Genomic DNA, 144,179 nt, shown 5'->3' with positions numbered 1-144,179 from the left:
TACGCATAGAGGGAACTTACCTCAACATAATAAAGGCCATATATGACAAACCCACAGTCAGCATCCTTCTCAATGGTGAAAAACTGAAACCTTTTCCACTAAGATCAGGAACAAGACTAGGTTCCCCACTCTCACCACTATTATTCAACGTAGTTTTGGAAGTTTTAGCCACAGCAATCAGAGAAGAAAAAGAAATAAAAGGAATCCAAATTGGAAAAGAAGAAGTAAAACTGTCACTGTTTGCAGATGACATGATACTATACTTAGAGAATCCTAAATATGCTACTAGAAAACTACTAGAGCTAATCAATGAATCTGGTAAAGTAGCAGGATACAAAATTAATGCATAGAGGTCTCTTGCATTCCTATACACTAATGATGTAATATCTGAAAGAGAAATCAAGGAAACACTCCCATTTACCATTGCAACAAAAAGAATAAAATACCTAGGAATAAACCTACCTAAGGAGACAAAAGACCTGTATGCAGAAAACTATAAGACACTGATGAAAGAAATTAAAGATGACACAAACAGATGGAGAGATATACCATGTTCTTGGACTGGAAGAATCAACATTGTGAAAATGACTATACTACCCAAAGCAATCTACAGATTCAGTGCAATGCCTATCAAACTACCAACGGCATTTTTCACAGAACTAGAACAAAAAACTTCCCAATTTTTATGGAAACAAAAAGACCCCGAATAGCCAAAGCAATCTTGAGAAAGAAAAACGGAGATGGAGGAATCAGGCTCCCTGAGTTCAGACTATACTACAAAGCTACAGGAATCAAGACAGTATGGTACTGGCACAAAAACAGAATTATAGATCAGTGGAACAGGATAGAAAGCCCAGAGATAAACCCAAGCACGTATGGTCACCTTATCTTTGATAAAGGAGGCAAGAATATACAATGGAGAAAAGACAGCCTCTTCAATAAGTGGTGCTGGGAAAACTGGACAGCTATATGTAAAAGAATGAAATTAGAACACTCCCTAATACCATACACAAAAATAAAATCAAAATGGATTAAAGACCTAAATATAAGGCCAGACACTATAAACTCTTAGAGGAAAACATAGGCAGAACACTCTCTGACATAATTCACAGCAAGATCCTTTTTGACCCACCTCCTAGAGAAATGGAAATAAAAACAAAAATAAACAAAGGGGATCTAATGAAACTTAAAAGCCTTTGCACAGCAAAGGAAACCATAAACAAGACGAAAAGAGAGCCCTCAGAATGGGAGAAAATATTTGCAAAGGAAGCAACTGACAAAGGATTAATCTCCAAAATATACAAGCAGCTCATGCAGCTCAATATCAAAAAACAAACAACCCAATCCAAAAATGGGCAGAAGACCTAAATAGACATTTCTCCAAACAAGATATACAGATTGCCAACAAACGCATGAAAGGATGCTCCACATCACTAATCATTAGAGAAATGCAAATCAAAACTACAATGAAGTATCACCTCACACCAGTCAGAATGGCCATCATCAAAAAATCTACAAACGATAAATGCTGGAGAGGGTGTGGAGAAAAGGGAACCCTCTTGCACTGTTGGTGGGAATGTAAATTGATACAGCCACTATGGAGAACAGTGTGGAGGTTCCTCAAAACGCTAAAAATAGAACTACCATATGACCCAGCAATTCCACTACTGGGCATGTACCCTGAGAAAACCATAGTGCAAAAAGAGACATGTACCACAATGTTCACTGCAGCTCTATTTACAATAGCCAGGACATGGAAGCAACCTAAATGTCCATGAACAGAGGAATAGCACATATATACAATGGAATATTACTCAGCCATAAAGAGAAACGGAATTGAGTTATTCGTAGTGAGGTGGATGGACCTAGATACTGTCATACAGAGTGAAGTAAGTCAGAAAGAGAAAAAGAAATACCATATGCTAACACATATATATGGAATCTAAAAAAAAAAAAAAAAAAGGTTCTGAAGAACATAGGGGCAGGAATAAAGCGAAGGGTCAGCTGGGACGAAGTGAGAGAGTGGCATGGACATATATACACTACCAAATGTAAGACAGATAGCTAGTGGGAAGCAGGCGCATAGCACAGGGAGGTCAGCTCAGTGCTCTGTGTCCACCTAGAGGGTGGGATAGGGTGGGTGGGAGGGAGACGCAAGAGGGAGGGGATATGGAGATAAATGTATATGTATAGCTGATTCACTTTGTTGTAAAGCAGAAACTAACACACCATTGTAAAGCAATTATACTGCAATAAGGATGTTAAATATATATATATAAATATATATATATATATCAGTAAACCAAAATAATAAAAGCAGTGTCATATTTGTACATTAATTCCAAAAAGCAACCTATAAATGACATTGTCCCAAAGGGATCTGTGTGCTGGGGCCTTTCTCTACTGTCCCCCCTGAGCTGGGTGGGGGAGCACCAGGCAGAGAATCTCCTGTCCTACTGTTGCTGGGAGACACTGGGGGCTTGATCTGGAGTGTGACGGTGAGGGGCAAGAGAAATTTCCATTCTGAAGTTGTGGCCACAGATGTTCTTACACTAAAGTCCTACTTTAAATTTTTAAAACCAATCAATCAACAAAATTAAGCACTTCCTCCATGACAGAACATATTTAAACAAACCTCAAGAAACAGATTTCCAAGTTTTCCAAGACATTTGCTAAACTCTCTGAGTGATGAAATAATCTTTCCAACTTCTTTGGTAAGTTAAAAATAAAAATCCATGATATCTAGAAACACATATGAAGGCCCATTTGAGGGTGGATTTGTGGTACAATCAGTGGTTCTTGGTGAGATGTTTGCAGAGATGGGTTTATGAAGATTATCCAAGGTGTTAAAGCAATCTTGTCCTAGGTTTCAGGAAATCTCATCATCCATATTAACCCTATCAGAAGACTGGTGAAATGCAATCACTTGGAAAAATCCGGTGTGGTCCAGAGCTCAATGTAAGGACACTAAAGGAGCCAAACTCATTCTTCTCCAGAACTGAGAGCCAGTGTTTGGAGCTCACCTGGCTCTGGAGACTTCTGAGAGCTACCACTACCACCCTTGGAAGCCTTGATCCCCGAGCGGACATTGTCTTATTACTTCTCCAGCGAGGATTGTTTCTACAGCACTTTCAGTGAGTACATAATTTACCATAGAGCAGCTCATGGGACTCTCCTGAGGGGGAAAAAACACAATTTCCTAATTTTAACAGAAAATTGAGGTTGTTTCATTGAAATAATCTTGTGTGCCAACTTAGTGAAATGACTGTATTTCTGTATTGTCATCTTGTCTTGGCATACATGTTGGAATTAATATGGTGATTAACTTTAGTTATCTGATTTTGTTCATCTCAGAAAGTGGTTGTCTGATATCTTATACGTTTGTGTTTGATGTAGAGCCTAAAAATAATTTTTAGGATTATTTGACTCCATGTGCAGTACCTATTACAGTCTACTTTAAAAGTGGAGTGTGCCTGTATACACAGGAGACATAATATCCTACACAACAGAACTAGGTAATGCACGCAATAATTTGGGAGAAAATATTGTTTTAAAGTGAAATAAACGTTGTCTCTTCAGAAATGTGAGTTATTCTGACTGAAATTTTAAAGAAACTAGGAAATGATTGGGCAAGAGAAAAGTGACACTTGTGTACATACAGAAGCATAAGAAAGTTAAGGAACCTCTGTACTTTACTAGTACAGACACAAGGACCCAATTTTTTAGCAAAGTCAGTTTTAAAAAGCATGATTTGTTTTTCGGTGCTGATCATTACCATTACATGCAAACTGCATCTTACCACAAGATGAAAGGGGTGCTTGATAACAGTTTTAAAGACTGAGAAGATATAACCATTCTCTTTCATTTTTGGTTTGATTGATGAGTGTGGTACAGATAAGACAGGAAGGCAAACTCAACCGATTTAGTACATCCATGTACATTGCTTCTGGTTAGAATAGGATCCAATTTGACGATGCTTAGGTTCCTCTTCATTATCTCTGAATTATTCAGAAAGTGTTTTGCAAAGAAAAAAAGTGTTTGTGGATGTAGATTCAGATTGAGATAAAAAAGGACATCCAAAGAAAAATGCCTGACAATTATAGGAAATAATAAAAATACAAGCTTAGTCAAGTATGCTGCACTAAATCAATGACTGGCATTGAGCATCATGATTGATTGTTTAGGGCAATCAGGACCCACCACATAGAGCTATAAATTAGGTCAAACTCCTGAAGCTCATGCTATCTAGAGGAAAATAAGATCTCAACAAACCTGAGGTTCTCCTTTAGGTAGGGGAAAAGAGGGCAAGAAATAGTGTTGGTTTGGCAGCTGAGAAAACTTTCTGCAGCTCTTGAGAGTTCTCTTTGTGTCTCAGTTTTCCATTTCTGTCAAATGAAAAATCTTTCCTAAAGCAGTGTATTATTCAGTGACAATCTGTGTCTGATATTCCTTGGGCCCTTTTTATCTTTGGGATAGAGGAATAAACTCCTGATTTCCTTCCCTCAGAAAAATGGATTCAGACATCCCAGAAGCCTTCCAGAAAGAGCTCACCTGCCTCGTGTGCCTGAATTACCTTCTAGACCCAGTCACCATAGGCTGTGGACACAGCTTCTGTAGGTCCTGTCTCTGTCTTTTCTGGGAGCAAGCCGAAGACCCTGTCAGTTGCCCAGTGTGCAGGCAACGATCAGAGCAGACAAACCTCAAAACCAATTTTCTTCTGAAGAATCTGGTGTCCATTGCCAGAAAAGCAAATCTCGGGCAATTCCTGAACTCTGAGGAACATATGTGTGGGACCCATAAGGAGACAAAGAAGATCTTCTGTGAAGCCAACAAGAGCTTGCTCTGTTTGGTCTGCTCTCAAAGTCAGGAGCACAGGGCTCACAGGCACCGTTCCACTGAAGAGGCTGCTGAGGAATACTGGGTGAGTGATGTCTGTGAGAGCGCTTAGAGAGCTGGAGGATGGTACAGCTAAGAGATTAAAAGGATATTACAATCAGGACTTCCCTGGTGGCACAGTGGTTAAGACTCCATGCTCCCAATGAAGGGGGCCCAGGTTCGATCCCTGGTCAGGGAACTAGATCCCACATTCATGCTAAGAGTGTACATGCCAGAACTAAGGAGCCAGCGAGCCGCAACTAAGACCTGGCGCAATGAAATAAATAAATTAAATATATATATATATATTTTTTAAATCTACTTTATTCTTTTTTTTTTAATTAATTAATTAATTTATTTATTTATTTATTTATTTTTGGCTGTGTTGGGTCTTCGTTTCCGTGCGAGGGCTTTCTCTAGTTGCGGCAGTGGGGGCCACTCTTCATCGCGGTGCGCAGGCCTCTCACTATCGCGGCCTCTCTTGTTGCGGAGCACAGGCTCCAGACGTGCAGGCTCAGTAGTTGTGGCTCATGGGCCTAGTTGCTCCGCGGCATGTGGGATCTTCCCAGACCAGGGCTCGAACCCGTGTCCCCTGCATTGGCAGGTGGATTCCCAACCACTGCGCCACCAGGGAAGCCCAAAATAAATATTTTTTAAAAAAGGATATTATGATCATAATGATGATTAAAACCTCTCTTTACTGAGTGCCAGGTACAGACCTAGTTAGCAATGACAAAGCTATGAAGAAAATGCTGCAGCATACCTCCCTTTATGGAACTTGTATCCAATGGCTGGGTGATAAAGTTAATTGAAATTATTTGGGTGATACATTATTATGCTCAAGGCTCTATAAAGCCTTCATTTTGAGAAATAGTCTTTGGCTCTAAAATCTACAAGTGCAAAAGGCTTTTCCATTGGATACAGGTTTCCTGACTCTGGACAAAGAAGGAAGATACAGTACATTGGAATTAGCAGGCAGCAAGCAGCACTACATCCAAATTCTGATGCAAGATGCCAAACTACCTGAAAATTAGCCACGCTCAATAAAATCCTGTTCCTTCCCCTAGATATATGATTCCCTGATGGTGTGTGCTTCTGCAGTGTGGAATCTTCTAAAACTGATCGATAGTGAGGAAGAATAAGGAAATGTGGTGATCTGTTATGGTCCTCCTAGTCTTCCTCTAGGTCCTGTACCTGACATCCCTGGATGCACTCCATCATTTGGGGTCTGAAACCTCAATCTATTTGCTTTTCTGGTGTTAAAATTCAATTATTTTACAGGAGAAGCTGGCAAACCAAATGAGATCTTTATGGGAAAAGATCCAAGAAATTGAAAGAAATCTCAAGAGAGATGGCAGAGGAACTGACCCTTGGATGGTAAGTATGAGAATGTATTTCTCTTTGAAACAAGTTGAGGCAGACATGCTAGAAACTTATCCCTTAATAATTTGAGGTGAAATCATCATGTGCCATGAAATTCTGAGAATGGGTTGAACACCATTTAAAAACATTTTCTATGTACCATTTGAACCTACAAAACCCGCCTCTTGGGTTTTTTAGAATCTAATGGATCAGTAACTACAACAAAAGAGCCACTAGAAATATGTGCCATAAGTGCTAAGGTGGAGGCACATGGAGTGATGTGGACGATTCCATGTCCATGATTCAGGATCCCAGGGAAAATTTCTCATGTTTAAGATCAATCCCAGGTCTGAAGATCAAGTAGGTGTTTAAAAATCTGTGGGTTATTTCAGGCACAGATTTCTGTAAGTCATACATTCCAGAAAGTAAAGGGTATATCATTGGGAACCACAAGTACTTCAGTCTGATTAGTACATGAGCCCAGGTGATACAAAGGAGACATGAACAGGAATTTAAGGGGTGTGCCTGTCATCGTGAAAAGCGACAGCTCACTAGCTAGAGAGTGATATTGGTTCAAGTAGGAGAAAATGTGACATGTTAAAGAAAAACCTCAGGGAGAGAAGGAACAAGGAGAAAGACAGAGATGGAGAGTGAGAGAGTGAATCCATCAATACTGGGAGGGAATATGCAATGGAATGAGGATGAATGACCTTCCAAACAATATGGGAAGGAGGCTGTGGCCTTAGAGGGAGGACAGAACCTGTTTATAGAAAAAAGGAGGACAGAAAGAAAGGGCTATGAGGATTGGCACCTGTTTGAGGGCAGTAGGTGGGATTCTTAGGAAGATCTTTCCTGAGGATACCAACCCTGAGAGTAAAATGGAACATGGCTGCTCAGAGAGAAACTCAGGCTGTGGAGTTTGGAGGATTGAGATGAGAAACAAATTTACTTATTAACATTGAGATGAGGATATTGCATATGATGTATGAATCACCCATACATTTCAATTGCTTGCGTGGGGTCTTTCAGATTTGAAAGCAGGCATATGAAAGAAATGATCCATGAAAAGATTTTCTCCAGATGTTTCAGGAACTCATGAATTTGATGAAAGTGGTTTGAGGAAAGGGTGGGTTTGGCTCTTGATGTAGTTAAAAACAATGAAAAATAAGTGAAGGAAAGAGGAATAAATTTGATTTCTTAGAAGATACGAATTTGGGATGGATGTAGCTTCTTGGGAGAGAATACGAATCAGAGCAAACTAAATGCTGTTGAAATCCATCTCCCAACAGTTTTATGTGTATCGATATGGAGACATGATTAGGAAAACTTATCAGATGGTAACTCCATTTCTTCAGGAGGAAGAAAATTACTACTTAGGGAGTATTATAAAAGAAAGCCAAAAGATTTGCAAGCAAATCAGAAAAAGACAAGAGGAAATGAGTGGAAAGAAGACACACCTCAAAGTAATATACAAAGAGCTCATGAAAATGTCCTATAAACCAGATGTGGAGCTGCTCCAGGTAAGAACTGAGGACTGAAAATATTTTATCTGAAGCTCACACCTTCAGTGACCATTAAATGGTACCAGGGGTATATTTATTCATCTCTTGCATCCTAAGGTGGGAGTCTCTCCTAGTTGGAAATATTATAGATGAAATGCAACTCATCCAAACCATGACTGAGCAAGCTTTACAGAATTGTTATTATGGAGACTCCCCAGGAATATTCCCTTCTCAAAATCTCCTTTTGTAGCTTGCTTCTGTCAAAACCAGAAAGGAACAACTTATGTATTGTCATTCAGTTTTTTGATCTCCAGCTGGGCAATGGGAGAAACTTGGCAAAAGCTCATATATTTCCACCTCCTGTTGGGATATCCTAGGTTTGAGTTGCCTTTTTGGAGGGGCATATTACCCTTTTGGACAAGCCCTAGGAAAGACGAATTTACAGAGAGCTGAGGGTTGCAGCAATGCACAATCACTACCTTTGTCCTTTCTCTCTCTCACTCTCTCTCTCTCTCTCTCTCTCTCTCTCTCTCTCTCTCTCTCTCGCTCGCTCGCTTGCTCTTTCTCTTTCACCCTCAGGTTTGTTAATTTATGAAGAATTTAGATTCTTTCAACACATTGTGCCAGAGTTTTCTTTAGGGAGAAAAAGGAAAATGGATTTTCCAGACTGTTTTCTCGTGGTGGTGATTAGATCTCTTCTGAAGTTTTCCCCATACCAAATCCTGGTTGGCTATTTATGAAGAAGTCTAATCTTATATTTTTTTATCTTATTTTTGACAGGAATTGGGAGACAAACTGAAATGGTAAGTCTGATCTTGTGATGCTGACCAGGGCGCTGTGAAAGAGATCAAGCTGCCTTTAACAAAGGGAACACATAACTTACTAGATAATACTACATTGCTTGTGTGTGCATGTGTCTGTGTCTGTTTTGCTGAGTATGATTTCCTGTTCCACTTGAATCAGAAGTTAGCATCAGAAGTTTGCTCCTGTGGCTTAGAGAGGTATGCGCTGTAGAGCTCAATGTAGAAGTTTCTAAAAAGCCAGTTTTTTTCTGATTTAAACTTCAAAATCATAAATACATTGAAGTGCGAGGACTAGTACTTCCCAGGCATTAGGTGAGAGAGGCAAGTATCTCTGAGAAATGGGGGTGAAATCAGGTCGTGAATTAAAGTGAGAAAAAATTTCCTAAGAATGGCACGATCCCATCCCATGACTGTGGAGAAAAGGATTTTGATAGGAGAGTTGAGCTGAAGGATGCTGACTTTTTCTTAAAGGCTGTGGTTAAGAAGTCCTGGGCAGCAGAAAGTTTAACCGCATCTTCCTCCTTACAGGAGCGAGTCAGCACAGCTGCACACGCCTCAGCCTTTGCTGCCAGAACTCCGTGCACGACCCATCACTGGGCTGATGGACTGGCTCAACCGCTTCCGAGGTGAGTGTCACCCCATCGGTGTGTCCACCCTGCAAGGTCCTTCAATAATGGTTTCTATGGACAATCTTTCCCTCTTCATCTCTCACCTTGTACAGAACAGCCTGCAAATAGGCATGTACAGACATGTGTAGTCAGAGAGTCATTAAAATCCTTACAAAATACACGCAGGCTGGTGCAGGGATAGATGTGATTCAGGCCTTATCAATTACTTATAAATTTGATAAATAATTTCTATAATGAAAGAAAGGACATGCTCCAAAAATGGCTCCTTGAGCCCTAGAAATATCACCACATCCAATGTCAGTTGTTCATTGAATTCTAGAAAACGGGTTATTAATCCAGGATATTCCAATTTCAGAGTCTAAGTGCAGTGACTTAGAGTTCAAAAACATTTTTGCTTTAAAGTTTCTTGGCAATTGAATGTATGATGTGTTTTTTTCCATTGATATAATCAGAAAAATATATATAAGCCACAAAAATTAAATGCAGAAACCAGGATTTGTGAACAACAAGAAGAAAGCAAATTGGTGGTTGATGAACCACATAGAGCTTCATGATAAACCTAACCCTGGAGGGTAACTTAGCAGGAAGTGGAAGACTAGGCCTCACGTTGGACCCACATATCAAAGGCAGAAATTCCTACAAGGAAACCACTTTTAAGAAGCCGTCCTTAGGTTTTGTTTCTGCAGTGTCCATTTGCTAACTTAACTGAGATGTTAGAATGATCACCAATTCTCTATTCTACAATGTATTGTTTTTTCCCTGAGCAGTGGTGGTGGAGGTGGAGGTGAGTTATACTGTCATGGTCTTGGAGGTGATCAGCACCCAGTGTCCAGTCTTTTAGATGTCAGGAAAAGTACCCAGCCAGAAGTAGCCATGACCTCCCTATCCTGTATAATCTCTGAATTTTTAGGAAGTTTTTTCCATGGTAACTAGTTATCTGTTTCCTCAGCAGCTATCCCGACAACATTTGAATCCAATGTTTCCAGTTAGAACTACACTTCTAATAACCTTAAGGTTTTTTTTTTTTTCCTCCCAGTGAGACCCTAGGTGGACCCTCTTCTCTCATAGATAATTTTATTTTTAACATTAATTTTGACTGGAGTATTCTCTCATCTCTCCACAGTAAAAATTGCATTCAGTAATGAAGTAAGCAGCCAGCACATCAGGCTGTTTGATGACGCGAGAAGTTTGAAGTATGAGCATGACAGCCTCTATGTGTCTTTGGATGGCGGAACATCGAAGTATTTTGCTGCATGGGGATCCCGGGGCTTCACCTCTGGCAAACAATACTGGGAGGTGGATGTGGACAGCTCTTGGGACTGGGCTGTAGGCGTCTGTAAGGATTCCTGGACAAGGAAGGATGACGGCATACTGAAGGAATCCAACAGGGACAGCTTTCTCCTTGTGTGTGTGAAGGAGGATCATCATTACCGTCTCTGGACCACCATCCCGACCACTCCTCTGTACATAGAGAAACCTCTGGGCAGCGTTGGCGTGTTCCTTGATTTTGACAGCGGGAGTATGAGTTTTGTGGATGTTGTCAAGCGCTCCCTCCTTTGGAGGTACGAGGATGGCCTGTTCACTTTCCCTGTCAGGCCTTTCATTTGCACTGGCCACACGTGAGGCGGGCTAAGTCAGGACCCTGAGTGGATGCTCAGGACTCCTTCTCCGAGGCAACCCTTCTCAGGTGCAGCAAGTCAAGGATACTTCACTGTCTTTAGGCTCTTTCTACTGTAATGGAACCTCCTTTCATTGCTATTTGTTATAAAGATAGTGTCAAATGCAAACTTTTGTTGGTGTCTTCCATCTTCTTGACAATAAAAGCTTGCTTTATAGACATTTGTCTGGAATATATGATGTGGTTATTCACCTGTGTTGTGAGCTTGCTGAACTCACCAAAGTATGGGCGTGTGCTTCCCACTTCCTGATACTCAGTACAGGAACCCAGGGCTTACACAGCATGGACAGACCTGGTCACCAACCAGACCCAGGTCAGCCCCCAGCTTTCTCCTCCTTCTTCATGATCTACTCTGTCCTACACATCAATTCATCCTCAGGGTGAAAACCGATTTGACAGAGAAATCTCCACTGACCCTGGAGATGGGGATAAGTCTTTTCTTAGAGAACCCAGAATTTGCAGGTCCTTTTCTTTTACAATAATATAAGGGAAAAGACCTAAAGAAAGGAAGTGCCTCACGAGGGGCACTGAACAAATCTTTGTCTGAATAAATTAATAAATAGACAAAACAATTATCTTATTGGAAAGGAGCTTTACAATAAAAGTTAGGGACTAGAATCTAAAAGTTTAAATTTTCAGGATTTGAAGGTGGATGTCAAAACTGATTAGATTACACACATTGAGCTTGAGCCCAATTGATTTTTAATTATCTTTGGAAAAGTGCATCTGTGTGTTGGAGGCTCTGTTAGTGTAGATACTAGAAGTGTGAGGGTGATTGTGTGTATTGCAATCATGGTGGTCTTAAGTTATTGTTTTATATTATTTTAATTTAACTTAGGATCATCACCTAGGCCATGAAGGATGAGATGGTAGGGCAGGGAACATTGTCTGTTCCCATTTTACCATCATACAATAGAGCATTGGTTTTTGATTTAAATGTTGTTGTCCCACACTGAATTGTATATTCACCATTGTAATTCCACCACTAAATATACTTCCTGAATATATTATGATAAGTTTTTCAATACTGGTTAATTAAATTTACTATCTAGTTTATGTTATAAAACTTACTGCATCCTAGTAGCAAGAGCCTCCTGTATTATCTGCTATTTGAAATAAAAAGAATCATGTCTTTGGCACTCATTTTACAGATTTCATGTTGAGCAAGGAAGCAAATGGTATAATTTGCAACATGGTTTTCCAAATACATTCAACATTTCAGCCAAGGATCGAACCTGCGTCCCCTGCATTGGAAAGAGGATTCTTAACCACTGGACCATCAGGGAGGTCCCTATTATATTTTTTGATGGTTCCTGAAAGTTATTTTACTTTGAATTATACAGGAAAAGAAATCCACAAGTGAGAAGCTATGTTCTATGGCTATGTCTTTTAAACAATGTTTTGCATTTACAAAAAAATTTTTTTCCTGATTAAAAGCACCAGCTGAAGATACAGGCTGCTAAAAATATAAGACATTACAAACCCATTAAAAGACAGTATGCCAAACATACTTATTAAAAACCCTTTAAGGAAACAAAGACAACACAACCAACAAATTTACCCACTGTGCCCAGCGGCCCTTTCCAATTTCCCTGCCTGTGTTCCCAATAATGGAACTGGGAGTGCTTACCCAAGTGGGAGGACCCTGGCCTCACCCATGGGCAACTGTGAGGATCCAACAGGAGAAGGCAGCTATGCGTCTGTGAGGGACCCTGGCACCTCCTGGACCAGCGCCCCCAGAACCGTAGACCCTGAGGGCCCCACTGCTGATAGGACGAAATGGGAGGCTCACACGAAGGGTCTGACCAGCTTTCAACAATTTACCTGCCAACAGGAATCTTTCTACTACTCCCTCGCACCCCTGTGTGCTTAAAGGTTTGGACTTTTTATTTATCTGTTTTTTCTAAACACTTAGCTGTATGGCACTAGCTGTAATGTCTCCCTGGGGCCTTCCTTGCTGGCTGTCTTAAATTCTTATGATTGAGAAACTGTGAGGCTCTGAATTTGGACTCACAGGAAGGTATTTACAACAGCTTTATGTAATCGAAAGGTGCTGCAGTGAAGGGGAGCTTCAAAGCCCGCACACACACATGCGTGCACGTACACACGGGTTGGCTTCCATAAAGCTAGAGTGGAATATTAAATATCAAGTACTGAATTTTTAACTGTAAACTTAAGAACTTACCCTTAACTTTACATATACATAGATAACAGAGTGGTCACTAAAAGCACCTTAACATCAGGACAGATGTTAAGTTTTGAGGTTCTTATTTCAACTGCTCTAGGTACAAAATGCCCTAGAAGCGAAGAAAGGCTTCAATAAATACGCAGAGACAAACATGATGTAAAGTGCGACTGGCCTCCTCATAGCGTCCCTGGAAGATGAAGAGCCTAAGCTGCCGTCAGCAGGCAGTGCGAGCTGACAGGGAAGCTGTGGTCTGGACTGATCCTCTCCGACACTCTGTACAGTACCTCTTGGTGTCTACCTCCTTCCCTTATATACACACTCACCAGGTTGGTCACCATGAAGGCCCACAGCTCCTGGTGACTGGTGAGCCGCAAAGCTGTGGTGAGCTGGTTGGGCTTCAGCGTTGTCCATGCAGTTGACAGAGACACAATACAAGCCCGGCCGTGTATGCTGAGTGGTTGGAGCAGAGCCGGGGGGGGGGGGGTGGTTGCTGGCACAGCTGACAGACCTGGGAGATCTCCTGCAGTGCAGTGGCCTTATGTCCCGCCACGAGCCTGCACGCGATGGTGTGCTCAAGCATGATTACTTGGAAGGAGGACAGAATGGGGCTGCAGTAGAGCACCTGGAGCTTCTCCAGCTACGTGAGGGCCTTGTCTGTGGACTGCTGCACTTCCTCTAAGTGGCCGGCTTGCATGGAGTGCATCACGGTCACCAGGTAGACCAGCAAGCACATGGGGTCCTTGGGCAGCCAGTGGAAGAGGTTGGCGTGGTTGCTGGGCAGGATCTTGTCATGTGCAGTGTGGAGATGGTCTGGATGCACTGCTGCAGCTGCTTCGGGCACAGCTTCATGCTCTCTACCTGCCCGGCACCCAGGTAGTGGGTCACCTGGAGCACCAGGAAGAAGACACACAGAGACTCTTTCTGGATGGGGTTCCCTTGCCAGTTCTCAACTATCTGTCCACAGAGAGTCAGCAATGGGTGGACTTCCTGCAATTTACGCTCCGTCAGCTGCAGCATCCCTTTGCGGAGCAGGACCAGTGGCCGTGTGTACTCAGATCCCACCACCCGGGGGGTTCTCGGCCGCCACACCCAGGAGGTCGCAGGCTGACACCAAGTCCTCTTGGTCCTTGGGCCTTTTTTGTCTTTGGGGTAGAGGAATAAACTCCTGATTTCCTTCCCTCAGAAAAATGGACTCAGACATCCCAGAAGCCTTCCAGAAAGAGCTCACCTGACTCGTGTGCCTGAATTACCTTCTAGACCCAGTCACCATAGGCTGCGGACACAGCTTCTGTAGGTCCTGTCTCTGTCTTTTCTGGGAGCAAGCCGAAGACTCTGCCAGTTGCCCAGTGTGCAGACAACGATCAGAGCAGACAAACCTCAAAACCAATTTTCTTCTGAAGAATCTGGTGTCCATTGCCAGAAAAGCAAATCTTGGGCAATTCCTGAACTCTGAGGAACATATGTGTGGGACCCATAAGGAGACAAAGAAGATCTTCTGTGAAGCAACAAGAGCTTGCTCTGTTTGGTCTGCTCTCAAAGTCAGGAGCACAGGGCTCACAGGCACCGTTCCACTGAAGAGGCTGCTGAGGAATACTGGGTGAGTGATGTCTGTGAGAGCGCTTAGAGAGCTGGAGGATGGTACAGCTGAGAGATTAAAAGGATACTACAATCAGGACTTCCTTGGTGGCACAGTGGTTAAGACTCCATGCTCCCAATGAAGGGGGCCCAGGTTCGATCCCTGGTCAGGGACCTAGATCCCACATGCATGCCCCAACTAAGAGTGCACATGCCACAACTAAGGAGCCAGCGAGCCGCAACTAAGACCTGTCACGACGAAATAAGTAAAGTAAATAAATATTTTTTTAAAAAAAGGATATTATGATCATAATGATGATTAAACCCTCTCTTTACTGAGTGCCAGGTACAGACCTAGTTAGCAATGACAAAGCTATGAAGAAAATGCTGCAGCATACCTCCCTTTATGGAACTTGTATCCAATGGCTGGGTGATAAAGTTAATTGAAATTATTTGGGTGATACATTATTATGCTCAAGGCTCTATAAAGCCTTCATTTTGAGAAAGAGTCTTTGGCTCTAAAATCTACAAGTGCAAAAAGTCTTTTCCATTGGATACAGGTTTCCTGACTCTGGACAAAGAAAGAAGATACAGTACATTGGAATTAGCAGGCAGCAAGCAGCACTACATCCAAATTCTGATGCAAGATGCCAAACTACCTGAAAATTAGCCACGCTCAATAAAATCCTGTTCCTTCCCCTAGATATATGATTCCCTGATGGTGTGTGCTTCTGCAGTGTGGAATCTTCTAAAACTGATCGATAGTGAGGAAGAATAGGGAAATGTGGTGATCTGTTATGGTCCTTCTAGTCTTCCTCTAGGTCCTGTACCTGACCTCTTTCCCACCTCAGGATCTCCACCCACCCCACCCTATTTACCCTTCAAGTCTGTCTTCAAATGCCACTCCCTTACACTAGCCTAAGTTTATACTTCATTTTATATTCCTTTAATATACTCCCTTTTTTCCCCTTTCATACACTGACCCAAATTTTAACTACAATTCCTGTAGCATTTCTTCAGTTCCTTGCTCCTTGACTATAGCCTTCATAAGGGTAGGAATGATGTCTGTCTTGTTCATGGCTACTCCTCAGTACCTAAAACAAATGTTAATAAATAAGCAACAAAATAATCAAAGAATGTATTCAGATGTATTATTCACAGTATTGAAAATATGTTTACAGATTGAAAGGCAGAAAGTCTCAAATCACAGTGACAAAATTCCAAGTCAAAATATTGTTTGCTAGTAGATATGAATTTAATCATCTAGAGTGATTTCCGGGAATCCCATATAAATCTTAGACCGACAACATTTTATTTTCATTCTTAGCTTTCCATTTATTCCTGCCTGTTCTCTCCTGTTACTGACTAATTAAAAGTCTTACTATTAATCTATATTAAGATTTTCTAGTTCAGGGCTTTTTCAACAACAGAACAATTGACAGTTGGGACTGGTTTTTTCTTTCTTGTAGGGCTGCCTTGTAGGATGTTTAGCAGAATCCATGGTCTCTACCCATGAAATATCAATGGTAACTTCCAATTGTGACGACCAAAAATTTTTCCACATATCAACAATTACCCTCTGGAAGAAAAAATCACCCCCATTTGAAACCACTGCACTAGCTGATGGAAAAAAGTAGGTGAGACATTGATAATGATGAACTAATATTTGTATTTTTAGGTATGACAAGAAAATTTAAACATAAAATTCTCTTCCTGTGTTTGTTTGGGCCTCCACTCTCCCTCCCTAATGTGCAGTGTGCATCTGCATTCCACACTAACTAGACCTCCTCAAAGATAGGGGTGCCCACTCAAGCATAAAGATCTCTTTTTTCCCTTTCTTCTAATGTTAGCAATGTAACTTCTTGAAGAAGAGCATTCTTTCTCAATTCTGTAAGCGATCATAACGACTTGCTGCTAATTTTGTATGTGTTTACCTGGACTGTATATCTTTGGTGAACTTTATATAAAATATCAATATGTCATTTTGATGTATGATCCCTTTGTCCTGAAAATGTATGTGACTGTTCCTTCCATTTCTTTTTTTTTTTTTTCCATAGGTTCTCTTTATTTTTATTTATTTATTTTTTAACATCTTTATTGGAGTATAATTGCTTTACAATGGTGTGTTAGTTTCCTTCCATTTCTAACAGGTGGAATAGTTCTCAGAGCTTCTGAGGGTCTGTCTCCTGGGTTATACTCCTCAGTTTGGCTTGAGTAAAATGCTCTTTTTTTTCCTTAACTTGATTGTTAATTGAATTTTCATTGACAATAAGATCCATAAAATAGTTTATATAGATATGCTAACTGATTCCTAAAGTTGTATATAAAATCCAGAGCATGTAAGGCAGTAACACAGAAGATAGTGGAAAACTTGCTTATAAGAATATAAACATATAAGCAAATAAATAATAATATGGAAGAGAAATACAAAAAAAAAAAAAAAATAGTTATACAGTCCAGCCACACATTTCCTAAAAAAAGACACACTTTTTGATATATACAGAATTACAGATTTGTGTTCAAGGATAGGATGTTGAGGGGAATAATAGACTCTATGGTATGTTTTTACCTGGTTGATGAAGAACAATGTTACTACAAAATTGTTGAGAAATGATGTCAGATTAGTCTGAACATTTACTGAGGCAATGGTTCCTTCACTCCATATAAGAAGCTTCCCTGGACTCGAACTCTCTAGAAACTGTGTTGATCTTGAAAGCACAAGGCTCTACAAATAAGAAAAAATTTTCTTCATCATCCTTTTTTGATTTTTACAGGCTGCTTCCTTTCAGTAAATGTGATTTTTCTACTTAAAAGGATTATGTTAATGCAGGTTAGTTGTGGATGTTTCTCAGGTATCTTGGAAATGAACCATCGGTGAGGGGAGAAACTCACATAGGAAGAATTCCTCGTGGCTGGAGATAAAGTAACACAGAGTGAGTGATGCCTTTCCTAAAATGGGATTGAAGGAAACAATTCTTCCAGTTTTTTGTAGATTTTCTTCCTATCTTTTCAAAAAAAGGTATTTCCTTATGATTTTCTCTAGTAAGAAAACAATAAACTTAAGCCCTTCCCTTTAAAACAGTGGCATGCTTGTACAATTCAGAGTCCCCCAAAGCGTGAAAGTTTTCATGGTCTAAAAGACAAATGTTTTAGGTGAACAGAAATTAAATCCTATAAAAAGGATAGAAAATTAAGAGATAAAATGTTTAAAAAATATTCTATTAAAAATGTAATAAAATATCAAAGACATATGAGGAAATTCGACCAAAATCACACATCAGGAGTTGAGCTGGGGACAAAAATCATATTTTCTACATTTTTCATTATCTAATAACAGTAACTATATTTAACATAATCTTGAATCCTTAGTCACTAGCAAGAAATCAAAGGAAAGCTGACAGGAGGAGAACCTGGGCAGTCATCTCCACTAATTCTTAGTATCTTTAGCTACAGTGATAAAGGTCAGCTATATGGTGCTGGTAAAATCAAGCTCACATGGTAAGCACTCTGTTTATGCTTTCAAAGTACCATTTATTTCCTTTATTTTGCCATTTATATTTGCCATAATTCCTCTCATTTTCCTTAATGTTTCTTTAAAATTATAGCTTTCCCAGGAATTTATCATGGGCCATGTTCTCTTCTCATGTTATACATTCTCTGTTTTACATGCTTATCTCCTTTTTTAAACTACACATATGCTGAATTTTCTGTATCAGTTTTTTTATTTCCATCGATAATCTTTTCTGAAGAATCTTTTTTTTTTTTTTTGAAGAATCTTCTTTTGAAAAATCTCTGACACAAATAAAGAAAAAAAAAAGTGACCAGCTAAATAAATAAATAACCTCTTCTGGGGATGAGAAGACTCATATGATGGGTTTAACTGGCAATGTTCCCAGTGGTCTCACCTTGATTTCATTACTCAATTGTAAATATGACCCAGATGACATTAATTCTAATAAAGGTCATCAAAACTGAAAGATGTAGAAACGTCTTTAGAATAAGAAATTCTTGATATTATAGCTAAGAAAATGTATCCAGTACACATTTTCCTCACCTTCCAATCAAAGACAAGTCCAAAGGCCCATAGTAGCTAATTCTGCCAGTATGTACAACTAAATGCAAACTAAATAAGAAGAATATTAGCTATAAAACTTTCTTTGAAAAGGGGCAAAATTAAGCTTATGAAATTCAAAGTGTAATGACTGTTGCTCACTGAAATTTTAGTGTCAACAGAAGACACTCAGGAATTTTAGGTGGAAATGGAAAGAAGTGATGAGTTGAAGGCAAATAAAGTAAAATTATACAATCTGAGATCACCTGGAGAGATGCAGTTTGTCAAAAGAAGCTGATAAAGAAATTTGTTAGTTAATGAAGGGCTACATGAAACAGGGGAGAAGAGTAGAGAGAACGTGTTCTATGAAAGCTAGGTAATATAGATGGACAGAATAAGGGCACATTTCTGATAAATGTTTCCAAATTTGGAGAATCAATTCTGACTTAGTCTTCCATTTAAGAGGTTCAAAGATAAGAAGATATTCCTTGTCCATGACCCTTAGGAGCCAGATGCTGAAAAGGTAAACACTCGACATCTTGACAATGGTGAAAAGCAGAGTTTACTCTTCTTGAGTACTCATTCCTGGTTCTAACCCAGGACACTATGACATCGTTCTTGTTGAAGATCAGTTTATTTTCATTGAACATAACCTCATGTATATTTCTTCTGCTGTTCCTGTCATTGAATTTTTTTCTTCTAAACCAAACCAAAACAAACAAAAGCTTTTAATGTGAATCCAGCATTTCCAGATAAGTCTTGAAGCTTGGTGTGTCATATGCCTAATCTTGACCCAATAGGGTGGAAACACAACTGCTTTGGAACACAGTACATTATTTTCTTACACTTATATCCCCTTGCTCAGGATATTTTCTCTGGATGGATAAGAGATGGTGTCAATAAGCTCTTTTCTGCGCACTTAGAAAAAAGCCAGCTATTGAAGATATCAATCTTCCTCTTGATTATCTGCTATATATGAACAGACATGTGAAAGAAAAACACCCTCTGGGGACTTCCCTGGCGGTCCTCTTCCACTTCAGTGTTCCATCCTTGGTCAGGGAACTAAGATCCCGCATGCCACTCAGGGCAGCCCCCCCAAAAAAAAGAAAGAAAAAAGAAAAACAGCCTCTGAGTCACAGTCTTTGTTAGAGCAAATCAGCTTGTCCCCTAACTCCTTTGAGAGATTTGCACTTGCCCTGAGTATCTGAAAGAAGTGAACTCCCAGTTTCACGGAATTTAGCACATTACAGTTTATGCAATTTTTTCACATTTCAGTCATCATTTATCCCATGACCATACACCAAGGTATTTTCTTTGTTTTTCTTTCTTGATTTCTTTCTTTTCTTTGTTTCCTTCTTTATTCAGTTTCTTTTTTACAGGGTATTTGTATCATTCTATTTCTAGAAATGTGAATTCTCAATCATGTGTATTACTCTTTCAAATGCAAATCTGTTTTGTTTTTGTCAGTGTATGATGTTTATATCACCTAATGCTAAGTGATTTTATATATATGCCTATTTAAATCCTGTCTCATGAAAGACAAATATCATATGATACCGCTTATATGTGGAATCTAAAAAAAGGGTACAAATGAACTTATCTACAAAACAGAAATAGAGTTACAGATGTAGAAAACAAACTTATGGTTACCAGGGGGTAAGTGTGGGGAAGGGATAAATTGGGAGATTGGGATTGACATATACACACTACTATATATAACATAGGTAACTAATAAGGGCCTACTGTGTAGCACAGGGAACTCTACTCAATATTCTGTAATGGCCTATATGGGAAAAGAATCTAAAAAAGAGTGGATATATGTATATGCATAACTGATTCACTTTGCTGTACCTGAAACTAACACAACATCGTAAATCAACTATACGCCAATAAAAATTTTAAAATAAAAATAAATAAATAAAAATAAATCCTGACTGTCTCATTCTAAGTCTTGTTTTCTGTTTCCCATCACTAGGAATATTTACCTTCCACTAATATATATTTGCCATCCTGAGGAAGTCTCAAAATCCAACCTATAGAATAAAATTACAGTATAGTCATTTCAAATCTCAAAATAATAGAATTTCCTTGGCCTATGAATCTGGAAATCAGTTTATTTCTTACATTTTGTTGACATTATGATTTATTGTTTTCAGTCCTATTATGTTACCTGTATTTTGGAAAACTTTGTTAATGACAGAAAAATATTGTTTATATTCACTCTTTCATTTATTTATCCATTCATTCACCACATTTTTATAGTATTCTATGTTTTAAGCATGTGTAAGATAGTGGGAATATAGTAATTAAAAAAATACTGTCCTTACCTTCTTAGTATTTTCAGTCTAGTAGTATCCAAGCATCTAAGCATCCACCAATTTGATGAGAGAAATGGAGAGAAGCATATGGTATCCTTGGTACATACTTGGCCTTCAATAGACAATGGAGGTCAACTAAATTACTTAATTCAGTAAGGGGACATAGCAGGAATGGGATGAAACCTAGAAGCAGTGGCCTTATACTCTGAAAGAATTCTCATTCTTATTCAGCACATTTCAACATAAATACACTTTAAAAATTAAGGTTAAATTGGATATTTAGCAAAGTTTACAGTGACCTGTATCCTACTTTCAGACAGCAAAATCTGCTTCTCAGGTGGTAGGACAAAGATTTAAGCACCAATGCTACCTAGCCCTCTCTCTGAGAGTCATGAAAATTATTGATTTTAATGAGTCAGGATCCCAGTACATGAAAGTTAGAGAGCTCTTTAATAGACACACTACTGTCAATGCCAATCTGGCAACACAGGCAGGACGGGGCCACATTTTCAACTTAAAAAAGAATAATGCATATGTGTGCCAGGTGAAATTAGATGTATAATCAAAGAAAATATTGTGCCAGACCATGCCATATATATGTATATATGGAATCCTGTTTAATCAATAACATATTATCTATCAATATATCAAGTTCTGAGTAATCTAATTTTAAAAACTGTGGAATGGTGAATGTACATATAGAAACAGAGGAACATTTTAGGTTTAAATCTGGACAATGGTTCTCAAACTTGACTGCACGTTAGAATCACCTGGGGAGTTTCTAAAACTCCCCAATTTTAGGCTATGCCCCGGAACATTACATCAGAACTTCTCTGATGGGACACAGGCATCACCGTTTTCCAAAACTCCTCAGATGATTCCAACGCTCGGGCAAGTTTGAGAATCAGTGGTTTAAAATTCTTCACACATCCCCTACTCACCTCAAGGTGGAAGATTTGAATGATCAGACATCAGCACTTACCATTTGTTTTTTTCTTCCCTTTGTTCTACCTCAGTGAAGATCAGGCTTTATATGCCCCGGGAATTACTTCATAGCATAGCAGATGCAAATCATAGTTAATTCATCACATATCTTGTTAATGGGTGTGGGGGGAGGAAAAATTTTTCTTTCTTCTCTTCTAGGTTCTTTGGCTGCTCTAATAATTAAATTGACATATGGCAAATCAACTGGAGAAAAACAAATTTAATTCTTATGTATGGGAGCTCATAGTAAAATGAGACTCAGAGAAGTGACCCAAGTAGGCAGCTTTTATACCTTTTAGACAAAGAAACAATACATTTGTGAAAAATTGACAAAACAAAGAAGTTTGGTCTTAGGGTATTAAATTAGTAAAATAACAAAGTTTGTTTATGCAGCCTTCTTAGCTTTCAGTTTCCTATCTTCGGTGATTAGAATATCTCTCTACATTCTGTTAACAGGAGGACACCTTTTGTATGGGAGATTTGTTTCCTGCTTTCAGGGGGACAATGAAGGTTCAGAGTGTCCTTCTTGGTTGTCTCTTAAGTATAACCAATATGTCAAAGTGGCACATTTTGGGGTGGCCTGCACTGAACCACATCAAGTGATAAGTTCAGATGTACTAGGAACACATCCTATTACCACCATATGCAAAATTTTAGATCTTCACTTCCTGAAAATTATGAATTCACTACACTCTAATCTTAAATGATCACACTTAAAATTACGAAGAGGTGAGTAAGAAGCATCAGAAGCTCTGGTTAATGTGTAATGCAGATGCACACTGCACATTATGGAGAGAGGAGGCCTAAACAGACACTGAAAGGGAAATTTATGTTTAATTTCTCTTGTCCTGCCTTAAAATATAAATTTTATTTCATCAGTAGTTACAGAGGACAAAAGCAATTTTCAAAGAAGCTGGATGGGGAGCGGGCACTAGAATGGGAAGAGGTGGGTGTCAAAGGAAAGCTTCACTTGACGACTTGTACAGGGCACCCCCAGCTGGTTACTTTGACTGTCATACTTTACCAAGATTTTTTAAAGTACAAAATATTTTTTAAAAAAAATAAAAATATTTATGAGGTCAGAGCAAGAGTACAAATTGAGGTCCACATACCACATGTCAAATATTTTAAATGTCTAACTATAGCTAGCAAACTGCTAATAAATGTTTTTATCCTCCCACTTTGGCAAATATTTAACTTCATAGAGACATGGAAGGCTGGTTGATATTTATAGATTTTGGACCTTGTCATGGTGCTGACATGGTTCCCCTAGGGGAAAAGCAATCCAGGGAGACAAAGCTCAGCAGCCCCGGGTTCAGGTGGGGAATTTGGGAGTTCCTGATAGGAGAAATTCCAGGAGGTAAAAAAATGTGCTGACTCCTCTACCTGTAGGATTGGATTGGGTATATCTGGAGAAGACCAGAGAAATGTTCTACTGCCCAGGACACAGGCAACTCTTCCACCCATCACTGCTTTTTTTTTCTGAATTTAAGAGGGGAGGACTTCCTTGGTGGTCCAGTGGCTAAGACTCCACGCTCCCAATGCAGGGGCCCCAGGTTCGATCCCTGGTCAGGGAACTAGATCCCACATGCTGCAACTAAGACCCGGCGCAGCCAAATAAATAAATAAATAAATAAACATATTAAAAAAAAAAAAGAGGAGAGAATGTTCTGTTCAGCGACCTTGACAGAAAAAGTGCTCTGCCCCCATCCTCACAACTACTAGGCTCTCACTTCCCTTCCTTCAGAATTCCCATAGTCTCCACCTTCCCCATTTTACTGACTGCACGCAGTGATGTTGGAGGGTCACGAGAACGGCGGGACTTGCAGCTTCCAAAAGGTTACAACCCATTTTGCCCACACTCTGCCCCATGAATAGTTACCTGCTCAGCTGGGTCTCCTCCTGCTGAGGTCCTGCCCTATGGCCCCAGAACCAAAAGGCACCTCCTGCCCTATCCCTTAATAGCTAAACCCAGGGAAACTCCCGGACCTCAAAGGAAGCAGAGGAATGGTGACCTCATAGGGGAAGCATGCCTATGCACAAAGTGGGACATCCTGGAAGATGGGGCTCCCTCCCTCCATCTCTCCTCCCAGCACTCCTTTCAGCTCCTCGGAGCCTTGCTCTGTCTCTCATCCAGCTCAGACTGTTGCTGGACCCAAGGGTTTCTGCATAGCCAAGGCAGTGCTCTAAGAACGCTGTGCCAAGCTCTGAGCTGATTCTTCAGAATCCACAGTTTGGTTTTCCGTGACTGCACGAAGAATATGTGGAACCACTGGTAACTAGGATGGAGGTTTGCTCAAGGTGGCAAATAACTCCCCCCATAAACAGAGAACTAAATGGACTGAGACATAAGTAGATATAAATTCCATACATGAGGACAACTCCTCTTCCCTTCCCTTGGCCCAGAGGGTCGCTGAACTGGGGGCATGTCATCCTTTCTCTACTGTTCCCCCTTAGCTGGCATAAGGAGCGCCACATTAAAGTCTTACACCGAAATACAAAAATCAATCAATCAATAGAGCGCATCCTCCAATACAGAATATAAACAAACCTCAGGTAAAACATTTCCAAGTTTTCAAACAGGTTTTCTAAAGTCACTAACTGATGAAATAATGTTTTCTAGCTTTTTTAAAAAAATTAATTAATTAATTAATTATTTATTTATAACTGTGTTGGGTCTTCGTTTCTGTGCGAGGGCTTTCTCTAGTTGCGGCAAGTGGGGGTCACTCTTCATCACAGTGCGCGGGCCTCTCACTATCGAGGCCTCTCTTGTTGCAGAGCACAGGCTCCAGACGCGCAGGCTCAGTAGTTGTGGCTCACGTGCCCAGTTGCTCCGCGGCATGTGGGATCTTCCCAGGCCAGGGCTCGAACCCGTGTCCCCTGCATTGGCAGGCAGATTCTCAACCACTGCGCCACCAGGGAAGCCCTCTAGCTTTTTTGTAAGTTGTAAAAGTCCTTGATGTCCAGAAATTTAGATATACAGGTGGCATTCATGGGTGGGTTTGTTGTAAAATCTGTGTCTCTTGATGAGATGATGTTTGTGGAGATGTGTTTATGAAGATTAGTCAGGGTGTTAAATAGATCTTTCCCTCTGATTTTAAGAGATCTAATTACCCATATTAGCACCCATCCAAAGGCCTCTGAAATGCACTCACTTGACAGAAGTGGGTGTGGTCTTCAAGGACTCAATATAAGGAGATTCAAGGAGCCAAATTCATTCTTCTTCAGAACAGAGTGATTGTGTTTGGAGCTCACCGACTACAGTGACTTCTGAAAGCTCCCATTACCAAACTTGGAAGCCTTGATCTTGAGCTGACTTCACATTATTACTTCCACAGCAGGCATTGATAAGACTACATATATATATTCCTTAGGTAAATACACAGTTTACATAAGAGGAGTCCATGCTACTTTCCCAAAACAAACAATAATATAATAATCTTAATTTATCAGCAAACTGAGGTAGTTTCTATGTAATGCTCTCATTTGTCAAATTTTAAAAATTACCACATTCTTTCAACCATTTTTATGAATTAAATTATTTTTCCATCTTGTCTTGCTATATATTTTTGGAATAATTTGATGATTAATTTTAGGTCTATTATCTATGAATTCCTTGGTTGTTTATATAGATTATAAGGACTCAAAGTAGTTTCCAGGTATCGTGTAGTTTTTTACTTAGTGTAGATCCTAAAAATGGGTTAGGAGCATCTTGTTCTACTCATATAAATGTATTACAAGTGGTAACGTGTGTATGTTAGAGAATATTTGGCAAAAGATAAGTAGATAATGCAGTAAATTATCTGAGAAAAAAATTGTTTTTGAGTGTTGGTAAATGACTCTTCAGAAACCTCTGACTTAGAGCAAGCAATAATGAATGTGTCTACAGAAAAGTGACATTTGTAACTGTGCATATGTATTAGAAATTAGAGTGACCATTCATGTGGTATAGAAATTCAGATCAAATAAATGTTTTTTACAAAATAAAAGTTTAAAAGCATGATTTGTTTTCTGGTGTTGATTGTCATTACATGAGAGTTACATCATTTCACAATGGGAAGGAGTTCTTGATAATAGTTCCAAAGAACTTAGAATAATCCCTTCTCCTTAACTTTTTGTTTTTAAATACAAGGATGTCAATAATAAAGATAGGAGGGCAAATTTAAAAACTTCCTATACTCATATAAGAAGACTGAAATCTGACCCACTTCTACAAAGATTAATCCTATTAACTCATATATTCAGAAATTGATTTTTAATGGTGATTTCTGTTTGAGATAAAGGACATCAAAGGAGAATATTTAGTTTGTGACTGTGTCTTGTATATGCACATTTTCATGCATTTTAATCAGTGAGTTGCAATAAAGGTATTTTCTAGATCATGGGTGAAGGACAGACGAAGTGGCATTGTGTACATTTCTTCATTTTTACAACCGTGTTTTTTTTTTAATTTCTTATTATCTCTTATAAGGATGTTGTTTTATTAGCCATTACATCCCCAAGCTGATAGATTGTTCCTTGAACTGTAAATTTACCAGAAAATGCTTGTTGACTCAATTAACATAGTTGCTTAGAGAACATGTTGCTTGCATTTTGTCTCATCTTGGAGACTTAAGACTTGTGGATTATAATTTGGTCAAAAGCGTGATTTCTGGCTCCCACATTTACCAGCAGGGTAATTTTGAACAAGAAATCCTGATAGAATGGTTGTGACACTTAAATGAAATAATGAAAGTAGAAAAGCTTAATTAACGACCCTTTGTTAAGTCAAAAACTGGCTGGTACTATTACTGATTGATTTTTCAGACCAATTAGGACACACCGCCTGGAGCTATAAATTGAATGAAACTCCAGATGTCCAAGCTATTTGGAAGAAACTACCACCACAGCAAAACTGAGTTTCTTATATACAGAAGGAAAACTGTTGCAGAGGTGGATGACTCTTGGTTAGGAAACCTTTATAGGAACTTAAAAACTGATTTTGACTGGAATATTCTTTTTTCCCACAGAGACGATTTCCTTCAGTAAAGAAGTAAGCAATCACAATATCTAGCTGTTTGACAATGTGAGAAGTTTGACGTGTAGACATGACCATCAAGATGTATCTTTGAATTTTGAAGGATCTAAATGTTTTTTTGGTATGGTCCACTGTATTGTGAAACAATTATTTTTTTCTTTTTTTTAATTGAAGTATAGGTGATTTACAATGTCTGTTAGTTTCAGGTGTACAGCGAAGTGATTCAGCCATATATATATATATTATTTTTCATATTCCTTTCCCTTATAGGTTATTACAAAATATTCGGTATGGTTCCGTGTGCTATAAGGACCTAAATATTTTAATGTATGCGAAACATCATAAAATATCACTGATGTGCCCCCCGAGGAGCGGCGGGGCGGCACAGAGGCGCAGGAGGAGAAAGAGGCGGGGAAGAGGAGGGGAGTCGCCGCTTCCCAAACACTCTCCGAGGGGCTGTGGGCGACGCCCGCCGCCGGGAGTCCGGACCCGGCTGCCCGCGGCCCCTTCCCTCCCGCGCCTGCAGCCCGGGAACAAAGTTGCCGAGAGCCAGCGGGCCGAGGGCGCAGCGGGGCGGCGCTGTGGCCGCTCTGCGCGCGCCGCTTGGGGGCGGCGGCGCCGCGGCCCGAGGGGAGGCAGCAGCAGTTGGAGGGCTTGGCCGAGCGCAGTAGACGTATCCTCGGCGCGGCGGGGACGGCGGCCGAGTCGACCCGACTCCGCGGCGCCCAGACCTGAGCCGGTCCTCAGACGGCGGCAGCGGTGCCCGATTGCTTCCCGGGGACCCCGGGCGGCGGCGCGAGCCCCGGAGAGGAGGGGGCGGTCCTGCGCGCGGAGGAGCGGGAGGCTGGTGCCCCCTCCCCCCCCAAGCCTACCTCCTCACCGAACTCTTTAAAAATAACTCAGGCCCGCTGGGGCCGGGAGGAGCCGCAGCCGCAGTGCCGGAGAGCAGCCGGGGAGGCGTGTAGAGCCAGGGTCCGAAGGGAACCTTCCGGCCGCGCGGCGCGAAGTTGGCGGAGGAAGCAGGAGCTCCCGGCCGCCGGGCGCCGCACGACCCTCGCTCCGCCGACCCGCCGCCGCCGAGGTTTGGCTGATTGGGCCGAGGCAGGCGGGGGGCGGGCGGGCGGAGCGCGCAGGGCGGAGGCGGCGGCCGAGGGCGCAGAGACACCCTGGCCCGGGCCGCGGGCGCGGATAGTGTCCTATGTGGATAACAGCTTCGGCCAGGCGGTCATGAAGAACCCGGCCGAGAGAACCCCCCAGTTGCTGACTGGATAATGACGCATGCTCGTAAGCGTTGGGATGGTGACTACAGGGGATCCTGCTGCCAGCCGTCTTAAGAAAAATAAGCCCTCCTGATCCTTGGGATCATCAGACACTTAGGATCTAACGCTTGAAAGAGTTGCTTCGCTTGTTCGGTATTAGATGCCAATTTGTTCAAATCCAAATGCTCTCCTTCTCTGCCGCTGTTATTATTTAATGAGGGGAGAAGAGAATAAAATAGACTCTTCCACTGGCTGCCTTTGGACAAGCCCCAGGAATGGCACCGGGTGCCGTTTTTGATTTTTTATTTTTTTCTGATGGAGCCGTCACATCTGGGGATCGTAGATAGATTGCACATATTCACCAAACGTGTGGAAGATGGACGATAATTTTACAAGGAAAATTCATTTCACAGTGTCTCCAGAAAGTTCCTATTCTAAAGGGTTGCTTTATCAAAAACAAGGAATATCCTGCTTTGGTCTTGCTGCACTGCCTCTCATGTGCCTTCTGCATCTGTTTGTTTTACAGTTGTCAATCAGTCAGTCTTCTGCGTCTGAAAATGCACGTTCCAGGGCTTCCCTGGTGGTGCAGTGGTTGGGAATCCGCCTACCAGTGCAGGGGACACGGGTTCTATCCCTGGTCTGGGAAGATCCCACATGCCACAGAGCAACTAAGCCCGTGTGCCACAACTACTGAGCCTGCGCTCTAGAGCCCGCGAGCCACAACTACTGAGCCCACGTGCCACAACTACTGAAGCCCTCGCACCTAGAGCCTGTGCTCTGCAACGAGAAGCCACCACAGTGAGAAGCCCGCGCACCACAACGAAGAGTAGCCCCCGCTCGCCGCAACTAGAGAGAGCCTGCGCCCAGCAACGAAGACCCAACGCAGCCAAAAATAAATAATAAAATTAAATAAAGAAAGAAAGACAAGAAAATGCACGTTCCCAGTCACAGTGTGATGGAAAAGCAAATTTCAGTGAAATGTTTCAATGCCTTTCAGTGTTTGAAGTTCCTAGTGAAATCACACATGCTGAGAATGTTAGAACCTAGCAAGGTGGGTCAAAATTATGTCAAAGGCCTTTAGTGGAAATTAGAGAGCGGGGAAGTGGTGTCTTTGGTTGGTTGATTAGAATAGTAATGACTCGAATGGGGGGGGTGGTGGTCACCAAACAAGACTTGAAGAGACAAAACCTCCACTGTGACAGCGTGTGGATTGTGCCTAAGAAATGAACTGTTAAACTCCTGTTTCCATGCCGGTTGTGGAGAACAGAGTGAAAACCGACCAGCACAGAACTTGGCCTGAGTCAGAAGTGGGCCAGTTACTACTGACACGGCAATGTGAAAGCTTCACTGACGGTCTGAAAGCAGCACATTTCCTCCCACCACACCTTCATAGAGCAAGTCACCTTAGAGAAACCTACCAAACATTTCGAACATTCGTAAGTGTCTACCCTACTAACTTTGATACTCATTTGGTTATTACGAATGCAAACTCATGTTTATTATTGTTTTAAAGAGAAAGTACTTGGAAATGTGAATGTTTTCCATCTTTACCTGGCTTTTCAAAAATAATCTTCTAAAAGTTTGAAATTTACTCAAAAGTAAAAAAAAAAAAAAATCACTGATGTAGTGGGGATTACTTGACCTCTGGCAACCATTACTGGGAGCCGGATGTGGGTGACTCTTGGGACTCTAGGCTTCTGTAAGGGTTCCTGGGTAAGAAAGAATGGTACACTGAATCTGAGGACATATTTCTTCTTTTATATGAGAAGGAAGATAATCATGACTGTCTCTTGACCACTTCCCCAGTGTTGGCAGTATATAGAGAAACCTATATACTGGGTTGGGTTTGTGTGTTCCTTGATAATCACAGTGGAAAGGTAAGGTTTTTTAATACTGCTAAAATTTCCTTCATATGGAGGTGCCCAGCTTGATCCTTCAGTTTTCCTGTCAGCCCTTTGTTAAACACTGGCCACATGTAATGAGGGATAAATCAGGAACCTGACTATACCCAGCAACTCCCTATCTGAGAAGTCCTTCCCAGTCGAAGTAAATCAATAATACTTTATTGTCGTTTAAGCTTTTTCTACTTTAACCTCCTTTTATTGCTATTTAATATGAAGATACCGTGAGATAAATTTTGTTGGTTCCATCTTTTTAAAAGTAAAGTCGTCTCTCATGGCCCATTATCTAGAATATACGCTGTGGTTGCTCACCTGTTTTGTGAGCTTGATGTAGTTACAAAAATATATGTGTGGTGTGTATGATTCCAACCTAATGGTCTTTTTTTTTAACTCTCAGCTTTATTACCAAAGACATTTAATGGTCTTTTTTTTTTTAACTCTCAGCTTTATTACCAAAGACACACTCTCAGACACTTCATTCAGTCCTCAATTCTTTTTTTTTTAATATAAATTTATTTATTTATTTTTGGCTGCGTTGGGTCTTCGTTGTTGCACGCGGGCTTTTCTCTAGTTGCAGAGAGCGGGGGCTACTCTGCATTGCAGTGCATGGGCTTCTCATTGTGGTGGCTTCTCTTGTTGTGGTGCACGGGCTTCTCATTGCGGTGACTTCTCTTGTTGTGGTGCACGGGCTTCTCATTGCGGTGGCTTCTCTTGTTGTGGTGCACGGGCTTCTCATTGCGGTGGCTTCTCTTGTTGTGGTGCACGGGCTTCTCATTGCGGTGACTTCTCTTGTTGCAGAGCACGGGCTCTAGGCGCGCAGGCTCAGTAGTTGTGGCGCACGGGCTTAGTTGCTCCGCAGCATGTGGGATCTTCCCGGACCAGGACTCGAACCCGTGTCCCCTGCACTGGCAGACGGATTCTCAACCACTGCACCACCAGGGAAGCCCCAGTCCTCAATTCTTAAGAGATGTTACCTATACATATTTTTGAAGCCACGATTGATTGATTGATTGATTAAAGAGCAATTAAAGGTCCTGCTTCATACAGTTCATGCCTTGGGGACCAGGCTGGGTTTTGTCTCGCATTTCCTTCCTGTTCTCAGTGAAGTGACCCTTCTTCACCCAGGCTCAAGCCTCACCTTTCTTATGAGGCCTTCCTACCCCACCCCGGCCCAGGAGTTCCTGCAGACTGAAGTGCTTTGTCACCACTGCTGCTGTCTGCTTCCTTCTCCAGATTCTGAGCACCTCACTTGCAGGACTCTCTTCGTTGGTTTTACAACTTGAATGTCCTGCCTGTAACGGGATGGGGCTTTATGCAGTGAATGTGCACGTTCAAGGTAAGCGTGGGAGGGACGGAGGTGGCGTTTAACTGATGAGCAGGGCTGGATGGCAGTCTGGCAAGAAACACAGGGTTGCACATCGTGGACACACTTGGTTACGTACAATCCCCATATCAGTTGGAAACCTTCTCCCTACTCTTGTTCTAGTATATCCTACTCACTAATTCACCCTCAGAGAGAAAAAAATCTGTTTTACAGGCACATTTCCACTGACCCTCAGGACCAGAATAGGTCTTTCTTTATATAAACTCTGGTCTTTTCTTACATAGTAGTGTAAATTGCAAGAGATAAAGGAAGTGTTCAGTGCCATATTCCCAGCAGATAATCTCTTTATCTGCAGATAAAGACAGATAATGCCCAGTGCCTGGGCACTAAAATATTTGATGAGTGAATAAATTAATAAATGAGATGAGATGATTGTCTTATTGGCAGTAGGGTTTTGATTAGGGTGTGCTACTCAATAATCTTTCCTACAGTTTACATAATATACGGTTTCCTTCCAAATTACATTTCTGAAAGGAACGTAGTTTTGAAACACTTATGATACCAAATATTTCTGATTAGTAAGTGAGAATAGTCATTAAAAGAAATGTTATAAGCCACTGAAAAAGACATAAAATGAATCAGAAGAATAGAAAATGTTGAAGATAAAATGGAATAAAAAAATTACTTCGGCCAGTGGTTCTCAAAGTTTGGTTCCAATTCAAACAGTATCATCATCACCTGAACCTTGTTAGAAATTCAAATTCTTGGCTTACACCCAAGACCTCCTGAATCAAAAGTCATGTGAGTGGGACCTGAAATCTGTAGTTTATCAGTCATTCCAGGTAATTCTGATGACTTCTAACGTTTGAGAAACACTGAATTAGGCTGATTTACAGAGAAACAAAGACTTAGGAAATTTCTTACTTCTCAGATCTGAAGTATCACTAGACACAAATTGATTCATTAGCATTGATTAACTATACTTTAATGAAAAAAGCATAAAGGTGAAGATTAAGTTCTTTTTTTAAAAATTTATTTTATTTATTTATTTTTGGCTGCGTTGGGTCTTCGTTGCTGTGCGGGGGCTTTCTCTAGTTGCGGTGAGCGGGGGCTACTCTTCGTTGCAGTGCATGGGCTTCTCATTGTGGTGGCTTCTTGTTGCGGAGCACAGGCTCTAGGCGCACGGGCTTCAGTAGTTGTGGCACGTGGGCTCAGTAGTTGTGGCTCGCGGGCTCTAGAGCGCAGGCTCAGTAGTTGTGGCGCACGGGCTTAGTTGCTCTGGGGCATGTGGGATCCTCCTAGACCAGGGCTCGAACCCGTGTCCCCTGTGTTAGCAGGCGGATTCCCAACCACTGCACCACCAGGGAAGCCCAAAGATTAAGTTCTTGAAGAGAATGTTGAAGATTCCAAAAATAAATTTGAATAACAGATTATTTTCATGGACAATACACATAGTCATATTTCTTGAATTGCTGACTACTTAAACTACACTTTTTTTTTTTTGGTCTGGGAAATACAGGAAGCAGACAATATTTTAAAAAATTCCATATGTAGTTAGGTATAAAACTAATGAATTTAATTTACTTTCTTGAAAATTATTCAGAAAAGACATACAATCAGATTTGTAGGAATGTTGTTTTTGGAATAACATTTTATTGGAATAATTTGTAAGAATGTTATTTTGTACTTAAAATTCTGAATATATGTGGTATGATGAGATGATTTCAACGTGTTATATAGGCAGCACAGGACAGTGAACCCTGAGAAAGAGGAAACAAATGAGGGAAACCCAGTGATAGACCCACCTTACTGCCTGAAGATTTCTAGGCCACAACACAGGGTGGGGGGGACCCTGAGTGTAGATGTGAGTTCAGGGAGTCAAGGTGGTTGGAGTTCCCAGGACTGAAGCCTAGTTGAGGGTAAAGCTGCACAGAGAGACAGAGACAGACAGAGACAGACATCTCTAGAGGGCCCCAAAGGTGGAGTCTACAGCTGGATGCTGGTCAATTAATGTTTGTGAGGAAATATTCCAGGTCAAGAAAAGAGGACCCCAAAGAGAACCAGTAGAATAATGCCTGCATCTCACACAGGGCTGAGAGTAGTTGTTGTTTCCTCATTCACCATGGGAAATCCTTGAACTACATGGGATATAGGGGAGAGGACGTGGAAGGGGATTGCCCCACTGGTGGGGAAATCAAGCCCAGATTAAAGACTTCGCTCTTCCCACTAACCGAGTTTAAAAGCAAGCTTTGAAAGTCAAGATTTCTTCCAGAGTTAACCCCACTTCCACACTCCCAGGCTGTGCAACTATGACTTCTCTGGCACAAAGAGGCAAGACAACAGAGAAATTAAAGGAGATTCCACCCACACTCTTCAAATAACGGACACCCCTTCTCCCAATTACTCTGGCCTGAAGGAAGGGCTCTCCCAGGGCCATTGGTGCCCATGCCACTGGCACCACTCTGCCATTTTGCTGTTGCTACACAGCTCAGCTTCATGACTGAGCCTGGTCTTGGGTCAGGGGTGGGAGAGAAAACAAGAAAAAAATGAGACTCCCCACCTCCACACTTTTCTGTTTTCAGGGGCCTCTTTGCTGATCCTCTGACGGGAAAGAGAGGGTCATATTTTTGTCACTCAGTTCTTTGAGATTATAATTCATTAGACTGATGCGCCACCTGTGCAAGCACCAGGCTGACCTGGCTCTGCTCAGAGACACCTTCTGGTCTGAGTCTTCTTGTCCCTGACAGTCGATCACTCTCCCCAGCCTCTGCCACCCCCCGCCCTGCTGTGGAGCCATCGGGCTCACGTGAGCTTTCCACATGTATCGCAGCAGTGGGCTATGGCAGTCTGGCCTCTGTCAGAGATCAGGACTGCTCCTGATGTGCTGCTGGGTAAACTACAGCAATGCCTCTCCCACCCCGCTCAGATGCCTCCCCAGTCCAAGAAGCCTCTGCATTCTACAGCCAGCTCTTCCCCGGGCCCTGGCAGCCCTTGGTCCAGTGCAGAGCTGCGATGTGAAGTATGCTTCATGGGGCTGGAGTGTTCACTAGGCTCAGGCTGGGCACATGCTGGGGCAGTTTTCAATCTGCCATTTCTGCCCTGCCGGGGGAGCCAGCAGGCACACACATACTCCTGACAAGCAGCATCCAGGCTTCCCACGTCCCTCCTGTTAGTCCCAGAGGAACTCCCATCAGCCAAGGGGGCTAGTCTTCCCTACACAGTATTATACACTAAATGGTCCAAAAGGGTTGTTTATGTACTTCTTAATGAAAAAAGTTTAATGAGAGAGCTTAAGATTTTAAATAGAATGTTGGGGATTCAGAAAATTAGTGAAACATTTTGGTAAATAGATTATTTTCATGGAAGATATACACAGTTATATTTTTTGAGTCATTTGCTTACTATAAAAAGAAGAAAACTTCCTTTCTTTAGTTTAGAAAATACAGGAAACAAACAATAGCCAAAAAATATTCTAGATGTAAGTTGGTAAAACATTAGTGAGTTCAATTTACTTTCTAGAAGATTAGTCAGAAAAGACTTTGTAATCATATATGCTTTATTGGATTATTTAAATTTCTGGCAATACAGTCCTAAAATGAGAGGATTCTAAGTGATTACTGTATACATATAAATTTTACACTAGACATGGATATCAGCAATATTAGAGCAGTGTCCTTTCCTGGGTCAAAATATCAAGTATATATTCTGAGATGTCAGTAGCAGATGTTATGATCTCAGGATGCTGTAACAATTAAGCCATGGCCCATTGGCACAAAGGTGGAGGAAATGACCACATGAACCAAAGAGAAAGCCTCAAACTCACCTGATGTATGAATGTCTGATTTATGCCTGAACAGGCACGCATTGCATGTGGGTGTAAAATAGACTTCTCAATAAATCTGCTGTGGTATTTACCTAATGCCATCCACGAAAATCAATTTCATATGGATTGAGTTCAAAGGGAAAGACAAATTCATCATTTTAAAAGGAGTGAATATTAAAAGAAAATCTTTTTGACCCTTTTTTACACAGGGATTTCCTAATAAAGAAACAAAAACCACAAATTGAATAAGAAAAATGATCAATTAACTACAAACATTAAGCATTTCTGTTATCAAAAGTCATCTTAATGGAAGAGAAATGCTGGGAAAAACACTGTAATCCATAAAACTAGCAAAGGATAAGTGACCAGAATATATCAAGAGACCTGAAAATCTATAAGACCAATATAAGTCCACTACCCCAAGCACAGAAGGACAAAGCAATAAGTTCACAGGAAAGAAAGGCAGATATACATAAAAAGGTGCTCAAACTCATTGGAAATCAGAGAAATAAAAATTAAAATCACAATCACTACCTTCAGATATTTTTTTAAATAACATTTAAAATATTATTAATATTATTTTATTTTAATAACATTAAAATAATATTTTTTTAAAAATATTAAGCTCTGGTGATGACAAGAGGAACCCAAAATATCTCATGTTATGGGAGTAAAAATTGGTACAAATCTCTTGGAAATCAATCTCTAGTGAAATTCAAGTTGAACATATTTAGAATCCTGATTGAATAATCTAGACAAGAACAAGTGCTATATGTGGCAGGTACAAATTGGTCATAACAACGTAATATATAATCACCAAAATAATAATAAAAAAGAAACTCTGGCCAATCTCAGTTCCATTACTGGTGAAATGGCTAAGTAAATCTAAGTATAGTCTCATTAAAGAACGTCATATGTCCTGATTTCAAACTATATTCCAAAGCTACAGTAATCAAAGTGATATGGTACTGGCATAAAAAAATACATAGACCAATAGAACAGGATTGAGAGCCAGGAAATTAACCTGTGCATATACAGTCAACTAATCTTTGACAAGACGAAGAACACACAGTGGGGAAACGATAGGTTCTTCAATACATGATGTTGGGAGACTTTTAAGTTCCTTCCTGCATAGGGCAGTGCTTAGGTGTTACCAGGGCTAAGAAGTGCTCAAAGGAATTAGGAAAGCTCTTGGACTTTCCCAGCGGTCCAGTGGTTAAGAATCCACGCTCCCACCACAGGGGGCGTGGGTTCAATCCCTGGTCAGGGAACTACGATCCCACATGCCTAGCAGCACTGCCCCCCCCAAAAAAACCAAAGGAAAGCTCTTATCCAAAGCACTGGGTGGTGCTTAGAAATCCTGAAGCAATCCTGACTGCAGGCTTCTAAAACACTGTACCCATGAGGGTTGGGGGAATCCAGTGCCAGGGGTCCTTAGCCCCTGAATGGGAATATCTAAACCTGGGAGTCACCTAGCAAGGCAGGGTCCTGATGGACCGTAGTGACCATGATCCTGGAATTCTCACGCCTCTTCCTTCTTGACCCACCACTGACTCATTTGCCTCAAAGGTCATGGGATTCCTCCTCTTCTAAGTCAGATCAGTGCTTAGTAACTACCCAGAAGAGCTTCTCTTTCCAGTGGGTACTTCCTGCCATGGGGATGGGATAGAGGGGGAACACTCATCCCACATCACCCTTTGCTGGGACCCACAGCTTACAGTGCAACCAGGGCTTAGAATCTAGTTTCCAGAAACTCAAATGGAAGCCCCCACCGCAACATCATCGAAACCTGGCGTATGTAATTTATTCAGCAAGACAAATATCTAGTAAAGGCCAATGTTGATAAACTTGACAGTCTAGATGAAACGGGTAAATTCATTGGCAGATACACACTACTAAAGCCCACTGAAGATAGAAGTAAGTAAAATGAATAGCTGGATATCCATTAACAGAATTGAATCTGTAATTTAATAAATTACTCTCAGACTTCTATTTTGAGCAAAAATGAAGTAGCAGGGATGGGATTTGCTCTTCTATCTTAAACAAGGACAACCCAGAAATGTGACATATAAAAGCAACAGTTTTCAGACATTTGACAATAAGCATCACAGGAGAGTAAACTTAGAGAGAGGGACCAAAGGAGGGGAGCCTTGTGACAGTCCCATTTTACTGCCTGGAGATTTCCAGACTTGTCACGGGGAGGGGGAACCCAGACAGAGCCCAGTGGTCTCCCTGAGTTGAAGAGACAGGGTTGGAAGTTCAGTAAAACCAAGGTGGCTGGAGTTCCCAGGATTGAGTACTACTTGAGGGTAGAGTTGCACAGAGAGAGCTCTAGAGAGCTCCCACAGCAGGAGCCTACATCTGAGTACAGATCAGTGAATGCTTGTGAGGAAGATATCCAACATCAAGGAAAGAACCACCCCAAAGGGGTAGATGGAGCAATACCTCAGGTCACACAGGGCTGGGAATAGTTCCCACTATCCAGAGTGAAAAACCCTCACAGTACAGGGCATATCTTTTAGAATACTTGGGGGGCAAGGGGGTTGGTATTGTCCCAGTGGTGGGGAAAATCCAGCCCAGATTAAAGACTTCTCTGCTTTCTCCTTACACCGTTTATAAGCAAGCCTTGAAAACCGGAGATTCTTCCACAGTTAACACCACCTTCTGGCCTAGGACTGTGGTGGTCCTCAAGTCAAAGCAACAATAGAAAACACTTAAGAAGATTTCACACACACACCCCACTTTGGACAATAGGGGCCTCTTTCTGCAGTTCCTCTGGAAAAAGGAAAAAACGGCTTTCTCTTGGGACAAAGCTTCCCCGTCTGCCATTTTACTGTTGCCACTCACTGCACCTTTTTGACAGTGGCTGGTCTTGGGGCAGCACTGGAAGAGAAAAAGAAAAGATAAAAAGAAAAAAAATGATTTCCTCTCACACTTTTCTGTTTGCAGGAACCTCTTTTCCTGGTCCTCTGACTAGAAATCAGGTGTTTATGTTTGAGCTTTTGCTGCATGCTCATGCTGTGTAGATCAGAGAACTGAGTCTTCTTTCAATTCAGTCAATGCCAGGAAGGAGAAGAGGAAAAATAATTCCACCAACTCACCTCCACTGTGGGTAATTATTCAAGTCTTAACTTCTCTCCTCATTTCACTTTCTAGTTTTAATTTTTCACATTCCTCCCATGGTTACTTTTTATGGTCAGTTCAGAGTTTTCAGTTGTAATCTGTAGGTGAGACAGACTATGGAGAATGTATTCCATTTTGGCCAGTGCCAGAGTCAATACAAAACTTTTCAGTATGCAACAATTCTTGGACCCCTTCCAAAGATGAGGGCATTATTAGATTGCTTTAAATAATCCCTAAGCAAATATCTGAAAATCTAGTTATAATTTCTTTTCCACTACAACTTCATAGAAATACATATACTCCCCAAATTATTCCCTAAGCAACTTCTCTTTAAAGAGAGAGAGAGCAAAAGATGGAGAGATGGAAGGAGAAAGGGGAGTGGGGAGAGAAAGATTGATTCTTCTAAAATAGAAGAAAAAGAAAAAAATTTTTTTCCTTATGATAAGCTCTCCTAGAGTCTACTCTTTTAACAGCTTTCCTATCTATCATACATCAGTGTTAACTAGAGTCATTATGTTGGACAACACATCCCCAAAGAGATTGATTTCAATGTCTGATTACTTTACAAAGTTTTAAGATCTAAGTCAGTAACACTCTTTGAAATGAAATTTGACTGTTGACAGCTTGGATGTTTTGTGCATGTAAGAAATTAAGTTTATTGTCCATCCTTGAAAATGTATATTCAAGGTATTTTCACTCTACATATCTTCCTTAAAAGTACGGCAGTATCCAAGCATCTAGGTCTTATTATCTATACTACTACTGCTCTGATAAAATATGTGTATATTCCTAAAAATCTCTGTTCATCATTGAGAGCTACTAATAGCAACAGTGAGGAATCAGATCATACACAGTCTATATTTTGCCAGTTAAAATGAATTTCTGAGCCAAGTACCTGAGCAATAACTTAATTCACATCTTTAATACTTCTCATCGCTTCTTGAGCTGCTAATTGTGTCTACATTATAGTAACTTCTTTTGGTTATATAGCCTTTGCTTTTAATAATTTTCCTACACATTCATTCATTTGTTCCAATATATTTTTGATGTCTCTCATATCCTTAACCTGGTGTTTCATCCCTGGAATGTGGCTGGGAAGAGGACTAACATTGGCCTTCGCTTCTTGCAGTCTGCAAACTAGAAAAGAAGACCCAAAATCTATTGTGAGTTTTACAAAGGGAAAGAATAAGCTGTTCTTGAGGTCATATTATAATTGACCTAATCTAGTTTGGTAAACTGAGGATTAAAAGAGGAATAGGATTTAGCCAGATGAGTGGAGGGAGAAGAGAATTCTACGCTGCCCTTGAGTTTTGACAAGGACTCTCTGGAAGGAGAATCCTCTGTGCTTTTTGTTCATGCATTTGGCTGCGTTTCCACACCCATGTATTCTTTAATCTCTAGCAACTTCAGATGGCAAATGAAAAGTACATGTATCCTACCCAATAAAATAAAAGAGATTACTTTTATTTAAATAAAATAGAAAAGACAAATGTACATCGTTAACATTATCACCACTTTAAAAAATAATGCAGCCATTATATCTCCTGAAGGTAAAATGAAGTTAAACACAGTGAAGTATAATTGATTTTCCCCATTCTAGAAGTCACCAGGATAGGAGCCCCTCAGCTACTAGAATTCCCGAGACCTTGGTCAGGTTTGTGACCTGTTCCTGATCATTTGGGTCCACACCAAATGAAAGGTCTGAGAGGGAAAGAGAAAGAGCGTGAGAGGAAATTACAAATGAGGGAACTTCTGGCAACATTAATAAAGCTTATTATACCACATTCATAATCCAGAAACACCCCTATCCAGCCCTGGGGTCTTTGAATATAGTGGGGTAAGAGTGGGAAGGTAGAAAAGAGACTGAAATGGTCCTCCACGCTGACACACAGAAGTAGAAAAATATCCTCAGAGTTAAGTAGCATATCATTCCTACTTGTCCAGGATTCCTTGCAAAGTCCTATAATCCAGTTACGAGAGTTTCCCACATTCACCTCCCAGTAATGTTTGCCAGTGGTGAAGGTCTGAGCGCCCCATGAAGGAGTATTCTCTGAACTTGCTGGATTATGGGGCACAACTTGATGGTCAGGACTGCACTGCAAACGTCTCAGGTCTTCAGTCAGAGCCACATGACAATTTCTTATTTTATGATCCAACGTAACATACACTTTAGTAAAAAGAAAACAGCAAAGTCAAAGAACAGAGTTTTAAAGTTCTGAGGGACAGATAACTGTGGCGGTATTGTGGCAGAGGTTTAGCAACCAAATCTCTGGAACAAAGCAAAGCTGGTTTGTCTTATTTTCTGGGATTATTCCAGCCCACCATGACCATTTTCAAGGTGCCAGCCATTTAGTAATTGCTCCTAAAATTCTGGAACTTGTAACAATTCCCTCCTATGAGTGTGTCAGTACCAGCTAGCTCCAGAACACCCCTTTACCAAAGGTGACTAGACAGGGTGTGTCACTGGAAATCCAGAGAAAGAACAGGAAGGGCTTCTTGTCTATCTAAAGAGCCAGAAAATCTCTAATCGTACAACTAGATGAAGGAAAATTTTGAGAATACATAAAGATGTAGGATATCAGGCTCTGGCTTATTTTCACTAACTCCTCAAAAACTGGGGAGTTCATTCATAGATGTCAAGAAAATAGCAAAATGGCCCTTAATCCACTTAAGTCCTCTCATTAATCCACTCTCACAAAATAAAATATAATAGTAATAAATACATTATACATTATATTTTAAATATGATATTGTTGTTATTTTTAGTCCTAAATAGTGATCACATTGCTTAACATTTAAGCAAGCAAAAATAAAATAAACCAAAAACCCATTTGTGCCTTTTTTTAGAAGTGATTTCTCTCTTAGGATTTCTAATGGAGCCACCGCTGAATCAGAATCCAACTCATCCCATCTCAGGCCTGCTTCTCCTTTGTCTGCCAGGCTCACCCTTCAGTTGCATTTGTCTTAAGGGGCCCTCTATGCAACAAATCATGGGTTCAATTTGTTTTGTGGTTGTACTTGTTGTATATAAAAATACTTTTAAGCTTTTTAAAAGTCTTGTGATTTTTCAAATGTAATTATTACATTCAATATTCAGATAAACATTTAAATAACAACATTAAGGTGATTCTAAGAATCTGAATATCCACATATAACCACAGTTAACTACAGATGAAATACACTGAATGGATATGCAGTTTTATAAGGCAGAGTGTTCTTTTTTTTAAATTTTAACTCACCACAAGTAACTATATAAGAAACTGTCATATTTGATTGATTGCTTTTGACAGGCTTCACTTAGCTTTCTCTGACTGATAATTAACAATAAATTATAAAGTTAGTTATAAAGCAGTGCCTGCTTCCCTGTTCTCTGCAAAGAACAGACAGAGCAATGAAGAGAGATCATCAGCATGTCTCTAGTCGTGAAGGAAATATTTATTACTGCCTTCACACAGAGAGCTGCCTCTTACCTCGGAAGCTGTTAAGCCTTTCCAACATCCCAGTGATGGCCCATGTACTGAGCTGTGGGTCCATAGGCTGAGGAATGTACAGCTGCATTAAGTGACTCCTGTAAAAAAAAAAAAAAGACCCACTTACTAATAGGCCCAAAGGTATCATTAGCAATCCATTGATGGTGCTTCATCAGAATCCTCATAATTAGGTTTGAAGGGTGTGAATTTAACTCCTCAGGTGGAGGAACACTACAGTCGCTATTCTATTTTACAATCTGTTTCCCTGCTCTTAGCATATCAATCTTAGTAGAATATGTCACCTCAATCGTAATTGTGTCTGTTTCCTCCCTTCTAGCTTCCCTAGGGGATCCACACAGCAATTCTCATTTAATTCCTGAAATCTAATAGGTGGCAAATAGTTGGAACTTGCCATCTGATACATATGGAACCTCAGCACTATCTATGTTCTTTCTTGATGATTCTACCTCACTCCTCGTCTCAGCATCCGTCTACCTGCTGCCTTTCTGAGCTTATCTGCCTTTCCCATAGATGACCAGGAATAATCCTCAAATATCAATAATTAGAATTTGGAAATTAGGGGCAAGAAAAATAGTTGTCTCTTTGCAACTTCTACAGTAAGGCTTGCAACTGAAACTACACTCCCCTCAACCCTACTTTCACCTAAGGGTAGACTATATAAAACCTGGCAGACTTTTAGAGAAGGAAGGAATAAACGCAGACAGAAACTTCTCATTAAAAAGGGAGGGTCCATCTCAACAGAAATAGCCTGATCACTATCACAATTACCATGATTTGAATAGAGGGGCAAACTTACCTTTTCATTGTGTCTCCCACACCCTGTAAAGAGAAAGAAAGGAAGGCTCAGCTTTCAGCACAAGCTCTCCTGTTTAGTCTAGTTTGAGGATATGAGATTATACCGGGAAATTCACTATCTCCAGTTTTCTTCCTTGGGGAAAATCATTTGCCATTTCCCTTATCCTTAAAAAGATGAAACCCAGTCTCACATTTACATACAGTTGATAAAATCATAATCTTGATAAAATTGAAAGAAGATGTTCTTAGGGTGCACGAATGTCTGTGCTTTGTTGTAATCTACAGCAGGATTCACAGCGTTCCCCAAAGTTCTTATAAGGGTGCGAAAGCTAGAACTTCACAACAGAAAGAAGGCATACATCCCATATTCACACATATTACCAAGTACACATACAAAGTTAAATTATCTGCTCACAAGCTGCTCTCTTGCAGCTGGTCAGAAACTGTAAATATAGTCATTCCTGAGTATATGAGGGGAATGCATTCCAGGACCCCTTGTATACCAAAATCCATGGATGCTCCAATCTCTTATATATAATAGCACAGTATTTCCATATAATGTATGCACATTTTCCTGTATACTTTAATCACCTCTAGATTACTTATAATACCTCATATAATGTAAATGCTATGTAAATAGTTGTCAGCATTGACAAATTCAAGTTTTGCTTTTTGGAAATTTCTGGGTTTTTAAAAAAATTATATTTTCCATCGGCAGTTGGTTGAATCCCCGGATGTGAAACCTATAGGGATATGGAAGGCTAACTGTATAGTAGAGGAATGTAACAAGAAGGTTTGGGAGATTTTCTTCTGGATCTGTTACTTGAACCTTTCCACGTAGTTATCCTTCTTCCATACAAGGCAAAAGTGATGTTTCGTCTCCAGATTATACTGGAGGAGCAAAACCCGCCACCACAGAGGCAGAAGAAGGATCTGGACTTTGGAACCAGAAAAATAATGGAGGCCAAAAAGGATATAACTTCAGTGGATATAAATGCTTTCCAAGCAGGCTGGTGTTCAGCACCCTGACGTCCTTCCTTAGTCCTTACCTGGAGCATGTCCACATCTGCTTTAAGGCACAGTTCCTTCAGCTCCTCATATATTCTTCTCAGGAGTTTCCCCATATGAACCATTCTGGCTACATTTCTCCTGAGTCGCTGAAAAACAATCTTGCCTTCAATTGCCAACATCTCTAAATGTTTTTGCTTTTCTTCCTGGAGATATTGATATACCTTAGGGTATTCAGCTCCTATCATCACCATCCGTAGATTTACAAAACCCTGCAGTGACATTGGATTAATTAGGTCATGTATCTGGATGGTTTTATTCTTCTCTTATCATCTATTGGCTACGTGTTATGTATAGAATACTTGTCTTAGTTTGTTTGGGCTACTATAACAAAAGCACAATAGACTGCATAACTTATAAATAACAGAAATTTACTTCACACAGTTCAGTAAGGTGGGAAATCCAAGATCAGTGCCAGCAGATTTGGTGTATGGTGAGAGCCACTGCCTAGATAGCTATTTTTTTTTTCTTTTTTTTTTGCTTAATAATGATTAAAATACATTCTACTTAACAAAGCACATTCACATACTTGGTTTTCATTTTTTTACCATATGCATGTATTTTTTTTATTGAAGTGTAGTTGATTTACAATATTGTGTTAATTTCAGGTATACAACAAAGTGATTTTGTTATACATACATACACATATATATATATATGTATATATCTATATTCTGTTTTTTCCGAATTCTTTTCCATTATAGGTTATTACAAGATATTGAATATAGTTCCCTGTGCTATAAAGTAGGTCCTTGTTGTTTATCTATTTTATATATAGTAGTGTGTATATGTTAATCCCAAACTCCTAATTTATCCTTCCCCCACTTTCCCCTTTGGTAACCATAAGATTTTTTTCTATGCCTGTTGGTCGATTTCTGGTTTGTAAATAAGTTCATTTGTATCACATTTTTTTTTAGATTCCACATATAAGTGATATCATATGATATTTGTCTTTCTCTGACTTACTTCCCGTAATATGGTAATCTCTAGGTCCATCCATGTTGTTTCAAATGGCATTATTTCATCATTTTTCGTGGCTGAGTAGTATTCCATTGTATAAATATACTACATCTTCTTTATCCATTCATCTGTCGATGGACATTTAGGTTGCTTCCATGTCTTGACTAGATAGTCATCTTTTGGTTGTGTCCTCACATGGCAGAAGGGGCAAGCCTCCACAGGGCTTCTTTTATAAGAATCCCATTCATAAGGACTCTGCCTTCATGACCTAATCACCTCCCAAAGGCACGACCTCCTAACACCATCACTTTGGGGGTTAGAATTTCAACATTTGAACTTGGTGGTGGGGGGGAGGGGGGAACCCAAACTTTTGGACCGTACCTTCTGTTTTCTCTGCTCCAGAAGGATGTATTCTCAGAGAGCTGCTGGTTCACTCCCTTTGCTTCTTTAGATCTCTACCCTGATGTAACATTCGTAATGAGTCTTCCCTGACCAGCATACTTTCTCCCCAAACCTGTACTATTTATACACATCCCTGCTTTAATTTTCTCCCAAGAACTTTACAAATGTGATGTATTATAAATGTTACTCTTTTTTATTTGTTACATGACTTCTCTTACTAGATTATAACCAACTGAGGTCAGTGATTTTCTTCTTTTTGTCCATTTCTGTATCTCTTTGTGGGCCTAGAACAGTGAGCAATGCATCATATGCCCTCCTATGAATGAGTGGTTTATTAGGAAATCCATCCTAAATGACCAAGATAATTTTATTATTGCCTTTGGTATTTTCACAGCACTGTATACAGATTTCTGTTTAATGACATATTCTCTACTATAGCCTGTTGATATGTCTTCTTTAGAAGTGACTGAGTTCTTTGAAAATAAAAATGTAGTTTATTTTTATTAAACCTTCAGTTTCAGGTTCCCAGTTCATATATGTGAATCAATGAATGATACAACCCAAAACCTTAGGTAGGCGTTCACAGTCTTGCCATGGCTATAATTACATTTCTAGCCATAACTCTCACTGCCTGCTTCATACCCTATGTACTAATTAATAGGAGCTACTTGCAGGTCCCAGACAATTCCATGATTTGTCTCATTTTTAGCTTTCTTGTCCCTTAGGTGTCTGTGTCATAAATACCCATGAATTTACAGATTCTACTAACTCATTAGCATTGGGATGATTTTTTACTTGTTTGAGAAGCTTTTCTTAACATTCAAAGTTTATTAATCTCCTACAGAACTCTATTTTTACCTCCATCCCAGTGACCATTGCCTTTTGTTTTGTGATAACTGCATTTTCTTGTCCCTGCTGAAGTACAATATTAGTGGTAGACATCGCTTTATCAAGAAAATCAGGAAAAATCTTTTAGTTACATATTGGGTTCATTCAACATGAAATCCTACATTGAAGGTCATGTTTTTCCATATGTAACTCTCTCTCATCACTCACTCAGGGGACATTATGATGTAATTCAAGTTCTTCCACTGTAAGTTATGAGGATATTTGTCCCCAGCTGGTTCCAGTGGATACAGGGTCTACTGCTTACCTCCCATACTCTGAATATGTTGGTCACTTTTTTTATATTGCTCTGATTTTCTTTTTTCTTTTTCCAAATAGACTTCATTTGCATCAGAAGGTTCTCCTGCAAAATAACTATAAATTGGAGTACTAGAAAAGCAAAGGTAGTACATTTCAGATACTTAAAAGAAGATAGAAGGGGATGAACATGGGACAAACAGTAAAGAGAGCACAGATGTCAGTGATTTTCCTTGGGAACACTAACTGATAAATCTGAGAGATCAACCAAAAATAGAATGCGGGCTTCCCTGGTGGCGCAGTGGTTGAGAATCTGCCTGCCAATGCAGGGGACACGGGTTCGAGCCCTGGTCTGGGAAGATCCCATATGCCGCGGAGCAACTAGGCCCGTGAGCCACAATTACTGAGCCTGCGCGTCTGGAGCCTGTGCTCCGCAACAAGAGAGACCACGATAATGAGAGGCCCGCGCACCGCGATGAAGAGTGGCCCCCACTTGCCGCAACTAGAGAAAGCCCTCGCACAGAAACAAAGACCCAACACAGCCATAAATAATAAATAAAAAAAAAAAAAAAAAAAAAAAATAGAATGCCTAAATTTAGAAAATGTAATCTATTATCTGAGGAATTTAACACTGATATTGTAGTAACCTGGTCAATTTTCAGAAGTGAATCTTGCTTTATATTTAATTGTGAAATATTAGCCCTCAGTTTTCCTATGGCACTATAAGAAAATATTGGCCAGTGTTTCTAAATCTGCTATAATTAGAACAGGATCATCGTAATCATGGCTGTAGGAGCCAATGACTGTTACTGAAACTAGAGATTTATCCACCACGTTACTTACACTGAAATACCAGCACCCTAATCCTCATCAGTTTCATCATCATTCCTCTCTTTCAGCCCGACAGAATTTAAACTTCAGGAGAGCAAGAATGTTGTCTAGTTTCTTCACCGCTTTATCCCTAGATTTCAGAATAGTGCCTGGCACATGGTGTTCAGAAATTCTGTTTGTTTATTACGTAAAATAATAATAACAATCAATGTATTTGCCTCATTGCCTAACAGATACAGGGTCGTCCACATTTCAAAGTGCATTCAGAGACATTACTTACCCTGTAGTGCTCTGCAACCTGCTTTACTGGATAGTGTTCATGCGCGGCATGTTCTGGGGAATGAGAGCAGAACAAACACAGCAGGCTCTTGTCAGTTTGACAGAAGTAGAGCTTTATCACTTGATGTATCCTACACATCTGCTTGGCAGAGCTGGGTAACTGGCAGACAACTGATTCTCTGGTAGGAAGAATATGCTCCTTAGCAAGAAGAGTGCTTTTGAAGTCCATTTTCGGAGATATTGCCTTGCACACAGGACAGCAAGTAGCTGTCTGGGCATCTTCCCACAACAGACAGAGGCAAGGAGTACAAAATCTGTGCCCACAGCTAATGGTGACAGGGTCTGTGAAATTGTCCTTGCAGATGAAGCAGATGAACTCACTGGGGAAACACTGCGTGAAAGCAGATTCCATGTTTCTGAGAAAATAAAAGGAAAGGACATTCTTTACCCTTGGCATGTGAGTTGAGCTTTGAGCCTTCTCTCACTAATACACATATGTACCACAGGAGGACAGGCCATGTTTTGAATAGGATGGCGAGGCACAAAGAGAGTCCTACAGACTGGTAAAATGCATTATTATTTTCTAACATTGGCCTCCAGCACGACTTCTCATTTCCCTAGTAGAAATCCAGTATTTTTCACATATATTATCTCTCTTTCAAAGACAAAGAAATCAGAGGTTCTGGGCTCATTCATAGGCAGTGGGTCATTCTGTGTCCAAAACTATCACAATTTTCCCCTTTTTTCCTCTCTCTGATTGGTTAGCACAGGGTATTTGTTCCAATTCTGGCCAATGAAATAAGAAACTAAGACTCCTAGGACAATTCCAGAAAAGATTTTCTTGCTTCAGAAGAGATGCATGGAATTTTAAAAAAAACTGCTTTTTCTGTTTCTGGACATTTTTTGGATACAATACCCATTTGCATAGCCATCTGTGGTCACAACATGAACTAGCCTAAGGAGAAAAGCCAATAGTCTAAGGATAACAAAAAGATGGAAAGAAACTGGGTTCTTAACAATGACACTGAACAATAGTTACCTAATTCTGGAGAGGCCAATTTCTGACTAAATTAACACAAATCCCTATACTAAAGACCTAACAGAAGAAAGTTTGTGCTCACTACCACATAAAAAAAGAACTTAGCACGGTATCTACTGTCATATGTAATATGTCAGGGGTTCAACAAAAATTATGAGGCATATCATAAGGCAAGAAAAATGTAGTCTGAACAAAGCAGTCATCAGAACCAGACTTCGATACAACACAGTTGTTAGAACCATCAGACAAAGAATTTAAAATAACTGTGATTAGTATGTTAAAGGCGTTTATAAAAAATGTAGACAACATGCAAGATAGGTAATTTCAGGAGAGGGATGAAAACTATAAGACAATCAGATAGGCTAGATATAATATATGCAGAGAATTTTGTGTTTGCGTTCAGGAGTAGAGGCAATACAAGAAAGAAAAGTATCAGTGACCATAATGATAGGTCAATATAAAATACCAAGACTAAACACAAAGAAGAAAAGCAAAGAGTAAAAAATTAAAACAGAACAGAGCATCAAAGAGAAGAAGGACAACATTAAATGCTGTTTAACATTGTTTAGCATCTGCGTAATTAGATTTCCAGAAGGAAAATAAAGATGTAACAGGGCAAAAGAAACATTTAAAGAAATAATTTTAGAGACTCTTCCAAAATTAGTGACGGACACTAAAAAAAAAGATCTATGATATTCAGAGAATATTGAACAGAAAAATACAAAATGAATAAGCAAACAAAAAACACACTCAGGCAAGTCATAGTCACACTGAATAAAAACCAATAACAAAGAGAAATTCTTGAAGGGAGCCACCAAAATAGGAAAAAGAAAAATGAAGATTACATACAGAAGAATAAAGATAAAAATTATACCAGAAACCTTATCAGAAACCATGCGAGCAAGAAGACAGGTAAGTGACATCTTTAGATCGCTGAAAGAAAACAACTGTCAACCCACAATTCTATATCCAGTGAAAATATACTTCAAAAGTAAAATAAATATTAGAATTTTCCAAAAAAAAGACAACTTGAGGGAATTCAGTGCCGTCAGGTCTAATCTGTAAGAAATACACAGAGAAGTTCTTCAGACAAAAGCATATGATGGGGGGGCTTCCCTGGTGGCGCAGTGGTTTAGAATCTGCCTGCCAATGCAGGGGACACGGGTTCGAGCCCTGGTCTGGGAAGATCCCACATGCCGCGGAGCAACTGGACCCGTGAGCCACAACCACTGAGCCTGCGCATCTGGAGCCTGTGCTCCGCAACAAGAGAGGCCGCGACAGTGAGAGGCCCACGCGCCGCGATGAAGAGTGGCCCCCGCTTGCCGCAACTGGAGAAAGCCCTCGCACAGAAACGAAGACCCAACACAGCCAAAAATAAATAAATAAATAAATAAAATAAATAAATTAAAAAAAAAAGAAGAACGCATCTCACTGAACCAGTGAAACCGTTAACAGAAGCTGATAATTAACAGAAATGCTTGAACTTGTCTTATAGAACAACAGATACGGGAACGGCTTGTTAAAACCCTTTAAAAAAAAGCATATGATGCTGGGAAGAAAACTGATCTATATGCAAAAAAATGAAGGACACTGGAAATTCAATAAAGACAAAATGTAAGCTCTTATATTTTAATTTCTTTAAAAGATAACTTACTATTTAAAGCAATAGTTTAACAATGTATGTGTTTATGAAACTTATGACAACAATGACACAAGAAATGGAAAAGAGGAATTGGAAATATTATAAGGATTTTACATTACATGAAAAGTAATATATTACTGAAGGTGGATGAAGATTATTTAAAGAGGTATATTTTAAACTAACTATATGTATTCATAGATGACATGACTGTGAGTGTAGAAAATCCCAAAGAATCTACTAAAAAAGTCCTGGAAGTAATAAGAAAGTTTAGCAAGGTCAGAGAACAAAAGGTCAATATATAAAAGTTGATTTTATCCCCATACACGAGTAATGAATAACTTGTATTTGAATTTTTTGAACCTCACATTTATAATAGCTTGAAAAGGTGAATTAACCAAATGCAATAAGTTCTAGAGATCTGATATACAACATTATAGCTATACTTAACAATGTGTTATATAATTAAAAATGTATTAAATGGGTAGATCTCATGTTAAGTGTTTTTATACTACAATAAAAAAAATTAAAGGGGCAAAGGAAACTTTTGCAAGTAATGTATTGATATGTTCATTGTCTTGATTGTGATGGCGGCTTTGTAAGTGTTTACATATATCAAAAGTTTGTCAAATTGTACATTTTAAGTATATGGAGTTTATTCTTTGTCAATTATGTCTGAACACATAATTTTAAATTTTAAGAAAGTGAATTAACTAGTTATCATTTTTAACAAAATATGTGCAGGATCAGCATGGCAACAGCTACAAAACATTGATGAAAGAAAAGAAAGAAGATCTAGATAAACGGAGAAACATATCATGTTCATACATTGAACAATTTAATACTGATAAGATGGTAATCTTCCTCTATATGATCTATAAATTCAGTGTAATCTCTAACAAAACTCTAGAAAAATTTTGTAGGTATCCACAAGATGTTTTTAAAATTTGTTATGGTATACCAAACAAATAGAATAGCCAAAACAATCCTAAAAAATAAAATCAGAGTACTCACATTACATGATTTTAAAACTTAGTGGAATTCCACAGTATTATGACAACACAGTGTTGAGAAAAGGATAGACATACTGACCATTAGAACTAAACAGAAAGTAAAGAGGAGACCTGCAGAAATATAGTCAGCTGATTTTTTACAAGTGTAATGGCACTTCAGTGGAGAAAGAATAGCCTTAGATAAAACACCAAAAGCACAATCCATGAAAGAAATATAGATAAATTTGACTTTATCAAAATTTAAAACTTTCACTCTCTGAAAGATATCATTATAAGAATGTAAACCAAGCCACACTCTGTGAGAAAATATTTGCAGTCAAACAACTGATAAGGAACTCATATTCAGAATATAAAATGAATACTTAAAACTCAAAAATTAGAAAGCAAACAAACCAATTTTTTAAATGGGCAAAAGATATAAACTTCACTAAAGAACATATTTAGATGGCAAATGAGCATATAAAAATGTGCTCAAGCATTAGTCATTAGAGGCATTGGAATTAAAACCACGATGACATATTGCTATATGTCTATTAGAATGGCTAAAATAAAATTTTTAAAAACTGACAACATCAAATGCTGGTAAGGATGCAGAGCAACAAGAACTCTCCTTTACTGCTGGTGGGAGTGAACAATGGTACAGTCACTTTGGAAGACAATTTGGCAGTTGTTTTTTGTTTGTTTGTTTTGTTTTTATAAAACTAAACAAAGAATCATCACACAACTCAGCAATTTCACTCTGAGATATTTATCCAAGTGAACTGAAAAGACTGACAAGACAGAAGACAAGACTTCTCTGGATCCACAGGGATTACAGAAATGTCTCACTCTTCCTATTAAACCTGGAACTACTATGAAGGGAGACACTGCAGAGGTTTCTCCCCTGAGTGTCAATAGGGAACCCCCTCAAAATTTGCCCCACCTCCTCTCCTGGTTTCCTTAAGTCTCAGCAAAGCCTAACCATGAAGACATTTAGCCTGAGAATTAAGATACTATATCCTAAAGAAGCTGGGAAAATTATCCAGCATGTACTTGAAGAAATTGTGAGAGTCCCTTTAGGACTGGATTCTGAGGATGCTTGATCAAGGGGGATAGAACATAAAACAGGATAAGAGAGAGTTTATTGGTCTGGGGGCACTTTCTCAGGATATAGGATATAACACTCTGGAAGGATATTAGAAGATTAGAACATTTGATGCTTGCAGGCTCCTACAAGCCTGGAAAAAGCAATGGCCCATGCTTAGTAACAATGAAATGCATGAATTGCTCTGTAAAATGGGACAGGACAGGATTAAAAGGCAAAAGGACATTTGTATCTTGGAGTGGATATATTATGAGGTCAGAAGGTCAAGCATAGCATTGTTTGTCAATAAAGAGAATACACTATTCACCAAGGTTATCACAAATGTGCTGGTGAGAGGGATCTAGCATCAGAAAGAAGTTCAGTGGTAGCTATCCTCTCCAGGATTGGGATGATGATAAAAGTGTTTACAGAGCTTGGCTACTGATATCAATCAGATGATAGGGCATTTAACTGCCAGATGCCAGCAGACTGCATTTTTGTAATGACTAGCAAGGATTGAGCAGGAACCAAGATGGCTTGACCCACAAGGAATTGCAGAGGTGGTTAATAAAATGAATAGGATCCCCAGGGGCAGAATAGATACAAGAGAAGCCAAGAATACTGCTTTAAGATATAATCAAAAGAAATCAAGGAAGTGTTATCAGGAGGCAGAGGGTTGTTTTCTCCAATTAAAGTAATGATCCTTTTTTCCAGTTCCCGGGACTGAGACAATTTTCAGACTTAGAACTCCTTGATTGATGAGGTGACCACATCCCTAGGAGTAAGTTCCCTGTGACACCATGACACAGTATTATATACTGTAATGATTACCCAGTCCTAATCCAAAGGGACCTATGGCTAATAACTCAAGTGACTGTTCATTAGGAAAATGGGAAGATGCATACATTTTGATTTCACACAGGGTATGAGATTTAATTGATACCTGGAGACCTGAAGCATAACCCTCACCTCATGTTAGACTGGGAACTAATGAGAATCAGGTAAGAAATGCAGCTCTGGAAAATCCCAGAGTATAGTGAGTCTGTTGGGTCTGTAGACCCACCTAGTGGTCATTCTCTTGGTAACTGAACATGCACTGGAAACACAGAAGACCTCACTCACAAGTCTGGCAGTTGACGCTCTCTGAGTTACCTCAGCTGGGGCTGTTGCCCAGAATATCTTCATATAACCTCTTCATGTAGTTGCTTGGGGGCTTCCTCACAGCATAGTAGTTAGCTTCCTAGAGCAAGGATCCCAATACTGTCAGATGGAAGTTATTCTACCTTTTGTGCAACACAGAGTATCTCATCTGTTATTGCCACAACCCTACCCAGGTTCAAAGGAACTGAACACTTTCAATGGGGAGCAGTATTGAAGTTACATTGTAGGAAGAGAATGAGGGATGGGATATATTGTTGAGTCTATTTGGGGGTGAGGAGGGGAGGAATAAAACCCGCTATATCTGCTCTTCCTAATAAGCTGATCTCAGGGATCTGCATCCAGAGAGTGAGGGCCCTGGATATAGTGGATTCAATGAGATAGCTCCACATTTCAAGCTCCAGATTTCTATTAAATGCATCTCTAGTTCTCTGGAAAATTGGCACAGTAAATATTTTTTCTGTTGGGGGGGCCCTTCAAAGACAACTGAACAATTACTCTGAATACAACATAGTAAAAGAGTGTTGACACAGATATGCACAATACTGAACGGGAGAGATGTTCATCTCCTCACAGAGCACCAGGAAAAGACTTGGTGATTCCAGGACTGAGTGGGGAAGAAGGTCAGTACCTCTCCTCTGCAGGAAGCCCCTTCTGATGTCTCCATATTTCACTGAAAATCTTATTAATATGGGCCTTGTGGACTTCTGTCCATGGGAGTATTTCTGAGTAGAGGGTGGTATATCCTGCCTTTAATAGACATATGTTAAAACCCCACAGCTGAGTCATCCACTGGACCTTACCAGTAAGTGTGGCCTGAAGAGACTGAAACTTGCCCCCACTCTCAGACAGAAATTGTTCTATTCTCACAATCCCCGTGCCTCCCATACTCTGAAGGGACAGTCAGGCTAGTTCTTATGACCTCCCACTCTTCTGGATTGTGGAAGTTTCTGATGCTGGCTCTGAGACATGGCATCTCTTTGCTAAAATCTAGTGTCTACATTACCATTCTGCTGCGAAGGAACAGGCCCTGTCCTTGCCACAGGCTTTTGACTGTCTTCCTATATGCACCTCTACCCTGGCCCTACTGAACCATGATGTCTGACAAAATCACTCTGAAATCTTTTTCCTTCTCCTTCAGTCCTCGGTCTGGCCCAGATCTCAGTACAAAAGTCTGGAATGTCTCTACCCACATTCCAGGGCTCAGCTCTTGCTCTTCACTTTCATAAGATGTGTTGATTGGGGCTTCCCTGGTGGCGCAGTGGTTGAGAGTCTGCCTGCCAATGCAGGGGACATGGGTTCGAGCCCTGGCCTGGGAAGATCCCACATGCCGCGGAGCGATTAGGCCCGTGAGCCACAATTGCTGAGCCTGCGCGTCTGGAGCCTGTGCTCCGCAACAAGAGAGGCCGCGATAGTGAGAGGCCCGCGCACCACGATGAAGAGTGGCCTCCGCTTGCCACAACTAGAGAAAGCCCTCGCACAGAAACGAAGACCCAACACAGCCATAAATCAATTAATTAATTAATTTAAAAAAAAAGATATGTTGATCATCTAAATATCCCAGAATGAGAAATGGCTGCTGCTTGTTCTTACCTGAGACCCAGCAATAAAGATGTAGGATCAAAGGGAGGAAGTGGCAAAAGAAGTTTTCCAGAATGTTCAGTCATGTTCCTGTGATGTAGCCTCATTTCCAGAAGCTGGAGTGAAGGTTCTCCTGTCCTGACTGATTCCACAAACATGTGAGGATGTCATGCCTAACAGGACAAGTGGTATTTGGGATTATGTAATAGGAAGAGAGGAAGAGGAAAGTAAAGTCCAGGTAAAGGATCAGAGATGAGAGTAGAACAAAAGAGACATCAGGAGTAGAGAGGAACTTAGAGAAAGCAGTGCAAAAAAAGAGATGCAGTTGTAGAGAAATTTGCATAAAAGGGTTACTGTGACCCTGCGGGCAGATATAGAGAAAAAGAGGTTCAAACAGTGCCTGGCCCAAAGTAAACTGTCCTTACTTTAATTGATGTGCCAACAAATCCAAAAGAAAGATAATCCTTGGGGAATATCAGCAGGGTTGTAGAGAATATGAGATACTGATAAAGGAGACAACAGGCAAAACTTCCTGCACATTTCAAAATTATTCTCGGTGGTAGAAAATCCCATTTCAAGGAGTTGGCATGAAGCTTCTGCTGTTTCTTAACACCCAAAGTGAAAAAGACAGTGGAGAGCACTATGGCCTGTGGTTAAGAGCACAGGCCCTGAAGCTAAACTGCTGAGTTTGATTCTCAGACCCATTGTTCACTAGCCCTGGTCAACTTGAGATGAGATGCGGCCATGTTCCCATTTGCAAAACAAACTAGGTACCTATCTCAAAGGGGGGGTAATTGGATCAGTGCCTTGAGGAAATTTTAATTACTACTGTTATTGAGTACATGAACAAAATGACAACAAAAGAGAGAGGGAGCTCACTCATGAGAAAAGCAAAAATACAGGAATTGAAGGAAAGGTAATAAAAATCAAGCAAGAGAGAGAGAGAAAACCCAAATGTGAGACAGTAGTTGATGAAATAGGGAAAGCACTTAAAAGATTTTCAAAACTTTAACATTTGTTATAGAAGAATGATGTAGGAAAACAGACATATCTGTATATAATCCAGATTGGAGATTTCATCTGTTTTTCACACTCAGCATTCTAAGTCCCACCCCCACTCTCCATATCATGACCCACAATAGTAACAGATCTCAAGTATCACTACCTGGAGCTCTTCAACCTGGCTTAAAAGACACAGTAGGAGGGCTTCCCTGGTGGCGCAGTGGTTGAGAATCTGCCTGCCAATGCAGGGGACACGGGTTCGAGCCCTGGTCTGGGAAGATCCCACATGCTGCGGAGCAACTAGCCCCGTGGGCCACAACTACTGAACCTGCGCGTCTGGAGCCTGTGCTCTGCAACAAGAGAGGCCGCGATAGTGAGAGGCCCGCGCACCGCGATGAAGAGTGGCCCCCGCTTGCCGCAACTAGAGAAAGCCCTCGCACAGAAACGAAGACCCAACACAGCCAAAAATAAATAATAAATAAAAATAAATAAATTAAAAAAAAAAAAAAAGACACAGTAGGAAATGGCCAAAGGTCTCAGCTAAGGAACTCACAATCAAGGAGGTAGGCTTTAGTTAGTTGGACCTTCTTTCATTTAGTTCTCAATTTGTAGGGTAGCAGTGAAACGCTTGTTTATGCTCCCACACCAACTAAAATGAATCCCTAGACTGCTCCACCATGCTCTTGAACCTTGGTGTGGCTTTTAATAAGAGTTTCTCAGAGCCACAGAGGGTCTCAGCTGCCCTTAGAGGTAGATGACGTCAGGATCCCTTTAGGCTCCTAGCGGAGCCACAAAGAGATGGGAGACATACTGAAGCTGTGTGAGCACTCTAGGCATAGTAAAGCATGAAGAAGTGAGTTCGTGAGTCCTGGGATCCTCTTTTCCCCCAAAGACCCAACTCAGCCCACAACCAGGACTCAACTTTCCTTTTGCTTGATCATGCCATAGCCTGCCAATTGTCTCTGAATACAGCTCCCTTAGATTAGGGAGCTCTGGATCATCGTCCCCATTCTAGCACTGAGAACAAGCACCCTACTATTACACAGAGCAGAGCTTCTCATAGCTTCTCCCCATTCCTCATTCTTTTGGAGATTTGGTCACTGCAGCATGAGTACAATATTCCTAGGTGGGAATGCCCACAAGCCCCATCCTGGGTTTACATGAAAATAGACATTTAAGAAGCCTCCTGGTGTCAAAGGTTCTAAGTGGGGCTCTTCTCCCCTCTGTCCCTTGAAATAAGAAACTCACAGAAACAGGGAAGGAATAGACAACCCACAGAACAGCAGAGAATATTTGTCAATTGTATATATGATAAGGTATTTGTATCTAGAATATATAAAGAACTCCTATAGCACAATAATCAAAAGATAAATAACCCAATTAAAAAATGGAAAAAAAAAAACAGGGAAGGAATAACCAAAAGAACAAATTGGATGAATTTCCTCCTTTATACAAACCAATTCAGTGAAAGATAACAGTAAAAAGAACCATCTGTACTATTCCTTTCAAAGCCATTGTATGAAATCTTTCATCAATAATCATCCCTGCTTAGCCTATCACTTACCTGAAACCAGCTTCTCACAATTAAAAAAAAAAGAAAAGAAAAAGCAGATAAAAGAGAAAAAGAATTTCCCAATTTCATTTATCCTTGAAAAACATGGCCTCTTTTTCTTGCTATTTTTCTCCAGAGACAAGATCCCCTCAAAGATTAAAAAGTCTTTCAGAAGATTGGGAATATCTGACTTCCTTCTCTCCCCTTCTCATTTGCATGTGTGCCTGCAAGCTCACACACTCACACTCAGAGGTTTTCAAAAATATACAGAAATCGCTGTGATATGTGAAATACATTTTAAAACATCATTTAACCCCTAGAAGATTTGCTTCTGAATTTTTCCCAAGAAGGATATCAACACTGCAACTGATATCACACCATGCGGATCTTTTCTCTTTCTTTTCCCCTCAATCCTTCTTTCAATATATATAAAAGCAATCTTACCAGTCAATCCCAGCAAATTTTATTGGCTAATTTTCTTAATAAAATTTTCTCCAATGGAACACAAAATTAAAAAAAAAACTTATACCAAAAATATTAACAAAATCATTAATAAAGGCTACTTATGTATTCGGGGTTAAAATAGTTTATTTTTGTTATTTTGTACTTTACAGATTTTTTGCAAGTAACAAAAATATGAGTGCAAGATTGTATTAGAAGAGGGGATGTAGATGGTTATCCCTATGGTACTCACAGACATTTGAAGGAACTATAATGAAGCCTCTTTCATTAATAGGAGCAAACTCAGAACCTGCCAAAGTGTTCTAGAGGGGAGTCTCCAGGTGCAGAGGGCAGTTCTCACTCCAATTCCACTTCTTTGAAGGTTTTCTGGATAACCCCCATTGTCATCAAGGTGACCACAGGTGGGTTTGTTCCACATAATATGGTCCTGGTCTAATTTTTATTCAAGCAAGGGGCAGAGATGAGGTTGGAACTTTGATTCAAGGCTTAATTCAAACTACAGGGAAAGACAAATTAACAGTAACCAGAAACAAGGTAATTTTGTTTTATACAACTCACTTTTCTCACCTTCTAGTTGATGCTTCTTCTCAAGGAACCCCTGTTACCTGATTTTGTCTGCCCCCAACACCAGGAACTGATTCTCTGTATCTCTGCCCACTGTCCACATTCAGGAAGGGGAGGAGACGAGAGAGGGCAAAAGAAGCTGCCCTTCCCAGCTGTGCTTTGTTTCCTTTATAAGAAGGGATCCTAGTCAGATTTGATGTTAATCATCAAGACTGACTTACCCTAGTAGGTGCATCAGAATCACCTGCAGGGCTTGTTAAACCACAGCTTGCTAGGCTTCAACCACAAAGATTCTTGATTCAGTAGATCGGAGGTGGGGTCACAGAGTTTGCATATCTAACAAATCATGAGATGCTGCTGTTGGTGCTGGACCATAATTTTAGAATCTCTGACTGAGCCCATATCCATTAAAGATGATTCTTTTAGGGACTTCCCTGATGGCGCAGTGGTTAAGAATCCACCTGCCAATGCAGGGGACACGGGTTTGAGCCCTGGTCTGGGAAGATACCACATGCTGCGGAGCAGCTAAGCCCATGCGTCACACCTACTGAGCCTGCGCTCTAGAGCCCGTGAGCCACAACTACTGAGTCCACGTGCCACAACTACTGAAGCCTGTGTGCCTAGAGCTCATGCTCCGCAACAAGAGAAGCCACTGCAATAAGCCCATGCACCACAATGAAGAGTAGCCTCCGCTCACCACAACTAGAGAAAGTCCATGCGCAGCAACAAAGACCCAATGCAACCAAAAATAAATAAATAAATACATTTATTTAAAAAAAAAAAAGATGATACTTTTAGGCTGTACAAAGATGAGCAATTAAAAGAAAAAATCTTATTGGAAAGCATATGGCTGGAAGCACACTGTGAACTTGCTACTGTAGCTTTTTATGGTCTGTGGTGGAGAGAAAGAAGTGGTGGAAAATGCAGGCTCTTTTGCCCGTACAGCTACAGTGCCTTAGGAGGGGTGCAAGATGGCCACTGTGCAGTGTCCTTAGTTTGCAGGGCCCAGAAGATCAAGCAACAAGGTACAGGCCTGGTGTCCAGGGGCCCAGGCAGCCCCACATTTGGACCATTCCCTTCCCCATCCCAACCCCATAGGAAATATGTCCTTACAACAGAGGTTCTCAAAGTGTGGTTCTGAGAACCGTGGGAGTCTGTGAAGTCAAAATTATATTTAAAATAATATTCAGAGATTATTTGTCCTGTGGCCTAAGATGGTTTTATAAATGTTATTTTAATTATTTAGTAAATTAATAATTATTTTTAGTTTTAATTTCTAATGTGGCATATTCTGACATTAAAAAAACCTACATAAACAAAAAGCTTTCGGGGGCCCTACAATAATTTTATTAGCATAATCAAGGTATAATTTATATACCATAAAATTCACCCACTTAATATGTACAGTTTAATGACTTCTAATAAATGTTTATTAAATTTATTTTATGCAACCATCACCACATCCACTTTTAGAACACTTGTCTTTCCAAAAGATCCCTCCTGATCTTTCATAGTCAATCCCTACTCCCATCCCCAGTTCCATGCAACCAGATATCTACTTTCTGTCTGTACAGTTTTGTCTTTTTAGGATCATCATATGTATGAAATCATACTACACATGGCCCTTTGGGCCTGCCTCCTTTCATTTAACATAATGTTTTTTTGAGGTTCATTATTCTTTTTTTGGTCTATGTAATTTATTACATTTTGGCTAAGAGGTATTGCATTTTATGAATATACCACAATTTATTTATCCATTCACTAAATGATGGGCATTTGGATTGTTTCCAGTTTTTAGTGAATATGAGTAATGCTGCTATGAAATTTCATAAAAGTCTTTCATTTATTGTGGGTAGATATTTATGGGTGAAAGTGCTAAGTTATTTGTTTTATATGTTTAATCATCTAAGAACCTGCAAAACTGTTTTTCAGAGTGGCTGGACCATTTTATTTTGCTACCAGCAATTTATGAGTTCCGATTCCTGCACATCCTCACCAACAGTATTGTCTGCCTTTATTAAGCCATTTCATTTTTTAGTGTGTAGTGGTATCTCATTGTAGTTTTTATTTGCACATGTACTACTAATAACTAATGATGTTGAGCATCATTTTATGTATGCTATCGACTGGCTGTCTGTTTCCCTCCAAAAGCCATATGTTAAAACCTAATCAACAATGTGATATATTGGAGGTAGGACTTTTGGAGATGATTAGGTTATGAGGATGGAGCCCTCATGAATACAGTGTGTCCTATTATTGTAAAAGAGACTCCAGAGAGCTCCCTCACTCCTAACACGTGAGGACACCCAGAAAAGACAGCTGTCAATGAACCAGGAGGCAGGCCTTCACCAGACATCGAGTTTGCCAGCATCTTGATCTTTGACTTTCCAGCCCCTAGAACTGTGAGAAATAAGTTTCTGGGGTTTATGGTATTTTTGTTACAGAAGCTGGAACAGACAAAGGCAATGTCCTTATTTGCCATCCAGATATCTTCTTCGGTGAAGTGCCTACTCGAGTCTTCTTAGTTGTACAATGGTTTCTGTTGGATTGTTTGTCTTATTGAATTGTAAGAGTTCTTTTGGATGAAACTCCCTTATCAGATATTTGTTTGCAAATTCTTTTTCCCAGGCTATGGCTTTTCTTTTAATTTTGTTAGATGCCTTATTTGAAGAATGAAATTTTTAATATTGATGAATACAATTTGTCAGTTTTTTCTTTTATGTTTCATTTTGGTGCCATGTGCAAGAAATCTTTGTTATACACAAGCTCACTAATTTTTCTTTTTCATGAATTCCTCTAGACGTTTTCAGGAAATACATTTAGGTCAATGAACCATTTTTAGTTAATTTTTTGTATGGTGTAATGTGAGGATGAGGTTCATTTTGCATATAATCCCAAATGTTTAAGCGCTACTTGTAGAAAAGATTATCCTTTCCATTTTTGACTTATCTTGGCATCTTTCTTGAAAATCAATTGACCATAGATGTGTTATCTATTTCTGGATTCTAATTCTGTTTCATTGTTGCACATATTAATATATCTCACATTATACTAATACTATACTCTTTTTTTTTTTTCCTCTTGAAAATCCAGAGTTGTTTTTTTTTTTTTTAAACATCTTTATTGGAGTATAATTGCTTTACAATGGTGGGTTAGTTTCTGCTTTATAACAAAGTGAATCAGTTATACATATACATATGTTCCCATATCTCTTCCCTCTTGCGTCTCCCTCCCTCCCACCCTCCCTATCCCACCCCTCTAGGTGGTCACAAAGCATCGAGCTGATTTCCCTGCGCTATGCGGCTGCTTCCCACTAGCTATCTATTTTACATTTGGTAGTGTATATATGACCATGCCACGCTCTTACCCTGTCACATCTTACCCCTCCCCCTCTCCATATCCTCAAGTCCATTCTCTAGTATGTCGTGTCTTTATTCCCGTCTTGCCACTAGGTTCTTCATGACCTTTTTTTTTTCCTTAGAGTCCATATATATGTGTTAACATACTGTATTTGTTTTTCTCTTTCTGACTTACTTCACTTTGTATGACAGACTCTAACTCCATCCACCTCACTACAAATACCTCCATTTCATTTCTTTTTATGGCTGAGTAATATTCCATTGTATATATGTGCCACATCTTCTTTATCCATTCATCCGATGATGGACACTTAGGTTGCTTCCATGTCCTGGCTATTGTAAATAGAGCTGCAATGAACATTTTGGTACATGACTCTTTTTGAATTATGGTTTTCTCAGGGTATATGCCCAGTAGTGGGATTGCTGGGTCGTATGGTAGTTCTATTTTTAGTTTTTTAAGGAACCTCCATACTGTTCTCCATAGTGGCTGTATCAATTTACATTCCCACCAACAGTGCAAGAGTGTTCCCTTTTCTCCACACCCTCTCCAGCATTTATTGTTTCTAGATTTTTTGATGATGGCCATTCTGACCGGTGTGAGATGATATCTCATTGTAGTTTTGATTTGCATTTCTCTAATGATTAATGATGTTGAGCATTCTTTCATGTGTCTGTTGGCAATCTGCATATCTTCTTTGGAGAAATGTCTATTTAGGTCTTCTGCCCATTTTTGGATTGGGTTGTTTGTTTTTTTGTTATTGAGCTGCATGAGCTGCTTGTAAATCTTGGAGATTAATCCTTTGTCAGTTGCTTCATTTGTAAATATTTTCTCCCATTCTGAGGGTTGTCTTTTAGTCTTGTTTATGGTTTCCTTTGCTGTGCAAAAGCTTTTATTTGTGTTTATTTGTGTTTTTATTCCCATTTCTCTAGGAGTTGGGTCAAAAAGGATGTTGCTGTGATTTATGTCATAGAGTGTTCCGCCTATGTTTTCCTCTAAGAGTTGGATAGTGTCTGGCCTTACACTTAGGTCTTTAATCCATTTTGAGTTTATTTTTGTTTATGGTGTTAGGGAGTGTTCTAATTTCATACTTTTACATGTACCTGTCCAGTTTTCCCAGCACCACTTATTGAAGAGGCTGTCTTTTCTCCACTGTATATGCTTGCCTCCTTTATCAAAGATAAGGTGACCATATGTGCGTGGGTTTATCTCTGGGCTTTCTATCCTGTTCCATTGATCTATGTTTCTGTTTTTGTGCCAGTACCAAACTGTCTTGATTACTGTAGCTTTGTAATATAGTCTGAAGTCAGGGAGCCTGATTCCTCCAGCTCCATTTTTCGTTCTCAAGATTGCTTTGGCTATTCGGGGTCTTTTGTGTTTCCATACAAATTGTGAAATTTTTTGTTCTAGTTCTGTGAAAAATGCCATTGGTAGTTTGATAGGGATTGCATTGAATCTGTAGATTGCTTTGGGTAGTAGAGTCATTTTCACAATGTTGATTCTTCCAATCCAAGAACATGGTATATCTCTCCATCTATTTGTATCATCTTTAATTTCTTTCATCAGTGTCTTATAATTTTCTGCATACAGGTCTTTGGTCTCCTTAGGTAGGTTTATTCCTAGATATTTTATTCTTTTTGTTGCAATGGTAAACGGGAGTGTTTTCTTAATTTCACTTTCAGATTTTTCATCATTAGTGTATAGGAATGCAAGAGATTTTTGTGCATTAATTTTGTATCCTGCTACTTTACCAAATTCATTGATTAGCTCTAGTAGTTTTCTGGTAGCATCTTTAGGATTCTCTATGTATAGTATCATGTCATCTGCAAACAGTGACAGCTTTACTTCTTCTTTTCCGATTTGGATTCCATTTATTTCTTTTTCTTCTCTGATTGCTGTGGCTAACACTTCAAAACTATGTTGAATAATAGTGGTGAGAGTGGGCAACCTTGTCTTGTTCCTGATCTTAGTGGAAATGGTTTCAGTTTTTCACCATTGAGGACAATGTTGGCTGTGGGTTTGTCATATATGGCCTTTATTATGTTGAGGAAAGTTCCCTCTGTGCCTACTTTCTGCAGGACTTTTATCATAAATGGGTGTTGAATTTTGTCGAAAGCTTTCTCTGCACCTACTGAGATGATCATATGGTTTTTCTCCTTCAATTTGTTAATATGATGTATCACGTTGATTGATTTGCGTATACTGAAGAATCCTTGCATTCCTGGAATAAACCCCACTTGATCATGGTGTATGATCCTTTTAATGTGCTGTTGGATTCTGTTTGCTAGTATTTTGTTGACGATTTTTGCATCTATGTTCATCAGTGATATTGGCCTGTAGTTTTCTTTCTTTGTGACATCTTTGTGTGGTTTTGGTATCAGGGTGATGGTGGCCTCGTAGAATGAGTTGGGGAGTGTTCCTCCCTCTGCTATATTTTGGAAGAGTTTGAGAAGGATAGGTGTTAGCTCTTCTCTAAATGTTTGATAGAATTCACCTGTGAAGCCATCTGGTCCTGGGCTTTTGTGTGTTGGAAGATTTTTAATCACACTTTCAATTTCAGTGCTTGTGATTGGTCTGTTCATATTTTCTATTTCTTCCTGGTTCAGTCTTGGCAGGTTGTGCATTTCTAAGAATTTGTCCATTTCTTCCAGGTTGTCCATTTTATTGGCATAGAGTTGCTTGTAGTAATCTCTCATGATCGTTTGTATTTCTGCAGTGTCAGTTGTTACTTCTCCTTTTTCATTTCTAATTCTATTGATTTGAGTCTTCTCCCTTTTTCTCTTGATGAGTCTGGCTAATGGTTTATCAATTTTGTTTATCTTCTCAAAGAACCAGCTTTTAGTTTTATTGATCTTTACTATTGTCTCCTTCATTTCTTTTTCATTTATTTCTGATCTGATCTTTATGATTTCTTTCCTTCTGCTTGCTTTGGGGTTTTTTTGTTCTTCTTTCTCTATTTGCTTTAGGTGCAAGGTTAGGTTGTTTATTCGAGATGTTTCCTGTTTCTTGATGTAGGCTTGTATTGCTATAAACTTCCCTCTTAGAACTGCTTTTGCTGCATCCCATAGGTTTTGGGTCGTCGTGTCTCCATTGTCATTTGTTTCTAGGTATTTTTTGATTTCCCCTTTGATCTCTTCAGTGATCACTTCGTTATTAACTAGTGTATTGTGTAGCCTCCATGTGTTTGTATTTTTTACAGATCTTTTCCTGTAATTGATATCTAGTCTCATAGCATTGTGGTCAGAAAAGATACTTGATACGATTTCAATTTTCTTAAATTTACCCAAGGCTTGATTTGTGACCCAAGATATGATCTATCCTGGAGAATGTTCCATGAGCACTTGAGAAAAATGTGTATTCTGTTGTTTTTGGGTGGAATGTCCTATAAATATCAATTAAATCCATCTTGTTTAATGTATCATTTAAAGCTTGTGTTTCCTTATTTATTTTCATTTTGGATGATCTGTCCATTGGTGAAAGTGGGGTGTTAAAGTCCCCTACTATGATTGTGTTACTGTCGATTTCCCCTTTTATGGCTGTTAGTATTTGCCTTATGTATTGAGGTGCTCCTATGTTGGGTGCATAAATATTTACAATTGTTATACCTTCCTCTTGGATCGATCCCTTGATCATTATATAGTGTCCTTCTCTGTCTCTTGTAATAGTCTTTATTTTAAAGTCCATTTTGTCTGATATGAGAATTGCTACTCCAGCTTTCTTTTGATTTCCATTTGCATGGAATATCTTTTTCCATCCCCTCACTTTCAGTCTGTATGTGCCCCTAGGTCTGAAGTAAGTCTCTTGTAGACAGTATATATACGGGTCTTGTTTTTGTATCCATTCAGCCAGTCTGTGTCTTTTGGTGGGAGCATTTAATCCAGTTACATTTAAGGTAATTATCGATATGTATGTTCCTATTCCCATTTTCTTAAATGTTTTGGGTTTGTTATTGTAGGTGTTTTCCTTCTCTTGTGTTTCTTGCCTAGAGAAGTTCCTTTAGCATTTGTTGTAAAGCTGGTTTGGTGGTGCTGAACTCTCTCAGCTTTTGCTTGTCTGTAAAGGTTTTAATTTCTCCATGAAATCTGAATGAGATCCTTGCTGGGTAGAGTAATCTTGGTTGTAGGTTTTTCTCCTTCATCACTTTAAGTATATCCTGCCACTCCCTTCTGGCTTGCAGAGTTTCTGCTGAAAGATCAGCTGTTAACTTTATGGGGATTCCCTTGTGTGTTATTTGTTGTTTTTCCCTTGCTGCTTTTAATATGTTTTCTTTATATTTAATTTTTGATAGTTTGATTAATATGTGTCTTGGCATGTTTCTCCTTGGATTTATCCTGTATGGGACTCTCTGTGCTTCCAGGACTTGATTAACTATTTCCTTTCCCATATTAGGGAAGTTTTCAACTATAATCTCTTCAAATATTTTCTCAGTCCCTTTCTTTTTCTCTTCCTCTTCTGGGACCCCTATAATTCGAATGTTGGTGCGTTTAATGTTGTCCCAGAGGTCTCTGAGACTGTCCTCAGTTCTTTTCATTCTTTTTTCTTTATTCTGGTCTGCAGTAGTTATTTCCACTATTTTATCTTCCAGGTCACTTACCCGTTCTTCTGCCTCAGTTATTCTGCTATTGATCCCTTCTAGAGTATTTTTAATTTCATTTATTGTGTTTTTCATCGTTGCTTGGTTCCTCTTTAGTTCTTCTACATCCTTGTTAAATGTTTCTTGCATTTTGTCTATTCTATTTCCAAGATTTTGGATCATCTTTACTATCATTATTCTGAATTCTTTTTCAGGTAGACTACCTATTTCCTCTTCATTTGTTAGGTCTGGTGTGTTTTGACCCTGCTCCTTCATCTGCTGTGTGTTTTTCTGTCTTCTCATTTTGCTTATCTTACTGTGTTTGGGGTCTCCTTTTCACAGGCTGCAGGTTCGTAGTTCCCGTTGTTTTTGGTATCTGTCCCCAGTGGCTAAGGTTGGTTCAGTGAGTCGTGTAGGCTTCCTGGTCGAGGGGACTAGTGCCTATGTTCTGGTGGATGAGGCTGGATCTTGTCTTTCTGGTGGGCACGTCCACGTCTGGTGGTGTGTTTTAGGGTGTCTGTGGCCTTATTATGATTTTAGGCAGCCTCTCTGCTAATGGATGGGGCTGTGTTCCTGTCTTGCTAGTTGTTTGGCATAGGGTGTCCAGCACTGTAGCTTGCTGGTCTTTGAGTGAAGCTGGGTCCTGATATTGAGATGGAGATCTCTGAGAGATTTTCACCATTTGGTGTTACGTGGAGCTGGGAGGTCTCTTGTGGACCAGTGTCCTGAAGTTGGCTCTCCCACCTCAGAGGCACAGCCCTGATGCCTGGCTGGAGCACCAAGAGCCTTTCATCCACACGGCTCAGAATAAAAGGGAGAAAAAATAGAAAGAAAGAAAGAAAGCAAGAGGATAAAATAAAATAAAATAAAGCTATTATAATAAAAAAAGAAAAAAATTGTTAAGAAAAAAAATTTTTTTAATTTTTTAAAATAAATTTATTAATTTTTATAATAAAAAATAAGAAAAAATTATTAAGAAAATATTTTTAATTTTTTAAGATAAAAATAAGAAAAAAATTATTAAGAAAAAAATTTTTTAATTTTTTTAAAATAAAAAATAAGGAAAAAATTATTAAGAAAAAATTTATTAAGAAAAAATGTTTTAAGTAAAAAAAAAAAAAAAACGGACAGACCGAACCCTAGGACAAATGGTGAAAGCAAAGCTATACAGACAAAATCTCACCCAGAAGCATACTCATATACACTCACAAAAAAAGGAAAAGGGGAAAAATTAATATATCCTGCTCCCAAAGTCCACCTCCTCAGTTTGGGATGATTCGTTGTCTATTCAGGTATTCAACAGATGCAGGTACATCAAGTTTTTTGTGGAGCTTTAATCCACTGCTTCTGAGGCTGCTGGGAGATATTTCCCTTTCTCTTCTTTGTTCGTACAGCTCCTGGGGTTCAGTTTTTGATTTGGCCCCGCCTCTGCATGTAGGTCACCTGAGGGCCTGTCCTTCCCTCAGACAGGACGGGGTTAAAGGAGCAGCTGATTCAGTGGCTCTGGCTCACTCAGGCCGGGGGGAGGGAGGGGCACGGATGCGGGGCGAGCCTGCGGCAGCAGAGGCCGGCGTGACGTTGCACCAGCCTGAGGCGCGCAGTGTGTTCTCCCGGGGAAGTTGTCCCTGGATCACAGGACCCTGGCAGTGGCGGGCTGCACAGGCTCCCGGGAGGGGCAGTGTGGATAGTGACCTGTGCGCGCACACAGGCTTCTCATGCCCATCTCTGGGGTCCGCGCTGATAGCCGCGGCTCGTGCCCGTCTCTGGAGCTCGTTTAGGCGGCGCTCTGAATCCCCTCTCCTCGCGCACCGCAAAACAAAGAGGCAAGAAAAAGTCTCTTGCCTCTTCGGCAGCTGCAGACATTTTCCCGGACTCCCTCCCTGCTAGCTGTGGCGCACCAACCCCCTTCCGGCTGTGTTCACGCCGCCAACCCCAGTCCTCTCCCTGCGATCCGACCGAAGCCCGAGCCTCAGCTCCCAGCCCCGCCCGCCCCGGCGGGTGAGCAGACAAGCCTCTCGGGATGGTGAGTGCTGGTCGGCGCCGATCCTCTGTGTGGGAATCTCTCTGCTTTGCCCTCTGCACCCCTGTGGCTGCGCTCTCCTCCGTGGCTCTGAAGCTTCCCCCCTTCTGCCACCCGCTGTCTCCGCCCGCGAAGGGGCTTCTAGGGTGTGGAAACCTTTCCTCCTTCACAGCTCCCTCCCACTGGTGCAGGTCCCATCCCTATTCTTTTGTCTCTGTTATTTCTTTTTTCTTTTGCCCTACCCAGGTATGTGGAGAGTTTCTTGCCTTTTGGGAGGTCTGACGTCTTCTGCCAGCATTCAGTGGGTGTTCTGTAGGAGCAGTTCCACGTGTAGATGTATTTCTACTGTATCTGTGGGAAGGAAGGTGATCTCCGCGTCTTACTTTTCCGCCATCTTGCCCTGAATTCGTGTGTTTGTCATATATGGCCTTTATTATGTTGAGTTATGTTCCCCCCAATGCCCACTTTCTGGAGAGTTTTTATTATAAAAGGATTTTGAATGTTATCAAAAGCTTTTTCTGCATCTATTGAGATGATCATATGGTTTTCATTCTTCAGTTTGTTAATGTGGTGTACATTGATTTGCAGATATTTAAATCCATGGGATAAATGCCACTTGATCATGGTGTATGATCCTTTTAATGTATTGTTGGATTTGGTTTGATAACAGTTTGTTGAGGATTTTTGCATCTATGTTTCTCAGTGATACTGGCCTGTAATTTTCTTTTTTGTGACATCTTTGTCTGGTTTTGGTATCAGGGTGATGGTAACCTTGTAGAATGAGTTCACAAATGTTCCTCTGCAGTTTTTTAGTACAGTTTGAGAAGAATAGGTGTTAACTCTTTTCTAAATGTTTGTAGCATTCACCTGTGAAGCCTTCTGGTTTACAACTTGTGCTTTTTGATAGTTTTTCTTATTACTGTTTCACTTTCATTAATGGTAGTTTTTCTGTTCATATCTTCTCTTTCTTCATGGTTCAGTCTTGGGTGATTATACGCCTGTAAGAATTTGTCTGTTTCTTCTAGGTTCCATTTTATTCGCGTAGAGTTTCTTGTAATAGTCTCTCATGGAACTTTGTATTTCTGTGGTGTCAATTGTAACTTTTCCTTTTTCATTTCTGATTTTATTGATTTGGGACCTCTCCCTTTTTTCTTGATGAGTCTGGCTAAAGGTTTATCAATTTTGTTTATCTTTTCAAAGAACCAGTTTTGAGTTTCATTGATCTTTTCCTTTTTTTTTTTTTTTGGTCTCTGTTTCATTTATTTCTGCTCTGATCTCTATGATATGTTTCTTTCTACTAACTTTGGGTTTTGTTGTTCTTTCTCTAGTTGCTTAAGGTGTAAACTTGGGTTGTTTATTTGAGCTTTTTCTTGTTTCCTGAGGTAAGCTTGTATTGCTAAAAACTTTCCTCTTACAAATGCTTTTGCTGCATCCCATGGGTTTTGGATCATCATGTTTTCATTTTCAGTTGTCTCTAGGTACTTTTTGATTTCCTCTTTAATTTCTTTAGTGATTCATTGATTGTTTAGTAGCATATTGTTTAGCCTCCATGTGTTTGTGTTTTTTGCAGTTTTTTTCTTGTACTTGATTTCTAATCTCATAACGTTGTAGTCGGAAGAGATGCTTGATATGATTCCAATTTTCTTAAGTTTACAGAGGCTTGTTTTGTGACCCAGCACATGATCTATCCTGGAGAATGTTCCCTGTGCACTTGAAAAGTGTGTATTCTGCTGCTTTCAGATGGAAAGTTCTATAAATATCAGTTAAGTCCATCTGGTCTAATGTGTCATTTAAGGCCTGTGTTTCCTTATTGATTTTCTGTCTGGATGATCTGTCCGTTGACGTAAGTGGGGTCCTAAAGTCCCCTATTATTATTGTGTTACTGTCAGTTTCTCCTTTTATGTCTGTTAACAGAGGTGTTTCTATGTTGGGTGCATATATATTGGGTTGCCCAAAAAGTTCATTCAGGGTTTTCTGTAACATCATACAGCATAACCCAAATGAACTTTTTGGCCAACCCAATAGTTACAATTGTAATATCTCCTTCTTGGATTGATCCCTTGATCATTATGTAATGTCCTTCTTTGTCTCTTATAACAGTCTTTATTTTAAAGTCTATTTTGTCTGATATGAGTATTGCTACTCCAGCTTTCTTTTCATTTCCATTTGCATAGAATATCTTTCTCCATCCTCTCACTTTCATTCTGTATGAGTCTCTAGATCTGAAGTGTGTCTATTGTAGACAGCATATATATGGGTCTTGTTTCTGTATCCATTCAGCCAGTCTATGTCTTTTGGTTGGAGCACTTAATCCTTTTACATTTAAGGTAATTATCGATATGTATGTTCCTTTTTTTTAAATATAAATTTATTTATTTATTTTTGGCTGCATTGGGTCTTCGTTGCTGTGTACGGGCTTTCTCTAGCTGCAGTGAGTGGGGGCTACTCTTTGTTGTAGTGAGCCATCTTCTCACTTCGGTGACTTCTCTTGTTGCAGAGCAGGGGCTCTAGGCACAGGGGCTTCAGTAGTTGTGGCTCATGGGCTCTAGAGTGTGGGCTCTAGAACGCAGGCTCAGTAGTTGTGGCGCATGGGCTTAGTTGCTCTGTGGCATGTGGGATCTTCCCGGACCAGGGCTCGAACCCGTGTCCCCTGCATTGGCAGGCGGATTCTTAACCACTGTGCCACCAGGGAAGTCCCGATATGTATATTCTTGTTGCCATTTTTTAAATTGTTTTGGATTTGTTTTTGTAAGTCTTTTCTTCCCCTTTCTTCTTTTGTTGTCTTCTCTTGTGATTTTTTAAAAAATAAATTTATTTATTTATTTATTTATTTATTTATTTATTTTAGGCTGTGTTGGGTCTTCGTTGCTGTGCATGGGCTTCCTCTAGTTGTGGCGAGTGGGGGCTACTCTTCGTTGTGGTGCGCGGGCTTCTCATTGCGGTGGCTTCTCTTGTGGAGCATGGGCTCTTGATGCACGGGCTTCACTAGTAGTGGCACGCAGGCTCAGAAGTTGTGGCTCATGGGCTTAGTTGCTCTGTGACATGTGGGATCTTCCCAGACCAGAGCTCGAACCCATGTCCCCTGCATTGGTAGGTGGATTCTTAACCACTGCACCACCAGGGAAGCCCCTAGATGTAGCCTTGTTTTTTTTTTTCCCTGCCTAAAGAAGTTTCTTTAGCTCTTGTTGTAAAGGTTGTTTGGTGGTGCTGAATTCTTTTAGCTTCTGCTTGTCTGTAAAGCTTTTGATTTCTCTGTCAAATCTGAATGAGAGCCTTGCTGGGTAGGGTATTCTTGGTTGTAGGTTTTTCCCTTTCATCACTTTAAAGATATTGTGCCACTCCCTTCTGGCCTGCAAAGTTTCTGCTGAAAAATCAGCTGATAGTCTTATGGGAGTTCCCTTGTATGTTATTTATTGATTTTCCCTTGCTGCTTTTAGTATTCTCTCTTTATCTTTAATTTTTGTAATTTTGATTACAATGTGTTTTGGTGTGGTCTTCTTTTGGTTAATACTATAGGGGACTCTCTGCACTTCTTGGACTTGGGTGACTATTTCCGCTCCCAGGTTAGGAAAGTTTTCAGCTATTATTTCTTCAAATATTTTCTTGGGCTCTTTCTCTCTCTCTTCTCCTTCTGGGACCCCTATAATATGAATATTATTACACTTGATGTTGTCCCAGAGGTCTCTTAAACTGTCCTCATTTTTTTTTTCTTTTTTCTGTTCTGCAGCAGTGTTTTCCACTATTCTGTCTCCCAGTTCACTGATCTGTTCTTTTGCCTCATTTATTCTACTATTGATTCATTCTAGTGTGTTTTTCATTTCATTTATTGTATTCTTCAACTCTGTTTGGTTGTTCTTTATATTTTCTAACTCTTTGTTAAAAACTTCTAACTTCTTGCTCTGTGCATTCATTTTCCCGAGTTCTCAGATAATCTTTATGATCATTACTCTGAACTCTTTCTTGGGTAGATTGCCTATCTCCACATCACTTTGTTCTTCTGAGGTTTTATCTTGTTCCTTCATCTGTAGCATATTCCTCTGGCACCTCATTTTGTCTAAATTTCTATTTGTATCTTTATGTATGTGGTTGGTTAGGTAGGTTTCTTGACCTTGGATAAGTGGCCCTCTGTAGAAGATGTCCTATGTGTCCCAGCAGGACATATGTGTACAGCAGTACATTCCCCTCTTGTCATCCAAGGACCAGGGGCCAGCTGGTCCCAGGGTATGGTGTGGCCTGCATTTCCAGACTTGCTTCTGCAGGCTGTAGAATCATAGTTTTTTTGCTTCTGGTGCTACCCCCTGGTGACTGAGACTGGTCTAAAGGCTTGTGCAGGTTTCCTGGTGGGAGGAGTAGGTGTCTGCCTATTGGTAGGTGGAGCTGGGTCCTGGCCTTCTGGTGGGCACGGACATGTCTAGAGGCATGTCTAGAGGGGACTGTGGGCTTAGAAAATCTTTAGGCAACCTGTCTGCTGATGGGTGAAGCTGTGTTCCCTCAGCCTGAGGTGACCCAGCACTGGTACCTACAGGCTGTTGGGTGGGGCCAGGTCTTGGTGCTAATGACCCAAGCAAGATATCAGCCTTCAGGAGAATACATACAGCTGAATACTCCCCCAGAGACTGACACCAGCTTTTATGTTCCCAGAGTGAGCCACAGCTGCCCCCCTGCTCTCCCCAGGAGACCCTCCAAGACCATCAGGTAGGTCTGGCCCAGGTTCTTATGAAGTAACTGCTTTTGTCCTTGGTCCTGGTGTGCACGTGATTTTGTGTGCACCCTTTATGAGTGAAGTGTCTATTTCCCCCAGTCCCATGGAGTTCCTGCAATTAAACCCCATTGGCCTTCAAAGCCAGATGCTTTGGGGGCTCCTCTTCCCAGTGTTGGAGCCCTGGGCTGGGGAGCCTGACGTGGGGCTCAGAGCTCACACTCCTGTGGGAAAACCTCTGCAATATAATTATTCTCCAGTTTGTGAGTCACCCATCTGGGGGGTATGTGATTTGATTATATCACGAGTACGCCGCTCCTACCATCTCGTTGTGATTTCTTCTTTATGTCTTTAGTTGTGGATCTTTTTTGCTAGGTTCCAGTCGTTTTACTGATGGGTGCTCAGCCGTTAGTTGTGATTTTTGGTGTGATCTTGAGAGGAGGTGAGATCAAGGTGCTTCTGCTCTGCCATCTTGGCTGAATTCCTTCATCTTGTTGCAATCCATTAAATTAATGGCTTCCGAATTCAGCTTCTTGCATGACTTACAATCGTATCTCCTTTCTGTTCAAAAGACTTCTGTGACTTCCTTATTCCTTCAGTTTTCAGCAGTGCAGCATTCGCTCTGGTTCAATGATATGAACTTTGAATATTTTCATCCCACCCAGTAACTCTATATTGGGTGGTGAGAGCCTCTTGCTTGTACTACAGGAGCCCCTTGGCTCAACAGAAGTCACACTGCCTTCCAGCCAGGACCACCAGGTCTGCACCCTCTGGCTGACTCCCCTTCCATTGCACTGGAGCCAGTGCTTGTTGTACCCCATCAGGAGGGGCACCCACAGTCGCATGTGGGCCCTTGCTGTGAACCTGATTCTGTATAAGTGCCGGCCCTGGAGCCTGACCTGCCCCAGCTTAAGCCCAGCTTTGTCCGTGAACCATCTTGTGACTTTAGATAAGAATCTTCATCTCTCAGGGGCTTCCCTGGTGGCACAGTGGTTGAGAATCTGCCTGCAAATGCAGGGGACACGGGTTCGAGCCCTGGTCTGGGAAGATCCCACATGCCGCGGAGCAACTGGGCCCGTGAGCCACACCTACTGAGCCTGCGTGTCTGGAGCCTGTGCTCCCCAACAAGAGAGGCCGCGATAGTGAGAGGCCCGCGCACCGCGATGAAGAGTGGCCCCCGCTTGCCGCAACTGGAGAAAGCCCTCGCACAGAAATGAAGACCCAACACAGCCAAAAATAAATAAATAAATAAGTAAATTAAAAAAAAACAACAAAAAAAGTATGATTAAAAAGAATCTTCATCTCTTATTCTGGAGGTCAGAAGTCCAAAATGGATCTCACTGGGCTAAAACCATGGTGTGCTCCAGGTCTGTGGTCTTTCCTGGAGGTTCTAGGGAAAAATATGTTTTCTTGCTTTTTCCATCTTCTAGATTCTGCCTCTTTCCCCCCAAAAAGAAAGCAATGGCCAGAGAGTCTTTCTCACAACACACCACCATAACACTCAGTTTATTGATTTTTCTATTGATCAACAGGTTTGATTTTCTCAATTGTTTTTGTTTGTGTCAATTTTTTTCTCAATTGTTTTGTTATTGAAATCATGTATTTCTGCTCAGATTATGATTTCTGTGCTGCTTGTTACTTTGGGTTTAATTTCTATTTTTCTGGATTTTTACAGTGAAATCTGAAGTCATTGACTTGATACCTTTCTTCTTTCTAATACAGAGGCTTTTATTAGTATGGATTTCTCCGCCTCCAAGTACTGCTGTACTGGCATCCCATAGATTTTGATATGTTGTATTTTCATTTTAATTGAGTTTAAAGCTTTCTAAATTCCCTTTATATTTCTTATTTGAATCATAGGTTGCTTAGAAGTATGTTATTTAGTTTTCAAATAATTGGGGATTTTCCAGATCTTTCTGTTATTGATTTTTAATTTAATTCCATTATGCTCCAAAAATATATTTTGTGTGGCTTTTCATCATTTTAAAGTTATTTAGATTAGTTTTATGACCTAAAATATGAACAGTCTTGTTAAATGGCTATGCACAATTGAAAAGAATGCATAGGGGCTTCCCTGGTGGCTCAGTGGTTAAGAATCCGCCTGCCAATGCAGGGGACACTGGTTTGAGCCCTGGTCTGGGAAGATCCCACATGCTGCAGAGCAACTAAGCCTGTGTGCCACAACTGCTGAGCCTGCACTCTAGAGCCTGTGAGCCACAACTTCTGAGCCCACATACCACAAATACTGAAGCCCGCATGCCTAGAGCTCGTGCTCTGCAACAAGAGAAGCCACCGCAATGAGAAGTCGCATTTATGACCCAAAGCAGTCAAAAAGAAATAAATAAAATAAATAAATTTATTTTAAAAAAAGAAAAAAATGCATAATTGGCTGCTGTTGGGTGGTATGTTATATAAATGTTAATTAGCTCAAGTTGGTTGATAGTGATGCTACATCTTCTATACATTTACTGATTTCACATCTATTTGTTATGTCAGTAATCAACAGAGGCATATCAAAATCTACTATAATTGTGGAGTTGTTATTTCTTGCAGTTCTGTCAGCATTTGCCTCACGTATTTGGAAGGTCTGTTAGTAGGTGCATAATTGTTAAGGATCATTGTGTCTTCTTGAGGAATTGACCATTTTCTTTTTTGAAAAGAACCTGTTTACCACACACAATAAAAGAATTGGGAAAATTTTTAAAATTGAAATAACAGAAAGTGTAATAAAATAAAAATTAAAAATTTCAGGGCTTCCCTGGTGGTGCAGTGGTTGAGAATCTGCCTGCCAATGCAGGGGACACGGGTTCGAGCCCTGGTCTGGGAAGATCCCACATGCTGCGGGGCAACTGGGCCCGTGAGCCACAACTGCTGAGCCTGTGCGTCTGGAGCCTGTGCTCCGCAACAGGAGAGGCCGCGATGGTGAGAGGCCCGCGCACCGCGATGAAGAGTGGACCCCGCTTGCCACAACTAGAGAAAGCCCTCGCACAGAAACAAAGACCCAACACAGCCAAAAAAAAAAAAAAAAAAAAAAAAAAAAAAAAAAAAAAAATTCAATAAAACTTTTACCATAACTCAAAATAAAAAACATGCATAGTAAGACAAAAATAAAACGACCCACCTATCCCTGCTAATATTCTTTCCTCTTAAATATACTTTCTCTGATATAGTAAAAATCAGTCTTGCTATTTCTTTGCTTAGTGTTACTAAATTACATCCTTTTTTTACCCTTTCACTCTTTTGCTCTTAACCGAATTATCCTTGTATTTAATGTGTTTTTCTTAAAACACATATAGGCCATACTTTTTATTATTGTTTTTGTATATTTTACTTTTGCATATTTTGTAACCCCACACTACACTGGCATTATTTTTATTTAAACAGTCTTTTAAATATCTTTTAAAGAGATTTGAATATGAAAAATGATCAATTGCTGAAACAAGGACTCTGATCCCATTTGTCTCATATCTTACTACATCATGTGTATATTTTATACTTTATTTTGTATTTCCTCTCTCTCTCTATTGTACATAAAATGTAAACAGGGTTTGAGATTGGTGCTTTTAGCTTTGCAGTTTTGTTCACAGGATGAGATCATTGAGATGGAACTGTGATAGAACTAGAGGAAGAACGGACATCAACTAGAAATGTTAGACTTGTAGCTGGCTGCAGTAACTCTGAGGTTTTGAGTTGATTTTTTCTGTTGTGTCAAAGAAACTCTGTTTCTCCTTGGCTGTCAGGATTAATTACTCTAGATCAGAGTTTCTCAAATTGTAGCACGATCAGAATCCACCTGGAGGACTTGTTAAACACAGATCGCTTGGTTTTTTATTCAATAGTTCTAGGTTTTTGAACTTAGAGGATTTGCACTTCTAACAAGTAACCAAGTGATATTGATGCTGTTAGTCTGGGGACCTCACTTTGAGAACCACTTCCCTAGACAATACTCTAACACATTTTTCTGTCTGTATAGAGAAGGGATGAGCGTAATCTTCTCTAAGTGTGAAAATTATAAAACTATTCATGGGGATATGTTTTTTGAAAATGTAACTGTAGAAAGAATAATGTATGTGGATATTGGGCAGGCAAAGGATGAACCATGATCATTTACTGGCATGTTTTTGGTTGTCTACTATTTGAAACCCTTCTCTATGTTTGTGGAATATTCCACTCTGTGATTCTTCATGGCTTCAGAATGCTTTACCATTAAAGAAGCTATAAAGTCTAGACATTTCTTTTCCCTGCCCCTGGAAGCTAGGACACAGGCATATGGTCTAAGTGTTCCTGTGGTGGTGGCAGGGATTGAATCTAGAGCAAGTGCTGGACAGCAGCAGGGTTAGTGCCATCCAGTGTCCCGCTGCTGCAGCTACACCATCCTTGGCAAATTGTTTCTGTGACACAATTTTTGCCATAGTTTCTCACTTTTTTAGAATTTTGATTTTCTAATCTCACCAGAAATTCTATGAGCTACTATTGCTTTTCTGCTCAAGTTAGTCAGAGTCAGTACATGTTGCTTGCAAAATAGAAACTGACAGATACCAAAAGCCCAGGCCAATAATGATGTAGGTTACAGGTGATATGGTTTACAATGGGTTTTTTTTTTTTTTAATACAGTAGGTATTTTGTTATACTCTACATTGCAGATTAAGTTATATTGTACTTCATGTTTTTTTTTTCTTCTTTTGGTATAAAAAACACTAAATTAAACTGGGTATGAATGTCAGTGACTTCATACACTTTTAGTTATTGTATTTCTAAAAATTCTTATTAATGTTTATCCCTTTAAATAGAAACACCGAAAGAGCCCTATTTTTATAGAGAAGGAATTTGAAAATGAAAAAAAAAATAAAGGCAAACCAACTTTTTAAAAAAAAATTTATATTTATTTGTTTACTTATTTATTGTTGGCTGTGTTGGGTCTTCGTTGCGGCATGTGGGCTTTCTCTAGTTGCGGAGAGCAGGGGCTACTCTTTGTTACCGTGCACGGACTTCTCATTGCGGTGGCTTCTCTTGTTGCAGAGCACGGGCTCTAGGTGTGCAGGCTTCAGTAGTTGTGGCACATGGGCTGAGTAGTTGTGGCTTGTGGGCTCTAGAGCGCAGGCTCAGTAGTTGTGGTGTACGGGCTTAGTTGCTCCGCAGCATGTGGGATCTTCCTGGACCAGGACTCAAACAGTGTCCCCTGAATTGTCAGGTAGATTCTTAACAACTGTGCCACCAGGGAAGTCCCATGGCAAATCAACTTTTAAAGGACTTTTACTGATTTAGAAATATGGACTAGAGACTAATCAACTTCTAAGACATCTGAACTTTTCTGCATTACAAATAAAATTGTATAAAATTATTATTAGTTTAAGTTTGTAAATATTTGCAAATTGGACATTGAGAAATTTGCAAAATTGTCAGTTTATGTTTTTTGAGTTAAATTGGACAGATTTGTGTAACTCAGGGGTCTCTCAGCTCTACTTTTCTTCTAAATATATATATATTTTGGAACAGGTCCTTAGTCTTAACTTTCATGCCCTTGATACTTTTGACAATGAAAGGTTGGATATTTTGTAGAATATCTCTTAAAGTAATTTTGTCTGTTTTCTCATGATTACAAATAGGTTATGCATCTTGACCAGAAAATCACAAAAGTGATGCTGTTTCTATTGCATCCTATCTAATGGTGCACTATTTTGTTGGGCCCATTTTGATGTTGTTCATTTAGATCACTTGTTTAAGGTGGTGTCTGTCAGGTTTCCCCACTTTTTCCCAGGCAGTTCCCTGGCGGCCTAGTGGTTAGGATTCTGGGCTTTCACTGACAGTGCCCAGGTTCAATCCCTGGTTAGGGAACTGAGATCCTTACAAGCTGTGTGGTGCAGCCAAAAAAAAAAAAAAGTTACTTTTTCCCTTTTAAATATAATTATGGCTATGTACTTGGAAGCTATGTAAAAAGCATATTCCTCATCAAGCATTAAATTTATTCATTTATATCATTTTAATTTATTCATTCATTTATAACTGTTTGGACTCATGATTTCCAATTTTATTCAGTGAGTTATAATTAGCTACAAGCATTATTTATTTTGAGTTAATTTGTCCCAGGTTTGATCAATAGCAGCCCCTTCAAGATGCCCTCCCTGTCCTTTTGATGTGTCTCCATCATTCTTTGAGCATTTCCTTGATTTCTGGCACAAGATGTTCCAGACTTGCATTTCCTTTTCCACAGCCCTGGAATAAACCATTTCCCCAAAGATCCTCAGTCCACTTAGAGGAGAATGATATTAGCCAAGAATATATGTGTGTTCACCGCTCCTGAAATGTGCTTCTCCCGGGTCCTCTCAGTGGACAAATCTAAAGAACATGTGTATGTATATGTGTGTTTTTTTGCTTTATAGATTCCACATAAGTGAGATCATGTGGTATTTAACTTTTCCTGTCTGACTTATTTTACTTAGTGCAATGTCCTCAAGGTCCATCTATGTTGTTACAAATGATAAGATTTCATTCTTTTTTATGGCATATATAGATGTATAATGTGATATATACCTATCACACTGTTTTATCCATTTATCCAGTGATGTACATTTAGGTTGTTTCCATGTTTTGGCTATTATAAATAATGTGCAATGAACATGGGGGTGTAGATTTCTTTTCTTTTTTTTTTAATTTGCATGTGGCTCTCTTTTTTTAAAATATTTTATTTATTTATTTAGGCTGTGCTGGGTCTTCATTGCAACACACTGGCGTCTCTAGTTGCGGTGCGCAGGCTCTAGAGTGTGCGGGCTCAGTAGCTGTGGCCCGTGGGCTTAGTTGAGGTATGTGGGATTTTAGTTCCCAAACTAGGGATCAAACTCAGGCCCACTGCATTGGGAGCATGGAGTCTTAACCACTGGACCACCAGGGAAGTCTCTAGATATCTTTTCAAATTAATGTTTTTGTTTTCTTTGGGTAAATACCCAGAAGTAGAATTGCAGGATCATATCATACGGTAATTCTATTTTTAATTTTGGGGGAGTTGTTTTAATTACAGGCGAACCACCCTTTCGCTCAAGTGAGGTGCCATGTCCCAATGCCTACAGAGCAAGTTTCCAAAGCAATTTTTAAAGTGGAAGGTAAATAGGAATCACCTCACTCTAAACTCTGTATTTATAGATCAGTTTTAAATTTGATTTCACCAAAACTAATGAAATAAGAAAATGTGATTGTCCATGAAGGTTGTCTTTCTCCTTGGCTGTATTTTGTCAGAGTGGGGCAGGGTCTCTTCAGGCCAATAAATTGCAAGGACAGAATCTTTCTTCTCTGAGCAATTCAGAAAACACAATGTTTTGATGTTAAGATACTGGCTTTATAGTATGCCTGCTTACCACACAAAGATGACAATTACCAGGATTATAGTCCTGGGATCTAGCTATCTTCCAAATTGATTGGAGTTGATTTTTTAAAATATTTTTGAGGAAAAACTTGTGACAATGTACAGTTGACTATAATCATCCTTTCATTTTTTTGACACATTCAAAGTCCAGCTTTACTTATTCACTTAGTTCTAGGGTCTTTTATCCTATTTGCAATATGCAAGCTACACTAAGATAGTTTGTTCCAGCATAAAGGAATTTTTAAATTGTCTATGTTGGTTAGAGATTTAGTTTTGCTGTGGAAGAATGACCTGTGTTTTAGGAAATGGAATAGATTTGTTGTTAAAATTTTGGTCTTTGTGAAAGCCAGAGAGCATTCATTGAGCATTATTTCACATCCCCTTGGACCACACCATGGATCTCTTACCCTTTGGCTCTTCTTCCCTTTATCTTTTTCACCCTATGTATGAACCAGAGTCTGCAATAACTTCACCACTCGATCATCTGAAAACCTCTTTCACTTATTCACGAATAGCCTTACTATAAGAAAAAAAGGCATTCTGCATGAAAGCTTGTAGTAGTGAGATGCCTGGCAAATGCCTGACAGCCTTTCTCAGGGTGGTCTGAGATTTAGAGAGCAGAGAATAAACACTGAATCGTAAATATTGTCAATGCAGTTTAGGGAAATATAGCGTTGACCTTTATTATGGATAGGGCTTGCAGAATATGAATTATATTGCTATTATTATGAGTTATACTGCCCTTGGTCACTCTAGCTGGTCAAGAAGAGGTACCAGTCTCAGCTCACTGAAGGAAAAACACGAAATAATTTTAGCTTTTCCAACAACTGCCTCCAATTATAAAATTGTTGAAAACTGCTTTTTTGTTATTTTGTCTTGTTAGCAAGCCTTGGACAATACTGTAGAAGAAGGCCAGGAATGCTCTTAGCCACTGGACATTTACCAATGCCTTCATCTGTAGGCATATGGACGTACTACACTAGCGCTGGGAGAGCACAGTACCACAGGCCTCCCTTTGGGATTGTCTGGTTCTTTGTGATGCTGGTGATCTCTGCTGATGTGGTTGTTTCCTGGTCTGTATGCACTTGGTCTGCATGTGTTTCCTTAGTGTTGTCTTCCCTTGAAAGGAGGCAAGCTTCAAAAGCTAGATCAAGTAGGTTTAGTTGCCACTCTAAGGAGTCTGAATTTTGTTTTTAAGTTTAACGAGAAAGCTTTGAAGGATTTTAATAATAACATGATCTGATTGACTCCATAGAGTTTTCTTCCTAAAGTAACAACAGGAGCAACAGTGGAGGAAGAGCCCCACGAGGGGTCTGTTGCAGAAGTCTAGATGAGAGATGACTGGGGCTAGGATTAGATGAATACTGGTGAAGCAGCTGGATTCATGATATATTTTGATTGCAGAGCCAATAGAACTTACTGGTGGATTGGATGCAAGATGTGAAAGAAAAGGAAAAGTGAAGTGCCAGAGGTACGCCAAAAATCTACAAGACAGCTGTTAAAACCATTACAGAAGGTGGGAGAATATCTTGGTGCTCAGCTGGGGACAAGGATGTGAATAAGAAGCAGATGATATAATCAGAGGGTAGTAACTTCAAAAGAGAACACCCAGTGATTTATGATGTCAGAGCAAAGGTCCATCCTTCCTTTCTGACCCCATGAGTCCCTATGTGACTCATTCCTACTTCCCCATGAAGTGGATTTTTCTCTGGTTTTAGGACAAGGGGTATCATCAAGTAAAAATAGGTGTCAGGTAAGATGGAATAGAGAAAGGGCTGTCAGAAGGAAGATCAAAAATCTGGAGAGATTTATTCATAATCTAATGATAGGGAAAGTACACAGGGACTGAGGATGTAAATGAGGATAGAGGATGAGAGTGTTGGAAGAAAAAGCACGAGTGGTCCCCTGATCCTAGCACTATTATGTACAAGCTATCATGGAAAATAGGCTGAAGGTACATGTTAATCATAAGGGATGAGAAATACTGGATAGGAAAACATGGTTTAAAGGCCAAATAAATATAACTTACCAGCGCCAAGGTACCACCTGGAACGTTAGCATCATGGTACATACACCCTGAATTGATAGGAGGACATGGGTGGCAGCCCTCTGTCTGTTTTACACTTTAACTTGGTGGATCTTTTCTAATTTCTACATTTACTGTTGAATAGAGTAATTGTGACATCAGGAGGAAATCATCCAATCATGGTTTTCTGCTTTTCTTTTAAAATTTCTTCTCACTTACTTTTATTAGTCTTTCACACTTTTCACACTATACTCCTGTCTCACTTCTCACCTGCTCTATGTGTTATGGTTTATTGTACAATATACTAACATTCTCACATCTTAAGTTTGAAACTAATTTTGGGCAGTTTTTGGACCCAGGATTTTAGAAATACTCAATTGGAATGTATTTTTTGTCATGAATCTCAGCCACCATGACATTAACTTTTCACTTTTTTGGAAAGAGAATGTTGCTATCTCGATGACCAGATCATCCTATCACCTTGTGACATCATTAATGGCATCACGTCTATATCTGTACAGTGAGCATCTAAGCGATCCCTCTTTTATGAAAGATAATGCAACATCTTCAGGGAAAATGTGAAATTTGACACTAGATATTATTTCTTCTCTATTAAATCTTAATTATTGGTATGTTTATTAAGAAACTTTATTAGTACACAAGTCACACTTTGTTTTCAAACCTTGCTGTGATCCATTTGATAGGATTTGGACTTTGAAGTTACAAGATTGCCTCTTCTAGGATGTGAGAGGAGAAGGGAAAAGAAGATTATATAAGAACAATTTAACTTCAGGAATGGAGAAGATAGTGAGATCCTGTCATGTTAGAGACTCTGAATACTGAGCAGATCAAATGTGTTGAATACTTTTACTGAGAGATTGATTTTCCAATACTAAAAGTTTCCTATACAGTTTTTAGCTTTGAAGGAAAGACTGAAAGGGGTTGGCATAAATCAAACAATGTTGCTTTGTTAAGTGTGCTTTGTAAGATGCAAATATCTTCTAAGATGCTAATAATTAGAAACTGTGATAGCAGCATTCTTTTATATGCTTAATTGAGAAGATGAAATAATGAAATGACTCTGTGTCCATATTTTTACAAAGGTGAAAGGCTTGCTGAACCAGTTAACTGGACTATTTACAATGGATTGCCAAGATAAAGATTGCAGATGCCACGTATTAAGGCAGCGACAACCTTCACATTTAAGGTAATACTGCTCCTTCTTAGAACTTCTTACATTTAATTACCTATTCAATATTTGCCTTCTCACTGTTGTAGGCTTCCTAAAGGCAAGGACCATATCTTCAGAATTTTTCACAATGTCTGGAATGCTATAGCCTCGTTGAATGAACGAATAATCTAATTTTAATTTGGGAATATTAATCAAGTTGGGAAACTGTGCTAATTAATACACTGATCTCTTCTATTAGTCAACATATAATTAGCTATAAAAATTGAGATAGGAGTAGGAAAAAACAAATTTCACAAATAACTTAGTCATTTTTTTTTTAACATGTATAGATGGGAGAGACCCAGAAGAATTGAGTAATTCCCCCAAATGGCCAAAACCGTCACCTTAAATACCATCTTTAGCTAAAGACAAAAGGGGGAAGTAGTTTGGGACTTCAAAGGGGAGGAAAGTAATTCACATGGAGATAGAAAGCAGATGTGCAGTAAAAAAAAAAGTTTGCTGAGCCAGGCAGAGACAATGGGACACAGAGAGGAATTTTAACAGATTTTTCCAGGTTCCTTCCAGTGTACCACACCTATTCATCCTATAGTTATCTACTTGATAGCTCCATTCCTGCAACAGGTCCTCTAACTACCTTCTTTTAGGCAGTTAGGAGGAAGATCAAAGTTTACTCCTGAGTCTTTGGGTCCTTGATTGTTTTCATCTAGAAATAGTACGCATGCCAAAGAGACATTTTGAGGTGGCAAATTTTGCTCTACTACAGTCCTGCCTTTGAAACTTCTTTTAAGAGATTTCAGAGTCCAGAAGTTGGGTTGATAGATTGCTTTATCTCACTGAGCCAGTTTCTTAGTTCTGACAATAGGTCAGGTTAGTTACTCATTTCAGGAGGCAGTGATGCAAGTGGGCTCTCAAAGTTAGCCCTATAGGGTGCAAGCAATCAGGTATTTACTAAGACGCTTTTCTATGGAGACAAAAGAAAAACAAAGGTTCATGGTTGGAGCAAATTGTAAACCCAGTGTCTGAGTCGTGAGAGTTGCCAGTGGAGAAGATTTCTAGATCTTAAGGTCGAAGCATCTTTTGTAGTTTGAAATGTCTCTGATGATGTCATCAGGTGTTCACGTAAACTTTCTGAGTGGCTTACAAAGTGACAGGCACAGAGATTGTCTAAACATGAGCTATTGTGGCGATCTCTCTTAAGTTTATATCAAGTTGTTCAGTTTTAGTTCTAAATGATTCCAAGTCAAAAGGGGGAGAAAAATTGGAAACATTAGTTTGAACAGTTGTTGCCAAATATTTGAGGAGACTAGAAGAATTCAGAACCCAGTCCAGTTTTTAGGTGGAAGAACACAACTTCAAAGATGATTGATAGAACTCAAATCTAATATTCATAACTGTGTATTACAGTTTTTGCTGAAACACAATTTTTTCTCTTTAAAATCACCCTCATTTCTACCAAAGAAAGCCAAATTAAAACTAATTTGTTTGCAAAATAAGTTTAGTTTCACTAAAATTGGCCTGATTATTTACTTAAGTCCAGCAAGAATAGCAACTGAGCACATAGGCTCTTTTTTTGGCCACACAGCACAGCATGCAGGATTTTATTTCCCCAACCAGGGATCAAACCTGTGCCCCCTGCATGGAAGCATGGAGTCTTAACCATTGGACCACCAGGGAAGTCCCAGACTGAATTTTTAATAGCTCTCAAGGCCAGCAAGCCAGGCCAAGTATTTGCCATCACACTTGCATGTAATACCTATAGATTTGGGTGAATTTCTCTCTTCTTGAAGTTCCCACAATATCCTGAGGTTCTTGCATCTGCTAGGAAGTGACCATTCTTACTCAACTGGTAAGGCTGCTGGGAACACTGTAAGTAAGCAAGGTACCAGGCTGGTTTTCTAAGGGGCTTTATAGCTTCATAAAGTCAATCTTAGTTCCTTAAAGCTGTCTGGTCATATCTGATTCAATGCATATTCTCAAATATTGCCTTCCAGTCAAAGCCTTGTTAATGTAAACAGTGTTTCCAATTGTGTCCTGTTACAAGGAGAGCAGATTATTAGTGACTTTATGTAAATACAAAGGTATTATACAAAAGTATAATTTACCAAATTGCTGTATGTCATTACACAAGAGGAAAGGTTTCCTCATATCTGAAAATGAAAGATTAAAAAACCAGTAATATTTCAAATGAAAAGTCATAAAAATTATAATAATATTCATCAGTTCATTCAACCATTAATGTAATTGATTCTTGTTGATCTTGATCTGTTGTTAGCAGTTTTAGGAAGCCATCAGTTTTTCAATTAGAGTTCTGTAATTTGTTACCCAGTTCAGTAGTATGGTCTGAAAGTTATCAGAAACCTATATTTCTTCTACAAAATTTCTGAAGGAAAAACCATCAAATACATTTATCAACAATTGCAGTGCAAGAAAAAGAAATTAGACTCTCCTGGCAACTTTTTAGGAGCAAAGAAAAGTGCCTTATCTAAGATTATCAGGGCCTCAGACAATGCAGTGAAGATTGGGGGTATAACTGTTATTGAAAAAAGTTCATGTGCCTGATACACAGTGAGGCCAAATAAACTGAAACGTCAGAATTTTGGAGCAGAGAAAAGTTTATTGTAGGGCCAAGCAAGGAGAATGGGTGACTCATGCTCAAAAACACCAAACTCCCCAATTGTTTGGGGGGAGAAGTTTTTATAGGTAAAATTTGGGGTGAGGGCTGCAGGGTGTGTGGCTTTGTTCTGATTGGTTGGTGGTGAGGTAACAGGGCAGTGCTCCAGGAATCTTGCTCTCAGCCTGAAGTTGCCATCCTCTACCTGGGTGGGGGCCTTAGTTTTTCAGAAGAACTCAAAGATATTGCTATATATATTCCCTCAAGAGGAACCAGGACCCTGCCCGAAGGCTGCACTGTTGTTTCTTGACTGCTCCTCCATAGTTTCTGTATTCCTTCCCTTCCCTGATTAGCAACTGTTTGAACCTGCCCTTTGGAACTCAGGGAAGGTCAAGGAGGCTGAATGAAGCCAATTTCCTACAAACAAGAAATGAGTGACACAGAAAAGATTTGTACTGGGGAACCCCACAGGGTCCTTCTCAGTTTCATAACCAGAGATGTACTATCCTGTTCATATTCCACCCAGTAGGCACCTTTGCTCTGGCTGCAAAATTGCTTTTGGTTGGATAGGAGGAATCCAGTCATGAATTGCTAAAGATTTCCTCCAGGGTAAAATGGATGGATAATGGTGTCCTATTTACAAGTACTGCCTTGTAAACCTTTTAATCACTTTTAAAAAGAAATACTGGGGTAAACGTGATAGGAGGGGGAGGTTAGGGAGGATGACATTTGTTGAGAAACCACCATGGGTTAGGGTGCAAGGCACTTTCAGTGGTTAATCTTATTTATTTGAACCTACAACATTCTAGTGAGATAGGGAAAAACCCCAGTTACAGAAGAAGAAACTGACAGTTTCAGAAATTTGGAGACTTGTTTGGGTAAAGGAAGACAAAAGAGCCCAATCCTATCAGTTTTGAGGTTGTATGTGGTTAAGAAACTAATGTGTTATCAGAGAGCAGCCAGGACCAGAAAGGCTGCCCAAGTGTGACCGGTTATAAATTAGTCAGAATCTGGTAGCAGGGCAATAAACAGGGAAGAAAAAGCTGTAGTTAAATGCATCTGGCAACTCCTGGAATGAGGTTGGTAAGTAGAGTTCTTTAGGGAACAAGTAGGGACATTTTCAGTAGTCCCCCTCCCGCCCCCCCGAAAGCAGACTTTGTCCAGGATCAACAGATTGGACGTTGCCTGCCAGCAAGCAGAACGTGTCCTTCTCCTGCAGGGCTTCCTCTCTCCCCTCGAGGCCCCCTGGGGATCGCAGGAGCCAGGAGTTTGTGGCCGGTTTCCATTCGCCTCTGGACCCACCTGGAGGGCAGAGGCAGGGCTTTGAGGAAGGTCAGCGGAGGCCACGGTCTGCGGCAACCTGGGCGTTCCCCGCGTTCCCGGGCGCGCTCTCTCTGTTCGCCCTCATTCCCGAGGCTCGCTCCGGTAGCCGGCGCCTCCTGCTCAGTCCCGAGGAAGCCATGGCCAAGTCCAGGGGTCGTCTGTACCTTGGGATGTGCTTGGCTGCAGCGCTGGCATCTTTCCTGGGTGGATTTATGGTGGGTAAGTGTACCGACCCCTTCCCCGGATCCCTCCAGCCTCCCCGGAGAAAAGCGGGAGAACCTGGGGCTGAAGAACTGGGCTGCGCGCTGGGCGCCGGGCCGGCTGAGCTCCGCCAATTTCAGCAGAACTGGAAACTGAGTGGAATGCATTTCGGCCTTCCTAATAAAGTGTGCCAGAAATTCAAATTTATTAAATGCTCGCTGAGTTCAGGGTACTGTTAAGGGCTGTTGTGAAGACAATTTAGAGTTGCCACTATCCGCAGGGGTCAAAAAGATGATTTCGTTTCCAAGACCATTAATGAGTCAAAACTTTCAACTGCCCTTCTGTAATCATTTATTACATAAATATTTGTCGAATGCTCCGTGTGTGTCAGGCACAGTGCTACGAACTTAACCCCCATGGGAGAACAAGAAAGATAAAGACCCGTGCCTTGATGCATAACTCATGGGAAAATGAAAAGAATAGCCCTCACCTAAAACTCATTTAACCAACTCAAAGTTACACATCAGAATTTGAAGGTTTTCTGCATTTGGTATGAAGTTTTTGTAAAGCTCACCATGATCTGTTTCTTAGGTAAGGGCTTTTTTTTTTTTTTTTTTTTTCCTTCTTCCCCTTTGGCTTCCAGTTTTTATAAAAGTCAAAAGCAATTTCTTGTGTATGTAGTATACATATGTGTATGTATTCTCCTCCCAGGCTGGTTTAGTAAGCCTCTCAAAGAAACAGCCACTTCAGTGGACACTCACCAAAATCTAAGGTGGAGACTGGTAACTGAGATGAAAGCTGAAAATATTAAATCATTTCTTCGGTAAGTTTGTTTTGTATACTTGATCATAAAAATAGTGTTTAAAATATTGCAGAATGAGAACTGTATGAAAACTGATTTTATTCATGTGGGTAATCTTTGTGTGAAATTATACGATATCACATTAATTCATGGTGGTTTAAATGTTCCTTTATTCCACTCTTAGAGTAAAATCTACTTGAATGTTGAAGGAGCCTTTCTTCCCCAACTTTATCTCCAGAAAAAGTATCTGGTTGCTTTATTAAGAGATGTTTCAACTTCATGTACTTTGGACTGCAACTCAATGTTATTCTTTGTTCCCCGTGCCTGGGTTTAATCAGGAATTTTATTTAAATGTCATATTCTGCCAGGAAGAGTAAGATGGTTGTAAACTCTGATTTAGAGGAAAGGAGATTAAAGTTTCAGATTCTGTCCTCTACAAATTAAACCTTTATCCCGTGTTGCAAATTTAAGTAACACAAATAGGACAAAGTGAAAGCAAAAGGATCAGTGCAAACCCACCAGTCTCTTAGCAAGAGGAGGAGTGACATTCATTCAAGGGCGTGATTATGAATTCCTTGAAGGCAGTTATGACATTTATTTCTATATTCCGACTGTTTCAAAGGAGTATCATTAAAAAAAATTTTACTGAATCATAATTTACATAAAATAAACTGCATCCATATAAAGCCTACAATTTGAGAGTATTGACAGATGCACAATATACTCAGCAAACCACCTCCTCAATTAAGATACAGAAAATTTACATCATGCCTTTGCAGTTTATTCCTCCCTTCAACTCCCTTCCTTTGGACTCCTTTATATTTTCTAGAACTTTATATAAATAGAATCATACAGTATGTGCTTTTTTGTGTCTTTCACTCAGCATAATGAATGATTTTGGAATTCATCCAGGTTGTTGCATGTGTCTGTAGTTTATTGCTTTTTATTGCTGAGTAGTATTCTATTGAATGGAGAGACTCCAATATGTAGTTGATGGATCTTGGGTTGTTTTTAGTTTTTGATTATTGTGAACAAAGTTGCTATGAGCATATGTTTACATATGATTTCATTTCTTTTTGAATGGCTGTGTTGGATGATAAGGACGTGTTTTAACTTTTTAAGAAAATGACAAACAGGTTTCAAAAGTGGTTGTACCATTTTACATTCCTACCTTAGTATTGTCAGTTGTTTTCATTTTAACCATTTTAGTGGGTGTGTACTAGTATCTCCATTGTGGTTTTAATTTGCATTTTCTTTTTTTTTTAACATCTTTATTAGAGTATAATTGCTTTACAATGGTGTGTTAGTTTCTGCTGTATAACAAAGTGAATCAGCTATACCTATACATATATCCCCATATCTCCTCCCTCTTGCGTCTCCCTCCCACCCTCCCTATCCCACCCCTCTTCTCATGCACTTATTGGACATTTGTATAGCTTCTTTTATAGGGTCTCTGTTCAATTTTTTTTTTCATTTTTAAATTGTTTTGATTTATTATTGAGTATAGGAGTTCTTTCTTTATACATTCTTTTGTCAGACATTTTTGTGAATATTTTCTTCTGTTCTATGGTTGGCTTTTTTTGTTTTCCTAGTGGAGTTTTTGAAGGGCAGAGATTTTTAATTTCGATAAACTCCAGTTGAACAATCTTTTGTCTTATGTTTCATACTCTGTGTCCTATCTAGGCCTATGAGAAGTTGTGAAGATTTTCTTATATTATTTTTTTTTAGAAGTTTTGTAATTTTAGCTTGCACATTTAGGTCAATGATCCACTTCAAGTTAATTTTTGTGTGTGGTATGATGTAAGAGTTGATGATTTTTTAAATACAATTATTTAATTATTCCTGCAAGATTTGTTTAAAAACTTTTCTTTCCCTGTTGAATTGCCTTGGTACTTGGTCCAAAATCACTTGACCATAAATCCATGGCCTGTTTTTTGGATTTTATATTTTCTTCTATTGATCTATTAATCTATATATCTCAGTTCTACACTATCTGGTTTAGTCTAGCTTAATAGTAAGTCTGAAAATCAGGTAGAGTTAATCCTACAAATTTTTCTTTTTAAAAATTGCTTTGACTGTTTTAAGTCATTTGCATATCCAAATACATTTTAGAATCAACTTCTCAATTCCTATCAAAAAAAAAGCCTGCTGGAACTTTGATTAAAATTGCATTGAATCTGTAGATGAATTTGGAAGAGTCTTTCAGTCTCTTCATTCATCATAGGGATGTACTACAGTTTAACTTTTCACCCACTGAGGGACATTTGTTTTGCTTCCACTTGTTGGCTATTATGAATGAAGCTGCCATTAACATTCATGTACAGCTTTTATGTAATCATAGGTTTTCATTTCTCTGGGGTAAATGCCCCAGAGTGAAAATTGCTTGTTTGTAGGAAAAGTACACTTTTAGTTGTTGAAGAATCTGCCAAACTATAGTATGGCTATATCATTTTATATTTTTCATTGGCGTTATTACTCTTTTTAATTTTACCCATTCTGACAGGTGCATAGAGATACCTTATTATGGTTTTAATTTACATTCCCTAGTACCTAATGATATTGAACATCTTTTCCTGTGCTTATTCACCATCTGTATACCATCTTCAGTGAAATGTCTGTTCATGCCTTTGACCTATTCTCTATTTGGATACTTTTTTTTTTCTACTGAGCTTTGAGGGTTCTTTATATTTTCTATATACAAGTCTTTTGTTGGCTTTGTGGTGTACAGATATTTTTCCTAGTCTGTTATTTGTCTTTTCACACCTTAACTGGGTTGTTTGCACATCAGAAGCGTTTAGTTTTTTTTTTTTTTTTTTTTGGCTGTGTTGGGTCTTCATTGTGGTGCACGGGCTTCTCATTGCAGTGGTTTCTCTTGTTGCGGAGCACGGGCTCTATGTGCGTGGGCTTCAGTAGTTGTGGCACGCAGTCTCAGTAGTTGTGGCTCATGGGCTCTAGAGCACAGGCTCAGTAGTTGTGGCACACGGACTTAGTTGCTCCGTGACATGTGGGATCTTCCCGGACTAGGGCTCGAACCCGTGTCCCCTGCATTGGCAGGCGGATTCTTAACCCCTGGGCCACCAGGGAAGTCCCAGAAGTGTTTAATTTTAATAAGGTCTAACTTATCAATTTTTCATTCTATAGATCATGCTTTTGGGTTCATGTCTAAGAACTCTTTGTCTAGCCCTAGATACCTTTTCTCCTCTTTTTACCCCCAAATTTTATAGTTTACATTTTACAATATATTTTGTGATTCATTTTAGAGTTAATTTTTGCATAAGGTGTAATGCTTGGTTGAGGGTCATTCTTTTTTTACCTGTAGATGTCCAGTTGCTCTAGCCCCATTTGTTGAAAGGCTATCCATTGCTTTTGCTCCTTTGTCAGTAATCAGTTGGGCATATTTGTGTGAGTCTCTTTGAGTTCTCTGATGCTCTGCTGATCTATGTGTCTACTCCCTGCCAGTACCATGCTGTCTTGATTACTGAAGTTATGTAGTAAGCCTTAACAATGCATAGGATGATTCCTCCCACTTTATTTTTCTATATCATTTGCCTATTCATATAAAATATAGAATAAATATATCTATATCTAGAAAAATCCTTGATGAGATTTTGACAAGAATTGCTTTAATCTTACAGAGCAATTTAGGGGCACTTCGCATTTTTACTCTGTCTCGACTTTCCATCCATGATTATGGTACGTCTCTACAATTATTTAGGTCTTCCTTTATCAACATTTTGCAATTTTCAGGATGCAGATCTTGTATATGTATTGTTACCTTTATATGGAAGTATTTCATTTTCTTTGCAGCAGATGTAAAATCATATGGTGTTTAATTTCAGTTTTCACATGTTTGTTGCTAGTATATAGAAATACTGTTGATTTTGCATTCTGTGACTTGTCTAAACTCATGTGTTGGTTCTAGGAGTTTTTGTAGATTCATTAGGATTTACTTTCTATGTAGAAAATCAGGCCATCTTCAAATAGGGACCATTTTATTTCTCTGTTTTCAAACTGTATGCCATATATATATGTGTATATATATATATATATATATGTATATATATATATATATATATATATATATATGTGTCCTTATTGTGCTGATTGTAATTCCAGTACTGCATTGAATAAAAGTGATGAGAGCAAACATTCTTTCCCTATGTCTGATCTTAGTGGGAAAGCATTCAGAGTTTCCCCATTAAGTGTGATGTTGTATGTAGATTTTTTGTAGATATTCTTTACTGAGTTAAGGAAACGTCCCTCTATTCCAAGATTGCTAAGAGGTTTGTTGTTTTTTTTTAAAATCATGAATGGGTATTAAATATTGTGTCAACTGGAAAAAAAAAAAAAGCACAACATGAGAGAGCTGTGAGTTCAGTGTTATTTGGGGACTTACAGAGGACTATACCCAGGAGACATTCTCTCAGATAGCTCTGCGTAACTTCTCCCAAGAGGTGGAGGTGGGGATGGGTGGAGGTCCAGGTCCATATATATATGATTTTAGTGAAGGGGGTGCATGCAATCAAGCACACATCTTGGTACACGGTTGCTACTAGTAACAAGAAGGTTGCTGCTAGTCACAAGGAGCAGATATCTCCATGAATAATTTTAGTGCTTTTCTGTGTATGAGAAATACAAGAAATTGGGTAAATAAAATTTTCTCCTGAAAATATCTAACTATCTGAAGGCCTGTTCTGCCAGTTTTTCCTAGAGCATAGAGTATCTCATTCCTGATCTCCACCCTGAATTCCTTTCAGAGTGTGCTGGAGGTCAGTAAATGCAGTGACTAATGAGCTAATCCTTGTAGAACCAGATGGCCAGTGACACACTTTAGTTGGCAGTTGTAAAATGGTTTTGCTCTCAAAATCTTGGCTCCCTGTACACCAATGCCGAGATGAGATACAGAGACAGAGTTTTGGAGGAGAAAGAAAGGGTGGCTTTATTCTTTGCCAGGCAAAGAGGGGAACACAGCAGACTAGCACCTCAAGAACTGTGTCCCCCTCCCTGGGGAATAGGGAGAGGTCTTATAGTCAGGGCTCCTGGTCAGGGGTATGCTATAAGGATCAAGGCAGTAACAGTCCTGCATTATTCTGTCTTCTGCAGAGTTTCAAAAGGGTGGGGTTGCTGACAAGATTAGGGTGTGTGCAGGGCCTCAGGTGGTTTCCTGGCTGCTCCTCCTTTGATTTGCAGCTGTTGGAATCTGCCCTTTGGAACTCGGGGAATGTCATGGAGGCTGGAGTCTTGCCTACAAGAAATGGGAGACAAAAAGGCTTCCGTGCCTGGGAGCCCATAGGGCCCCGCTCAGTTTCAGTTTTTCTGCATCAATTTATATGACATATGACTTTTCTTCTTTTCTACTTTAGCTGATTAGTATGGTGATTCCTTTATTTCTTCACTGACTTTTTTGGGGGGATCAAATTCTGTCAAGAATAGTGTTACAATCTCCTCCAGGAATGTGAAATTGTCTATTTTTCCCATTAATTCTGTTAATTTTTGCATTATGTATTATGAAACTCATTTATTAGGCATATACACATTAATATTATGTCTTCAAGACAGAACTAACCTTTTATCTTTGTGAAATATTCTTTATCTTTGGTAATAATCTCTATATTTAAGCATATTTTATTGGGTATAAATTAAGCCACATCAGCTTTCTTATACTTACATTTGCATGATATGTATTCTTCCATCCACTTACTTTTAAAATGTACCTTCTATAGAGAGCATGTAATTGCCACTTGCTATTTTAAATGTACCTTCTATAGAGAGCATGTAATTGCCACTTGCTATTTTATTAATTTTGGAATCTGTGCCTTTTAATTTGAGCATTTAGTCTGGAAACATATAATGTAACTTGATATGGTTAAACTTAGGCCAACTCCTTCACTGTTCTCTGTTTGCTCCCTTTATTTCTGTTCCTTTACTTCTCATTTTCTGCTTTTTTTTTTTTTTTTTTGGTAGTGGGGAGAGTATTTTAAATTTTATTTCATTTCAATTTATCTTTTGGCTATAACTCTTTGCATTGATTCTTTTTTCTTTTCTAGTAGTTACTCTAGAGATTACATTATACTTGTCTAACATTTCCCTGTATTTTTAAAGTTACTACTGTACCATTTAACATAAAATGCAGAAAACTCACATTTCTGTATGTCCATTTACCATCTTTCTATCATCCTTTATATGATAGTTGTTGAAATTATCATATACACATACAATATAAACCTCACAAAACAATGTTATAATTTTTTCTTTGAACAGTTGTACCTATTGAAAGCCAATTAAGAGTTAAATATCTGAGAAATGTAAAATACTATTTTTTTATTGTTTCCAGTATCTTTATTTGTTTCTGAAAATTTAGGTTATCCTGTGGTAAATCTATTTAGTCTGAATAACTTTCTTAAGCATTTCCTCTTATGTCGGGTCTGGTGTTGACAAATTCTCTTAGTTTTCCTTTGTCTATAAAACATTTATTTCATCTTAATTCTTGACGAAAAGTTTTCTTGGATATAGATTTCTAAGATCATCTGTTTTTCCTCCTTTCAGAGCTTTAAATATTTTTTTTTTACTGTCATCTGGCTGGTAGTGGCATCCGATGAGCAGTCCACAGTTATTTAAGTTATATAGAATATGTCATTTTTGTCTTTAATTTTCAGCAGTTTAATATGTGCCTAGACATAGTTTTCTTCAAATTTATTCTATTTAAGGCTCTCTGAGCTTTTAATTTTTATTTTATTTTATTTTTGGCCACACCACATGGCATGCAGGATCTTAGTTCCCCAACCAGGGATTGAACCCATGTCCCCTGCAGTGGAAGCGTGGAGTCTTAACCACTGGACCACAAGGGAAGTCCTCTCTGAGCATTTTGACTTTATAAACTTTTGTCTTTCACTACTTTAGGAACACTACTTTTTGTTCATTATTTCTTTTTTTTTTTTTGGAAATATTTATTTGTTTGTTTCTTTGTTTGTTTATTTATTTGGCTGCTCCGTGTCTCAGTTGCGGCATGCAGGATCTTTTAGTTGCAGCATGCGGACTTCTTAGTTGTGGCACGCAAACTCCCAGTTGCTGCATGCATGTGAGATCTAGTTCCCCAACCAGGGTTCGAACCTGGGCCCCCCACACTGGGAGTGCGGAGTCCTACCCACTGGACCACCAGGGAAGTCCCCTGTTCATTCTTTCTTGAAAATTTTCTGCATCAGTCTTTCTCTTCTGTCCTTTTGAGACTCCAATCAAACCCTAAAATCAAATGAACAAGGTGAAGTTCATATGGTGTAGTATATTTCCTCCCCATCTGTCCTGTGATTTGATGTGATCACAAAGTTCCATCTTACTTTCGATGGATGAACTATAGCAAGCTGAAGTAGAGGAATGAAAACAGCTATACTCTTCTTAGAAATTTGAGCTGACTTATGACTGAGGCACACAGGTATCAGGAAAGCTAAATCAAAATGTCTGTTTTGAGATGCTTGTTTGGAGATATAGGAAAAGAATCTATAGGCAGTAGGGTGGATGTCATTTGAAGAAAGACGCATTCTATATTTCTCATGCAATACATGAAAATAGCCAATTGTCTTATCAAGTAAGACAGAATGCTTATATTTAAAAATGTGGAGAATTCCCTGGTGGTCCAGTGGTTAGGACTCAGTGCTTTCACTGCGTGGCCCGGGTTCAATCCCTGGTCAGGGAACTAAGATCCTGCAAGCTGCTCGGAGTGGCCAAAAAAATAAATAAAATAAAACAAAATAAAAATGTGTAAAAGACCAGGTAAAATGTAAACACCGTTGAACTCTGTCTGCAGCATATCATAAAGTGTCCAGAAGAAATTACCTAGAAAATTATCAATACATGAGGTGCCAGAAGCAAAACTTGGTGATGCTCTTGACCAAACATTAAAATTTATGTCTGTTTATTTTCTCTCTCCTTTGCTTTAATGTATAATGTAGCATAAGGTAATAAGTTATGTATGAATAGTTTGCATGATGTTATCTTGTTAGAGTTGGCTTTTCTTTTCTTTACGTCCAACTGAAGACAGAAGTTGCATACCAAGAATGATGACAAGAATCGAGGTAGAGTGAAATGCGTTGAATTAGGAGCCCAAGACTTTAGTGAGTGAAGAGGGAGTGATCCACATTTTTGACAGCACCTAGAAGGCATAGTAGGTGGTGACTTTTGGTATGAGTTTTAAAAGAGTTGTTATTTTTGAGAGAAGATAAAGGAAAAATATTTGAAAGAGCCCATGGAGAGTAAGAAGGACTCCTCCTCAATGATCATCTGGGCCTGAGGTATGTGGAAGCACGAGCAGGGTCCCCCGAAGAAACCAGTTAAGGCAAGGAAGTCAAGTAACCATTCAGGAACGGGCCGAGGAAATAGAATTGATTGATTATAGAATAGATATTTACGACCAGTGTAAGAGGCTCCCAGGGAAAGGAAGGTTTCAAGATTGGTTTAAAGGGATTAATGTAGTGGGAAAAAGTTGATTTCTCCCCAGCCACTTCCTTGTTTTTTTTGTTTTTTTTTTAAATTAATTAATTTATTTATTTTTGGCTGCGTTGGGTCTTCGTTGCTGCGCGCAGGCTTTCTCTGGTTGCGGTGAGCGGGGGCTACTCTTCGTTGCGGTGCGTGGGCTTCTCATTGTGGTGGCTTCTCTTGTTGCGGAGCACAGGCTCTAGGCGCGTGGGCTTCAATAGTTGTGGCATGTGGGCTCAGTAGTTGCAGCACGCAGGCTCTAGAGCACAGGCTCAGTAGTTGTGGCGCACGGGCTTAGCTGCTCCGCGGCATGTGGGATCTTCCCGGACCAGGGCTCGAACCGTGTCCCCTGCATTGGCAGGCGGATTCTTAACCACTGCGCCACCAGGGAAGTCCCAGCCACTTCCTTGTTGACAGAGCCTCAACTGCTAATGTTCTCACTCCTTAAGGGGGACCTGTGTTCAGTGAGGGTTACCTTACATCCAGCCCAAGAATCTGGTCTATAATCCAATCATTATAACTTCCTTCTGACAAAGGTTAGTTGGAGAAGGGGTATAAGACCCTATTATGCCTGATGAAATGGGAGAAAAATTTAGCTGAGATCCTCTACAAAAAGTTTTCCTTTGTTAAGAGAAACACAAAAGAGGAAATGGCTGTTCTTGTTTGTACTTGCTTCTCCTGAATGTTGCAGCATGAATATATGATGCCTGGAGCTGCAGTGTCCCACTTGGATCCATAAGGAGAAATTCAGTAAAGTTATTCCCTGTTGCTTTTTGTTTTTTGCACTTCTGTCTTTCATTTCAGTGGGTTGCCTAAAAGATGGGAGGCAAAACTTCATGGTTAATCCTCCATCTTAAATGAAGGAAATATACTCATTTTCTTCCTGATTGTAAGAATATTATTTGCTCACTACAGAAAATAAAACAATAATGAATTATATGAAGTAGAATTTTATTTTTTAAATAAATTGATTTATTTGTTTGTTTTTATTTTTGGCTGTGTTGGGTCTTCATTGCTGAGCGCGGGCTTTCTCTAGTTGCAGCGAGCAGGGGCTACTCTCTTCTTTGTGGTGCACGGGCTTCTCACTGCGGTGGCTTCTCTTGTTGCAGAGCACAGGCTCTAGGCGCACGGGCTTCAGTAGTTGTGGCACGTGGGCTCAGTAGTTGTGGCTCGTGGGCTGTAGAGCACAGGCTCAGTAGTTGTGGCACATGGGCTTAGTTGCTCCGTGGCATGTGGGATCTTCCCGGGCCAGGGATCGAACCCATGTCCCCTGCATTGGCAGGTGGATTCTTAACCACTATGCCACCAGGGAAGCCCTGAAGTAGAATTTTAAATATCCCCAGCCTCAATGGTTTTTCTATGCATGTAAAATAACTTCTGTCTACAAACACATTAATATTTTTTTTACAAATATTGTACAATATTAAATATCAGTAACTTGCAGCTTTTTTTTTTTTTTTTTTTTTAATAAAGAGGTGACCAGAAATTGGATGAGAGGAGAGAAGGTGTGGGCTGGGTTTTTTTTTTTTTGTTTGTTTGTGGTTTTTTAAATTAATTAATTAATTAATTAATTTTTGGCTGTGTTGGGTCTTCGTTTCTGTGTGAGGGCTTTCTCTAGTTGTGGCGAGCAGGGGCCACTCTTCATCGCGGTGCGCGGGCCTCTCACTGTTGCGGCCTCTCTTGTTGCGGGGCACAGGCTCCAGACGCGCAGGCTCAGTAGTTGTGGCTCACGGGCCTAGTTGCTCCGCGGCATGTGGGATCTTCCCAGACCAGGGCTCGAACCCGTGTCCCCTGTATTGGCAGGCAGATTCTCAACCACTGTGCCACCGGGGAAGCCTTGCAGCTTTGATTTAATGATATAGAAGTGGAAAGTTTCACAGAGGAGAATATGCTTGAAGAGTCCTAATGGATGATTAATAGCTTACAGGTGGGGAAGGTGAATGACTAGGAGTGGTGATACAGGGAGATTCATGTAAATAGGATGATATTTATGTCTGAGAGAAGATCTTGTGCAAAGGCTAAAAATGGTGGTCATTTTAGGAGACCAATTAGCATATTAAATAATATAGAGTGAAGAAGTTTATAAGGTGAGTGGTGGGAAATGAAGCTGGAAAGGTGAAACAGTGGATTAGTTGAAAAAGGGCACAAATGCCATGCCTAGTGTGAACTTTATAATGTAGAAGATAGAAGGGTTTTAAAAGCAGTTGATCAAAATGATCAGATGAATGGTTTAAAAATAACATAATTTCTCAAGGTCAGACAACTGCAACTTTCAGATGCTAGCCCTGGCATTTAATACTTAGGAAATTATGGACAAGGTATTTAACTACTCTCTGTTTCCTTATTTGCAAAACGGGGACAATGGCAGAAGGGTGGTGAGGATTGAATGAGAAAGCCCATGTGAAATACCTGGTCCAGTTCCTGGCATATAGTAAGTTTTCAATAAGTACTGGTTTTTCTTTACTGTCTTTTTTGGTTGTACTATGGTTGATTAAAAAACCAATCTACAAAAGTATCATTACCTTATCTATGGAGGGAGAGGGTTTGGGAAACTTTTTAAATATTATTTACCTTAAGCAAAGTGAATTTCATTCAGAACTATGTTTGTAGAGTCATTTAACTGTTTCAAATCATTTAGACCCAGAACCTAGAGAACATTGCTCAATTTCAGTTCAACAAACCTGTATTGTGTAATTCCTGGGTAACAGGCAAGTACTGAGCATTAGGGAATATACAAATAAAAATGCATGGGCTCTAGCTTCAATGACATAAATGGACAACTGCGTATAAGAGTATGAAAACAGCAGTAAAAGTTTATGTTAACAAGACTGCCCAACTGGTCTCTGGCAAATGTTATGATCTTTTTTCAGAATGTCCTCATTTCCTGTTAAGCAGCAAGAATTTAGCACCACTGATGTAGAGGCATGCCATCCTTCCAGCGTGTTTTCTCATACCCGAACCTCTGCTGATTGAATGTGTTCACCATGGGATGTGTTCTTTTCTGTGGGAACATAGTGTGAAAACTGCAGTTACACACATATATTTAAAAACTGGCGTATCTAGAAAGCTCTAGCTGGGTTTTTTATATCTCTGTTATAGAAAGGATAACTTAATGCCTAAAATATGAGTTATGCATCTAGAATAGTTCTTAGGCACATTTTCTGAATATAGTCTTTAACTCCCCCTTTTATTTTCATTTTAGTTCTTTTACAGAGCTACCTCATCTGGCAGGAACAGAACAAAATTTGCTGCTGGCCAAGAAAATCCAAACCCAGTGGAAGAAATCTGGACTGGATTCAGCCAAGTTGGTTCATTATGATGTTCTCCTGTCTTACCCTAATGAGACAAATGCCAACTACATATCAATCACGGATGAACATGGAAATGAGGTGATTGTTTTACAATATTGTGTTACTTTCAGGTGTATAGCAAAGTGATTCAGTTTTTAAAAAATATATATATGTATTTTTTTTCAGGTTATTTTCCATTATAGGTTATTATAAGATATTGAATATTGTTCCCTGTGTTATACAGTAAATCTTTGTTGCTTATCTACTTTATATATAGTAGTGTGTATCTGTTAATCCCATACTCCTATTTTATCCCTCCCCCTCTTCCCTCTTTGGTAATCATAAGTTTATTTTCTATGTCTGTGAGTCTTTCTCTTTTGTATATAGATTCACTTATATTATTTTTTAGATTCCACATATAGGTGATATCATATATTTTTCTTTCTCTTTCTGACTTACCTCACTTAGCATGATATTCTCTAGGTCTACCCATGTTGCTGCAAATGGCAATTTCATTCTTTTTTATGGCTGAGTAATATTCCATTGTATATATAAACCACATCTTATTAAACCAACCGTCTGTTGATGGGCACTTGGGTTGTTTCCATGTCTTGGCTATTGTAAATAGTGAACATTTGGGTGTATGTACCTTTTTGAATTAGAGTTTTTGTCTTTTTTGGATATATGCCCAGGAGTAGGATTGCTGGATCATACGGTAGCTCTATTTTTAGTTTTTTAAGGAACCTCCATACTGTTCTCCATAGTGGCTGTACCAATTTACATTCCCACTAACAGTGTAGGAGGGTTCCCTTTTCTCCCCACCTTTTCCAGCATTTGTTTTTTTTAATTTTTAATTTTTTTTGAAGTATAGTTGATTTACAGTGCTGTGCCAATCTCTGCTGTATAGCAAAGTGACTCAGTTATACACATAGAGACATTCTTTTTTTTATATTCTTTTCCATTATGGTTTTTTCAAGCATTTGTTGTTTGTAGACTTCTTGATGATAGCCATTCTTACCACTGTGAGGTGATACCTCATCGTGGTTTCCATTTACATTTCTCTGATGGTTAGCAATGTTGAGCATCTTTTCATGTGTCTGTTTGCCATCTGTATATCTTCTTTGGAGAAGTGGCTATTTAGGTCTTTCGCCCACAAAATGCATTATTCCTTAATAGCAATCCGAAATAATTCTAACTTCATGTGTTTCAATTCTTGCTAGATTTTCAATACATCATACCATGAGCCACCACCAGATGGATATGAAAATGTTAAAAATATTGTACCACCCTATAATGCCTTTTCACCGCAGGGCACACCAGAGGTAAAATAAAAGACATTTTTTATTCAACTCTTTAAACCTTTTTTAAAAAAACCTATGTAGAGGACTAAAACCAAGATTAGGTGGGTCATACATGCTAATTCATACTTGGAGGCTTGATGCTGTATACAGCCTTCCTAAAAATAATTTTTAAAAAAGAAAAAGAAAAACATAAAGAAAATAAATACATGAAAATTGGACCCTGATAAGCAGGTGCCACTCTCTGAAATAATTAAGAAACTGCTGAACATGGCTTTAATTCAGTAAGGGCAATAGATGGTTTTCAAGCTTTTTTCCTTTGTTCATAGTCTGACTTTGTTATAGATTTATAGATCTGAATTTATAAATCATACCACAGAAATTCTTAAATTAATACCATGGTTGGAAATTAAACATAGGATTTTAAAAATTACTTTTATTTATCCTATTTCCCATGGCTCAGTATATGCTAATAATTTCTTCAAGACTGAACACACTGTCTAAAATGTTTTACATATTGTCTTTTTTTTTTTTTTTAACTTTCAGGATACTGAAATATTTTTAAAGACTTCTACAGAATTAGCATGGATCTGTTTATTAAGCCCAAGACAGGAAAGATAACTTTTGATGATGCAGTATTGCGGAGCAAACTTATTCTTTGGTTTTCTCTTTAATTATAGCAGTATTATGTATTTTTTCTTTTGTTTTATTTTTGTTTTCCTACAGGGGGAGCTTGTATATGTGAACTACGCTCGTACTGAAGACTTTTTCAAACTAGAAAGAGAGATGAACATCAACTGCACTGGAAAAATTGTTATTGCAAGATACGGGAAAATCTTCAGAGGAAATAAAGTATTGTGTTATTTGCTTTTCTAGAGGGAAAAAGATAGGCTATAACCTGTGAATATAAATGATCAGCTTGCATATGGTTTCCAAAATTGCTTTATATATATATATATATATATATATATATATATATATATACATGTAAATTTGCTATTTTCGTGGTTTTACAGAAAATCCTGGTTTATTTTTGAGGTTTTTTGTTTGTTTGTTTGTTTGCTACCTCACATATAGAAAGGGAAATTATTCTTAATAGTTTTATTACCAAAGCAATGTTTTTTTTAATTTAATTGAAGAAATTTTATATAACCTAAAAAATGAAAATCTCCCATGTATTACTCAGTTTCATTGCCCAAACATAATCAATCTTAACAGGTCTTTCCAGGCCTATGAAATATGAATGTATTATATGAATATAAATACATGTCTCCATATACTCATATTACATAATTTTTTTTTTTTTTACAAAGAGGACATTAGATACTATATATTGTATAGCTTTATTTTTTCACTCAATAATAACTCAAGGGTATTCTTCCATGTCAACACATTGAGAGTTGTATAATGAAGTGGTTAAGAGTATAGGTAGCTAGATCCATACAACCTGGGGTCTGATCTGGTCTGGGCCCCCTATTCTCTAGATCTTTTCCTGTGAGCAAGTTAGTTAACCTCTCTGTGCCAGTGTTTCCTCATATATGAAATAGGAATGCTAATAATAACACTAATCTCTTAGAATCCACAGTAGGATTAATCGACTTTAAGTTTGAAAGCGCTTAGGATAGTTACCGGTACTTAGTAATTTCTTGGTAACTGCTTATCAAGTAAATACCTCATTACTTTAGATGGCTATGTAATATTTCACAGAATTGATAAGCAGTTTATTTAACCATTGCTCTGTTGACAGATCCTTGGCTTGTCTTAAATTTGTTACTATTACAAATAATTATATTGTTAGCATCTTTGTCCATATGTACTTGAACATTTGTGTGAAGATTTTTGTAATATAGATTCATTCCTAGAAGTTGAATGACTAAATCATAGTGCACAGTTGACTCTTGAACAACACAGATTTGAACTGCATGGGTCCACTTATACTTGGCTATTTTTCAATAATAAGTAGTACAATACTACATGGTTGGACGTTGGTTAAATCTGCGGATGCAGAGGAATGGCGGATACAGAGGGCCAACTATAAGTTATTCTTGGATTAACCCTGCATTGTTCAAGGGTCAATTGTATATTATTTCAAAAGTTTGATGGGCATCATCAAGTTGTGCCAGATTTTTCTCTTTCTAATATTATAAAAGAGTGCTTTCTGAATACTGGGAAGTGTTTTAGTTGACTGATAGTTATCTATCTTTTGCTGTAATACTTCTGGTAATAAAGAATTCAGTATCTTACAGGATAGATCTTCCTATTTGTGGTCAGTTTGAATTGTTAGAAAAATGTTTACAAAACACTATGGGCAATGTTTCACACACTATGACTGTTCTGTGTAGAATTTTATGATTTATGTTATGTTATGTTATTTATTTTTTGACCACACGGCATAGCTTGTGGTATCTTAGCTCCCCAACCAGGGATTGAACCCGGGCCCTCTGCAGTGAGACTGCAGTGTTCACAGTGGACCGCCAGGGACTTCACCTGTGTAGAATTTTAAATTAGTTTAGTTCCACAAATATTTACATCATGCTTACTCTATGATGTACTAAATGTTGGAGGGTAGATAGTTAAAAGTGAGTAAGACAGGGTCCCGTTCTCAAAAACAGCCTCAATATAGTAGGGGAGAAAGATGTTTAAAAGGTATTTTATAATGCTTTAATCCATCTTGTAATATAATTATATACAAAATATAGAAGACGTACCAAGAAGGGAGACATTAATTTTGCAGTTTTAGGGTTAATAGGAATGCTTCACAGAAAAGGCAATAACTTGTTTGGAGTTATGTTGAATAATGAGAGTTGTTAAGTCTACCAAGACAGAAATTGTATTCAAGGCAAAGAGAACTGAATGTGTAACAGTGTGATGATAAAACAGTGTGTAAGTTTCCTTATGTCATTAAATTGATTTTATCTTAGATTGGTAAATCAGTCATTTTCGATTTCTACATTATGGATTACACATTGCCCCTGTAGGTTAAAAATGCCATGTTAGCAAGAGCCAAAGGAATCATCTTGTACTCAGATCCAGCTGACTACTCTGCCCCTGGGGTACAGCCATACCCAAAAGGATGGAACCTTCCTGGAACTGCAGCCCAGAGAGGGAATGTGTTAAACTTGAATGGTGCTGGTGACCCGCTCACTCCAGGCTATCCAGCTAAAGGTAATAGATAAGCCTGTTATGGTCCACTCATTTTTGCAAAAATATTACTTGCCCTTATAGAAGGCATAAAAGCAAGCAAGCATCTATAGAATAACATTAAAACTGTGTGCAATTATATTTTGGATTGCTATTGCTAGGAATTCAAAAGCATTTCCCTTTTATTTCAGTTTTAAATTTTCATGAAGTGTGGACATGGAGAGGGGAAGGGGTCAGTTCAATTCTCTCTCTACCTTTAGTAGAGGTTCAGAAACACAGATTCTCATGTCCAAAGTAATATTACTCTTACCAAACCAGAACTTAGGGTTTCTGAATTGTCTAATGATTTTATTCTTCTGTAGATCACGTATTTCTATTTTTAAAACTACCAATGGGTTTTTTGTGTTATTTAATATGTGAAATGTGAAAAGTTTTGACATCTGCATAACCATATCCACAATCAAGATAATGAACATATCCATTACCCAAAAAAGTTTCCTCTCATCTTTTTGTAAAGCCTTCCTCTCAACCCTACCCCCTCTCTGCCAATCCCTAGGAAATCATTGATTTGCTTTCTGTCAGTATAGTTATTTTGAGATTCATTTATGTTGATGTCTGTGTCAGTATTTCATTTCTTTTCTTTTTTTTTTTTTTTTTTGCTGAATGGTATTCCATTGAATGGATACTCTACAGTTTGTTTATTCATTTACTTTTTGTTGGAAATTTGGATTGCTTTAAGTTTTGAAGATATTACACATAAAGCTGCTATGAACAGTTGTATGCAAGTCTTTATATGTACATATGTTTTTATTTCTCTTGAGTAAATACATAGAAATGGCACGGCTGGATAATATAATAGATGATTTTCAAATTGTTTTCCAAATTGGTTGTGCCATTTTATATTGCAGCAGCAGCGTATGAGTGTTCCAGCTGCTACACCATTGTCAACACTTAGTATGGTCAATCTTGTTAACTTTACGTTCTAATAGATATGTACATCCTCCAAGTTACAATTCTTTTTCAAAGTTTTGGTAGCTATTCTAGGTCCTTCCCATGTGAATTTTAGAACCAACTTATCAATTTCTACCAAAAAGTCTCCTGGGAGGTTGATTTGAGATTGAATTAAACCTATAGATCAGTTTGAGCAGAATTGACATTTTAAAAATATTGAATCTTCTGATCCATGAATATGGCACAACTCTCCATTTACTTAGGTATTCTTTACTTTCTCTCAGAATGTTTGTAGTTTCACTGTACAGACCATGCATATCTATTTTCACATTTATCCATAATAATTTCAAAGTTTTATGCTGTTTTAAATTACATTTTAAATTTCAATTTCCAGTTGGTCATTGCTAGTAAATAGAAATGTTATTTTATTTTTAGAAGAAATACTTTGATCTTGTATTATGAAAACTTGTTAAACTAATTTGTTCTACTAGGTTTTTGTGGATTCTATCAGAGTTTTTGCATAGATGATCATGTCATCAGCAAATAAAGACAGTTTTATTTCTTTGTTCCTAATCTGGGTGCCTTTTATTTTCTTTTCTTAGTGTAGCGTCTGGTACCTCTAGAACATTGCTGAAAAAAGTTGTTAGAGCAGATATCCTTGCCATGTTCCTGCCCCAAAGACTGTCCTAGTCTTTCTCTGTTAAGTATGGTAGTAGCTGTATATTTTTTATAGATTCTTTTTATCAGATTGAGGAAGTTCACTTCTAAAGTGCTACGAGTTTTTATCTTAGCACATTTATCTCATTTCACTAGCAATATGTATTGGATTTTGTCAAATGCTTTTTTTTTTTTTTATTTTTGGCTGTGTTGGGTCTTCGTTGCTATGCATGGGCTTTCTCTAGTTGCGGCGAGCTGGGGCTACTCTTCCTTGTGGTGTGCGGGCTTCTCATTGCAGTGACTTCTCTTGTTGCGGAGCATGGGCTGTAGGTGCGCAGGCTTCAGTAGTTGTGGCTCATGGGCTCTAGAGCGCAAGCTCAGTAGTTGTGGTGCATGGGCTTAGTTGCTCCGTGGCATGTGGGATCTTCCCGGGCCAGGACTTAAACTCACGTCCCCTGCATTGGCAGGTGGGTTCTTAAGCACTGTGCCACCAGGGAAGCCCCTTGTCAAATGCTTTTACTGCATCTATTGAAATGATCTTAAGTTGTTCTTATTTATGTTTTTTCAATTATACAGATTGATTTTTTTTTTTTTTTTTTGGCCATGCTGCGCAGCTTGCAGGATGTTCCGCAAACAGGTATTGAACCTGGGCCATGGCAGTGAAAGCCCAGAGTCCTAACCACTAAGCTACCAGGGGACTCCCCAGATTGATTTTTGAATGTTAAACCAAAACATCCTGGGACAGACTCTACTTGGTTACAATGTATTATTCTTTTCATAGTGTTGGTATATTATTGGATTTTTGCTAAAATTTTATTAAGAATCTGTCTTTAGTAATAAGGGATACTGTTTATCCCTTATTGCTATCAATTTATTTTCTTATAATATCTCTGTCTCATTTTGGTAACAGTAACGTTGGCTTCATGGAATGAGTTAAGAACTATTTCATCTTCTTCATTTTTCTGCAAGTGTTTATATAGAATGGGTTTGATTTTTGTCTGTGAATGTTTGTAGAATCCTTCAGTGAATCCATATGGGTCTGGTGTTTTTTTTCGTAGGAATGTTTTTAACTACAAATTCAATTTCTTTAATAGATATATGGCTGTTTAGGTTATCTATTTATTCTTGAGTGAGATCTCGTAGTTTGTGTTGTTTAAGAATTTTGTCCATTTCATCTAAGTTGTCACATTTATGGGTTTAGAGTTGTTCATAATACATTCTCTCTCTTTCTCTTTCTCTCTCTTTTTCTGCAGGTACTGGAGTGCTATTCTCATCTTTATTCCTGACATTAGCAATTTATATCTTTTTTCTTCTTTTCCTGATTTGTCTTGCTAGAGATTTATCAATTTTATTAATCCTCTCAGAGAACCAGCTTTGGATTTCATTGATAATCTCCATCATTTTTCTGTTTCCTATTTCTTAGATTTCTGCTCTGATCTTTAGTATATCCTTTCTCCTGCTTATTTTTGCTTTATTTACTCTTCTTTTTTTAATTTCTTAAGTGGAATCTGATGTCACTTGTTTGAAACCTCCCTTTTTTCTTCTTCTTTTAAAAAAATATTTATTTATTTGGCTGCTCTGGGTCTTAGTTGCGGCATGCAGGATCTTTGTTGCGGCATATGGGATCTAGTTCCCTGACAGGGATCGAACCTGGGCCCACTGCATTGGGAACTCAGAGTCTTAACTACTGGACTTACCAGGGAAGTCCTGAAACCTCCCTTTTTTCTAAGATAGTGGTAATAATGCTCTAGAGAACTCTATTTTGGCTGAAAGCTGAAGTCCCAATTAGGTTTTAAGTCTGACAGTACTTTTCATCTTCCTTTAAGGAGAATATTTTTACTGTTTGAGTAAGAACCTTATCGCTTATTCACAATATCTCATAAATTCCCTTTAATTTTTTTTTTACAATTATTTCTAGTTTCAGAATCTGGGACGCATTTTCCAGGTATCTGGTTAACTGAAGCTTCTTTAAGAAGGATTTGAGATATCCTTGAGGAAATAAAATATTCTTGTAAAATTCAAGAGAATTACATGAAATGTCAAAGCAAGTTGGGGAGTCTGTAATCCCTATAATTGATTTTACATTAAAGTGTAAATGATTTAATTTCTTACTGTCAAATTAAATAGACCATATTAGATAAAACAATAATTGACTTTTGGGGAACTTTAAATTTTGAATGTAATTTCAAACATATAGCTAATCTGCAATAGTAATAAAAGAAATTCCTTTATACCCCTTGCTCAGATTCTTCAATCGTTTTCCTCTTATGCAATTGATTTTTGCAGAGTACACCTTCAGACTTGATGTTGAAGAAGGAGTGGGAATCCCTCAAATCCCTGTACATCCCATTGGATATAATGATGCAGAAATATTATTATGGTATAGTTTTCTAGTTGGATTTGAGAGTAAGATATTTTACACTAGTATGTCCATTTTCTCTTCTAAAACGAATACGTTTTGTATCAGAATGACTCCTGAAATAGGAAAAACAGACCACATCTTCTTTTTTTTCCATAAGAGAAGAGCAGTCAGTTTAATGACTAAGAAATAGTAAGAAAACATTACTTTGTTTGCTACAAATGAAAGTCTCAAAAGCAAAACTATGTCCAAAGATAAAAATACTGATTTGAGATTTTTCAAGTAGTTAGATTTTCTTAGATCTTCATTTGATATTTGTATTTGACCTGCATTTTAAAAATGTGGTCATGTCCACCACTTAACAGATGTGTGAACTTATACCAGTTACTCAATCTTTCTCTGACTCAGTTTCCTTCTCTGTAAAATGAAGACAGAAATAGTTTCTCCCTGACAGAGTTATTATGAGAAGTAGATGAGATCATGTATATAAAGTATCTATAATATGATATTCAATTAATGTTTGTTATTATTGTATTGTATAACTGTGTTGCTTTTCAAATCACCTAACTTCTATTTTTGTTTAATGTATGTACCAATACAATTTGATAACTGCTTTGTGAGTGGCTACTATGTAATCAGCAGCTTTTCTAGAAATTTCTTCTCTTTAGCACAGTCATGAATTTCACATGTTCAGGATTTCTTGGACCTAGTGCTTCCCTATGTAAATAATTAAAGTCAAAAGTAGAAAGGCTGATGCTTCCTATTTCCCCTCACCATCTTGGTTGGTTTTTTTTCTCCTTAGCTCTTTTTGTTTTTTTGCCCATGCTGTGGGGCTTGCCGGATCTTAGTTCCCCGACCTGGGACTGAACCCAGGCCCAGGCAGTGAAAGTGCCAAGTCCTAACCACTGGACCGCCAGGGAATTCCTCTCCTTGGCTCTTATCAGTAATATATTAAACATTTTCCTTATTTATCTCAGTTATGGCTCTCTCACTAGAATGTAAGCTCCACAAGGCAAGGAAATTTTACAGTACCTGGCACTTAGTAAATCCTCAATATATACTTGTTAAATGAATGAGTGAAATATCTCATCATCACACTTTATGATTTCTTCTAAGAAATTGTGATGCTCAGCATTTTTCTGTCATTTTTGTGTTCTCTTGACAGCTATTTGGGAGGAACTGCTCCACCAGATGAGAGCTGGAAGGGAAGTCTTAAGGTGAATTATAATATCGGGCCTGGCTTCATAGGACATGATTCTTTCAGGTAATTTTATGTTACTTTAGTATCCTAGAAAAGGTTTACATGTTTAATGGAAAAATGTCAAGATAAATATTCTGCCAGATATATTTTGCTTATCTTCTTTTTCTCATTTTTCATAATGAATAATTATTTTATATTGCTTAAGAATTACTTACGGAATGATATATTAAATTCTTCTTCCAACAGTGATGTCACAACATTTGTTTTGTAAATCTCAAAAATTACATTTGAGTTATAGGTTTAACATTTTAACTTCCCTCTTCACCTAACCTTTTTAAGTTTTTCAGATAACTGTCAAAACGCTATGCATGTGAAGCACTAGGTTAACCTGAGGGAAGGAGTAAAAGAGAAGAGAGAAAGGAGCCAACCTTTGTTGATCACTTCCTGTGTGGGTGGGTTAGATGAGTTAAAATGGGTAAGCAGGTAACTACTGTAAGGCTCAATACACTTAGCATTTTGGGTATTATTGTTATTAACCCATGAGAGCACTTCGAGGAGTGATCACAGAATATGTGTTCATTGAGCTTAATTCTACAGAAAAAATAAGTATCAAGATAGGCAGGAAATGCCAGCGGCAGAGAACAGCTTATACAGAGTTGCAGAACATCATGACATGATCAGAACTTTAAGTACTTTGATTTGCTTGAAATGTAGAGAGGAAGGGAAACTTAACACTGATAAATCAGAGAAAATATAGCTGTTTTTATTAAGCTAAAATGGTTAAATCAGTCTTGTTTGCTAACAATTTACTTTAACAATGTGAAATTGTATTCTTAGAATGTTTTTTAATTTCTGTAAGAGTTTTTTTTTTATTTCTGAACTTTTAAAGTATTAGAAGTTCAATTTTATTTTGTGGGGATTTTAGAAATATTTTTATATAAGTGCTTATTTATCTCTATCTCTCAATTAGAATGGAGTTCTTTAAATATAAGAGACTTTATTGTCTAATTAGTAATACTCTCTAGAGGCACACAATGAAAGATATAGGCCTTTCTGATTTATAAACAGAAACATACAAACAGAGAAATCAATAAACATATAGCTTCAGTCACAGTTCAAGAGTAAACTCAGAAACAGAACATTTACTTGGTCAAGATATCAAAAAATTGTTCACCTTCACCATGGGCACAAAATCCTATTTGGTTTTAACTCAAAATGGGCAGATACACCAATTTTTTTAAAAAATTACTAAAAACAAGACTATGTATGTCATTTCTCACCCAAAAGAGATCTTGATAATCTATGGATCCATTTACAGCGATTACCAAATGACAAGGCATGAAACCTTAAATTCTTAAACATTGCTACCACAAATAGGGAATAATTTACCTACTGTAAGCAAGCTAGAAACATAAACAAAACACAGACTCAGTAGAATAAAATTAAGTTAGAGATACAGAGATTCAGCAAAGTTAAAATTCTACTGCTGCTTGGGATTTACATCTGAGAGCCAAAAGAAGACATGTCTGGTTTTAAGCTGCCCATTCTTGGTTCTTCAAGCAGAGTCCATGTACATCTCAGTGGGACTTCCAAAAATGATAAAGGATTTTTTTTAAAGTAAAACCATAATTCTCATACAAATATAAACGGAACATGTGTAAAAATTTTATTTAATGCATTAATTAATAAGGGGACCAGAAAGGAGTTAAAACTGGTTCGAAGGAGAATTCAAAGATGATACAAAAAATGAGCTCCTTAGGAATGCTGAAATGAGTGTGCTTTATAGCTGAAAAACTGATTTCTTCCACATTGGGGGAGGGAATTCAATTGAACGTTCACTAGAGAAATTGTGCATTTCAGTTGGCATGGATTATTTGTATTACTACATTACTACAAGTTAAGTTCTGTCACTACAGAGTTGTAAAATAGTCTAGTCAAAGATAATGATGAGCAGAGGTAACTCTTATGGTTGAGCTAAGGTTGTTCTCAGTTTTTCCATACAGGAGTATATTCATTCAATTCACAATTATTTACTGAGCATTTACTATACCCCTGGTACCATTCTGGGTACTGGGGATTCATCAGTGTACAAAACAGGCAAAAATCCCTGCCCTGTGGAGCCTACATTCTGAAGTTTAGTTTATTTGGAACATGATGAGTTTGAGGTGATAACAGGACAAACAAATACAGTTGACCCTCAAACAAAACAGGGGTTAGGGGCACCAGCCCACCGCCTGTCAAAAATCTGCGTATTACTTTACAGTTAGCCCTCCATATCTGAGGTTTCACATCTGTGTATTCAAACAGCTGCAGATCATGTAGCACTGTAGTGCATATTTAGTGAAAAAAATCCACGTGTAAGGGCACTTATGCAGTTCAAACCCATGCTGTTCAAGGGTCAACTGTAGATAATTCTTTTTTTTTTTCTTTGTGCATAATCTCTATTTCAAATATTTGTTAAAATACCATTAGATTAGATCAAGAACAAAGACAAGAGCAAAGATCATCCCCTGTAGAAACTTAGGAACTATGTACAGAACTTTAAGGAATAGAGGACAACACTTTAGCTGAAACCTGCCTGCTGACCAGAGAAGGGTGTTCTGAATGGACTCAGCAAAGAAAAGGAAATCAGGCTGTTACCGAGTCTAAGCTCTACTGCTGGCTGTACGACCAGCCAATAATCGAGAGATGAGTTTCCGGGGCAAGGAATAACTACTTTATTCGGAAAGCCAGCAGACTGAGAAGATGGCGTGCCCCAAAGAACCATCTTGCCTGAGTTAGAATTCAGGCTCCTTTCATACTAAAAGGGGAGGGAGTAAAGTCAAACATTTCCTGGTTCCTGTCAGCCTGCAGAGGGGATGTGTTAATTTCTTCCTCCCTGCAGTCATTCACTGGTGGGCCTGGTCAGGTTGTTCCCTGTGAGCTTAAAAAAAGGTATTTTAGCTTAATGTTCATTACCTGGGAAGCAGGGCTCCCAGAGGTGGGCCATTATGTATAATTTAAGCTTATAAGCAACATCCCTTAATGAATAACTTGTAATAGAGTACAAGAAGTATTACAAGGCAGGGAAGGAAAGGTGCCCATCTGAATCAAACTTCAGTTGCCATCAGGGCAAGTCGTGTAATGGTCACAGATGGGAGGCCCTGTGTTTGGAAGGTTCAGATACAGCACAGGGGTTCCATGTGTTTTTATGGCTACACCCCTGGCTGAGGTGCCTTTAGGTCATTGTCACTCAAATTCCTGGCCAGCCAAACTCCCACAGCAAAGAGTCCCAAACTGAGGATCAAATTCCTCTGGAAGTCATTCCTATTGGTGGTGAAGCAGTAGACGCCCCAAAGCCAATCTCCCAAGTTGTCCGGAATTTCAGAATTTCAGGAACTTTATTTGCTGAGCCTACATTGTTCACACCGACCCCACTGGAAGCCGTAGCAACACCTCTCTAGACAATTCTTTTATGTACTTCTGGAGTCAATGATACTAAAAACCAGAAAGATATAAGGATTAAAGATGTAGATGAACTTCTTTGAGAATCTGAGCAGATAGCCAGTGTATTTTCATGTTTAGATTAAAATAGATTTTTCTCCTCATTCCTCATTGTTACAGTATTCTTTACTTAATTTTCTTCATTTAATGACATACATCAATGAAGCTGGCTTTCTTACTAATAGATCTTAGGCTCATATACTTAGAAACACATGCTAAAGAGTATTTTTGCTATTAATTTTTATCATTCAGTAGTAAAAATAAATCTTTTACTTAATGTCTTAAAATGCAAGACAACACCCATTAATTAGTTTTCCCCCAAAGGCACTTTTAGTTGAATACTGCACATGAATTACATATGCATTCAGAAGCACAGTGTACTTTTAGGGGGAGAAAAACCAGAATTTGCACTTAACAGTATACAGGATTTGACTTGTTTGTTCTTCCATTCAAAAACGAAGTACTAAGTAGGTTCCCTGCCCACCTCCTGTAAGCCCACCATAGATTAAAAACTTTTGTTCCTTTGTGAAAAAGAGGCTCAACATTTTCCCATGTCATTTTGGATTTATAAAATGTGAATGGCATTTTTTTCTGACTTTCTGAGCTTGATTGTACTTTCCCGTGAATTCTAATTTGGTTAATTATAATTGATGAATGAATATTTAAAAGGCAGGCCCAAATCAGAATCAACAGTGATGACCTGGAAAAGTTTCATCATATAGTTGTCTTGTACATTTTAGCAGGTGCTTCTCAAATTGCCATTTAACAGTAGAATTTATCATGTTTCTTATAGGCAGCATTCAGTCAGCCCTTTAACAATGTACTGATAGACTATTTCAATCATCTTGGAAAATGTTAACGAATAGCAGGAATTCATATAAATATAAAACACATTAAAAATAAGCTTCTTTGACCTTTAATAGATAATGGGCTGTCTCCCTTATTTTTGTAATTGTATAGGGTGTATTTAAAAATTTTAGAATGAATACCCAAGACATGTTTAATGATAGAATATTTTGAACTTTATATAAATATCAACAGTAGAGCTATGAGGGAGGAAAAATATAAAATATTGATATTTGGTTTTTAAAATTTGACTTTAAGGAGCATGTTTAAGTACACAGGAGTAACCTGGCATGATGTCTGCAACTTTCTTGCAAGTGATTCAACAATATTACAATTATTGAATTTATGTGGTGGGTATTTGGGAATTTATTGTCCTATTATACAGTTTTCTGTACTTTTGAGATTTCTCATAATAAAACATTGGAAGAAAGCTGTTAGACATAATGTTCTATGTGAAGTAATTTGTTCCTTTTGTAATTCTAGGAAGGTCAGAATGCATGTTCATAACATCAATAAAATCACAAGGATTTACAATGTAATCGGAACTATCAGAGGATCTGTGGAACCTGGTGAGTTGGTGGATTATTTTAGACATTTTATTTTTACAAAGATTACAAGAGTAAGAGAAGATAAATTTTCATCAACAATTGATTTTTTTCTGGCTGATGTGAAACAACTAAATTTGGAATAAAAATGTATAATTCTAAAAGAAGACTCTACCTTATGGTGTTGATTATTTTCTATGGGGAAACTCAAGCGAGAGGAAGTTTAATTTAAAAACATAAATTACTACTCTTTATAATGTATTCAAAGTTGTAGTTCTTTTGAACACATTTTTTCCCAGACAGGTATGTTATTCTGGGAGGTCATCGGGACTCCTGGGTATTTGGAGGTATTGACCCAACCAGTGGGGCTTCTGTTTTGCAAGAAGTTGTTCAGAGTTTTGGCAAACTGATGAGTAGAGGTAAGTAATGTTTCTTTGGTAGGTGATGACAAAAAGTGACTCGCTGAATTTACCTTTGTTTTTAGGCAGGTGTACCTAACTATGTATGTTAACAATGATTACAGGCTGGAGACCAAGAAGAACTATCATTTTTGCCAGCTGGGATGCAGAAGAATTTGGACTTCTGGGTTCCACAGAATGGGCTGAGGTAAATAAGACAGAGAAGTTCTTATTTTCTTGGTCAACAGGGAACAAATATATGTATCTCTGGATAATCACAGATAGGTTCCATTACCTAATATGGTTTTAATTTGGATAAATACCCAAGAGAATTTAGGAATTAGAGTTTGCTTTTACTATCATATCAGATTGGCAAAACAGAATATCCTCTTAATTATTGGGCTACAAACAAATTTATTTATTATTGTCAAAATATTTTAGTTTCTATTTGTATTTGTTTTGTAAAAAATCTGTTAAGTTCCAAAAGTAGTTAAAACTAGCAGACTGTTTCTGACAAATGAATTAACTTATGTAAAAACTGATACAGATAGTTGGAGTTAATTTTCAAGCTTCTGAAGTTTCCTTGGAGTTCTTCCATCTAAGAGAACATAAGATGTTCTGTTAAGGTGACTATACTTTGATAGTAATTTCACATTTACAGATTCCATGTATAACTGTAACCATAGGTAAATTTTACCATTCACAAAAATTCCTGATTGTTGAGTATAATATGATAATTTTATAAATTGAGTTACAATTTCAAGGGTTTATTTTTCCTTCAGTTATGATTAATTTTTATTTTCACTGGGTCTTAATGCTTAGTCTTTAAGTGTCTCTCCTAGGCCCCCTCTTTTATCTTCTTCCCTTAGCCTCTCTGTTGAGTATCTCTAAGTTCTTAAATGTGCAAGGTAAGCTTGTGCATTTTTATAAAGGCAAGTGCACCATAAAGAACTTTCTCTCCACCATCCTCTATTTATCTTTTATAAGTCCAGATTTTATAGAATTGTTTTAAAGTATGTCTTATAATTCTTGCCATTGTGTCTAGTTTTTAAATGCTTTCCTTCTGACTCCTTTCCTCTTACTTTACTTTAAAATAATAATATGAAATAAATAAATATGGGAGTAAAATCGCACACATACAGTTACTTGTATCACTTATGCTTTATTCCATTTATATTGTGAGGTTTTATTATTATGTTGGTATTACGAATATGTATTTTGGAATAGACTGTTAATTTAGATGAATCAAATTTCATTAAGGTCATTTACTTTTAGAAATACGTAATTTCTTATGAATACATGTATATATAAATACATGTCTCTGTTCCTATAATTTCAGCAGCTTAAAATAAAGATAAAATAAATCCAAGATATAATATGCCTTGCATTAATTTAAATACATGTGGGTTAAAAGACAGTTTCAATACTGTTTCCAGTTTTCTACCAGATTCTTGATCACATTCAGCAGCATAGTTACCTTCTTTATTTTTTTTTTTATAAATTTATTTATTTATTTTTGGCTGCGCTGGGTCTTCGTTGCTGCGCATAGGCTTTCTCTAGTTGCGGCGAGCAGGGGCTACTGTTTGTTGCGGTGTGTGGGCTTCTCATTGCGGTGGCTTCTCTTGTTGCAGAGCACGGGTTCTAGGCGCACGGGCTTCAGTAGTTGTGGCACGTGGGCTCAGTAGTTGTGGCACACGGGCTTAGTTGCTCTGCGGCATGTGGGATCTTCCTGGACCAGGGCTCGAACCCAGGTCCCCTGCATTGGCAGGCGGATTCTTAACCACTGAGCCACCAGGGAAGTCCCACCTTCCTTAAATATAGTTAAGGAACCTTCTTTATTTCTACTGTAAGTCTGTTATAATGTGAACTGTGACTCTATCTACAGCAGAGTCAGCTGTGATCTGGCCTGTGTGGGCAACTTAGAGGCAAGAATCCTCATTTGTGTGATAACCACTCACAGCTTTAAATGATTTTATTGTAACATGTTCTTATAAGGTACAAAGCTAGAGGGAAAGAGAAGTAAAGTGGTCTCTCAGCATATTCTCATCTGAGTGTGATGACATTAGTTTTTCTCTGCTTTATTTTTCTTGGATGTGTGTGTGTGTGTGTGTGTGTGTGTGTGTGAATCAGAGAAAGAGAGAGAGAGAGAGAACATCTTTTTATTGCCCATCCTTCTTTCCCTCTTGTTTTTTTCTCTATTCTCCTGCTTTTTTGTTCTTTTTCTTCATCGTATCTTTTTTAAAAAAATATTTAGATAAATGGAAATTTCCAACTACTCACTTTTAAAATGATAAATTTACATGGGTGTCCAATTTCAGTGGATCTCACACTTTAATGTATGTAAGGATTGCCAGGGATACCTTTTAAAAATTATAGATATCCAGGCCTTACTTTGAGCAATTCTTATTCAGTAGATCTGGGGTGGGGCTGAGATTCCGTGAGGTTTACCCTTCATATTCTGCTGCAGGGGATCAAGGAACCACATTTTCAAAATGCTGTTGCCTCAGGGCTCACTGCTATTGCTATAAACAGTAGCTACAGCATCATAATATTTTTCTTACTTGTTTTAACTGAATTAATGTTGTCAACCAATCAGATAATTTCTCAGAAATTATTGTCAAAGGCATAGGTATTTGATTTATAAAGGTATTTGCAGACCACTCTTATACTAAATTATTTTTTTTACATTCTCACAATTGTAAATGCTGTGAGTTAAGTAACAACTTTTGCTTCAACTATAGGAGAATGTAAAATCACTTCAGGATAGAAGCGTTGCTTATATCAACTCAGATTCATCTATAGAAGGTAAATTTTATTTTGGGTTGTTATTAAATAGTATACCATCATTTAAGTCTGTAAATTCAGCTTGTAAACTTTCTAAGATTATCCTCTCCTATGAGACACCTCGATAATACCTCCATTTTCCATTTTTACCAGAGAGAAAATCAATATGATTCATAACTAAGCTATTGATCCTAATTTCTTTAGTATATTTACCATTTGCCTATCTTGGATTACTAGTTAAAACTCTAGTATTTCATTACATTCTTCATGTGGAGATAGTAAAAGGATTGGTCTACAGAATATTTCATACAGAAATACTTCCTGTATGTACTGGAGCAAATTTGAAGTGAGTACAAACTACAGACTTCCTTTTGACCCTGACATGTGACATTTATATCTATAGGCTTTCACTGTATTATTATTTCTAGATAAATGTCAAAGCACACTTACTAGCTACTGACATGCTGTAGTCTAATGTCTTGATATATACTATTGAATTGAATGAATGAGGGAATTCCCTGGCCATCCAGTGGTTAGGACTCAGCGCTTTCACTGACGTGGACCCGGGTTGTATCCCTGGTCGGGGAACTAGGATTCTGCAAGCCGAGCGGCGCAGCCAGGGAAAAAAGAAAAAAAGGCTGAATTGAATGAATGAAGAAAGAATACTGTGGCCTTATCACTTCCTTTGCTAACGTCTCCCTAAGTGATACTGCCTTACTGAAGGATGAGAGCTGCTGCCTTAGCAGCAAAGTCCACCTATGCCCTCCAATGTCCTAAGTGTGTACCGCAGCCTCTCTCACCCCTGAAGAATTATTTCCACCCTATTTTTAGTTCTCTGGGAATGATGCCTTCAATTTGAAGTTTATTATATCTTGTTTATAATTAGAAAATAAAGTTAGAATTAAATAGATTGGAATTTCATTTGGAAGTATTAAAATACTCTGTGTGTCTTATTTATTTTTCAGGCAATTATACTCTCAGAGTTGACTGTACACCCCTTCTTTACCAATTGGTGTATAAACTGACAAAAGAGGTATATAAGTAGTTCTATCTTAATGTTTTCTGATGAATAGTAAGTGAATAACTTGTTTTCTAAATTAGTGATACTTATTTTTAAACTGGCGACACATAGCTGATTTGTATTGATATAACTAAGCAGAAAAAAATCTTTAATATAATATTTACTTATGTGACATAACTATGAAAATAGTAGCGCTAGTTTCTGTCCTAATAATAGTTCTTAATAATTGTATACATTTGTTATAAAGTATGGGGTCTATCATTTCGTCTGGCATAGGCATTTTTATATAACAGAAAGAACACGGAGCTGGAATGGAAAAGCCTTTGTTTCAAAGATTGCCTTGGCTACTCATTCATTCGTTCATTCAACAAGTGTTTATTATGTGGTTACTATGTATCAGGCCCTATAAAATGAATTCTAGCAGCAGCAATGATAAAAGGAAAAGATTACTGAATCCAAATACTTTGTAATCTAGAGAGGATACAGACCTATAAATGAGGAACTATATATATTTCACTAGAATATTGGATACTATATACAATGGAGAACAATTGTGGAACAGAGAAGCTAAAATCCTGGGGCAGCTGGGGAAGTGGGAAAACATTAGAGGATGTTTTCTGAAGAATTAATGGTTGGGCTGTAATATGGAGGGATGTGAAGGTAAGGGAGATGCTTTCTCAACAGAGGATGCAGTACCTAAAAAAGATGTGGAGGTATGAAAGAACGTATTTCTTGACCTGTAGGTTACTTAGTGTGACCTAAGCATAAGGTGTTGGTGAAAGGGTGGTAAAAAATGGGGCATGACAAATAGGTCAAGGGGTTCAGAAATTTGGTGATGGAGAAATTCAAGAATCTTTAACAAGGTTGTACATTATCATATTTATTCATTGAGAAAGATTACTCTGTATCAGTGTAGTGAATAGGTTAAGCTGTAGTAAATCTAAAAGCAAAATGGAAATAATTCCACATGCTTACTGAGCACACAGGAATTTTATAAATATTACTTATTGATATATAAAATACTCTGAAAACGCTAATGTACTCTGAATCTCTAAAAATTATGTAATCTATTCATTAAATATCTGTGTACATCATTAAATAGTTACTTGTTATAGGATTTAACAATAGACGTATTTCTTTCAAGTAGGTATCAGGTAGATGACAATGTGAAGTAGGTATCACTTTTCTGTAGGTACTATTTCCCAATCTTCCTTAATCTTGCCCTTTCCTTTTCACTGTTAGTCTTTAACATCTTATTCTCCCAAATGAGAATCCTCTCATTATTCCCATCACAACTCTCTCACTGTATTGGGTAGCTTATGTCCTTGATCCTTTCATTGGAATGTCCCATAAAAACATCTCATCTGAAAGCAAGTTGAAAAGACAATCTTTATTGGGAGAACCCTTCTCAGGATATGCATTCATGTTCTGTCCTACAGAGGTGGCTCCTGCCTTTGATGTGAGGGATAATAATAATTTCAGGGCCAATAAACAGAAGTTTCATTCTCTCCCCCCTTTGTACAAAGGCAGATGCTTATCTGTGGCCATACAAAAACCCAGTAGAAAAAGGAGACTTTTATCCTCCTAAACTGTTTATTACAATTTTATCAACCCCTAGTGCGTGTTGGCACCATCAAACCATGCTGGGGAGTGTGGTGGAGAGGGCTGAGCTTAGAGAGAAGGGAACCTACCTGCCTGATAGAAGCAGGAAATGGACAAGGTGTTGAAATAATGGGGGAGAACCAGCAATTATGACAGTGCATATAGCTGAAACAGAAAATTCTGATCTTAGCTGTACAGGCCATAGGGACACAGTTCTGGTTGGTGCTAGACCTGGATGGTAGGATTCCGGAAAATGAAGAGGATTTTGCAGGGAATTCAGTTCAAGCAGTTTGTAGGAATTGGAGCAGGATCTCAGCTGTTGCAAATTGGCAGAAGCGGAGTACAGGGTAGAACCCAATCATTTGGCTGGAAATGAGCAGAACGTCCCTGAAGCTCCCACAAGCTGGTGGGGAGGGGATGCCTCTGTGGGGTGCCGAGACTGTTCTTAAGCTGAGGACCTCGTATGCTATGATGAGGGAATAACCAACTCTGTATAAAGGCCTGAGAAGATATCAGAGAAGATATTGTTTGGATTAAGATGGGTATCATTATCCCCATTTCCACATGTGGGAAACTAGGGTTTAAAGAAAGGAAGCAATACACCAAAGGTTATAATGCTTTCAGCGTTTCATAAGTAGGGTCTGTCTTTGGTCCATTTTTGAACAAAGCAGAGCTGTAAACCAACAAACAAACAAAATGCAGCCAATATGTATGATGATTTTTTTCCCACCACATGCTTCTGCTTTTCTTAGAGTGGAGAAAGAAAAGGAAAGTATAAGTTTGTAAGTATATGTTTAATGAGGGTAATAAAAAATGTTTATGTATATACATAAGTTCTTAAAATTCCCAACTAGAAACCTGAGGTTATGTAGTTTTTTTAAAACCCCCAAAATTCCAACATTGTTTAAACACAGACTTTCTAAAATAACAGTTCCTCCTCACCCCACCTGCCCTACAAAACCAGGACTCATATTGACAATTTCAAGCTCAGCTTCTTAATGTCTGTCTCCTGCCCTAAGGCCTCACTGTAGGTCATCTTGGACAAAAGCAATTTACTAAAGTAAATATTATATATATAAAGTTTTCTCCCAGTGACTTCCCACTAAAAGAAATCTAAGCTGCCCAACATTGAAGTGATGACACTTGTTAAAAATCTGAAATGCTATTAAAAAGTTTACCAGTATAAGCAAGACATTTGTTCCTAAGGACATGGCAAAATTACAAATAAGTGGGAATTATAAATGAACGAGAATTTGGGCTGGATATTTTCCTTGCGATTTGCAAAAACATATTTTTCTGTAAAGAATATGATACACAAATGTTCACGTAGATAAATGTAGAAGTCGATATTAACTAACATGTGGTTTTATATTGGCGTAAATTTAGTTGTTCTACCTCTTATTCCCGATATTTGATTTATCTTTCCAGATCTCCAGCCCGGATGATGGTTTTGAGAGTAAATCTCTTTATGAAAGCTGGTTAGAAAAGGACCCTTCATCTGAAAATAAAACTTTGCCTAGGTAAATTACTTGTATGTACGTTTTCTATCACACGATCAGTTGAGTTCCCCTTTGCCCCTTGTTTCTCCAGACAGGCAATTCTCAGATGTCTCAACAATTTGAGAGTATTTTTGCAAATTTTTAGTAAAAACTTATTAGCCATTATTTTGCATTCTTGCATAAAATTACATTAAGATATGTATTAAATACATTAATAAATACAATTCAAATGAAGTAAAAAAACAAATGATGGATTATTTCTTTCTAAATTTATTAAGGTGCATTATCAGTAACTACCAAGTTATGTCTTTACCTTTAATTAGTTTAGATTTTATGTAAGAATTAACTTTTACTTCTCATTTATACAATAGCAGCTTTCTTGTATTTATTTTATATTTATATTTGTTTTCTACTCCTATACTATTTCTAAAACCAGCTGGTGGTAGCAATTTATAGCTTCATTCCATATTGCAAATAAGTCTTGTGAAAGTTTAAATGTATCTCCACTATTTTTTTTTTAATTACAGGAATTTTTAAAAAATATTTATTTATTTATTTTATTTTTGGCTGCATTGGGTCTTAGTTGCGGCACGTGGGATCTTTTGTTGTGGTGCGCAGGCTTCTCTCTCTAGTTGTGGCATGTAAGCTCCAGAGTGGGTGGGCTCTGTAGTTATGGCATGTGAGCTCTCTAGTTGTGGCTCGCATGCTCAGTAGTTGCAGTGCATGGACTTAGTTGCTCTGCAGCATGTGGGATCTTAGTTCCCTGACCAGGGATGGAACCCACATCCCCTGCATTGGAAGGCAGATTCTTAACCACTGGACCACCAGGGAAGTCCCTCCATTATGTTTTAAATGCTTATTCAAAAAAACACTAGAGTAGAAAAAAAGCTTTAAAAAACATCCCAAGGTCTCAATCTCAAAAACATGTCTAATAGTTTGGAAGTATATAGTTAGGTTCTTAATGCATATGTAATTTTATATTCTGTTTTACTGACTTATTTTTGAATGAAAGTCTTCTATGACATTACATTTTTTTTTTAAGTTTTTATTTATTTATTTATTTTTGGTTGCATTGGGTCTTCGTTGCTGCGTGCGGGCTTTCTCTAGTTGCAGCAAGTGGGGGCTACTCTTCGTTGCGGTGCACGGGCTTCTCATTGCGGTGGCTTCTCTTGTTGCGGAGCATGGGTTCTAGGTGCGCAGGCTTCAGTAGTTGTGGCACGAGGCCTCGGTAGTTGTGGCTCGCGGGCTCTAAAGCGCAGGCTCAGTAGTTGTGGCTCACGGGCTTAGTTGCTGCGCAGCATGTGGGATCTTCCCGGACCAGGGATCAAACCTGTGTCCCCTGCACTGGCAGGCGGATTCCCAACCACTGCGCCACCAGGGAAATCCTGTCATTACATTTTATATGTATATATTTATATATTATTTATATATATGTATGTATGTAGTGGCTTCTTAATTACATGCAAAGCAATATATTATAATTAGATTTATTTCTGAAATAAACGAAGGCACTTTTAGAGTCTTCATGATCTTAAATGTAGACTTTCTCATGGCAGTTTTCTTACTAGACTATAGTTCTCTGAGGGTAGAGACCGTATCTTACTTGTTTTTCCCTCAAAACAAATACCGTAAATGCTGAAGATACGGAAGATATCATAGTTACCAGGCTGCCATATTTAGTGTCACTGCCCAACTCTGGTTTTAATCAGTTCAGATTTATAGGTTTATCACACATATAAATAGGTGTGATAGGAAAGTGTTTTGAGGGTGGTATACGTTTTCTTAATTTTTATAAATGTGCCATACAATTCCTTGCAGTTCTTGGGACAGGATTCATGGTGCCATCTATTTAATTTTATATTATTTATTTATGCATTTATTTCTTCCTGTGTGTGTGTATGTGTATCATATTTTACATTTAGAATCAACAAGCTGGGATCTGGAAGTGATTTTGAAGCTTATTTTCAGAGACTTGGAATTGCTTCAGGAAGAGTCCGGTACACTAAGAATAGGGTAAGCCATTTTATTATTTTGGATACATAGCACTTCATCCACATTCTCTTTGTTAGGAATTCTGTCATTTAGTTGTTGGGTACCAGGCACCGAGTGGACATGTGGCCTGGGAAGAATTGCAGGGATAGAGATAGCCTGCAGGTCCCTTTGTAGATGGACTAGGAAATAATTTGTGTTATTTTGTGAATGTTCACTGCCAGGGTTATTAAGTGAAGTGGTAGTTGATAGAGTAATGCCAGGTACTTAGCTGGTTATCACTACCAAGAGGTTTGCATCCTTTTCCTGATGCGGGCTTTGTTGGAAAATCTAATTCTTCTTTTCTGATCTGCATTGCCTGCATTGCACCGTTGCCACTCAAACACATTGATGATATGTGAGTACATGGGTTTCGAACCTATACCGTGTTTGTTTGTCTGTTATAAATTATGTCATAAACCAAACTGAAGATTACATCAGTAAACTCAGATTTGTCACAGATTTTAATCATTTTCTAATCATAATTGCAGTATGCCAACATCTTGCTTGTCTAGAATACATATCCCTTGCAAATTTGACTATCCAGAATACAACTAACAGAGAAGTAAGCAAAAACAGCTTCAGAATAACCCATAATAAATGCATAAATCTGTATACTAATACTCATTACACTTCATACAAAAAAGATGCACTTTACCTCTCTCAAAGCCTGTTCACTTTTATACTGTCATCATTCTGAACAAAGTTATCTAGTTTCTAAGACAATGCAGATTAAAAGCAGAATATCAGACAGAGGGAGAGAGACTGATACAGGGATGCCTTTTAGTGATATTAAAAGCAATAAGAATGATAGCTTTATGGCAAAGTAGCAGATAGGTAAAAACTAAAGTTAGGAAAGGCAGACCTAAGAAGTAAAAAATATTTATGTGGAGTACCACCCTGTAATAATTTATGTTTATAATGGTAACCCTTAATTTTGTAACAAAGGTTAAATGGCATGTGGTTATATACTGTTTGGGAAGGCAGGGAAGGGGCTGAAATGTTGACCTTTAAACAACAGGGGTGCCAACCCTCCCAGCAGTTGAAAACCCACACATAGCTTTACATTCGGGATCGTGTAGTTCTGTAGTACATATTTATTGAAAAAAATTCCATGTATAAGTGAACCCCTGTAGTTCAAACCTGTGTTGTTAAAGTGTCAGCTGAATAATCCTTCAGCTATAACAATACTTAGCTGCTCAGAACCTTTCATTCTCAATCAGTTGATAGATCATTTTAAACTGTGCCGGTATGCGATTTGAGTATGTACTCCTTAATTTAATTGTCAGCAAAGCAATAGGGAAAATTTTCAAGAAGCAGTGTTTTGAACAAAGATTATATGAATTATAAAATGAATAATGGTAAAATTTTAAATTGGTGAAAATTTGGTGGTGGGGTTTTAGTTAATTAGACTTAACTTTTTTCACTCATTGTGATAAAACTCAGGGTGCCGTATGGTTATGTTTTTTAATACAATCATTTTATGATTCCATAAAATATTATAATTTGAATATTTAATGTTTGTATATACTCGGTCCCCCCCACCTTTTTTTTTTTTTCTTTCAGAAAACAGATAATTACAGCAGCTATCCAATATACCATACAATTTACGAGACATTTGAATTGGTAGAGAATTTTTATGATCCCACGTTTAAAAAACAGCTTGCTGTAGCTCAGTTACGAGGAGCACTGGTTTATGAGCTTGCAGACTCTAAAATCATTCCTTTCAACATTCAAGACTATGCAAAAACTTTGGAAAACTATGCAACAGATATCTACAGTTTATCCAAGAAATATGACCAACAATTAAGAGACCATCAAGTATCATTTGGTAAGAAATGGCTGGACAGATATTTTATAATCATTAAGTTAGAGTTTTAAGATATCACCTCCTATTGTCATCCATGCATACTATTTCATCCTAGAATTTATCCCTGCCTCATTTCTTAATCCTGACTTATAGAAAAAAAACTTTAAACACCTATTAAAGAATGTGATTTAGTTTGATATTTGTAGGATGAATCCATTTTGCTAAGTTAGTGCTACAAACATTGGGTTGGTAAATATTTTCCCCATATTTCTGCCTTTAAAAATGTTTTGTTATAAGAACAATACTATTAAAATGTAACAATATTACACAAAGATTGGAAAGTAGAGAAAGCCACCACTTCCACTACATATATGTGGTATTACATTATTATTATTACTACAGCATTTACCTTTTAATGTTTTTCTACATGGAGGATTTTTTACATGGTTTTAAGCATTCTTTCCTTTTGTATCTGGCCATTTTGTGGTTGCTATTCCACATCATGTATCTCCTGCAAAGCAGAAGTGAAATGTAGTGTTGTGTAGTGTAGGAGCATTAAGCATTGGGTCTGGAAGCAGTTTCCTGGTTCAAATCCTGGCTCTAATATTTAGTCATTGTGTGACCTTGAGAAAGTTACTTAACCCCTCTATGTGTCAGTTTTATTATGAGTGAAATAATAAAATAAAATGTTTCCAAGATTGCTGTGGAGATTTCATTTGGTTGGTATGTGGAAACAATGGTGACTGTCACTTAGTGCTCATAATGTTAGCTATTATTACTGTTTTATTGCAACCATTTTCTTTTATTATTCTGGGAGTACATATTCTTAGTATATATCAAAGTTATCAAATATGTACTGAGTGTCTACTGTGTACCAAGTGCTGTGTTATTTCCTGGGAGATATAAGGAAGATTAAGAAATAGTCATTGGGGCTTCCCTGGTGGTGCAGTGGTTGAGAATCTGCCTGCCAACGCAGGGGACACGGGTTTGAGCCCTGGTCCGGGAAGATCCCACATGCCGCGGAGCAACTAGGCCCGTGAGCCACAACTACTGAGCCTGCGTGTCTGGAGCCTGTGCTCTGCAGCAAGAGAGGCCGTGATAGTGAGAGGCCCGCGCACCGCGATGAAGAGTGGCCCCCGCTTGCCGCAACTAGAGAAAGGCCTCGCACAGAAACAAAGACCCAACACAGACAAAAATAAATAAATAAATTAAAAAAAAAAAAAAAGAAATAGTCATTGTCCTCAAAGAGCTTAAATTCTCATGGGGAAGGAGAAGACAAAATGCAGGGGATAAGCTCTTAAAGGGGTGCACAGAGAGTACTATAGGGGTGCTGAGAATGAGTAGCGGGTGGTCAGTAAAGGCTTTGGAACATAATTACATAAGAATTAGTAACCTTCAGAAAGTTACGACGAGCAGCAGGCACTAAGATCTAGAAACTGAAGCAAAGAAAATTTAGAAAATTGTGCTTAGATCTATATGAAGAGTTGTCCCAGTAAGTTAAGTATTGAATGAATAAATAAATGAATGCTGGGTGTCTGATAAATTGAGTTGAAAGGATTTTTTATGTCCTAAACTCTTGAAATCTGTTATTTCCTTAAGAACCGATTTTGCCATTTTCAATTTTATACATTATTTCTTTGTTACAATATTTTCTAATAATTTCCATGGATCTGCAAGAAGACTCAGTAGAAAAATAGTTTCAACACCTATTCAGTCACAGCAATCTGGAATGGGGGCGGTTGGAAAATGAACCTTTGAAATATGAAGCACTCATGCTTACTAGTTTCCTTTCTACTTTTCTATTTTTTAAAAAAGATTGCTTATTTTCTGCTGTGAAAAACTTCTCAAAGTCCGCTTCAGATTTTCATAGAAGACTTTCACAAGTTGATCTGAATAAGTAAGTTTCAAATGTAAAGCTCCCTACTGTTTTGAAAAGCAATCTGGTTACTGGAATGAACTGGATACACTTACAGAAGCATTCAACTCTGAATCATTGCTACTCAAATTATGGTCTGCCAGCCAGTAGCATCAACATCACCTGGGAGCTTGTTACAAAGGCAGAATATCAGACCCCATCCAAGACCTGCTTTATTAGAATTCTGCACTTTAACAAGACTCTCCAGGTAGTTTGTATTCACATTAAAGTTTGAGGAACATAGCTGTTGAATGATAGACTAAAAACTCATCCCATGGCAAGGGCCAAGGAGACATGTCTTTAGGAGTTTGCATGATAAGAATTCTGACTATTTCTGGTAATTCATAATTCTATGGGTTTAAGTGCATTTGTGGCATATTTCACTACAGTCACAATATTCCTGTGAACAGTGTAGAAATTCTTTCTTTACTAATACTTTTTTTTGCGTTTCATTTAACCTTGTGCCGTTGTTAGGTTGAAAAATAATTTAAAAGTTATACTCAAAGCATTATTTAACAAGCATAATTTGTTCCACCTTACACTCCATGTCGCATTTCTTAATTTTTCAGATTTATCAGAATAAGCTTTCCCACCTCCCATCCGGGCAGAAAGCTGTATCAGTCATTGTGAGGGGCCTCTCTCTCCCTGGGGTTGTAGGACAGCCTAGGGAACTTATGCAGCAACCCAAAAGAGAGCTGGCAGATTCCAAGTGTGGAGGGGACTCCCTGCCCACTAGGAGCAGCTGTCTCCCTCCTTGCAGACTCCTGCAACTTCCCTTCATTCTGTCTTGTTTAGGCTTTACTCTGCTCCTTTCTTCCACAGTAGAATTAACTGGTTTATCAAGAACAACTTGGCAGTCCACACTGCCTACCTTTGCAGGAGGCCTGGCTCTCCTCCTACAAAGAATTAAAAATGTCTTTCACTTCTTTCTGGTCTGTGATCTTGAAAAACAAAACAAACCATTTCCCAATCAGTCCCTCTGCTTATTATAAATAATAGAAAGATGCCCCTGCTGTTATATGTAGCTTACCACATGAGCCTCACTGTGTGTTTTATATGCATTTTCTTTAAAAAAATCTATGAGTTTAGAAGGTTATTTCCTCATGCCTTATCCTTATTTAATATTTTAAAATGTGGTTGCATGGTAAGGGTTTTAATTATCTATTTCTTATTCTCAAAGCCCCACTGCAGTGAGAATTATGAATGACCAACTGATGTTCCTGGAAAGAGCATTCATCGATCCCCTTGGTTTACCAGGGAGGCCATTCTATAGGTAAGGAGGCAACAGCTGTTCCACTAAAGCACACCAAATATGTCACTGTGACCAAAACCAGCATACCGAAGGTCTGCTTCACACTCCTGCTATCAGACAAGTGGAAAGTGGATATGTATACTGAAGGAAATATGGGTGAGATCATGCATAACAGTATAATTTGTACTATCAGAAAAGTTAATTTCATATTGTGTATTGCTTTGCTGCAGATGTAAATGGCAGATGATAGTTGAAAAAGAACTCTTGTAACAAAATTGAAAAGACACAGAATCTTAAAGGGGATCTTAGAGCTCATGTAGTTCAATTTTCTACATGAATCTTTTCTGTAGGATCTCAGAAAAGTAGTTATCCAGCCACTGTTTGAATCTTCCAGTGAATGGAAGCTTACTACCACATGAGGGAAGTTAGTTCTGTTTTAGGAAAGGTCTACTTAATAGAAAGTTTTCTTCATAAAGATATATTTCCCTGTAATTTTCTCCCTCTGACCCTGTTCTGCTCTCCAAAGTCAAAAAGAATTACTCTAGATCTATTTCCATATAACATTTCAGGTTTTTGAAGATGGATGCCATAGTTTCCCCTAAAGAAATACCGTTTTTTTTTTTTTTTTTATCTCTATCTCAGGTTTTCTTTCAGTATCTTGGCTGCTTTTGGATAGCCTCCAGTTTTTTGAGGTACATTTTAAGCCGTGGTTTCTTGGTAAAAATTAGAAAGGTCCTAGCATTTAGAGACAGAAAATCTGTGTTCTAGTTCACTTGCACATGTGTGACTTAGAGCAAGTCATATCTAGGGTTGGCTTATCTGAATTAGGATGGTGATAATAGCTATTTTACAAGGCTGTTTATCATCAAATGACATATACAAAAGATATTTCTATGTTACCTTTCTTATAAATATTAGTAATAATTTAACTGATTACAAGCCCAGGCATTTAGAGCCCAGCTCTGCCAAATACTAAGTGTGACCTGGGCAAATTTACTTCTCTAAGACTCAGGTTCCTCAGCTGTAGATGGAGAATACAGTGCTTTTACCCCATAGATTTGTAGATTTAAGGCATGCAGAAGATTTAGCTCAGAGAGGGATATACTCAGTAAATGGCTGCTATTTTTATAATAGCTTACCTAATGTAAAGATAAATGTTTATCAATACAAATGAAATAGCAGCCATCAGTTAAGTATTTACATAAATCAAATCAAAGGTTGAAAGCCAATCTACACGTTAATCCTCTCTTGCCTATCATTAGTCCATCTTTATATATTTATTTTTTTATTTTTTAAAGGTTTTTTAAAAAAATTATTTTTTTGGATGCATTGGGTCTTAGTTGCAGCACGTGGGCTCTTTTGTTGCAGTGCACAGGCTCTTCGTTGCAGTGCGTCGGCCTCTCTCTACTTGTGGCGCATGGGCTGCAGAGCTCACGGGCTCTGTAGTTGTGGCCCACAGGCTCAGTAGTTGAGGCACGGGCTTAGTTGCCCCGCGGCATGTGGGATCTTAGTTCCCCAACCAGGGATCGAACTGGTGTCCCCTGCATTGGAAGATGGATTCTTAACCACTGGACCACCAGGGAAGTCCTTATTTTTTAATTTATATGATTTATAAGCAAAACATCTCTTTTTCAAATTCAGGCTCTGTACAATTATATAGAATAAAAAGGGACAGTGCTAACACCCGGACGTTTCTATTATTTCCTTCAGGGAAAATCAGTGATGAGTTTGATGTTAAATTTTGAATGCAGTTATGTACACATGTATAGTTATTTATTATTTATTCATTTCTGTTTACATAAATGGGACCATATATCACTTTGCAACTGCTTTTGGTAAAAATTTATCTTAGAGATCTATGTCAATATATATAACTTTATTTTTTACTTATTTATTCTTTTGGCTGTGTTGGGTCTTCGTTGCTGCACGCAGGCTTTTCTCTAGTTGCAGCTAGCAGGGGCTACTCTTTGTTGCGGTGAGCGGGTTTGTTGTGGAGCACAGGCTCTAGGCGTGCCGGCTTCAGTAGCTGTGGCTCACGGGCTCACTAGTTGTGGCTCACGGGCTCTAGAGTGCAGGCTCAGTAGTTGTGGTGCACGGGCTTAGTTGCTCCGCGGCATGTGGGATCTTCCCGCACCAGGGCTCAAACCCGTGTCCCCTGCATTGGCAGGCGGATTCTTAACCACTGTGCCACCAGGGAAGCCCAATATATATAATTTTAGCTCTTCTCATCTGCTGCATAGTGTTCCACTGTATGGCTTTCATGTGTAATTTTTTTAGTCCTTATTGAGTTTTTAATTAGATTTTGCCCCTCAATTATTTAGTATTATGAAAAGTACTGCTATAAAATGTCCCTGAGCCCTACTTGAATATTTGTTTTAATATCTCTATAATCAGTACCTGAGATTTCAAGGTCAAAGGGTAAACACATATTTTGGAACTATTAATTGAACATGAAGACTATATTCTAAAGCCAGGGAGAGGTGGTTCAAGATGACAATGTAGGAAGATACTGAACTCACCTCTCCCAGACATACCAAATCTACAGCTACAGATGGGACAGCTTCTTCTGAAAAAGACCTGAAGATTAGCCGAGCAACTCCTTCACATCAGGCAAAGGAGAAAAAGGCCACGTGGATGTGGGTAGGTTAGGCTGAGGCCCAGTCTTGCCGCAAAGCCCGCTCCTGGGGCAGCAGCCCACAGCAAAGTGTTTGTACCCAAATCAGCCACCTCAAGTTTTAGGACCTGTGCCTGAGAGGTAAGCCTCCCACATATCTGGCTTTGAGAACCAACAAAGCTGCATCCCTAAGACCAAAGGGATGCACAGAACTGAGAAACTGCTCAGGCTGAAAGGACTCGCTGGAACTCATCTGCCACAGGGCCCAGCACAGAAGCAGTCCTTAAAAGCACCCAGGTTTTATGTGAAAGAGATTCATTTGTTGATCTTAGAGCACCGGCTGGAGGGGCAGGGGCCTGTTGGGATACTCTCCGAGATGGGGGCCGGTGGGTGCCGATTTCCGCTCTTCCTCTGCCTTGCTAAAGCTCGCGGGCACTATCTTTCTTTCCCTCCTCTTCCCTGAAGGTGATGATCTTCATGCATTCCCTCTGCTGATCTCCAGAGCACCGGTATCTCTGGAGGGGAGCTTTTATTTGCAGCTGGTACTCTGCCTTTTGCATCTGGTGTCCTGGTTTTTGTAGCTGTCACCAGGAGACACTCCTTGATTGCTTGGCTCAGGGTAGGGGTGGGGGGAGGGCTTGCATTCCTGGATCCCATGAGGCTGTAACAACTGGAGAGACAGTTCTTGGCAGACTACCATCCCCAAGGTACTGCTCAGAGAGCAGACTGAAAACACCCCCCGTCTTTCTGAGAAAGAGGCTCACTTGCTTGTCCAGGAGCTTTGGCCTGAGGAGACGGCTTTTGTTCCGGCGCACTTCTAAAAGCCTACGGAGTGCTCTCGGGGAATGGAGGCTGGTGAAAGCAGTCTTCGTGCTCTCCCTTGGCCTCACTCCAGCTTGACCTTATCTCTCAGAAGGGAGCTTATACCCTTTTCTGGCACCCTGATTTTTGAAGCTGCTGCCGGGGATACCTCTACATTGCCTGGCTCTGGTGACCAGAGGGGATTATGCTTGCAGGTGTCATAGGAATAGATCTTAAACGCCTACCACTGTCAGGCACAACAAGAGAGAGGCAGCAGTTCCAGGGAAAGAAGCCTGTAAGCTTATAATCACAGCTGCAGGCCGAGAGGCAGGATTCTGATTAAACACATTACCCATCTAAGGGCTGACTGTAAACTGTACCGGAGACCTAGGAGGGCAGGTGCTGTCTTCATGCTCTCCCTTTGCCACGCTCCAGAGAACCAGCATCTCTCAGGGGAACTCTTACACGTCTGATGCCTCAGCTTTTGCGGCTGCTGCCCAGGGGATACCCCTTCATCCCCTGCCTCTGGCGGCCAGGTGGGATTGCTTTCCTGGGTCCCACACGGTTACAACGATCTGAGAGTCAGTGCTTGGGAGGCTGCCACCTTCAGGTCACTGCACAGAGAGCAGGCGGAAACACCCCCCCCTCCCCCATTTCCGTAGAAGAGGCCTATCTGCCTGTCCTGGAGCTTCAGCCTGAGGGGCAGCCTTCAGGCTTGGCACACATCTGGAGGCCTGTGGAGCTCCTCTCAGGGAACACGGGCCGGGGAACGCCATCTTTACGTTCTCCCTCTGCTTTGCTACAGCTTGCTAGTGTATACCAGAAAGGAGCTTATACACTTGTCTGGAGCCCCGAGTTTTGACTGCTACCCAGGGGACACCTTCATATGACCTGGCTCTAGTGGCCACCAGACCTACTCTTGTGTTCCACAGGATGGTATATATTTGCATACTTTAAAAGCTGCTGCCTGAGGGCCTGGCTTCCAATCATCCTGAATCTAAGTGCTGACTGACCTATTCCCCTTTGGTACACTGACAGACAGGTCTTGGCACACACTCAGCTATTGGGAGCTATTAAAAATAGGTGGCTTGGAGAATCACAGAGGTTTGAGAGACAACCAAGAGCTAGGAAAAGGTTGAACATAAGGTTTATTACATGAGGCTACTCCCTCAAGACTGTTGGTTTCTATGCATTAGATGAAACAGCCACCTCTTCCAGAGAGTCAAGCAAAATGAGGAAACACGGGAATATGTTACAAACAGAGAAAAAAAGACAAAACCTCAGGAAAAAAACTTCCTTAAACAAATATAAGTAATCTACCTGATAAAGTGTTCAAAGTAGTGGTCATAAAAGATGCTACTGAATGTGAGAGAAGAATGGATGAACACAGTGAAAACTTTGAGAAACTTGTAGAAAATATAAGAAAGTACCAAACAGAAGTCATGGTGTTAAAGAAAGAATACAATAACTGAACTGAAAAATACACTAGAGTGGTTCACTAGCAGACTAGAAGAAGCAGAAGAATCAGTGACCTGGAACACAGGTAGTGGAACTCACACAAACAGAGCAACAAAAAGCAAAAAGGATTTTTAAAAGTGATGACAGCTTAAGGGACCTCTGGGACAACATCAAGTGAAACAACATTTGTGTTATAGAGGTCCCAGAAGAAAAGAGAAGGGGGCTGAAAACTTCCCCAACCTGGGGAAGGAAACAGACACCCAGATCCAGGAAGCTGAGACAATTCCAAATAAGATGAACCAAAACATACCCATCTAAGACAAATTATAATTAAAATGGCAAGGAAGGTAGAAATAAGGAGAGAATCTTAAAAGCAGCAAGAGAAAAACAACTCATGAACAAGAGAATCCTCTTGAGACCATTAGCAGATATTCCAGCAGAAATTTTTCAGGCCAGAAGGGAGTGGCATGATGTATTCAAAGTGCTGAAAGAAAAAAATTCCCAACCAAAGTGAATAAAAACCATATAATCATCTCAATAGAGAAAAAACATTTGGCAAAATTCAACATCCACTTACGATAAAAAGTCTCAACGGGACTTCCCTGGTGGTCCAGTGGTTAAGACTCCGTGCTCCTACTGCAGGGGGCATGGGTTCGATCCCTGGTCGGGGAACTAAGATCCCACATGCCGCACAGCGAATTAAAAAAAAAAGTCTCAACAAACTGGATACAGAGGCAGTGTATCTCAACATAACATAGGCCATATATGACAGACCCACAGCTGCCATCATGCTCAATGGTGAAAAACCCAAAACATTTCCTTTAAGATCAGGAACAAGACAAGTATGCCTACTCTCACCACTTTTATTCAACAGAGTACTGGAAGTCCTAGCCACAGCAATTAGGACAAGTCAATCAAAGACAACCAAACCAGGAAGAAGTAAAACTGTCACTATTGCAGATGACATGGTACTATATGTAGAAAATCCTAACGATTCCACAAAAAAACTATTAGAATAAATGAATTCAGTAAAGCTGTAGGACACGTAATCAATATACAGGAAACTATGGCATTTCTACACACTAATGATCAGAAAGAAATTAGGAAAACACCCCATTTATAATTTCATCAGGTTTACTTTATTGCTGTATCAATAATATTGTACTATACTCTCCCTTTACAATTCTCCAGAAGACGGCATGTATAATAAGGAATACCTGTGACCTGTATCTCTAATCTCAGCTTATATATGTCAGAATATTAATGTTTATAAACAGTTTAGCACATATACTTGTTTTAATGAGAAAGATCCATTTGAGGCCATACTAAAATTTAAAAGCCAAGAGCAATAAATCCTGATGTACTTTGGGAAATCTAAATGATTACATTATAAATTTCTCTTTGACCATTAATATAGTGACTTTACATAGAGTTCCATATTGTGGCCTACAGTAGATTTACAGCTTGAAGCAGCTCTAGGATTTGACTGTTGGGCCTAATTCCTGATAAGACTGTTTAATAAAATATGTACGTTTGTGGAAGGCAGAATTCCACACACTGGGGAGAGAAGTAACTTGATCTCTTGAGCTACTTATGAGATGAAGTAGGAAATCAACTGCAAACTTTCCTTCTAGATCAAAAAAGAGTGTCTTTGTGGGCAACCCATATATAGCCATTTTACCTTTGTGGAATGGGCTTTATTATCCTTATCACTTGTGATATTTTTGTAATACAAGCTTCTTTAATTATTGCTTTTTAATGTCTGAAGAGTACTGGGAACAACTGTCATTCTTGTTGAATCTCTAAAAAAGGGAATACAGAGGTCATTATTTTTTTAATCTCTTATTAAACATATCCATAAATTATCCATGCTTCATGGATGTCAGTTTGTGGATGTCTAGGCAGTTAGACAACTAATGCCCATCACTTAGAGGAAAGAATCTACTTACTTCCAACTGCATGGGTTGGCAACATATGATTCACGAGATGCGTCTTATCAACTCCTTTCTTTGCTTAAAAATATACCATTAACTAAGTATCTCAAACCAATTATATATGTTTTTATTTTGGAGTAACTAAAGTAAATGCCAGGAGGAGACACAGAATACTTAGTAAGATATGGTCTAACACAGCAGAATGAATAAAGAAAAAGCATATAAAATGTAATACATGTATACGCTTCTGTTCAACCTGTCCTCTGTTTTTTTCTACTAGGCACATCATCTTTGCTCCAAGCAGCCACAACAAATATGCTGGCCAATCATTTCCTGGCATCTTTGATGCTCTATTTGATATTGAAAATAAAGCAGATCCTCGTTCAGCCTGGAAAGAAGTAAAGAAACACATTTCAATTGCAGCCTTTACAATTCAAGCAGCAGCAGGGACTCTGAAAGAGGTGTTATAGTAAGGTCTCAGCCAACTAGCTGCCATTAAAAGTCTGAGGATAAAATCCGTCTTTCATTCTGATAACACGTGAAGCCAGAGCATGCTAAAATCTTGCTTTTCATGTCATGTTTTGACTTTAGACTTCCACCTTGTTCATCTGCAAAGAGATTTTTGGCTCTTTGAAAATTCATAACTTCATCATCAAAGTGCTAATCCAATAAAACAAACCAAAAAACCTCTAGTCATATGGAGAAAGAGATAAAGTAAGTGAAAATTCCCTAAAATAAAATATGGCAAGGAACTTGAACTCTTCAGACATTGGTGGCTGGAAAGTAAAACAGTACAACCACTTCGGAAAACAGTCTGGCACTTTCTTATAAAGTTAAATATATACTTATATTATAGCTCTAAAATTCTACTTCTAGGTATTTACTAAGGAAAAGCAAAAACATGATCACCAAAAGACTGTTGCATGTTCATCGCAGCTTAATGTGCAAATAATGCAAATGCCCATCAATAAATGAACGGATAAATTGTGGTATTTTCACAATGGAATACTACTCAGCAATAAAAAAGAAATAACTGCCGATACATGTAATATTATTGGCCGACATTGTTGAGGGAAAGAAGCCAGACACAAAAGAATGCCTAATATGAGATTCAATTTATATGAAGAAGCAAAACTAATCTATGGTATTAGGAATTAGATCAGTGATTGCTCGGGTCAAGTAAGGGGCAGGCAGGGAGGAAATCTGCTACAAAGAGGAAAGTTTCTGGGATGATGGGAGTTTTCTGTATCATGATCTGGATGATAGTTACACAGGAATATACAGTTGTCAAACTTCATCAAACAGTAAACTTAAAATGTGTAACAATGATACCTTATAAATAAATTTGATTACCAAGAAAAAAATGTCTGGCAAGGAGACTGGAATAGCACACCTTCTCTTGTGAAACCATCATGGAGTATAAATGGTAAGGAAAAGTGAGTAATAGCTATACTTTTGATAACTTCAACTCTACTGAATAATATATATCTGATAGGTGAAAATAGTTGACCCTTGAACAACATGGGGGTTAGGGGTGCTGACCCTCTGTGCAGTTGAAAATCCATGTGTAACTTGACAGTTGGCCTCTCCATATCCTTGCTTCTGCATGCATGGATTCAGCCAACCATGGATCATGTAGTGCTGTAGTACATATTTAGTGGAAAAAAATCTGCGGATAAATGGACCTATGCAGTTGAAACCTGTGTTGTTCACAGGTCTACTGTAGTTGCCACAAATCTTCATACTCTGACTCCTACTGAACAGAAGTATATCAGCATGTGCAAACTTTCATGCAGAGCCTAATGATTCAGAATTGTGGGTAATCTGAGATGAAAGCTTCAAAAAGCTTGGTTGTTCAATTACTTTGCCAAAAAGAGTTGAGAATCAAAATTAAATGAGCCCTCATAGGCAGGCACACTAACTACAATAAGAAGCTTTAAAGGGCAATAAAAGGTATTACTCATGAAGTATAAATAAATTTATAAAGCATATTAAATTAGACTTCTGTGAAAACAGTTTGTTTTAGCAAATCTATGAATTTAATTTTCTACCATACTATATTACCTTAACATAAGACTTTATTTTAGGATAGAGGAGTAACTGTATTTTAACTTTTGACTTAAAGCATTGTCTTGTAGAGACAATATTGGGTTTTCTACTGTCCCAACTGAGTAAATCACTACATAATTTTGGGCATCAGTTTCTTCAAGAGTAAGGATTGTTAAGGTTCCATCGAACTCTATTATATCATTTCTAAAGGGGACAAAATACAAAAATTTATAAATCTCTTTCATGTTTTTCCTACTGGCTTTCCAGAAGAAAGATATTTATTGCTAAAACAGCATGTATGGTTAGAAATATGGGTTTAGAGAAAAATAGTAACCTTTTCAACTTATTGTTTACTTTAATTGGTAAGTTATTTTGTTTTTACCATCTTTAATCAACAATTGATCATTTGAACAGAATGGTTATGTGGTATGCACTGTAATAAACTCAGGATATTAGATAGAGAATATGTACTACCACATGTTCGCCACATAGAACGTGTGTTTGAACTATTTTTTTAGTCTTTTTCCCGTAGGATTATTTTATCTCTAAGATGTTTACGCTTGGTAACCACATAGCAAAAATCTAGAGTAGTCATGAAACATGAAAAAAGGGAGACTGAGCAAATCACCGTGGAAAATCACCACTTTACAAAGGTAGACAGAAACAGAGGGAAAAGCAAAGAAAGGAGATACAAAACAACCAGAAGACAAATGATAAGATGGCAGTAGTAAGTCCTTACATATCAGTAATCACTCTAAATACAAATAAATTCAATTCACTAATCAAAGGCACAGAGTGGGTGGATGGATTAAAATGACCTAACTATATCATTTCAGCTCTAAAGATACACATAAGCTCAGGGTGAAGATGTGAGTGGATGAGGATATTCCAGGCAACTGGAAACCAAAAGAAAGCAGGTATAGCCAGACAAAACAGACTTAATGCCAAAAATGATGAGACAAAAGGTCATTATATAATGATAAAAAGGTCAGTATATCCAGAAGATACAATAATCATAAATATATATACACCCAACATTGGCACACTGAAATATATTAAGCAAATTCTAATAGATCAAAAGGGAGAGATAGACAATAATGCAATAACAGTAGAGGATTTCAATATCCCACTGCCAGCAATGACCACTGATCATCCAGACATAAAATCAATAAGAAATGTTGGAATTTAACCATACTGTATAACAAATGACCCTAACAGACATATCCAAAAGCAGCAGAATATACATACCTCTCAAGTGCACACAGAACATTATCTAGTATAAATCATGATATGAGAAGAAATGAAAACAACACACCTCAACAAATAAGAATACTGAAATCACACCAACTATCTTTTCAGATAACAATCTATGAAACTAGAAATCAACAATAAGAGGAAAGCTGGAAAATCTACAAATATGTGGAAAGTAAACAAGACACTCCTAAACAATGAGTCAGAGGGAAAAAAAAGGAAATTAAAAAATTATCTCAAAACAAATGAAAATGGAAATACAACCTATCAAATCTTATGGGATGAAGGAAAAGCAGTTCTGAGAGGAAAGTTTATAGCAATAAATTCATATATTAAGAAATTTAGAAACATCTCAAAAGCCCCCCCCCCCCCAACTTTTACACCTCAAGGAACTAGAAAAAGAAAGCAGGAGGATCAAAGTGGAAATACATGAATAGAGACCAGGGAGGAAAAAAACAGAATTAACAAAATTAAAGCTGGCTCTTCAAAAGATAAACAAAATTGACAAACATTTAACCAGACTAAGAAAAAAAGAGAGAAGACTCAAAATTAGAAATGAAAAAGAAGATACTACAGAGATACAAATACTACAGAAATACAGAAGACCATATGAGACTATTATGAACAATTATATGCCAACGAGATAACCTAGAAGAAATGCATAAACTTCTATAAACACAAACTACCAAGACTGAATCAGGACAAACAGAAATTCTGAACAGACCATTAATGAGCAAAGAGATTGAATCAGTAATCAAAAACCGCCCAACACAGAAAACCTCAGGACCAGATGGCTTCATTGGCAAATTCTACCAAACATTCAAAAGAGAACAACAGTCCTTCTCAAACTCTTGCAAAAAACTGAGGAGGAAATACTTCCAAAGTCATTTTACGAGGCCAGCATTACCCTGATTCTGAAGCCAGATAAGGACACTTTAAGAAAACAATAGACTAATATCCCTGATGAATGTAGCTGCAAATTTTTCAACAAAATCTTAGCAAACTGAATTTAAGAGCACACAAAAAGGGTTATACATCATGACCAAATGGGATTTATCCCTTTGATACAAAGATGGTTTAACATGTAAATCAATAAATGTAATATATCACACTAATGAAAGATGAAAATTACATGATCATCTCAGTTGATGCAGAAAAGCATTTGATAAAATACATCCTTTCATGATTAAAAAACCCTAGGCAGACTGGGTATAGAGGAACATACCACAACATAATAAAGGCCATATGCAACAAACCCACGGTGAACATGATACTCAATGGATAAAAATTGAAAGCTATTCCTCTAAGATCAGGAACAAGACAAGGATGCCCACTTTCACCATTCTTATTCAATATAGTACTGAAGTACTAAATTGCTCAATATAGAGCAATTGGGCAAGACAAACAAAAGGCATCCAAATAGAGAATGAAGAACAAAGTGTTGATATTTGCAGATGATACGATTTCTTTGAGTCCCAAAGACTCAACCAAAAAAAAAAAAAAAAAAAAACAACAACTTCGAACTAATTAATGATTTCAGTAAAATTGCAGGATACAAAAATCAATATACAGAAATCAATTACATTTCTATACACTAAGAATGAAACATCTGAAAAGGAAATAAAACTATCCCAATCACAATAGCATCAAAAACAATAAAATACTTAGGAATAAGTTTAACCAAGGAAGTGAAAGATTATTGCTGAAATAAACTGAAAATGAAAGTAATAAATGGAAAGACAGCCTGTGTTTATGGATCGGAATAAGTAATAGTGTCAAAATGTCCATACTACCCAAAGCCATCCATAGATTCAACACAATTCCCATCAAAACACCAATGGCATTCTTCACAGTAGAAAACAATCCTCAAATCTGTATGGACCCACAAAAGACCCCAAATAGCAAAAGCAATTCTGAGGAAAAAGAACCAAGCTGGTGGTATCATACTTCCTGATTTCAAACTATATTACAAAGCTGTAGTACTAAAAATGTATTATAATAAACAATATAACCATACGCCTAAAGGAGGTAGAAAAAGAAGAACAAAACCCCAAAGTTAGTAGAAGGAAATAAATAATAAATATCAGAACAGAAATAAGTAAAGCTGGTTTTTAGAAAAGATAAGCAAAACTGATAAACCTTTAGCCAGACTCATCAAGAAAGAAAAGAGAGGGCCAAATCAATAAAATCAGACATGAAAGTTATAAGAGACACCAAGGAAATACAAAGGATCATAAGAGACTACAATGAACAGCTATACGCCCATAAAATGGACAATCTAGAAGAAAATGGAAGATTCCTAGAAATGTATGATCTTCCATGATTGAACCAGGAAGAAACAGAAAATATGAACAGACCAATTACCAGCAATGAAAGTGGAACAGTAATAAAAACTATCAGAAAACAAAAGTCGAAACCAGAAGGCTTCACAGGTGAATGCTACCAAACATTTAGAGAAGAGTTAACACCTATTCTTCTCAAACTGTACTAAAAACTGCAGAGGAACATTTGTGAGCTCATTCTACAAGGCCAGCATCATCCTGATAACAAAAACAGACACCACAATAAAAGAAAATTACAGGCCAATATCACTGATAAACATAGATGCAAAAATCCTCAACAAAATATAATCAAACCAAATCCAACAATACATTAAAAGGATCATGCACCATGATCAAGTGGGATTTATCCCAGGGATGCAGGGATTTTTCAATATCTGCAAATCAATGTAATATACCACATTAACAAACTGAAGGGCAAAAACCATATCAACAGATGTAGAAAAAGCTTTACAAAATTAAGCATCCATTTAAGATAAAAACTCTCCAGAAATGGACATAAAGGGAACAAACCTCAACATAATAAAGGTCATATATTACAAGCCCACAGGTAACATCATACTTAATGATGAAAATCTGAAAGCATTTCCTCTAAGATCAGAAATAAGACAAGGATGCCCACTCTCACCACGTTTATTCAACAGAGTTTTGGAAGTCCTCCCCACAGCATCCAGAGAAGGAAAAGAAATAAAAGGAATCCAAATTGGAAAAGAAGTAGTAAAACTGTCACTGTTTGCAGATGACATGATACTCTATGTAGAAAATCCTGAAGATGCCACCAGAAAACTACTACAGCTCATCAATGAATTCAGTAAAATTGAAGGATATAAAATTAATATACAGAAATCTGTTGCACTTCTATACACTAACAACAAAAGATCAGAAAAAGAATTTAAGGACACAATCCCATTTACTATCACATCAAAAAGAAAATACCTAGAGATCTACTTAAGGAGGCAAAAAACCTATACTTTGAAAACTGTACGACACTGATGAAAAAAATTGAAGATGACACAAACAGATGGAAAGATATACCGTGTTCATGGATTGGAAGAATCCATATTGTTAAAATGACCACAATACTGAAGGCAATTGACAGATTCAATGTAATCCCTATCAAAATACCATGGGCATTTTTCACAGAATTAGAAAAGAAAATTTTAAAGTTTCTATGGACACACAAAAGATCTTGAATAGCCAAAATAATATGGAGAAAGAACAGAGCTGGAGGAATCACACTCCCTGGCTTCAGACTATACTACAAAGCTACAGTAATCAAAATAATATGGTACTGGCATAAAAACAGATACACAGATCAATGGAACAGGATGGAAAGCCTAGAAATAAACCCATGTACTTATGGTCAATTAATCTATGACAAAGGAGGCAAGAATATACAATGGAGAAAAGACAGTCTCTTCAATAAGTGGTGCTGGGAAAACTGAACAGCTACATGTAAAAGAATAAAATTAGAACATTAACACCACATACAAAGATAAACTCAAAATGGATTAAAGGCCTACATATAAGACAGGAAATCATAAAACTCCTAGAGGAAAACATAGGCAGAATAACTGACATAAATCATAGCAGTATTATTTTGGATCTGTCTCCTAAAGCAAAGGAAATAAAAGCAAAAGTAAACAGATGGGACCTAATTAAACTTAAAAGCTTTTGCACAGTAAAGGAAGCCATCAAGAAAACAAAAAGCAACCTAGTGAATGAGAGAAAATATTTGCAAATGATATGATCCAAAATATATAAACAACTCATACAACTCAACATCAAAAAAACAAACAACCTGATTAAAAACTGGGCAGAAGACCTGAATAGACATTTTTCCAAAGAAGATATACAGATGGTCAACAGGCACATGAAAAAATGCTCAACATCATTAATCATCAGAGAAATGCAAATTAAAAGCACAGTAAGATATCACCTCAGACCTATCAGAATCGCTATCATCAAAAAGAACACAAATAACAAATGTTCATGAAGATGTGGAGAAAAGGGAACCCTGTACACTGTTGAGGGAATGTAAATTTGTACGACCATTTTGGAGAAAGTATGGGGGAGTTCCTTAAAAAGTAAAAACAACCATCATATGATCCAGCAATCCCACTCTTGGGCACATATCCAGAGAAAACCATAATTTGAAAAGATACACGCACCTCAATATTCATAGCATTATTTACCATTGCCAAGATATGGAAGCAACCTAAGTGTCCACCAACAGATGAATGGATGAAGATGATGTGATACACACACACACACACACACACACACACACACACACACATATACACAATGGAATACAACTCAGCCATAAAAAAGAAAATTTTGCCATCTGCAATAACATGGATGGTCTTGGAGGGTATTATGCTAAGTGAAATAAGTCAGAGAAAGACAAATACTGTATAATATCACTTATATGTGGAAACTAAAAAATACAACAAATTAATGAATAAAACAAAAAAAGAAACAGACTCACAGATACAGAAAATAAACTAGTGTTTACCAGCGCAGAGAGGGAAGGGGGGGGCAATACAGGGGTAGGTGATTTAAAAAA

At 38.6% G+C, this 144,179-nt stretch overlaps 3 protein-coding genes and 1 pseudogene across 4 annotated transcripts; 2 read left to right on the top strand and 2 right to left on the bottom strand.

The window, feature by feature from the left end:
- Positions 1–4,510: 4,510 nt before the first annotated feature.
- LOC133099850 (tripartite motif-containing protein 43-like) lies at positions 4,511–10,794 on the top strand. The gene is made up of 6 exons (XM_061203706.1): positions 4,511–4,921; positions 6,157–6,252; positions 7,527–7,757; positions 8,520–8,542; positions 9,071–9,168; positions 10,295–10,794. Exons 1-6 carry the CDS (start codon positions 4,511–4,513, stop codon positions 10,792–10,794), a joined length of 1,359 nt encoding a protein of 452 aa, XP_061059689.1.
- A 29,291-nt stretch (positions 10,795–40,085) lies between these two features.
- Positions 40,086–47,793, bottom strand: LOC133099211 (tripartite motif-containing protein 77-like). 2 transcript variants are annotated; one of them, XM_061202728.1, is made up of 6 exons: positions 47,383–47,793; positions 46,282–46,377; positions 43,748–43,978; positions 42,700–42,722; positions 41,883–41,980; positions 40,086–40,579 (listed from the first exon to the last, which is right to left on the bottom strand). In XM_061202728.1, exons 1-6 carry the CDS (start codon positions 47,791–47,793, stop codon positions 40,086–40,088), a joined length of 1,353 nt encoding a protein of 450 aa, XP_061058711.1. The 2 variants fall into 2 exon arrangements, with proteins under 2 accessions (XP_061058711.1, XP_061058712.1); XM_061202729.1 differs by lacking the exon at positions 43,748–43,978.
- A 39,865-nt stretch (positions 47,794–87,658) lies between these two features.
- Positions 87,659–136,486, top strand: NAALAD2 (N-acetylated alpha-linked acidic dipeptidase 2). Its single transcript, XM_061202727.1, has 19 exons — positions 87,659–87,831; positions 88,525–88,636; positions 100,287–100,473; positions 101,595–101,696; positions 102,399–102,524; positions 104,651–104,837; positions 108,708–108,801; positions 109,946–110,044; positions 114,794–114,879; positions 115,155–115,274; positions 115,379–115,461; positions 117,995–118,058; positions 119,003–119,070; positions 122,089–122,180; positions 124,082–124,172; positions 125,754–126,018; positions 127,813–127,894; positions 129,093–129,185; positions 136,252–136,486. The coding sequence occupies exons 1-19, from the start codon at positions 87,750–87,752 to the stop codon at positions 136,439–136,441; spliced, it is 2,223 nt and encodes a 740-aa protein (XP_061058710.1). The 5' UTR covers positions 87,659–87,749; the 3' UTR covers positions 136,442–136,486.
- LOC133099050 (mitochondrial import receptor subunit TOM6 homolog) lies at positions 113,176–114,462 on the bottom strand (annotated as a pseudogene).
- Positions 136,487–144,179: the final 7,693 nt, after the last annotated feature.

Source organism: Eubalaena glacialis, chromosome 10 (genome assembly GCF_028564815.1).
Source record: "Eubalaena glacialis isolate mEubGla1 chromosome 10, mEubGla1.1.hap2.+ XY, whole genome shotgun sequence".
NCBI lineage: Eukaryota > Metazoa > Chordata > Mammalia > Artiodactyla > Balaenidae > Eubalaena > Eubalaena glacialis.
This window is presented reverse-complemented; position numbering and strand designations above follow the sequence as displayed.

Bases quoted from the DNA above. Each gene is read 5' to 3' on its own strand.
- NAALAD2 (XM_061202727.1), top strand. From the start codon at position 87,750: ATGGCCAAGTCCAGGGGTCGTCTGTACCTTGGGATGTGCTTGGCTGCA. The intron at 114,880-115,154 runs GTGAGTTGGTGG...ATTTTTTCCCAG, and splicing joins CAGAGGATCTGTGGAACCTG to ACAGGTATGTTATTCTGGGA. The intron at 129,186-136,251 runs GTAAGGAGGCAA...TTTTTCTACTAG, and splicing joins CCAGGGAGGCCATTCTATAG to GCACATCATCTTTGCTCCAA.
- LOC133099850 (XM_061203706.1), top strand. From the start codon at position 4,511: ATGGATTCAGACATCCCAGAAGCCTTCCAGAAAGAGCTCACCTGCCTC. The intron at 4,922-6,156 runs GTGAGTGATGTC...ATTATTTTACAG, and splicing joins AGGCTGCTGAGGAATACTGG to GAGAAGCTGGCAAACCAAAT. The intron at 8,543-9,070 runs GTAAGTCTGATC...TCCTCCTTACAG, and splicing joins TTGGGAGACAAACTGAAATG to GAGCGAGTCAGCACAGCTGC.
- LOC133099211 (XM_061202728.1), bottom strand. From the start codon at position 47,793: ATGGAATCTGCTTTCACGCAGTGTTTCCCCAGTGAGTTCATCTGCTTC. The intron at 42,723-43,747 runs GTAAGGACTAAG...TTCTCTTTACAG, and splicing joins CAGATGTGGACATGCTCCAG to GGTGTGGGAGACACAATGAA. The intron at 40,580-41,882 runs GTAAGAGGCAGC...TTTTTACTAAAG, and splicing joins AAGGCTTAACAGCTTCCGAG to TGTATGTTACGTTGGATCAT.